Genomic DNA, 140,195 nt, shown 5'->3' with positions numbered 1-140,195 from the left:
GCCCTCCCTCCCACTTTCTCTCCTGGGATCGCGTTCCGCGCGCTCGCTCGCCGCCACTCGGTGCGGCCCAGTCCCTTCCCCGCCTGGGCCGGCTCCCTCCTGTTTCCGGGGTCCCGGCCCGTGGTCCGAGGGTGTGGGACCCCGCCGGCCAAGTACGCTGGGGCGGGAGGTGGCCCTCTGCCTCTCCGCCTGTTGGCGCCGGTGAGCGTGTCCGGGGCTCGCGGATGAGAGGTGGCGGCACAGTGTCGCGGGCTGCGTTTGGCCATTTTCTCTTCTCCGCGTGGGACTAGGCTCCGGCACGCCCCCCCTCCCCTTCCCCTACCCCGGGCCCCGCCCCACCCCATCCGGGAAATGTAACCAGGGGCAGCGCACCGTCCTAGGCGAAACTCCCACGGCAAACAGGTGGAGCCCATCCCGCGCACGGGGTGGTGCGGGGATGGCACTTGCGGGGACTGCGCCCGCAGGGTAGGGGCGCGGCCTCGCGGCAAGGGCCTCGTTTTCCTAGGTTGGGGCGACCTCTGGTGGTCATTCCGGGTGCCACAGGGCAGCTCCCTGGCCCAGGCCGAGGGGGAGAGATGAATGAGGACCTTTCGCTCAGGCAGTGTTAACCGAGGTAAAGAGAACCATCCTCCGGAAGTTGATACACAGGGCGACAGCGACCTCCCTGCCTGGCCGGGCCACTCCTCCCTGCCCGAGTGTCCTCTTCCAGAGCTCCAGGCTGGAGATTCCAGTGGGGTTTTCTTAAGAGAGGTGGTGCCTGTCACACAGGTCTCTTCCTGCTCCCGGTGTCCTTGTCGCTGGAGGTGTCTGTGGGAAAGGCCACCACCATCTACGCTGTCAATGGCACAGAGATCCTGCTACCCTGCACCTTCTCCAGCTGCTTTGGCTTTCAAGACCTCCACTTCTGGTGGTCCTACAACATCAGTGATACCTACAGGATTGTAAGTAGTAGGGGAAGGGACAGGACATCTCAGACACTCCTCCCTTCCCTGTCACCTCACCCCTGCCTTCCTTTCCCCTGTTCTGGTCCCTTCTGGACTGACCTCACTGTGATGGTCCCCAGAACCCACCTATTGTCATCCTTTCTCCTAGCATTCTTTCCAGAGCCTGTCCAGAAGGATCTAAGTGGGAAGGATGCTTAGATGGTGTTGCCAGAATTTGGGTTTGTTGGAATTTTTGGCTAGAGTCCTTTGTCTGGTCTGAAGAAATGCCTGAAACTTGGATAGCTTGTGTAAAAATAATTCAATTTAAAAGACAGGAGAGAGAAAGATCTTTGGAAGGCTTGGAGAGAGGAAATGAGTCCAAATGTGAGAAGGGCTGGGGAACTGGACCCAGAAAGAACAGAGAGGCGTCTAGGGAAGGGAAAGGTCTTCTGAGGGTGCACCGGCGGGGCTGTGGGCTGGTGGTGGGGATGGACCAGCCCGCAGGTGTTTAGTGAGTACTCGCTGTGCAGTCTCGTAGGGGACCTGAAGTGTACATAAGGAGGCCACAAGAGACCAACTCTGAATGTAATGAAACATTGGGCTCAGGGCCGCTGATGGACAGTGCTGTAGGATTGACCCAAATTTTGATGGAGGGCCAGAATTCAGATGGACAGGGTACAAGTTGTCAGCAAAAGCTGTGGACGGTGGTGGTGACAGAGGGAAATGAGAGTGGTAATTGCCAGAGCCATTACGTAAAAGGCTTTTATGAAGAAAGAGATAAAAGCTGTGCTACGTTCCAGGGAGATCTTAATGACAGAAAATGGGTTTAGCTTGAAGCAAGTGAAATTCAGGTTAGACAGGCAGCGCTATCGGTATTGGAAGGAAACCAAGTGGGGGGAGCACCTCTGGCTGTAGGATCTCTCAAGACCTGGACAATGAGGCAACCGAGGAGTGGGCTGGAGTGATGCCATGACTCTTGAGGACCATGATTCTTTCTGAGCCCCCTCTTCCCCACCCTCTTCCTCCCCTAGCTCATAGACGGGACGGTAAAGAACGAGAAGTCCGACCCCAAGGTGAAGTTCAAAAATGACGATCGCATCACTCTGGAGGGTTCCACTAAGGAGAAGATGAACAACATTTCCATTCTGCTGAGGAACCTGGAATTCAGCGACACAGGCAAATACACCTGTCATGTGCAGAACCCCAAGGAGAATAATTTTCAGCACCAGGCCACCATCTTCCTCCAAGTCGTTGATAAACGTAAGCAGTGGGGGCTGGGATGAGGGCAGTGGGATGGGAAGCATGGCAGGGTACCCCACTCAGTGGGGTCAAAGGGCATTTCAGTCAAATGGCAAAATGGACCATGTTGGTGTTTTCTTTTGCTTTACGCTTTTGAAAGTTACTGGAGTCACTTTTGGAAGCTCAGATAACCTAGCTCTAATACCCAGTCTGCCCCTGAATAGCTTATGATACACACTTCGCCCCTCAGAGCCTGGTTTTCCTCACCTGCAAATTATGCCCCATCCTAGGATGCTAGTGAGAAGCAGGGATGGGACATAGGATGCTTTGTGGTGAGAAAGTTCTCTGTGTGAGCTGATGATTACCGCTCTTGTGTATGCCCCTAGCAACTGTTAATCGAATGCCAGGCATCAGAACAAAAGGGACATGAATGATCCCCAGTGTTCTTCCTTGAGGAAGGACTGTAGTCCAGGGTAAGACAGAAAATGGGTCAAGAGAGGACAGACAGAGGGACAGAGCACGTAGAGCCACAGGCAACTGAGACTGAGTCACTGCTCCCCTCTGGAGGCGGAACCACAGCTGAGGACCGCAGTCTGCCACAGGTGGGACAGGGGGACAGGGAAGAAGCCTGTGAGGAGCAGCCAGCTGGTCACATGAGTGCCGACACTAGAGGTGGTTAGAGAAGGGGCTGGTGGGGTTATGCTGGGCTTCATGGATGGGGAGCCTGGAAGGTGAAGGGGGCACAGAAGTAGAGAAAAAGGGAAGAAACCTGTTTGTGCTGCATTTCTTGGATGCGTGGGGACTCACTGCTCTCCTGGATGAAGTGAGGTGCTTGGAGAGAGAGAGATGCCCATGGGTTCACTGTTGGCTGTGCCAAGGGCAAAGCCAGAGGCCTTTCAGGCAGCTCTCTCTGAGCCTAGAGCCGTTGGAGTTAAGGCTGTGTATGGCATCATCTCATCCTTTTATTGGTCTGGATGTTGTCCTGCTTGTGCTCAGCCTTTGCGGGAGGGAAGAGGAGGGGAAGGGAACCAACATTTATAAAGGATAAATTTATGGAGGATCTTGAACACTGAGTTAGGTGCTGTCCATTACCTTTGCACCTTTGTCCCTCTCATGTCCCTTTGAAGGGATCTTTTCTTCCTTTTTATAGATTCCTTCATTCATCTAGTCAACAAATATCTGTTGGGAAACTACTTATGTGGCACCTACTGTGGCATGAACAAGGTAGAGAAGTTTCTGCCCTTACGGAATTTCCATCTAGTCGGGGGAGATATGTAGTAAACAAAATAAAGAAGAAAATGGTGTTGTATGAGAGAGCATGGCTGGTGTTGCAGGGAAAAAGCAAAATGGGGAGGGAGAGATGGGGTGCTAGCAATGTCACCAGGGAAGGCCTCACGGAAAAGGTAACACAGCATAAGGACCTTTGAGGGAGCAATGAGGATGTCTTTGGGAAGATAGTCCAGGCAGAGGGAATATCAAGTGCAAAGGCCCTGAGGCCTATACTTGAACATCAATGAGGCCAATGTGGCTGGAGCAGGGCAAATAGCAAGAAATGAGTCAAGTTAAGCCATGTTATGTGAGGCCTTGTAAGTCTGCATGAGATGGGAGCCATTGAAGAGCTCTGAGCAGATGAGTTAACCTAGAACAAGCTCTCTATGGGGCCAAGAATAGACAATGAAGTAAGGAGTCCTATTAGGAGGCCCCTACAAATGTCTAGGCCGGGATGTCTTGAGCCAGTGTGGTATTGAGAGATCAGATTCTGGATTTTTTTTTTTTTAAGATTTTATTTATTTATTTAACAGAGAAAGACAAAATGAGAGAGGGAACACAAGCAGGGGGAGTGGGAGAGGGAGAAACAGGCTTCTTGCAGAGCAGGGAACCCAATGCGGGGCTCAATTCCAGAACCCTGGAATCATGACCTGAGCTGAAGGCAGATGCTTAACGACTGAGCATCCCAGGCGCTCCTGGATTCTGGAATTTTTAAGTTAAGTCTGTTAGGATTCTCAGGGGGATTGAATGTGGGTTTCAGAGAAGGGAGGGGTCAAGGATGGCTCCAAGGATTTTGGTCAGAACAATAGGAAGGATGGAGTTTTCTCAATGGAGGTGAGGAGACAGAGAGTGGAGCAGGTTCCAGAGGTCACGAGTTCAGTTTTCAGATGAGGAAACTGAGGGAGAGGGCTTACGTGTCCAGCTCAGAGTTACCAGCCTGTTAGTGACTGCTGAGACCCTGAAGTTAAAATCCAGACGCCCTGACCCCAATGTCTTCCAGCCACATAAAAGTTGTTACAGGGAGATTCTTGATTTTTCCTGTGTGGACAAGGGAGGTCCAGAAAGAGACAATGACAGGTTTAATGTGGCAGTTTGGGGGCCAAGTCAAACCACGGTGGGCCCTGAGTGTGAATTATTCCAGAACCGTGTGTGTGTCCATGGGAGGGTATGTATGTGGAGGGGTTGTGTTGTGCCTTAGCCAGGTGGATGCCATGTTCCAGCTTCTGTTTCCTGTGGGGGTGGGCACATCCCAGATGCCAGGGTTGGAGGGGTGTAGCCATCGGGCTGCCATCGTGCTGGGCTCCAGGTGACTCCTGCTCTCCTCACCTGCCCCCTTCTCTCCCTATTCTGGCCATACAGTGGAAGAAGTGGACAACACAGTGACCCTCATCATCCTGGGCGTCGTGGGTGGGGTCATCGGGCTCCTCATCCTCATCCTGCTGGTCAAGAAGTTCATTGCCTTCATCATCAAGAAGACTCAGGAGAAGAAGTGAGTTGACTCCATTGCACACTCCTGTCCTCCCACTGGCCCACCACCCACTCCTGTCTTGTGTTGTGGGTGTTCCCAGCATCATCTCATTCCACCGTCATCTGCCCCCATCCGCCTTCATCCTTCCATCTGTCCCCTCGTCACGTCCTCTCTTCCCACTCCTACTACTCTTTCCTGTCTCCCAGCCCCTTTTCCTGTCCCTCCTAATACATATTTATTGAGCACAATGGGTTCCCTGAGTACATGAACTTACTCTTCCTTATCCTGCTTCCTCATGCATCCCATTAAACGTCTCTCTTTCCATTTGTACCTCCCCAACCTAAGTCCTACCAAAGGATTTAGATGCCTTGTTTTTTTTTCCATCAGAGAAAAGCCAAAATTCCATATAGAGAAACTCTAAAATGGGAAGACCCTTCTAGAGAGATCGGAGTCTTTCTGTGAGACTCTGGAAGTTCACATGGGGGAGACTAAAAAAAAAACCCACAAAGTCTGATAGGGCCTCCCCAGAAGCCTCAGGGTGAGCTCAGGTTTGAGATAAACATCTTAAGGAGAAGGGGAGGGAAAACGGGGAGGTAGAGAGGGTATGAGCTCCAGGTCCAGAATTGCCAGAACTATGTCAGGCTCCAGAGAAGCAGGAGTGAATGTAAAAAGGCATTTGGAAATTGTATTTTTTTAAAAGATTTTATTTATTTACTAGGGAGAGAGAGAGAGAAATAGAGTGAGAGAAGGAGAGAGAACACAAGCATGAATGGGGGGAAGGGGCAGAGAGAGGGAGAAGCAGACTCTCCACTGAGCAGGGAACCCCGTGTGGGGCTCCATCCCAGGATCCCGAGATCATGACCTGAGCCAAAGGCAGGTGCTTAACTGACTGAGCCACTCAGGTGCCCCTGGAAGTTGTATTCTCAGCAAGAAAGATGAGAGGAGACATTGGAGCAGAGAGGGGGGTAGCAGCAAGGAGATGCAAAGGGGAAGGGAGAGCTGCTCTCTTTCTGTTCCTGTTCATTCTGCTTTGTTGAGAAGAGGGAATTAGGCTGGAAAGGGCAGAAGTTGTGCTGGTAATAAGGGAGGGAAGCCGAAGTCAGGAAGGCACCAGGGGGTGGGGAACGGGAGGCACTGACTGAGATAGATGAAGAATTCTTGGATTGTCTCCTTGCGTCGTGGCCAGAGTTTTGGAGATTTTGAAAGAGAGGCCAGGGGCATGGAGTTAGACCAAATTCTCTTTTTGGTTTTGCTACTGATAGTTAGCAAAACTGGAGAACAGATTATTCAACTCGTGGTTTAAAAGCACCTAAAAAAGAAAATGGCGATCCTTGGGAGCTGCCATGGGCTCATCAAGAACAAGGCAGGCCAGACATTTTCTTGCCAGGGTGCTGGTGGATCAGGAGATGGCTACGGGTGGTAATACTTCTTGTTATTCACTGAACACCCACCGTGTGTTAGGTACTGTGTTAGGTATTTATGTGATAGCCACAATTTTTATATTTTACAATTGAGCGTGGTGGGGCTCAGAGTGGTGATGTAGCTTGCCCAAGGCCACACAGCTGGAAAGTGATGGACCTGAGATTTGCATCCTGGCTTGTTTGGCTTCAAAGCTTTAACCACGGTCACTGTATCCTACTGATTCGGGGCGTATATCCAGAGTTCATTCATTTCTTCTTTCATGTGATGGCTGTTTCTGAGGTAGTGTGTACAAGGCACTGTGCCAGGTGCTGTAGGAAATTCTGGAAGGAATGAGATTCTGTATGCAAATCAATGTGAGACAAGGTAGAGAGGATGGGTGCCAGCAAAGACGTGTGATAGAATGATCCAGGGGTTCCAAAGAGGGTGGAATACTAGGGAAGGGTTTTTGGTTGAAGGACGTTTGTGGCAGGCCTTGCAAGACGATCTAATGTAAGCCCTGGGGAGGGCGAGGAGAAGGTCGTTCCTGAACTGCTGAGAGCAGAGGCAGGGTCTAGGAAGAGACATGGGTCTGGAGAACAAGGCGATTTGTCAGTCAAGAGACTAGGGGGATTGGTAGGGGGAAGGAGAGAACAAGCCTGCACAGGGCATTGCCAGGAGACCCCTGGGGACCGGGGAGTCTGGGTTGAGACTGGCTTTTTTCTTGGGTTCATGGGGGCTGGTGAAAACTTTCAGGGCCTGGCATGATCAGAAGGCTTTGGAAGAAAGGGTCTGGCCTTGGTGAGTACAGGGACTGGGCAGGGGAAGGCTGGAAGTGGGAGACAGACCACAGGGAAACCTGAGAGGGGTCCTCTGAGTGCGAGGAAAGCCTGCATGAACAGCAGAGATGGGGTGGCTTCCCCAGAAGAAGGGAGGTGTTGGACAGCATCTCAGGGTTTCCACTCGTGAGGCAGGTCCCCCTCTCTCCTTTCCTGCTCATCTTTGTCGGTCTCAAATTCTGTGACCTGTCCAAAGAGCCCTCCCTGACCCCTCGGAGGAGGCTTCCTATGTGGATCCCTCCTTGGTAAACCCTTCCTCCTATCACTTATCACATCGTACTGTGGTTACTCATTGAATGTCATGTTCTCTGGAAGACTGTGAGTTTTCTGAGAGCAGGCAGCCTCCTAGTCTGACAACGTGCTTGGTACCCAGCAGATTCTCAGAAAAGCAATATGGAGTGCTTGGGAGTACAATGATGCGGACGGGAATTGTCTGGGTTGACTACCTTAAGTATAGAGATATGTAGGTAGATAGATCGATCGATCGATCGATTTGCATAGAGGTCTTTACTGGTATGCCACAGGTCTCTGCTCATTCATTGTTATTAAGATTTGAATTACACCAGGAATGATGTCAAGTTTTCAGGGACTTAGTGACTATGTTGGAGAACAAAACTGGGGTCTAGGAGGAGCTTGAAAGGCCGGAGCTACGGACTAAATTTTGCAGAACAAAACGGATGAGGACAAAATAGTTAAGTCCTTCCTGAAGGCCTCGAAGCCGGCTACACAAGTCCGGGGTGAGGCTGAGATAGTTCAGCCACAGCAGCCGTGAAACAGGCTTGGAAGTTTTCCGGAGAAGCAAACTCACACTGATGTAGCCGTCAGGTTCCCCGGAGCGCTCTGCACAGCTCGGGTGCTGCGGGTGAGGGTAGGGTGCGACATGCTCACTCTGGAGCGTGTCCAGCTGCCAGCAGGAGGTGGGGATGTCTTCCCAAGTAACCATCTCCCCTTCCTGCTGCCATCTCCCATCCTACCACACTCTGCCCACCCCCGTTTTCCCTGTTGCCCAGACCTCTGCCTGCACCGCCGCTTGTGTGAGCTTTCTTCTCCCTCTGGTCACAGCCAGCTCAGAGAGGAAGGGGGTCTGCGGAAGGAGCTCTTTGACCTTGCCATACTGCCTGCAGGCCTGCACCCTTCATGCTGGGTTGACACAGCCTGGGAATTAACCTGGTTTGGCTTCCCCTGTGCACTGATCAGCGCCTGGTGCCCCTGCCTTTCACCAGGCTGGGATGACTCAGTGATAGTGGGCCTTATGGGTCCTCTCTGCATGCCAGGCCCTGTTCTAGGTGCTTAGTGATGCCTCACAGCTTCCCCATGAAGAAGGTCATCATCATATCCATTTTATAGATGAGAAAACTGAGGCCCAGAGGGGTTCGGTGACTTGACCTCTTGCCACCTTTGCCTGAAAGAGGACCATGGGGTTGGCAAGGGGCTGGTCGCAGGGCCCAGGCTTCTGTCCATAGCCAAGCCCTTCCTCTGGCCCCTCTCCTCACCTGCTCACCAGCTCCCTCTCCTCCTTTCTCCCTCTCCAGGAAGGAGTGCCTCGTGAGTTCCTCAGGGAATGATAACACAGAGAATGGGCTGCCCGGCTCTAAGGCGGAAGAGAAACCACCAACCAAAGTGTGAGCCCCCGCTGGGGGCCAAGCGGCAGCCCGGGCCTCACTTGCTGATGACAAACTGATGCTTGAGCCATGTCCGTGAACCCACGTGCCTGAGACACCTGCTGCTTGGCTCCAACTGTAGTCTTCCTGGGGAGAAACTGGGGTCCTGCCCAGCCTGCCTGCTCCCTCCCAGCCAGGGCTCCCCAGGGATGAGGGCTGGCCAGGGGAGGGGGCTTGTGGAAAGTTCAGGAAAGGAAAGGAGGGCTGGGTGGTGTGGAGGGAGGTTCCCCTGACACCTGGGGTACATGGGGTCTTCTTTAGTCTCCTCACCCTGTATGAGCAATACCTTGGTTTTCCTCCAGATTTCTCTTTAAGAGAGGCTTGGGGGGATCATGAGGCCTGCCCTAACAGATGGACCCCCATGAATAATAGTGTGGAGATCTAACCCTTTTGGTGGTGGATGTGGCCTAGAAGATTCTGTACAGGATCTGGGGTGGGAGCCTACTGGAGGGGTGCTGATAGTGAGAGGCTCTGATGGATACTGACCCCCCAGTTCCCTCTAGTAAGGCGCTTCCCTCCCTCCCACACAGGGTGTCTGGCAGCCCCCGATTCATCACCACTCCCCAGACCCCCGTTCCCCCCACTGCTGCTTGGAGTCTGTGAACCCTCCCAACTAGGGCTGGCCACCCTGGTCTTGGGGTCCTGGCCCCCCTAGCCTGCTCCTCTGATCTCTGAGTTTCTAAGGGGCTCCTGAGGGGGAGCCTCCCGCCTTCCTGGAGCACTGGGGTGCTGCCTACGCCTTTCCTAGCATTTCTCCTTGGGGAAGCAGGACTGCAGAGATGGGAGAGCCTATGTCCGGGACCTCTTGGCCCCTGGGATGCCTACCCCAGCCCCACCCATCCTGGCTGCCCCTTCTTGGCATGGCCGGCCCATTGCTGCCCCTGGGAACTCCTGAGCTTGCCTCCCCACCGCTCCTCTTTCCCTGAGGCAGCAGGTGGTGTCATCTTGCTTGAGGTGTTGTTCCCTCAAATCCTCCCCTCCTGTGGGTTCACGCCCACACCTCCCTTGCCCTTCCCTATCCATCATACCTTCTCCCCTGGCCCAGGGTTGTTCACCTTCACCCTGGGGTCAAGGGCTTGCTTTCACCTCAGGGATCCTCTTGCTTCAGAAGAGGGGGCCCCTTGGGTTTTTTGGTTGCTTCCTGTTCAGCTCTGTCATCCCCTCCCCACCTCCCCCGGGGTTGGGGAGGAGCAGGGAGAGGGGGCTCAGTCTTCCTTTGCTTTCCTGAGAACTGGTTTGCACACCCCTGTATGGGGGGCTGGACTGTGCCTTAGCTTGTCATGTCCAGGCTCATCCCCTCCATCCCCTCTCCAGCCTGTGCATGACAGCCAGCCCTGGGGTGACACTATGAGGGGTTTCCCAACCTGCCTCCACCCAAGGTCATGCTGGGGACCAGGGAGCTGGGGTGGTGCCACCCATGGCCCCCTGGACAGTGATGGAATCTTGGAGCTGTTGGGAGACAGTGGTGGTGTCCCCACGGGGTGGGAGGGATTAAGTGAGTGCTGCAGTATTAGAGGAGGACTCTGCCATCTGCTTCTGCTCACTTCCTCTCTGATACTCTGTCCTTTGGGCCTGGGAGGGATGGGAGGGCAGTAGCCTCCCTTTCCAGAGATTTTTTTTTTTTTCTTTCCTTCCTCTTTTCCAAAGAAGTTATGGGGACTGCCTCAGGTTCTCCCTGTTAAAAAGCAGCTGCAGGCTTCCCCTAGGATGGGGGTAGGGGAGACTGAGGAGCAGCAGCTCTGGCAGGTGCCTGGCTGTGGCCTGTGGCCCTCACCCCACCTGATGGGTTCACAGGGTCCCACTCTGATCTGCCTGCTGGACTCCCATCCTTGTCCCCCAAGAACCTGAGGCTCAGGCTCAGATTGTCCTGGTTGAGAAGCAGACAGACAAGAGCTACCAGCCATTTGGAAAACTTCTTGTGTCTACCTTCATGAAAGCTGCTTTCTTTCCCCCTCCCAGTTTCAACATTTGAATGAGCTGAATCAGCTGGGCTCTCCTTACTGGCTCTGGAGGAGGCCAGGTATATAGAGCAGGGGGGCCGTGGGGGAAGAGCATCATCCTTTCCACTCCTGGGTCTACTGTTGACTGATAGGTGGGTCATGCATCTTCTCTGGGCTCAGCTTTTCCCATCTATAAAGTGGGAGTAATCATATGTACCTACCTCCCGGGTTGTGGGGCTTGGTGAGTTTTTGTTTTAAAACAAACAAACAAACAAACAAACAAACAACTTTTTGGCTTGGAAGGGGATCTAGGAGGCCAGGCATTATAACTGGAGGAATTGTTCCAAGTCTGTCCTGTCCTCACCTCTGTGTCCCATCCCTAGGAGACACATGCACACACACTCACACACATGCACACTCGCACGCATGCACGTTCTCTCTCACTCTTGCGCGCGCTCTCTCTCTTCCCACTCCTCCCCCTTGGAATTATTTTAGTCTTTATAATATTAGAAACCTTGGCTCTGATGCTTAAAGCTTCTTATCCACAGCTCTTGTTTGGGAGTTTCCAATAGAGGTGAGATGATAGGGACTCTGGGGGACATTTTGGGTAGTCCCAGTGCCTGGGGGCACTATGGACATTTAGTGAGTGCTCAGGAATGCTCAGTTTCATCCTCACAACAGAGAATTGTTGTGCTCTAGTGCTGGGGTGTAACCCGGAGGAACATGGGCATGGATTTGCAGTAGAATATCTGTGGGCAAAGCCATCTTCTCAGAAAGAGCCTCGGTGCATGCAGAACTGCAGGGGCTGGTGAAGGTGTTTCCAGGGCTTGTGGGCCAGAGAGAACCATTTACAGAACTGATCTTGGGAGTCCTGCAGGCACGCAGCTGTGCTGACAGTCAAGTCAGTGAGACCAAAGATAGAGTTTTCCGAGCTCCCCATCTTTGACCTCAAAACGGGACCTCAGCTTTCCAGGCCTTGGGTTTCTCCCTGGGTAGGAATTGAACAAAAGCTCATCAGAATGAATCTGTAAGGCTAGAGTGGTCTGGGAGAGGGGTCAATGGACTTCAGACGTTACCCACCTGGCTGGCTGACCAGAGCAGGAGGTGAAGCGAGGGGTGTGACAGCGTGTCCCAGAGATGGTGGCAGGTGATGGTGTGTGTGGAGATGCATGCCTGTGGCCTGGGGGGCTAGATGGGGGAGACTCGACACCTTTGGGGAGCCATCTTCCCTGGCCTGAGCTACACCTGTTGGGACACCAGGAACCTGAGAAAAGATAAGAGATTGTGGGGAAGACCAGCCATGCTCTTTGGTTCCATAACTCCGTGATTCCATGACTCCCTCACACTGTTAGGGACAGCTGCCAGGAGCGCTAGGGGAGGGAGGGCAAGGAGGGGAACTTCTCGGAAAAAAACCCTATAGCTTGCTTCACCTCACTTCGTCCCAGGTTGGAGTCCCTCCCCTCCCACCTCCCACCTGATATTCAGAGCTTTTGACTATCTTATGCATGGTTTATTCCTCTGGCTTGGATGACAATACCCATAGTCACTTTTTAAAAATATAAATATAGATCAAAACAGTGCAGCAGTGGGTCTGAGGCCTCTGGTCCATGGGTGCCTCTGGGAGGCACAGATATGCACACACCCAGCAATGACTTATGTTCAAGCACAGAACAGATGTGATCAACTATCCTGCCTTTATAACACGTTTGGCATTGTAGAATTTTATTTAGCTTTGCCTTGAATGAAATAAAAATTATGTTTAATAGAAATGGCTTGGGGTTTCCATCTTTGACTTATTGAGAGTTGGGTTCTTGTTTTATTGCTTGCCAGCTGTAACTGGGACAAGTTCCTTTACTTCCCTGAGCCCCAGTCTCCATGTCTAAAATATTACCGGCCTAGGTAGGATCACACATGGAAAATGTCGAAGAATGTGTGGCCTCTTCCCAGGCATTCAAGTTATATTAGTGCTGATTCCTTCTCTGGAGAAGCTGGAAAGCCAATCTTTTAATACTGGCGTCCTTGGCAGGCCTCCCTGGACTGCTGACCTTGGTAATGATCCCAGTACCACTAAATGCCATGGCATCCCCTTCCCTGGGCCCCCTGCCCCAGGATAACATCTGGAAACAGCTGAAATTGGCTTCAAATGAACAAGGACAACCTTGGAGAGGAAGAGCACTGGACAAATACTGCCTGGTGACGTGAGCACCCTGGGCTTTGCTTGGCTGGTACCTCCAGCTGGCTGTTCTAGGGCACAGGCTATATGGTGGTAGGGGAGGAAAGGAGTTTTGGCTTATTATACCTCAGGAACGACCCTACCCATGCCCATTTCATATCATCGATCTCAAATGAGCATGGATTACTCAGGCACTCCTGCCTTCAGAAGAGTTTCTGGAACTGGGGATATGTATGAACGTCTTCAGGCCAGCAAGAGTGGAGTCTACTATGCCTGTCTATTTCCTCTCACACCTGAAATCGTTTGATCAGCAAATCTCATCAGTTCTATGTTCCAAACAGGTCCTGAACGCAGTCACCTGTGAGGCCGTCATCGGTACGATCTGGAAGCCGGCCCATGCGCTCTCACCCGGATTCTCTCAGTACCTTCCCTCCCTGCTCTGCCTACTTCTGCCCAAGCCCGTCCTCAGTCTGGTCTCTTGAGTGGTCCCTTCAAAACAAAACGAGATGATGTCATCTGTGCTTCCAGACAAGACAGAGACTTGGGGACCGTGTACCTCTGAACCTCAAACACCTATGGAAGTGGAGAGACTAGACGATACTGTGGCTTTCAGATATAGGACCCCAGGGATGGGAGGACGGTGATTCCTGAAAGAGACAGACAAGTGAGGTGGCCCTCCTTGGTAGGCCGAATGCACAGCCTGAAGAGGATTTCCAGGCCGCGGTGCAGGGAGGGGACCTGGCTATGGCCGGCGACTCTCAGAGTTGATGAGAAACTGGAAGGTGAAGGCAATTAGCATTGCCAGGGCCTGACACCGGCCCAGGGTCCTCGCGAGTCTTCAGAGGACTCCGATAGTGCGTGTGGGAGGAGACCACGTGACGCCGGAAGCGCCACCGGAAGAGCATGGCGGGCGGGGGGGGGGCGGGAATCCGAGGGCTGACAGGGCAGTCTTTCGTCTAGGGCTGATCTCGCTGCCCTCCTGAGGCAGCCCCCTTTGAACACCCTGCCCGTGGGAACGAATGAGACAAAGTTGGTGGCGGTGTTCCTACTCCGGGCCTGGCGTGAGCGCCGGGGACTGGTCTGGCCACCCCTCTCTGGCGGCTCTTCTTCAGCTTCGGGTAGTTTCCTCACGCGCGTGTCTCTGGGAGCAGGCAAGAAGCTGCGGAGTTCCCTCTGCGGGTCCCCCGAATTCTCCCTGTGAAGCTCGCTGTGCCCCGGGACTTGGAAGGTGAGCCCTCCCGGCCTTGTGGCCCCGTCTCTGGTGTTGCCAGCCCTTCTGTCCCGTCCTGTCACAGATGTGGGGCGCGGGGCATGTTTGTCTGCCCTCAGATCACTTCCCCGGGCTGCCTCGCGTCCTGGGTCCGAGAGCCCTTCTGTCCCCAGTTTTTGAGTTGTTTCAGATGGGAGAGTGAATTTACTCTCCATCTTCTGTGGGGAGAGATTGATGACACTTCCGGGCGCATAGAAACCTGGACACACGTGTTTGTAGAAGCTTCGTTTGTCACTGCGGAAAAAGGAAACACCCTGCTTGTCCTTGAGCTGGTGAATGGCTGCACCGTCCGTCCTGTGGCTTACCTCTCGGTAGTAAAAAGCTCTGTGTGCCCGTGTGGATGCATGATGCTGAGTGAAAGAAGGCAGACTGGAGAAAGTACCTACTGTATTGTCCCACTTCGGTGCTGTCCTGGGAAAGGCAGCGCTATAGGGACGGAAAACAGATGAGTGGTTGATGGGGGCTGGAGGAGGGCATGGGGAAGGCTCTAAAGGGCAAGAGAGGCTTTTGGAGGGTGATGGAGCTGTGGTTGCTTGCTTGTCCATGGTTGTCAAAATTGGTAGAACTCTACACTAAAGATGATGAATTTTATTGTACGTAAAGGATGTCTTAAAAAATTACAAAAAACTAGATGGTACTCTTTTTGGTCAGAACCTTCCAGTTTGTCTTACTTATTCCTCATAATAGCCCAGAAGACCCTATTATTCTGCTCCCGTTGCCCCCCCCCCCTTTTTTTTCCCCCTCAAGATTTTACTTATTTATTTGAAAGACTGAGCAGGGCAGGTTGGGGAGGGAGAGGGAGAAACAGACTCCCTGCTGAGTGGGGAGCCCAATGTGGGGCTGGATCCCAGGACCCTGGGATAATGACCTGAGTGGAAGGCAGATGCTTAACCGACTGCGCCACCCAGGCACTTCCCTGTTGCCCCTTTGATATCTTCTTTTTTCTGCTGACTCATAGTCTGGTTGTTCTCCTTGCTGAGGCTCAAAACAATCAGGGGCGTCTGGGTGGCAGGGGTGCCTGGGTGGCTCAGTGGGTTAAGCCTCTGCCTTTGGCTCATGTCATGATCTAATGGTCTTGGGATCAAGCCCTGCATCAGGCTCTTTGCTCAGCAGGGAGCCTGCTTCTCCACCTCTCTCTCTGCCTGCCTCTCTGCCTCCTTGTGATCTCTTTCTCTGTCAAATAAATAAATAAAATCTTAAAAAAAAAAAAAAACAACAGTCAGCCTCCTTTGGTCTCAGGACCTTTGCACATGCTCCCCCACCCCTCACAGGTGTCATTCTTCTAATCATGTCTCTGGTCAAATGTCATCTCTTCAGAGATTTCCCTGGCTATCGTATCTACAATAACATCTCCCACCAGTGGAGATACTTTTTCTTTATCCTGCTTTATTTAAAAGCATTTATCTCTAGCAGACCTATATATGTTTACTTGTTTATTGTGTATCTAGGATGTAAATTTCATGGGAATAGGGCTATGTCTATTCTCTGGGGAAATCTAGATCCCACGCCCTTCTCCCCCACCCCTTTCCTTGAAGGGATGGGATCTATAGAGGCCCCGGGTCTCTAAGGATGTACTAGTCCTGTCCAGAGGGAGAGCAGCCCCCTGGGACCAGAGTGAACTTTGAGGTCAGTCATCTGAGTGCTTGACAAGGCAGAGCACCTGTAGATGGCTTTCAGGTGGGGCATGGGAGGGGCAGGAGTTCAGGGTCCTGTGTGTGGTTTGCAGACCAGCGGCATGAGCAGCACTAGTCAGCTTCTTAGGAAGAATTTCAGGCCCCACCTCCAATCTACTGAAGCAGAATTTGCTCTCTAGCAAGTTTCCCAGGTGATTTTTGTGCACATTCCACAAGTTCTGGTCTCAAACTACAGGCAGGTGCGGGTCCCTGGCCTGAACCTGGTTTTCATCCTGGCACTGCCTGCCCATTAGAAAAGCAAAGCTTTGTCCTGCCCATTGTTCTCCCTCATCTTTAGCCCGAACCAGGTAGTGTGGAGACTGCTGGGAACAGTCAGGAGAACCCCCAACCCTGAACAGCAATGACGCAGGCTAACACAGATCGAATCCCTAGGGTCCCAAGTCACCTTCCTGCAACATATCCAAGTCTCATTCTATTCCTGGAAGGCAAATATAATTGTCCCCATTTTACCTGAGACAAAAGCAAAACACTGAGAAGTTAAAAAACAAAAAACCTGAAAAAAATTCCCAGAGATATAACTCTTAGGTAGCAGAGTTAGAATTTAAACCCCGTGCATTTTGTGAAACAAGTAGACAACCATTTATGGATATTTGTAAATATTAATATGCCAGTCACTACCATACCCTGTGTGCTTGCTGGCTGGGCCCTTCTCCGAGTCCTTATATGTATTCAGCCATTTAACCCTCAGGGCACCCCTGTGAGGGAAGACCTGCTGTTGTTAGTCCCATTTTATAGATGAGGAAATGGAGACCAAGAGATGTTCTGTATTTGTAAAGAGTCTGGAAAGATACATATTCAGCTGAGATCAGTGGTTGCCTCTGAGAAGGGAGGTCAGGGATTGAAGGGAGAACTTTGACTCTTTACTTTAAATCGTCAGCATTGTTTAGAACTAGGTAATCCATTTACAATAAACACACACTCCCGAGTTTTAAGTCAAGGTGTGCCTGCCTCTAAAGCCCAGATCTTTGCTACCAAGCCACCTTGGTCTTGTCCTTTCTACTTCCCATTCTGTCCCCTCACACTGTCCTCGGAGCACGGGATTTCTCCCTGCCCTGCCTTTGTTCCTGCTGATCCCCCCCCACAAGCTGGATTTGCCTTATTCAGCTGCTAGTTCCATTTCAGATGCCTCTTTCCATAGCATTTACACACACCTGGGTTACAGTGCTCCCCACATCATGTTAGAGTTCTCCTCTGAGCTGCCCCACTGCCTTGATGGGCTGGGCTGCACCTCCCTCTCCCAGCCCCTCTCCTGGTACTCGGCCCAGGTTCACACTCAGGGCACAGTCACGCTCCCTGGGATGGCTTGCTTTCACAGGAGGGCTCTCATGCAGCTGCGAGAGCCAGGCCCCTGCTCTGGCTTTGGGCTCATCTCTGGATACAGCTTCCTTCCTTCTTGCAGAAGAGGAAAGAATTTTCTCTACCCACCAACCTCTTCTCCACACCCTCTCTTCCAGAGATGAGGAGGTTCTGCTGTGAGAATCTGTGTTAGCTGTGGTATAATTTCTGGCTCCCTCTTGCCCTGCCAATGCAATCACTTAGGCTCTAACTGTGCAATGCAAAAGTAGACCTGTCTCTGCACATGCTGAGGTTAGCTGCTGAATGTCACCCTAGAACATTCTATGAATATATACACGTATATAGCTATATCTTTCTGTATGTGTATATGGTTATATTTTTCAGTAATATTCTATTTTAAGTAAACTTTGTAATTTCCTTTCTGACCTACGGATTATTGAGATGTCTTTTATATTTGTATTTTTTTTTATTTTTTGTAAAAGGTTTTATTTATTCATTTAACAGTGAGGAAGAGTACAAACAGGGAGAGCAGCAGGCAGAGTGGGAGGGAGAAGCAGGCTCTCTGCTGAGCCAGAAGCTGGATATGGGACTCGGTCCCAAGACTCTGGGATCACAACCTGAGCTGAAGGCAGCTGTTTAACGAACTGAGCCACCCAGGTGTCCCTACATTTGTATTTTATATTTTATTTTTATTTTTAAAAGATTTTATTTGAGAGCATGCATGCAAGCATGCACACGTGTGTGAGAGCCAGCATGGCAGGGGAGGAGCAGAGGCAGAGGGAGAAGCAGACTCCCCCATGAGTGGGGAGTCTGATGCGGGGCTCAATCCCAGGACCTGAGATCAGTACCTGAGCTGAACTCAGACACTTAACCAACTGAACCACCCACGTGTCCCTATTTTATATTTAAAAAATTATTGTTTGCTATTGCCTTTAATAGCATTACAGTCAGAGCGCTGAATCTTAGCCTAGGTTTCTTAGAAAACTTGTCTAAATTAAAAGTACAACTTAATGCTTTTTCATGTGGTTCTATTACAGGGAAGCAGGAGTCAGGGGAAAGGGCTGTGAGGCAGGGAGAGGGAGAAAGCCAGCACAAGGTGCAGGACTCCTGAGCTGACCACAGCTCCATCAGCTGAATCACAGGACCGTCCCTGGGGAACTAGAGCTTCTCTGAATAGTTCCATCCTGGGAAGAAGGATGAGTAATTTATCTGCTGGCTCCATCCCGTCTCCTGTCTTCCATTATTCAACGTTTGTCCTATAGATAATAATTTTCATGTTACGTTACTCAGCCTTTTCAGGCAGCCCGGGGGAAGCCAGAGTGCTGTGGGGGCAGTCTGCGGGCTCTGGGTGCTGGGGCTACTGTGGCTCCCACTGTGGTAGGCGTGATGAAGACCACCCAAGCCAGAGCCTGGCCCTGGCTCCAGGTGGGGGGTGGGGTGGGACTCGTGTGTTAGAAATGATGGCAGTTACTGGGGCTTTAGAACCACGGAAATGAAAGGGGCCAGAGCTGGGTCCATGCAAGACAGGAAGCCACTTAGAGGTGGGAGTTTGGGGGATGTGGGCAAGGCTGGGTTAGAGATTGATGGGAGCACAAAAGTGGGTCTGATGGGTGCCCAAATTACTTTTGAAATGTGTTGAGACTTTCTTTTCTTTTTTTAAAAGATTTTATTTATTTATTTGTCAGAGAGAGAGAGGGAGAGAGAGCGAGCACAGGCAGACAGAATGGCAGGCAGAGGCAGAGGGAGAAGCCGGCTCCCTGATGAGCAAGGAGCCCGATGTGGGACTTGATCCCGGGACGCTGGGATCATGACCTGAGCCGAAGGCAGCTGCTTAACCAACTGAGCCACCCAGGCGTCCCGTGTTGAGACTTTCTTTATGGTCTTACATAGTTGACTTTTTATAGATGTGCTTGAGAAGGATATTCATCTTCTAAGTGTTGCGTGCAAGATTCTATACCTGTTTGTTAAGCATGCTAATCATATTATTGAATCTTCTCGTATTTGGTTGTTATGCCTCTTAAGAGCCTTTCATCACATTGACTTATGGCAGAGATTGGGTCACTGTGTGGTTGAATGTCCCACCTTCTGGTTTATCTGTTAATTTCCAAGTGGTGTCATTTAACTCATTCTTCTAACTTACATATTTCCTATAAGCTGGAAATTAGATGTAGAGGTGTAGAATAAGCATTTTTGATAAGGAGTCTTGAGGTGGTGCAACCTGAGGCATTCTTATTCACATCGGGAGGCAGGCAGTGTCTTGTCATTCCACTGTTAGTGGGCAGAGTGATGTCAGCCTGATTCCTTGATTTTAACATTAGAGTTTCCTCTTGAGATTAGCAAGGAATCTGTGGGGTGATACTTGGGCATTAAGGAAGTATCCAGTTTTCCATAAACCTTTCACTTAATGCTTTTCACCTCCATTGATGATTCTTGCCTGAATCCATTGTGTCTTTTAAAAAAAATTTTTAATTTAATTTAATTTTAATTAACATATAATGTATTATTTGTTCCAGGGGTATGGGTCTGTGATTCCTCAGTCTTACACAATTCACAGCACTCACCATGGCACATACCCTCCCCAATGCCCATCACCCAGCCACTCCATCACTCCCACCACCCTCTCCTCCAGCAACCCTCAGTTTGTTTTCTGAGATTGATTCTCTTATGGTTTGTCTCTCTCTGGTTTCATCTTGTTTCATTTTTCCCTCCCTTCCCCTATGATCCTCTGTCTTGTTTCTCAAATTCTTCATATCAGCAAGATCATATGATAATTGTCTTTCTCTGATTGACTTATTTAGCTCAGCATAATAGCCTCTAATTCCATCCTTGTCATTGCAAATGGCAAGATTTTTTTTTAATGGCTGCCTAATCATATATATATATATATATGGGTATATATGGATATATATCCATATGGATAAAGAAGATGTGATATATATATCATATATATATATATTCCATATATATATTTCCATAGTTTGGGTATTGTGGACATTGCTGCTATAAACATTGGGGTGCACATGCCCCTTCAGATCACTACATTTGTATCTTTAGGGTAAATACCCAGTAGTGCACTTGCTGGGTTGTAGGGTAGCTCTATTTTCAACTTTTTGAGGAACCTCCCTACTGTTTTCCAGAGTGGCTGCACCAGCTTGCATTCCCACCAACAGTGTAGGAGGGTTCCCCTTTCTCTGCATCCTTGCCAATGCCTGTCGTTTCCTGACTGGTTAATTTTAGCCATTTTGACTGGTGTGAGGTGGTATCTCATTGTGGTTTTGATTTGTATTTCCCTGGTGCCAAGTGATGTTGAATACTTTTCCATGTGTGTGTTGGCCATTTGGATGTCTTCTTTGCAGAAATGTCTGTTCATATCTTCTGCGGATTTCTTTACTGGTTTATTTGTTCTTTGGGTGTTGAGTTTATAAGTTCTTTATAGATTTTGGATACTAGCCCTTTATCTGATATGTCATTTGCAAATATCTTCTCCCCTTCTGTCGGTTGTCTTTTGGTTTTGTTGACTGTTTCCTTTGCTGTGCAAAAGCTTTTTATGTTGTTGAAGTCCCAATAGTTCATTTTTGCCCTTGCTTCCCTTGCCTTTGGCGTTGTTTCTAGGAAGAAGTTGCTGTGGCTGAGGTCAAAGAGGTTGATGCCTTTGTTCCCCTCAAGGATTTGGATGGATTCCTGTCTCACATTGAGGTCTTTCATCCATTTTGAGTCTATTTTTGTGGTGGTGTAAGGAAATGGTCCAGTTTCATTCTTCTGCATGTTGCTGTCCAATTTTCCCAGCACCATTTGTTGAAGAGACTGTCTTTTTTCCATTGGACATTCTTTCCTGCTTTGTTGAAGATTAGTTGACCATAGAGTTGAGGGTCCATTTCTGGGCTCTCTATTCTGTTCCATTGATCTGTGTGTCTGTTTTTGTGCCAGTACCATACTGTCTTGATGATTACAGCTTTGTAATAGAGATTGAAGTCTGGATTTGTGATGCCGCCAGCTTTGGTTTTCTTTTTCAACATTCCTGTGCTTTGCGGGGTCTTTTCTGATTCCATATAAATTTTAGGATTATTTGTTCCATTTCTTTGAGAAAAGTTGATGGTATTTTGATAGGGATTGTATTAAATGTGCATATTGCTCTAGGTAGCATAGACATTTTCACAATATTTGTTCTTCCAGTCCATGAACATGGAACGTTTTTCCATTTCTTTGTGTTTTCCTCAATTTCTTTTTTTTTTTTAAAGATTTTATTTATTCATTTGACAGAGAGAGAGAGATCACAAGTAGACAGAGAGGCAGGCAGAGAGAGAAAAGGAGGGAAGCAGGCTCCCTGCTGAGCAGAGAGCCCGATGCGGGGCTCGATCCCAGGACCCTGGGACCATGACCTGAGCTGAAGGCAGAGGCTTTAACCCACTGAGCCACCCAGGAGCCCCAAAGACCATTTCTTTCTTCCTTTCTTCCTTCCTTCCTTCCTTCCTTCCTTTCTTTCTTTCTTTCTTTCTTTCTTTCTTTCTTTCTTTCTTTCTTTCTTTTTAAAGATTTTATTTATTTATTTGACAGAGAGATCACAAGTAGGCAGAGAGTCAGGCAGAGAGAGAGAGGGAAGCAGGCTTCCTGCTGAGCAGAGAGCCTGATGCGGGACTCGATCCCAGGACCCTGGGACCATGACCTGAGCTGAAGGCAGAGGCTTTAACCCGCTGAGACACCCAGGCGCCCTTCCTCAATTTCTTTCATGAGTGTTCTACAGTTTTCTGAGTACAGATACTTTGCTTCCTTGGTTAGATTTATTCCTAGGTATCTTACGGTTTGGGGGGCTATTGTAAATGGGATCGACTCCTTAATTTCTCTTTCTTCTGCCTTGTTGTTGGTGTATAGAAATGCAACTGATTTCTGTGCATTGATTTTTATATCCTAACACTTAACTGAATTCCTATATGAGTTCTAGCAGTTCTGGAGTGGAGTCTTTTGGGTGTTCTACATAAAGTATCACATTATCTGCAGAGAGTGAGAGCTTGACTTCTTCTTTGCCAATTTGGATGCCTTTTATTTCTTTTTGTTGTCTGATTGCTGAGGCTAGGACTTCTAGTACTATGTTGAATAGCAGTGGTGATAGTCGACATCCCTGCCTTGTTCCTGACCTTATGGGAAAACCTCTCAGTTTTTCCCCATTGAGAATGATGTTCTCTGTGGGTTTTTCATAGATGGCTTTGATGATATTGAGGTTTGTACCCTCTATCCCTCCACTGTGAAGAGTTTTGATCAAGAAAGGATGCTGTACTTTGTCAAATGCTTTTTCTGCATCTATTTAAAGTATGATATGGTTCTTATTCTTTCTTTTATTAAAGTATTATATTACATTGATTTGTAGATGTTGAACCAAACTTGCAGCCCAGGAATAAATCCCACTTGGTTGTGGTGAATAATCCTTTTAATGTACTGTTGGATCCTATTGGCTAGTATTTTGGTGAGAATTTTTGCATCCATGTTCATCAGGGATATTGGACTGTAATTCTCCTTTTTGATGGGGTCTTTGGTTTTGGGATCAAGGTGATGCTGGCCTCATATAATAAGCTTGGAAGTTTTCCTTCCATTTTTATTTTTTGGAACAGTTTCAGGAGAATAAGTATTAATTCTTCTTTAAATGTTTGGTAGAATTCCCCTGGGAAGCAGTCTGGCCCTGGGCTCTTTGTTGGGAGATTTTTGATTACTGCTTCAATTTCCTTACTGGTTATGGGTCTGTTCAGGTTTTCTGTTTATTCCTGGTTCAATTTTGGTAGTTTATCCCTCTCTAGGAATGCATCCATTTCTTCCAGATTGTCTAATTTGCTGGAGTATAGTTGCTCATAATATGTTCTTATAATTGTTTATATTTCTTTGGTGTTGGTTGTGATCTCTCCTGTCTCTGAATCTATTATTTCAATAGAAGTTGCAAATTTTCTGTCATTAACTGATCTTGATTAGATCTTCATTAGCTACATTTTTTGTGTGTATAAAGAAGAGCTTCCCCTCACCACTTCGAGCCACCTTTTTACCTGGAGGTAGATTTCTATGGTGAAGGAGAATGATGCTTCCCCCCACCCGCCTTTGAATGCTATTTCAGAATAAGGTCTTGGTTTGACAGCCAACTCTATTGGTGACAAAGGGATTGTATTTTTTTCCTTTCTTTTTTTCTTTTTGTTTATAGGTCTTAACTTACTCTGTCTTCCTGGTGAATTGATCCTTTTGTGACTATCTATTGACTCTCTTTATCCTAAAATCAGTTTTGTCTTTTTGTCCTAAATCCCTATTTAAAAAAAAATATTATATAGCTTTTCCAGCTTAAATTTGGTAAAGTGCTTGTGTTCTAGATCTTTTTCATTTTTTTAAATTTGTAATGGTTCCATAACCTAATGTTTTGGGTTTGTCTTTTATAAACAACGTAGCTTGATTTTACATTTAAAAAAAAATTTTTTTTTATTTATTTGACATACAGAGATCACAGTAGGCAGAGAGGCAGGCAGAGAGAGAGGGAGAAGCAGGCTCCCCACTGAGCAGAGAGCCTGATGCGGGGCTCGATCCCAGGAACCTGGGATCATGACCTGAGCCGAAGACAGAGGTTTAACCCACTGAGCCACCCAGGCGCCCCTTGATTTTACATTTTTATTCAACTTGCTTAACTCTATATATTAGTTGGTGAGTTTAACATATGATTATTGATAACTCTTATTTTTACCATCTTTGTAGATTTTGTTCCATTTTTCTGTGCTTTCTCTTTTTCAGTCTCCTCCTCCTCCCTCTTGTGTTATTTTCTGTTTGCTTTTCCTTAGTGTATTTCTTATTTTTATTATCTTGGGAGCTAAACACTCTATTTCCATTAGAAATGGAAATGGGTGGTTACTCTTCTGACCACTTAAAATATAGTACACACACTTTCTGTAACCTAGCTTTATTCAACATTTAAACTTCTTGAACAATTTCAGAACTTTAGACTATTTTAACTCCAACCCTCCCCTCCTGACTCACATGGTATTGTTATCCTGTATTTTAGTTAGGTTTTAAAAAAGAACTCACACAATAGATGCTATTTTACATAGACAAAGTTCGTTTAAATTTTTGTACATTTTTACCAGTTGCTTCCCTATGTCTTCTTGCACCTCCATTCTTACTATGAGGATAGTTTTTCTTCTTTCTAAAGTATATATTTGAATTTACCCGAAGGATACAAAAATACGAATTAGAAGGGATACATGTGCCCTGAGGTTTATAGCAGCATTATCTACAATAGCCAGCTTATGGAAACAGACCAAGTGTCCATTGATAAAGAAGATGTGTGTGTGTGTGTTTGTGTGTGTGTGTGTGTGTGTGTGTGTGTAATGGACTATTACTCAGCAATGAAAAAGAATGAAATCCTGTCATTTGCAACGACATGGATGGAGCTAGAGAGTATTATGCTAAGTGAAATAAGTTAGAGAAAGACAGATACTGTATGCTTTCACTCATACATGGAAACAAAACAAAAGAAACAAAACAAACCAGTAAAGGGGGGAAAAATGAGAGGCAAACCAAACAACAGACTCTTAACCAGAGAACAAACTGGGGGTTACCAGAGGGGAGGTGGGTGGGGGACGGGCAAACTAAGTGATGGGGATTAAGGAGGGCACTTGTGATGAGCACTGGGCGATGTATGGAAGTGTTGAATCGCTATATTGTACACCTAGAACTAATATCACACTGTATGTTGACTAGCTGGAATTTAAAAATTAAGAAAAAAAGTGAGGTACATACTTGAGATTTTCCTTTAGGGAATATCTGTTGGTAGTATACTCTATTATCGTTTTCCTGAATGCCTTCTTAAAAGGTAGTTTTGTAGGATTCATAATTCTCTGTTGTCTAGGCACACTGAAGAGAGTCTTGTGGTTCCTTTCCTGCTGTGGGGATGTCTGCTGGCAATCTGTGGTTTGTTTATTTATTTATTGTGAGTGTATGTGAGTGAGAGAGCACAAGCATGAGTGGAGGGGCAGATGGAGAGGGGAGAGAGAATCCCAAGGAGGCTCCATGCTCAACGTGGGGCTTGATTCCACAACCCCCTGATTGCAACCACAGCCAGAATCAAGAGTTGACTGACTGAGCCACCCAAAGCGCCCCTTGCTGTGGTATCTTGATGGTGTTGTAGGCTGTCTGGGCTGTTTCTCTGGCTGCTTTAAAGAGTTTCTGTTTATTTTTAGTGTTCTGAAGCTTCATGATCATGTACCGAGGTAAGGATTATTTGAATGTTTCCACCTTGGTTGTACATGTGTGCACCTTATAATGGCAAATACTCTGTGTGAGGGTTCATGCCTTTAATGAGTTCCAGACAGTCTCAGCTGTTATCTCTTTAGATGTGGTTTTTCCTTCATATTTCTGTTCTCTCCCTCTGAGACTTTAACCGGTTATGTTAGACCTTCTTATTCTAGCCTCCATTATCCATAGCCTTGTTTTCGTATGTATGTGTGTGTACATATGTATATATTTAAAGATTCTATTGAGAGAGAGTGAGTGCATGTGAGTGCACACACACAGGGAGAGGGAGGAGCAGGCTCTCTGTTAAGCAGGGAGCCTGACTTGGGGCTCGATCCCAGGACCCTGGGATCATGACCTGAGCCGGAGGCAGACTCCTGACTGACTGAGCCACCTAGGCACCCCCATATATATGTATATTTTATTTCCTTATTTCTTTCTGCAGCAAATTTAGTAACTTCTTCAATCTGCCTTACGGTTTGTTGATCCTCTCTTAATCTATGTCTGAAATGCTACTTACCCCAAACATTCAGTTTATCACTTTAATAATTATAGTTTTTTTTTAAAGATTTTATTTTATTTATTTATTTGACAGAGATCACAAGTAGGCAGAGAAGCAGGCAGAGAGAGAGAGAGAGGAGGAAGCAGGCTCCCCGCTGAGCAGAGAGCCCGATGCGGGGCTCGATCCCAGGACCCTGGGATCATGACCTGAGCCGAAGGCAGAGGCTTTAACCCATTGAGCCACCCAGGCGCCCCATAATTATAGTTTTTATTTCTAAGAGTTCTATTTGGTTCTTCTTCACATCTACCTATCATATTTGCTTATTAAAATATTTATTTTTTTGAACAGAAAATAAGTGTTGGTGGAGAATATGGGGAAATTGGAACCCTTGTGCACTGTTGGTGGGAATGTGAAATGGTGAGATCCTTATGGAAAACAATAAAAAAATTAAAAACAGATACCATATGATACAGCAATTCTACTTCTGGATATACATCCCAAAGAATCGAAAGCAGGATCTTGAAGAGAGATCTGTAGACCCATGCTCATGGCAGCATTATTCACAATAGTCTAAAGGTAGAAGCAACCCAGATGTCTGTTGATGGATGAATGGATAAACAAAATGTGGTATAAATAATGGAATATTATTCAGCTTTAAAAAGGAAAGAAAATCTGACGCAGGCTACAACCATGGATAAACCGTGAAGACACTCTGCTAGGTGAAATAAGCCAGGCACAGAAAGGCAAATACTATATGATTCCACTTACATAAGGTACCTAGAATAGTCAGCTTGATAGAGACAGAAGGTAGGCAGGTGGCTTCCAAGTATTCAGGGGCAGAAGAAATGGGGAATTATTGTTTAATGGGTACGGAGTTCTGGAAAGGAAAAAAACGGCTTTGAGATGGATGGTGGTAATGGTTGCACAGCAATGTGAATGTATTTAACACCATTGAACCGTATACTTACAAATGGTTGATACTAAATTTTATGGTTTTTTTTTAAAGATTTTATTTATTTATTTGACAGAGCACAAGTAGGCAGAGAGGCAGGCAGAGAGAGAGGGGGAAGCAGGCTCCCTGCTGAGCAGAGAGCCCCATGTGGGGCTCGGTCCCAGGACCCTGAGATCATAACCTGAGCTGAAGGCAGAGGCTTAACCCACTGAGCCACCCAGGCACCCCTCATGTGGGTTTTAAATTAAAAGTATTTAAAAGTATCTTAAAATGTGGAAAAGATACCCATTTTAAATTTCTTTAAAGATGCATAAGTTATTGGCGGTCCTATAGTGTGATAGTTTCTAGCATGAACATTGGAGTCAGAATACTCATATTCACCTTTCCCATATGTAACCTCAGGCAAGATACTTAGCCTCATTGAGTCTTACTTTCTTACCCCTAAAATGGGGATGGGATATGAATGGCATTGATTTCGTACGTTTGTGTGAGTCTTTTTATTTTTATTTTTTTAAAGATTTTTAAAAATTTGTTTATTTGACAGAGACCACAAGTAGGCAGAGAGGCAGGCAGAGAGAGAGGGGGAAGCAGGCTCCCCGCTGAGCAGAGAGCCCGATGTGGGGCACGATCCCAGGACCCTGAGATCACGACCAGAGCCAAAGGCAGAGGCTTTAACCCACTGAGCCACCCAGGCACCCCTGTCTGTGTGAGTCTTAAATGCTCAGTACACAGTGAAGCACTTAGAATAGCATCTGGCAGGTAGAAGTATTCTACCGTATCACTTTTTCTTATAATCTGATAATTCTAACATCTAAGGTCCTTGAGGTTTTAAATTTGTTCTTTTTGATGATTCCCACTCCCGAGGTTTTCTTTTTAAAAAATCTTGGCTGGGGGCGCCTGGGTGGCTCAGTGGGTTAAGCCTCTGCCTTCGGCTCAGGTCATGATCCCAGGGTCCTGGGTCGAGCCTCACATAGGGCTCCCTGTTAGGGAGCCTGCTTCCCTCTCTCCCTCTGCCTGCCTCTCTGCCTACTTGTGATCTCTCTCTGTCAAATAAATAAATAAAATCTTAAAAAAAAAAAATCTTGGCTGATCTTTGATGGTGAGCACTGGGTCTGGGTTTAGTTCTGATCTCAGCTTTCATATAGGTCTTGGTCCCTTGGACAAGATATCTGTTGCTCCCAGATATCTTTGTTTCAGCTCATGATTCTGATAGCTTTGTTTGGTTGATTGTGTTGTTTGTTTGTTTGTTTTTTTCGTCTTTGAGGATTTCTGTTATTTTCTGAGAACCTCGTAAAGCATTGTCAAGTATATTTAGGATCTGACCAAGTATATTCAGGTTTTAGGCCTCAGAATACCCAGGCCCCCATACAGTGGCCCAAGAAGTCCATGGGGCTTAATTCTCTGACCATTTGAGTGTAGGGCTTGTGCTTATGTCCCTAGAACCCCACTTAGGGACCACCTCAGACTTTACAGGTGATAATTTTTTTGTTTTTTTTAAAGAATGAAAGCAACCAGCCTGGACTCTCTAGGTAGAAGTAAGGACTCAAAGGTACAGTATCTTCTTCCCAGCCACTGGGGGAACCATGATTTACTGTCAGTCTTGAGTACCTAAATCCTCTCTCTCCCAAGTCATAGGTGTTCTCTCTGGTCTTTGGGTCTCTTTTTTGTTGTTTGAGAATCCGTGGTCTCCCCAAGACCTTTTCATACTCAGACTCAAGAATGATGCAATAGTCCAAGCTCAGTTCTTAGCATGCAGCCCAGTCCGCCTGTGTGAAGGACTTCACACACCTGTTTAATAGCAGCAGCCATAGAGCTAACAGTCATAACAGTAAGTAATAGTAGTTGTACCAATAGCAGGACAGTGCATTTTAAATTACAACTTGTTTCTTGCTCTGTTGGGCCTGGGGATATGTGGAGGAGTGGGCTGGCTTAGACTCTTTCCTCCCTCTAGTCCAATCCTTGGTGATCTGGGTTCTCATTGGAGAGTCTGCTTCCATTCAGCAAGGTGGGAAAGTTTCTTTTGTGCTTAGCAATGCCTCTGAGACCTTGGCCAGAAGGCTGGCCTGTCCAGTGTGCTGTGTCTTTCTCTCAGGGACATCAGGAGCCCCAGGGGTGGCAGAGCTGGGGCTGCTGAATTCCTTCTGGGTGCCTTTGGGCTGTGAGGTCTTTTACAAGAATGGAGGCCATTTGCTGCACCAAGAAATGTTGAGGCTGTGGGCAGAGTGGTGTGCCCCTGGGGGCTCTTGCTCCGTCTGACTTCTGGGATCCCCAGGTGGGCAGGACAGGGGGAGGCTGTTTCCAGGAGAATGGAGGGGCAGCAGCATCATGACTCTGACTATGATAAGAGACCAACAAAAACATGATTTGAAACTGGACAAGGTGGTGATGTGTGTGGAATTAGCCTGCCTTTTTTGAAGCTCTTTTCTCCTCTCTCCTCTGGGGAATTTTTTTGAGCCTTTCCACCCTTCTCCTTCATGGAGTCTGTTCCTGGGAAACTCTCAGCCAGAGAATAGAGAATGATAAAGCTGGGTGTATTCTATACCCTAAGGCGTTTGCATTCATTTGGAATCTCAGACTAAGAAATTTCAGCTCTTCTGGTGGAATTTCAGGTTTTCCCTGGTGGGGAAGATGATTTAGGATGTCAGGGGTCATCTCAGAGCCACTTAAGTCAAACTAAAGGTAGTTTGTACCTTTAAGGTGGAGGAAGGGGGTGGCACAACAGTCTCACCTTCCGGACATTGTAGATCCAGTTGAGATAGGCTGTGACCTTGGTGTATACTCCTGGGGTGCTGGGGCCCCCACAGCCGTGGCCCCAGCTCACGATGCCCACCACTTGCCACTGGTCAGAGTGATACATCAGGGGCCCACCGCTGTCACCCTGTGAAACATCGGACCAGGGGTTGCTGGGGAGGGCAAGCAGGGGCGGGGTGGAGGAGTGGGCTTCTCTTTCTTCCCCTCCTCGCATTGGCCCATCTGTTCCTCTGTGCTCCCCCAGCTGCTCCCCAGTGTTCTGTGCTGTTCTGCCCTCACTGCCTCTGCTCATGCTGTTCCTGCAGCCTGGAAGGCCCTTCCATTTGAGGCAAAAGGGTTCTTTTTGTGGTCAAGTAAGTTGTTGGTGTGCCTTCTCTCAGATTCACAAGGCGCGCTAGCAAACTCAAGGCCCTGAGGGGTTCCTCAGTGAGAAGCCTGATTATCTTTGTTTAATCCAGTACTTCCTAAATTTATTTAGCTGCTCATGGGTTGCCTTTTGCCTGCCAGGTACCATTCTAGACAACTGGGATTCAATCAATGAAAGGAACGAAGATCCTGCCCTCAGGGAGCTTAGAGTTAGATGGAGAAGAGAGAGAGAATAAACAAGCAAACAACTCAATAGACCAGAGCATGTCAGATAGTGAAAAGTGCACTACTTTGGGTGTCTGTCCCAGCTTCTACAGCCCCTGAGACTTCTCCCTCAGAACCCAGTAACACCAGAGCCTAACTGCCCCTCTTGCCCACCACTGTGAACTCCCCGAGGGCAGAAGACACTGTCCCCAAAACCCAGTATTCACCTGGCATTCAAGTGATGGCCAAGAGCTACCTCTTGAGTGGAGGAATTTAATGATTGAGAATGGGGTCAGAGTGAGGTTAAGGGCTTTAGTGAAAATGGCTCGGAAGAACTTCTGGGGATGGAGGGAGTGAAAATGTATTTAGGGACTAATGGGGTTTGGGGGCGGGGGAGGCATTGTTCCAGGGCTCATCCAGCAGGAGATGGGTTTTCTCTAGTCTAGTGCAGCATCTTGACAGTTCTAGAGAAAACAGACCTGGCCTTCCTGCCCTCACATGACCCCTACTCCTGTGGGTGATGGGGGATAAGAGCAGGTGGGTTGGCTAACCGCCTTTGTAGGTGAAATACACACCTGAAATCTTTCTGCTTGTCTCTGTCCATCCTTTCTTGCTTATCTGACTGTAATCCTTCTTTCCCTCCCTCTCTCTGTTCTTCCCTTCATCACGACTGAGTGCCCGCTGTATGCAGGACTTCATGTGGGGCTGTTGGCCTCTGGACTTACTTGTTTTTCCAGGACTAAAATCTCTATCCAAGGAACTCCCTCATGATCCCACCTGGCAGGTGTCCACGCCGCCCTCCAGGATGCCGGCACACAGCATCTGCTCAGTAACTTCCCCTTGGTATGCGTCCTCTGCGTTGCACCGAGTATGGTCAATGACCTGGACTGAGGCCTGCAGCAGTGTGTCAGACAGCTTTCCTGGGAAGGTGAAAACACATGCGTATTCCCATTCTTGCCTCTCACCCCCACCCAGGACAATTCTCTGGGTTACCTGGCATCTCAGTGCTTGGATTTCCAGGAGGGGTTTTTTCCCCCAGGGTGGTCCTCCTTCCCATCACCTCCAGGAGCTGCTCCCTCAGCCCTGTGTTCCTGAACCCAGGACTTACCTCCATCTTGCTTCGTAAAGCCCCATCCGATGACCCAGAGTGGGGTGGCTGGAGTGAGCTCCTCATCAAAAAAGGGCAGGCAGATGGGCCTGACTGTGCCTGCCAGGAGCAGAGAGAAAGGGGGGGAGAGCCTGGTGGCTAAATGCTCTGGAAAGGTTGACACCAGGGTTTCTATGACCTGTATTCCAGGGGATGTTAACAGAAGTGGCATGAGAAAGTTCTGTGGTCAAATAAGTTGAAGTATAGTTTAAACATAATCCAAGCAAATTAAAAATTAAATGCCTTATTATATCTTTATATGCTAATGTGCCCCAAGAAAAGAGCTCTACTATAAAAATGTTTCCCAAATTTAGAATAGAACCTGTTTTTTCTCCAAGGGACCAGTGTCCTGTGGAACTGGCAGTTGCAAATGCTGAGAAATACTATCCAAGCATGAGTCATCTAACAGAGCTGTTCAAAGAGTCCATGGGCTGCCTTAAAGGTAATGAGCTCTCTGCCTGTGGAGGAGACCAGGTGGGCACAGTAACCCCTTGGCAGAGATACGGTGCAGGCTCTTGGCACTCGTTGAGGGTGGAGGATGGACTAGAAGATCTTTTAGTTCCCTTACAGCCCCAAGATTGGATGAGTCTATGATTCTCACTTGAGATGCTCCACGTGGAGAAAACAGACCTCAAAAGAACCCAGCTTGGGTGGGGCAGGCTGCGAGCTGACAACTGAAAGGGTTCTCATGGCCCCTTGCTGATGTTAGGCTGGTGTATTCACTGGAAACAAATGTACAGCTGAGGGCTTGAGAGGAGAAGCAGTGTGCCCAAGGCCACGTAGTGAGCTAGTAGCAGAAGGGGAGTATAACCTGGCCTAAGGGGTCTGTTCCCACATTCCCTCTCACCGGAGAATGTGAGTGGGAACTGCAGCTTCACGAGGGCAATGTCCTTCTCTTTTGGGTACGTGGTGTTCAGCTCAATGACGAAGATGCTGGCCACAGGCAGGGATGGGAAGTTGCCCAGTTTGTCTGAGCCAGCCCTCACCTTCCAGGTGGACACATCGTGATGCTTCCTAGGTGGGGGGCAGAGACAGCGGGGTTCAGGCCTGAACCAAGCCTGTGCAGTCTTTGCCCACAGCTGGGTCCCCAGGGTGCTGGGGGTTGGGGTGCTGAATGTCCCTGCTGTAGGGGGTTATGATGTTGAGGCCAGGGGTGGTAGAGAAGGAGCAGGTCTGAGGAATCCCTTACAAAAGGACAAATTCTAAAAGGGAATTTGATCCTTTCCCCTGGTGAAACCTGCTCAAGGAAACTTCTAACTGGAGGGCCAGGGAAAGGGCTGTTCCCAGCACCTGAGCTCTGGGGTCCTGGCACTTTCCTGCCCCTGGTACTGTCTGTGCTACTCAAGTGGTACTTGTATTGTCAGTTTCGTTATGCACTTGTCTGTCTGCCTCCCGACACTCCTCCCTGCATAGTGTGCATGGGTGGTTTCCCAGGAAAGGACTTAGAGCTTTGTCAGATCTCAAAGGTTAAGAATCTCTGGCCTACACTCTGAATTCCTCTAAGGCGCTGACAGAGCTAATGCATACGGATACATAATATAGTACTCATTAGATATTGAATGAATGAATGAATGAAAGAAGGAAAGTGAAGAGGGCTTGGGAGTAGTCCTTCCCCAGAGGTATGGGCAGGCCTCTCTCTGCTGGCTTGTAAAGGAATCTATGCTTTCTGCTTTAAGTTTTTGGGTATAATGGGGGAGTGGCAGTGACTCTCAACCCCAGAACCACTCCAGAGAAGACTGGCAGAAGGAGCGCATTCTCAGGACTCCAGGAAGATGGATGGGAAGAGCTTCTGTGGAGTGAGTAGGGGCTGGACTGAGGACCCTGGGTATCTGATTGCTTCCCAACTAGAAGAGGTCAAGCTTGGTGATCAAGCTTGGCGACCAGCGCCTTCTTCTCAGACCCTGGGTGGCTAACAAAGGATGTCGTGTTCAGTGTCTCATTGGGGGTGGCCACACCCAAGGACGTGTTCTGTAGAGGGAGGGGAAAGAGAGGATAGGGGTTTGGAACACAGGCTGGGAGGCAGGGAACCCCGATACTTAGGCCCCTCCAAGTCTTTGAGCCCCCAAGGCTTCCTTGTGGTGCAGCCTTACCTGAAACAGTGGGCTGCCGTGAGGATCCAGTAGGGGTCCAGAATGCTCCCTCCACAGATGTGTTGTTTGTTGTACTGGATGCTGACCTGCCAAGGCCAGGAATCCACAGAGGCCGTCTCCCCACCCACTACCCGAGGGGCCTTCAGGCTGTCCCCACAGGCTGGAGTCAGCAGGGACGGGGGAGAAATCAGGAGTCAGGCTCTTGAGGGATGGACTGCCTCCCCTTGGAGCCCTGAGTCAGTTCCCTTAGAGCAGGGCCCTTATGACTGGGACCTGGACGGGTGGGGAGGACCGCCCATTTTGAGTTATTCCTAGGGAGCTGGTGTCCCAGACCATAGATTTTTTTCCCAATCTCCTTCTCTTTTGTTGGGCTTTGGATGTGTTTATATTGTGAACATGGGTGTGTCCATTGTGCTGGGAATTCATGGCCTTCAAACCAAACAGGTGATAGAGAATTACAAATGTCCTGCCCAGGTGGAGTGTCCCAGCTGCTCCTGTGGAGTATTGGCAAGCAGACGCCCACAAACTGCTCTGGGAGCCGGGACTGGGAAGAACATTCCAGATACTAGATCTTCCTATCCTAAACTCACCTTTCTCCAAGTCCCTTCCCCTGTGATGAGTAAGTCTCCCAATTTGACATCCTATGCTCTTTCATATGCCACTGTCCTTGGCTTTTCCATCATGGCCCTCAAGCTCTGGTAAAAGCCTCCATTCCCATCTTCCTGCCCTCCAGTCTCTCCAGTCCTGGTGGTCACGGCCACAGTGGTGGTTCTCTCAGGAAAAGGCTGCCATCCTTTCTGGGCCTATGCCAGGCAGGGGCTTTTCAGATACTTGTTATTCCAAAATCTGCTTTCTCCGTGTCTCCTTGCTCCCTCACAGCCCCGAGGCATCTTTCTTTCTAGAGCAGAGTTTAAAGTCCTTCTGGCAGCTGCCCACTGTCCTTGTCTGAAGTTTCCGTCTAGCCAAATCGATCTGCTTGTGTAGCTCCCTAAAAAGTTTTTCTTCTTTTGCTTGAGGAAGCCCCCATCCCTGAGATGCTGTCCTATTGCTATTTATCTAAACCATTGATCCATTCAGCAAATTTGAATTAAGTGCCTACTGAGTTCAGGGATGCTGGGAAGAGAGTGGAGGACAGGACAGACAGACAGACAGACATGGTCCTTCCCTTCTGGGAGCTTACAGCTCAGTGTTTAGCCTGGGTACCACCCCCTGGGGGCCGCCCAATCCCTGGAGAGCCCCCCCCACCCCGTCTTGGAATTTCCATAGCCTGCTCCCAGTGTTGGCCTGTCTTTCATTTCCTTTGTGCTTTGGTCTTCCTGTTAAGACTGACAGCTCCTCAAGGGAAGATCTGTGACTTCAACCTCCCTGCGACATCAGGGCCATTCAGCTCAGAGCACAGATGATGTGACTAATGGTTCAGTCTTTCACTAGCTAGCCACCATGAGTCCGTCCCCACACACCAGGGATTGTGGGCATCACGATAGAACATCTTAACATCCAACAGGGAAGCCTATATACTACCCAACGGCAAAGGCAGTGACAGTGGCCTTGTTCCACTCCGCCTATCCAGTATCTGGCCAGCCTGGCAGGCTCTGTTCAGTTCTTCCACAAGTCTGGGAGGACAAGCTGGGTCACAGAGCTTGTTTTCTCTTCTGTTCTCTGTAAGGATCTTCTGGGGCAGTTGGACAAAAGGCTTTCTTGGGAAGAGGAACCTCAGAAGGGTCAGGTGAATTACTCAAGGTCACACTGGAAGCCAGTGGGACTGGTGCCTGGGTCTCTCTGTGGCAGTCAGCTATGAGCGCTGTTCAGTCTGGCACCTCCCAGCTGTGGCCTTGCGTCTTTCTCTCTCTCTCTGCTCTCTGTCTCTGTTATAAACTCCTGAGGAGAATGGCCAATTCTTTGACTTACCTGTGTGCCTGATAGTGCTAGTGTGCCTGATAGTGCTAGACACAGTCTGTTTTTGCTAAACTAAATGACACTGTGATGGAGGAGGCCTTGTGGGCCTGACCAGGGTGGGAGGGCGTGGAGGCCCAGTTCTATCCTTTCCAGTTTTCTCTTCCCTGCCAGCTCTCTGCTTTGGTTGTGGGGTTGTGTGTGGACGGTACTAAAGAGTTCTTAACGTCCCCACTTGAAGGAGCACTGCCCTATAAACCCAAGGCCCAAGGAAGTAAGTTTGGGACAAAACAGAGAGAAACTTAGAGTCTGAGAGATTTAAGAATGAGGATGAAGGTCTTTCTCCCCACTCTTTGCTGGCCCAGGGCCCAAACCCTCAGAGATGGGGCGTACTCACCAAGGCAGTGCAGGGAGACCAGGGAGCCTGAGACACAGGGTCTGGAAGGGAGACACAGGGCCTTGAGGTTTCTGTGGGAGGTGCGGACTTCGGTCCCCTGACCCTGTTGACCCCAGTCCCCTTCCCGCACTTGGAAAATCTGGAATCCACATGCTGAGGGACTATATAGAAACCACACGACCATTTAGTTCAATGCAATTCAGTTGGTTTGGGTTTAAGATCCTTGATGTTAAGGACTCACAATGTGCTGGGCCCTGCCTGCGTCTGAGCCCAACCTGAGCCCTTGGCATCCTGGAGTGGAGGAGAGCAGAGCCTGGAACAGTGTCTGTTACGCTGTGTGCTTTTCAAGTGAACGAAAAGGGGGATTTCTGTGGAATTACAGGCACATGATCCTTCTGCTACCATCTTGGTTCTTTTTAAGATTTACTCTCTAGAGAATGAGCAGCCCTCAGCAGCATCCCCAAATGCTGGGGAGCCAGCATCCTCTCTGGTACTCTCTGCTGCCATGTGACCATTTTTCTCTAGATGCTGAGCTCTCATGCGGGGTGGGGAGGCAGAGGAACAGGCCGCTGCCAGAGGCTGTGGGGCCTTTTCTCTGGAGAGCTGGGAACGTGGAGAGGTCTTACCCTGGCCTGGGTAAGTGGCTGGGATGGACAAAGTGGCCTTTGGAATCTTGCCTGTTGGGTTTAATTGGGAGCGTAAAGCAGTAGGAAAATTTTTCATTTTATTCTTGGATGAAAAGGCCACCAATATGTAGACACCATACCTTGTGCAGCTGTTTGTTTTATATGAAAAATGGAGTCAACCCAGAAAACCTCTCAGAAATCTGATTCTTTAGCTCTTGGTATCTGACAGTCTACATGGCCTGGAGTTCTTCCTGTGGTCTGACTTATATTCCCCTTGCTGCACCTGCTTGGGGTGGCTGCCTACAGCCCCGATGGCAGCCTCCATATGTGAGCCTCTCGTGGGCCAGGGGGCGTCCTCCCACTTACCCACTTAGGTTTTGCACCTGAAGCTCTTGGCCATTTTCTGTGATTCCAACAACATCCAGATCTTGGTCTGGGCCAATCTCCACAGCTTTGAAGGTGGGTTTGCTGCTCACATTGGGAGAGAGAGAGAGATGTGAGCTAGGGCAGGAGGTTAGAAGATGTTGGGAGTAGCCCCCACTCCCAGGAGCTGCGATGGGAAAGAATGTGTCCCAGGACTCAGATCTGGGCACAATGCTGATGTGGTCTTGCTTTCCCAGAGCTCTGGACAAGTTATGGACATGCTTTCCTAACTCCCAGCTGTAGCCCTATTTCAAATGTCCTAGGATATTTTCTCCTGAATCATAGCCAGGGAATTAGAATGTGGATATCTGGTTTTCCAAACAAGGCATCTGGGCTGAATTGGGTAGTGGGGGTACTTTATGGCGCCCTTGGAGGTAGGACAGGATGAGATCAATCTTCACATGAGTCCGGAAGAGTCTCTCCCTTGGAGCACCCTCCCTCTTTCTCTCCACTGATCCGTGTTTGTCTAATTTCAAACCTTGGGTTTAAGTTTTAGCTCCTCCAGGAAGTCTCCCCCGAGTCATCCCGTTGTCCTGATCGTCTGTTCTTCCCCATCCAGCTATGCTAGTGCTGGCTCTGTGTGCAGGGTTCAGGATGACTGAGGCATGGGGTTACTGGCCACTGATGTTCTCACATTCCCAGGCAGGAGTTGTGCATACCTGGTGGGCCCAGGTACACCTGGAAGGGCCTGGGTGTGGCGGTACTGGGTTTCAGAACCCTGGAGATGGAGGCTCTTGTCCTGCCTCTGACATTAGCTTGATGTGTAACCTTGACAGGTCACACCCTTCCCTGGGTTTCCTTAAGCCTCACTTTCTCCCTCTGTAGAATGAGAGGTGGACCTCCTGATCTCTAGAGCCTCTCCCATCCTGAGCCATCTCAGGTTTATGGTCCTGGGACAAAAAGGGCTTCTTATCTAGGTGGAAGAAGGAGAGAGGAGAGAAATCTGAGACTTGGAAGGAGGGACAGTGGTGGAAACGGATAGTCCCTGGAAAGCTAAGCTGTGTTCACCCATTACATCCTAATGAATAATTCTGACTGGCATTGATTCTGTAGAACTCAAGAAGCCAGCTGGTTTGGTACATTAGTGCACTCCAGAAGGGCAGAAACGTTAGCATCCTATTACCTTAAGAAGCCTGGGAGACACCTTGGTTGCATAAGGCAGCTGCAGCCCGCAGTGCTGCCCATGGTGCTGCCCGTGGCGCTGGGCCCTGCTGATGCTGCAGTGGCTGGACTGCAGTGAGGAGGAGGGGCTTGCTGCAGGGGAGGCCTGGCTGCTGATGGAGGAGGGGTAAGAGCAGGGGCCAGGCATAAGCAGCCCAACTGTGCCACATGGAGAGTGTTGAGCAGCAGAGAGGCCTGATAACCAGAGAGCACAGGGGGCCACAAGGTCTGATGGATCAGTAATGCTGCCAGGAGCGTTTACTGAAAAAGGACCTGGAGGCTGCTTTAGGGGTGGATGGAAGAGAGTTCCGTGATTGACTGACAGTGTCTGCCTAGCAGTTCTCATTTCTGCCTAGACCAGTTTCCTAGAGTCCTTGGGGACCTGCCCCACTCCGCAGCTGAATAAATGGGTTCTTTTCCCTCCTCTCTGGTTATGCTCTCTGAGTGGTCAGTGGCCTCGCCTCTCCTCCCTTTATAGGGAAGGCCTGGGGGGAGGAGAGAATTACCCAAGCTGGAAACAGAGATGCTGCAAGAACTCCTGATACCCAGGAATCAAGGGGGCTTGGGCACAGCCCCCAAGCCTCTCCCTCCCCAGCTCCTACCAGGCGAGTTACTTATCTTTCCTAAACCTGTTTCTAAAATAGATAGAGTAGTAACGACCCTTTTGGTTTTTGCCAAGATCAAATGAATATAAACGCATCAAGCAGATCACTCTTAATGATTACATAACTCTTCACCCACTGAAGCTTTGGAGCTGCTGTAGAAATTTGCTGGCAGAACTGTGATTGCAGATGGGGCCTCGATGGAATCAGGTTTGTTTAAACTGAGTTTTAACCAATGGGACATTGAATAAGTAAGTATTATACTCTGGGACAGGGCAGCTTATTGCTGGGCTGTGAAGGAGTGAGGGTCTCGAGGAGCCAGCATGGTGTTGGGGGTGCGTGGTGAGGCTTACATTCTCTCGCTGCACCTGATAGCTCTCCTATGACATTGCCAGTACTTGCCCCAGTTAACCCTTGAGGAAACCGGGGTTTAGGAGATTGAACTTCATGTTGGTTCTATGTGAAAATGCTCCGGTTCAAGAGCAGTTCTGTCTGACTTCTGTATCTATATTTTTAGGAAGGGAGGGAGGAAAGGAGGAAGGAGGTCATAGGGGTGAGGGGACGGCCTCTGGAGGCTGGGGCCGGGTACCTGGCATAGCCCATCTGCCCACAGGCTGTCTTGGCCAGAGCTTCTGTGAAGTTGTCAAAGCAGGCAGAGGCCCAGCTCCGTGTGGCCGGGTCCAGCACTTGCAGGGTAGATCGGTCCCTGGAGAGGCGGACTGAGAGGGGAAAAACCTGGGTCAATTCCAGGGCAGGGATCTGTCTGGCCCATCTCCCTCAGAATTCATCATGGGACCAGCACAACCTCCCTACGCCCAGGCTGTAGAGCACTACAGAAAACCAACCCTTTCAATTTCAAAGGACGTTCTTCTATTTGGCTTTGCCTGATTGAGCCTCATTTTGATGGTAGCTAGGGTGACCAGATGTCCTGGAAGGAACCTCCTTGTGGACCTCTTGTCTTGGTAGAATTACCAGCAGCTCTCCATTTTATTCTTACAGATAACCAGTTTTGGTGATCTTTGGTGACTCTACCCATGGTCCTCATGGCCTGCCTAGCCTGGGGGACTTCTCACTGAGGAACCTAGCTTCCTTTTGACCTGAGGGAGGAGGTTGAGAGGGAAGTATTATTGGCAGTAGGATGGCCGGTGCCCATAGGCATTTGACTTCTGATTTAAAAAAAAAAAAAAAAAGGATATGTGCAGGAAGTCACTTAATCCTGCCCGTCAAAACCCCCAACACCCATCTCCTGGCTGTCTTTTTTCTCCAGAGCCCAAGTACTAGGTGAATGAAGCTGGGCCAGCCCCATCTGAGAAAGAACGTGAGTTTTTGTTGGAAACCTCTTCTAGTCCTTTGAAGGACCTAGCTCAGTCTTGTTACATAGCAGGCTACAATAAACACCTAATGGATAGAAGGATCAATCGTTAATGGCCTGACACCCACTTTTCTAGTCCCCTTGAAAGAACAGATGTCACAGAAAGGAGGGAACTCCCCAGCGTTATCCAATCCAGCTGCCTGCCTCAGTTCCATCCCAGTGTAGCAGAACGAGGCAGGCTATGTTACAATTTCCTGTCCCTTCTAGCCCACATCTGTTCCTCATATTCACTGAGTATTTGCTCCATGTTAAGTACTAGGAATCTAGTCCTGTTGCTCTTTCGAACCTTGCAGTAGGGATGGAAACTGACCGGTCAGTTGGCAGATGCTGTGCCTTGAACTGGGGGGGACCTGAGCTGGTTTCCTGCTGTGCCCTCCCCCATGGTCCCTCCAGCCCCTGGACTCACCTGCCCCTGGGGACCCATCAGGGAAGGTCTTGACACAGTGCTGCTCGTCCTCCCCAGAGGCACAATCCTGCTGGCCATCACACACTTGCCTTCTCAAGATGAAGTGGAGAGGCCGCCCGCAGAGGAAGTAGTATTTGTCCAGAATCACCTTGACTGGAAGGCAGGGGCAGGGAGGGGGCAGAGAGGACTGACCGTGAAGCAGGCAGCCCCGGCGGGGGTGGGGGATGGGATAGGCTGTGTTTCCCTGAAATCGTGCTGGGCTTCAAAATAGGCAGGTGAGGGTTCCAGACCCAGTGATGCCACTTGATAGCCTGGGTACGTAGTCCTGAGCCTCCGTTTCTGTCTCTGTAAAGTAATGCCTGTCCCATACCTATATGTTGTGAAGCAAGAGAATGTGTGGGAGAAACTTTTAAACAGCCCCACTGGCCTCATCCTCCCGGTGCTGGCACAGTACCTCTGGTAACGAGCCCAAAAGATGAGAGTGCTGGCCCTGCTGCCTCCCCTGTGACTTTAGACCTATCACATCCTCTCCCAGGGCCTCAGTTTTCTCAGCTGTACAGTGGGGTGAGGTGGTTGAGAACGTTCTGTAAGCTGGTGGCCGTGAGGGTCTTGTAACTACCAAGTGCAGTTCTAGAACTGGGTGTTTTTTATCTGGGGCTGAAAGATCCACGGAGGGGCTGGTGTTTTGTTGGGTTTTGTCTCCTCCCTGCTGCTTTCAGATTCTGTTCCTTCTTTGCTGTCTTGGGTAATGGGAATGAGTCTAGTGTTTGTAACTCCTCAGGCAATGAATACTTCACATTTCTAAAGGCTCCTGGTAGGAAGAGACCTTCCTGCCCAACTGACCCTACCCTTGGCCCCAAGCTCCCTCCTGCCTTCCAGTGTTGCCCCTGTCTAGCCACCCTACAGGTGATGGTGACAAATTTGACCATGGCCTCACTGCTCACTGTGGGGAGCTTCCCATGCACTGCCTTGTGTCATCCTGATGACAACCTGAGGAGGCAGTTGTTGTGATTAACTCACATTATGGGGGGTTTACAGAGTTGGGGTTTAATTCCCCAGGCCACACAGCACTTCTCTGTAGAGCCAGGATTCCAGTCAGGGTCTGTCTAACCCCAAAGCTCTTTGCTGCCTCTCCATGCCTTCCCTGAGGGCCTTTGAGTTGGGGTCTGCTGGCCTGGATGCCCTGGGTGTGAGGGAGCACGGGAGAAGGAGCAGGCTGGATCTTTCCTAGACCTTCAGAGTTTGGTTCATGGTCAGGGCCCAGGGTAGAGCAGGGTCATTCTAGCCTCTTGATGACAGTGTCATCAGTTGAGATCCCAGAAGCCAAAAAGTTGAGGGAACCTTGCCTGGGATGGAGGTTCAAATGACCTCCTCTGGTTGCAGAACCCGGGGGACCACAGCATGGAAGCCATGTCACAGGGCCTTGTGGGATGGGGAGACCTCAGTTCTAAATTGTGCACCACTCCTGCCCAGGCATGCCTGCATGACTCTGGCCTCTTTTTCTCTCTCCAGTGTGGCCAGGCATATGCTCAGAGAAAGCCAGCTCTCCTTTGTATTAGCGTGAATAGAACAGGCTTAGGACAGCTGCTCTGCTGCTGCTGCAGACCCAGGGCCAAAGGCCAGCCAAGGTCCGGAAGAAATGCGCAAGCTCTCAGGGGTGGGGTGTGGGTAGTGTTTGTGTTGTGGATCTGCATTTCTTTTGCCACAGGTGGAAAAGGACTTGCTCCGTCTGGGTGCCGGGGTCCCGTTCCAGCTGTCTCTAAGTGTCAGGCCTCCTCTCTGAGCCCCGATGCTCAAGTGGGGGAGGAGGGTGTGGGCTCAGTGATCGCCGAGTGGTGGTGGTCGCTGCTAGTGGAAATGCCACTCTGGCTGTGAGTGCAGGCTCCTGAAGGGCCCATCCTCCCTGGGTTAGCAAACGTGTGCTTTTGTGTACGGCTCTGTCGCATCTTTGCACCCTGTCTGGTGACCAACACTTTGGCACCACCTGATTTTCATCTGGGTGTTTTACTCACATTATCTCCCACATGCCTCTGGGAGAGACAGGATGTTTTACAGAGGAGAAGACTAAAGTTGAGAGCGGTCAAAGGACTTACTCAAGGTCACACGGCAGCAAGGGGTGTCCTGACTGCTAGCCTGGTCTGCTGTGCCCTGCTCCCCACCCCGAGAGAGCAGTCAGCAGCCTGCTGTTACTGTGGCGGTGGCGGGGAGGCAAGGACAGTTGGTGGTGGAGTGGCGGAGGAGACCAGGATGGTGGGCATGGTAGGTCATTCGGTTCAGTCTTCGTTACTGAATGGCCTGCCAGAGATCACACTGGGTCTCGGGCATTGGCCAAGAGGAAGACAGAGCTACAGGCAGCTTGTGTGTGTGTGCGCGCGCGTGTGCACACGCCCTGTCTGCCTGGGTGGCTTCCCCTGTGCCTCCTGTGTGAGTCCCTGCCTCAAAGGTGAAAGGGCCCCCCAGTCTTCTAGCCTTCAGGGCTGCTTAGGTGTCTGCAGGCACCTGACTAAGGAGGCAGGGTCGTGGCCGCCCTGGCCCATTGCCTGTGTGGGTTTGTACCATGTGCAGCTGTGTGTTCGCAGTGGTAGAGTTCATCTGGGGTAGGTGGGGGCTGCATTCACCTCCCCCTTTGACTCTTGGAGGAAGGCTCCCTTCAGAGCGGGGGATGGACAGGTATCACGCAAAGCTCTGTGCAGCTCAGCTGTCTGTGGCTGCTAGGTGGAAGGGTGGCGGGTAAGGTTGTGCTCAGAGGGGCATGTGGGAGCTGTAGTTTCCTGTGGGGGATGAGGGGGAGGTGGGGGCAGTCATGAGGGGGTGAGGGCAGGGCTGGGGGCTGCCACTTACTGAGGACAGCCATGATGATGATGGTCGCCAGGCTCAGCATCGCTGCGATGATTGGGACCCCCACCTTTTTGAAGGTCTCCAGAGGAGGAGTTCGGGGTTTGCGCAGGGGGGTGACATCTGTGAGGCAGAGGGACAGAGTCTGCTGTTAGCCCTTGGAGATCGCCCCCGCCAAGGCTCACAGCCTACCTGCCCTCTGGCCATGGGGCTGAGCTGCAGAATGCTTTGGGGACAGTTTTGCTGAGCACTGGGGTTTTATTCCTGCAGACTGGGCTTAGCTTCAACAGCTCAAGGTCACCCACCTCCTTCGCTTATCCAGGCTTGTCCATCTTTCACCTGTGCCCCCCAGAGGAGCCTCTGGAACAAGATGTTGTCCCTTTGTCTTGACTTAGCCTGTTCCACAGTGTTTCACCCTGTCTGGTCTGCCCTGCAGCTGCCTGGGGAGAGGCAAGTACTCATTTATTTTACTATCATTTATCCTCTTTTCTGACTAACCTTTAGTTAAACTGTAAGCTTGAGGAGGGCAGGGACCTCCAACTCATTCCATGCTTAGTAGAGCCCTGATATGTGCTTGCAGTTGAGCACATCCTGACGGCCTCCATCTCCAACTCAACAGATAGGGAGTCCCTAGGATGGTCCTCGTCTTTAAGGAGATGCCAGTTTGGGGGGAAGAAGCACACAAGGACAGAGTTGCCACTACCTCTGGATGCCATCAAAACACTTAAATGGGCCTCCGTAGGTGGTGATGCGGTGGGGGGGGCTGGACCAGCTGGGCAGAGGCCTGGGGGTGTCGACAGTGAGCTTGTCGTGTGCCCCAGATGTAACATGGGCAGGTACGTGTTACGGAGGCAGAACTGGCAGTGTCGGTCCACAGAGAGTCTTGAACACCATGCCGGGAATTTGGATTTTATCATGAAGGCAGTATGGAGCTATGGACAGCTTTGAGCAGCAGAGAGATGTGTGATCGTTTTCATATTCAGGAAGGTGAATCATTCACTGGGGAGGAGGTGGATGGAAACAAGTTTGGGGTTAGGGTGACCAGGTAGGAGCCTAGAGGTGCCTAAAACAGAGCTAATAATAACTATATTGTCTATTCATATGGTTATCCAAGGAGATGGTACCAGGGCCAGGATCTGAAAAGTTAAATTCTCAGGAAGTATCTGAGATGTGTCCTCTGGGATCCTCTCTCCTTGCAGGCAGTAAGCCGGGGTGGGTGCCCGGGGCTTCTCCAGGGCGAGCTAGGGCAGGAAGTCTGGCTGCCTTGAGTCTAGGGAGGGTGATAGGTCAGCTCTCTTCTTCTCACCTCCATGTAGCATGGTCTGTCACCTTCCTGACCTCCCTTTTTGAATGGTAATCTTCCAGTGTTACCTGTCCTCCTCCTGCATTTTTAAAAACACTTACCAGCTCTTTACATACTTTATATTTTACATATTATATGTATTTTCCATCCCCTCCTGTCCCTTTCTGAAATGAAGACTTTGAAGTTAAGGAATTTTTCTTCTTGTTCACTGCTGAATCCCAGGTGTCTTCAACAAGTGTCTGCTGAGTAAATACATGCATCGCTCTTTGCTTGATCTCTTAAGCACATCCTTCCCATTTTTGTTCCAGGTCTGGTTTCCTGGCTCGAATGAGGGCTGGTGACAGTCTGTCTCGAGCTCTTTCCTCAGCTCTTCAAGAGCGGAGAATGGCATCCAGCCAGAGACGGGTGCTCAGGAAATGCTGATATCATTGAATCTGTTGAAAGGGAAAGCATCGGAAACCTTGTGTCTCCTCAGAAGGAGACACAAAACTCAGGCCCACAGGGCGTGGGCTGGTGTTGCCTGTCCTGAGCAGGCACCAGGGAACTTCTCAGTCTTAACAGGTATTTCTTGAAGTTTCCAGCAGTTAGAGTGCAGAGCTCTCCTCTTCCCCGTGACCGTGGACATGGCGACATTCTGTTCATCCCTCCTTCATGCATGATTTATTTATTGAGCGCCTTCTGCTCGGGATACGAGGTGGCTTATTTCCTCAGAGGTGCCTCAACTCTTGGGAGCCCCTTGATAGGTTCCCCTGTCCAGGTCCCTATGTCTCTGCCTCCCTGATGTTCTCAGGGAGAACAGCATCAGGAAGGGTAGAGTTTTCTGGGTTTACATTTCATACGTAAATTTGTCAAAGCACCATGAGCTATGACGAGCCTCCCGGCCTGCCACCATTCTTTCCTGCAGCTGGTCTTGCCCACCGCGGCAGGACAGCGCCTCCCAGCACATTGCTGTCATCTGGTCACATCCCCGCCTGAGAACCCTCCATGACTTCTGGATCTAGACCACTCTCTTCTCCAGACTTGCAAAGCCAGCGTGATCTGGGGCCATGTGGACTTCCCACTTGCCATTCCTCAGTGCTACACAGACAGTTTCTGTCCTGGTCCTTGCACACCTGCCTTCATTCCTTCCTCTGAACCTTTGCTCCTGCTCTTCCCTTCACCACTAGAAACCCTCATCACTTCCTTCTGTTTTGTGATAGCTTACTCCTGTGGGGACTTTGTCAGAGCTTGCCTGATCCATGACGGTGTTATCTCGGATCATTTGGCACGGATTGCTCCTTCTCAAGCTTCCCTCAATGCGGGCATTGGTAGCAAATCTAACTTGTTTTCTGGTTTGGTGGTTCTCACGGTTACTCAGGTGGTGGAGCCCTTGGATGTCTGGTATTCTCTGGGGACACAGGGGTCTATCATTCTGTCGAATTCCAGAGTATAAACTGGCTCCATCTTACTTGCGGAAGATTACATTGTTTGTGATCATTATTAAAGTGGGGTCCTGAAATTGTTGCAGTAAGCGGGATAGTATGACAGATCCACAAGGAATCTGTCATACTATTTTGTGCTTTGCTCACTTGTCTGGTGGATCCAGCAGGCTATTGGGAGTGGTTCTCATTGGTTTAACAAAATAGAATGGGAGGGTGGAAAAAAAATCCCTTAAATTTGGGAACGCTTTGTCTCTTATTCTTCTCCCGTAAATCAGGCAAATACTATCATTTTCTAGTCTACCAGGGAAAATACCTTTGTCCAGCTTGTTCCATGGCAGCAGGTCAGACTGGCAACTCCGTGAGGGCAGGGACTGTGTCTTAACCTCCTGTTTTAGTCCAGCGTCTAGCCCAGACCCTGGCACGTGGCAGGCACTCACAGAGTTGTTGAATGAATAAGAAAGTGAGTAACTGAATGAATGAGTTGGAGGACACCGCTCTTGGGGTTTTAGGTTTGTTGGTCATATTTCCTTGGAGACCATGCTTCCTACTTTTAGAATTATCCCGGACCTTAGAGTTGCTTAATGCGTTTTTGTTGAATGATGAATGAGTGGGTGGATGGAGATCTTCCATAGTGTTTAGCCCTCAGTGGTGGTGGTGAGGGGGTGCAAGAGGGGGATAGTATTTATTTGGTAACTGACTGAAACTTGGAGGCTGACGTAGACAAGGCAAAGCTGGACCTGAGCTTACCAAGGCTGTTCAGGGGTTGATTGCTGTCAGGATCCTGTAATTGAAGGAAAAACAATCTGTGAGCGGAGAGAGGGAACCTCTCAGGCTGAGGCTGAAGGCTCAGGACAGGCTCTTGGTTCTTATTTGCATCCCCTTCTCCCTGCTGAGTCAAAGTTGGGGGCTCAGTGATACCTCACTGGTTCTCAGTTACATGTCTTTATTACGTACAACTAGCTTACTAATTGTAGCAGCTAGTTAGCAATTATGGAAATGATAGCCTGCTGGGTTGTTGTGTTGCTGGGTTACTTAGGATGATTCTGCCCTGCCATCTGTTTTGGTCAACAATTTGCCTACTTTGATAGATTTAATTCTGTAAAAACCTGGACACTTCACAAAAGGGGGTACTTCAATAGCCACTCAGGGCCAAAAGATGCTCAATGTCATGGCTCACCAGGCAAATGCAGATTCACACCACAGTGAGATAGCTCTGCAGAGACACCAGAATGACTAAAATTAAAAAGACTGATAATACTAAGTGTTGAAGAGGATGTGGACTATTGGGACTCTTATACACTGTTGTCAGGAGCGTAAATCAGTACAGGTACTTTGGATCTGCTAAATCTAACTATGTGACTATTCTAGGATTCTATGACCCAGGAATTGGCCAGGAGAAATGAGTGCGTGTGTCTAGCGAAGTATCTGTTCAGAGATGTTGGTAGTAACTTCATTCCTAATAGCTACAAATCGGAAAAACCCAAATGTCCATCAGTGGTGGACTAGATAAATAAGTTGTGGTATATTTATATGATGGAATATATTTCAACAACAAACATATCCTAGTGCTAAGTGCAGTGACCTATGGACTGATCTCACAGACAGCAGTGACAGAAAGAAACTGACGCAAAAGAGTGTACTCTGTGTCTTTCATATATATAGATTTTAAAAGGTGAAGTTGACCTATCGCAATACAAGTCAGAATATTGATTACCACTGGCTGGGGAAGTGGGGCAGTTATTGGAAGCAGCACAATGGAAACTTCTGGAATGCTGGAAAACTTACAGATCTTGATCTAAGTGTTGATTACATGGGGGCACGTATGTTTAATATTCACTGGGGGGTACACTTTAGATTTGAGCACTTTACTAAATACATGTTATACTTAACAGAGCAAACAAAGACAAAACGTTACTAGAGCACTACGGTGTTTCTGTAACTGTACTCTTAGGCCACCATGGACACACATACACGAACACAAGCCTCTGTTCTTCCAGTTACACTGCTGCACGTGTACATTCAGCACACTCACAGACACATAGGGTCGTACCCAGAAGCCGTTAACACAAGGCTCACATATGAAGTCCGTTCATGCCTTTCCTGCAAAGCAGAGGATAAGGGGAGGGGACTGCCAAGGCTCATGTCTCACTCTTGCGCCTCCCAGAAATCTCTCTTCTCTTAGCTTCCTTTCCAGTCACTACAAGAGCTAGAGTCCCGGGGCTGGGTGAGCAGCAGCCCTGCCTGGGGTCTGGGTCTCCATCCCAGGACTCGTCTGCCTGTGGTGCTGAGGTTGTGACGGTTCCACTGGTAGGTGGAGGAGCTGGAGGATTCTGAATGTTTCCACCTGGGAATTTTCCTAGTCCCATTTGGGGGTGATGGGCTTCATCTAACCTCTGGGTGGGTGTCCCAGATTAGGTATGGTTAGCAGCAGTGGGAGAGGGGGATGTCCCTGGATGTTTGTTTCCTTGGCTGAGTGTGGCAGACATAGCCATTGGGAGAGGGAGCTCCTTTCTTTCCTCCCGAACTCTGTAATCTGCCGGAGGGACGTGCCTGGCTTTGCCCTTTGGTGGCATGAGGCCTTGGGTGGCTGGGGGATGTCGCAAAGGCAGCAGGCTCTGGAGTCTGCAGAGTTGGAATATAGGTTCTGCATCTCAGTTGTGAGTCTTGGGTGTGAGATAGTTAAGCTCTCTGAGCTTCATGTTCCCCCTCTGTAAAGTGGGGAAGGTGGCACTGGCTTCAAAGTGCTACCATGAGGTTTAGGTGAGCTATGTAGTGGGACGGCCTGGCTCACACAGGTGCACTGTACTCCCTGCGCTCCCAGGGTCTCCCAGCATTCGCTGCAGAACTTTCCCACTGGGCAGTCATCCTTGTTTCTTGTGGCGTTTGCACCCTCAGAGTTTTGTGTTGGGCTCGTACCCAGGAAAGACCAGAGAGATGTTGTTAAATGGAAGTGGACTCTGGGCTCTGCCCTGTGGGTCATTCCTAGTCCCCTGTCCTCTGCCATCTCCAGGGCCTGGAGGGGGGACTGTTTCCAGGGTAAAGATGAGAACAAGTCCTATAACACTGCATTGCTGTGGCTGCCAGGTTGGGTAATAATAGTATCAATAGTACTTAATTTACCTACAGTCACTGTGTAAGAGTTTACCAAATTCTTTTGTCTGACTCGGTCAGGTTCAGGGTTGAAAAGGATCCCAATTGTCTGATAACCAGTAGGGGTGGCATTAAGTAATTAAGTATTCAATGAACTATTTGACAAGGCCCTGCTCTGGGAGCTGTGCATTCAAAGACAAATACTAAGTGCATTAGGATGGCAGAGTTGCCCAGACAGGCCAGGCTGGGCCCTGCCCTCACCTCTGGCGGCTGGGGAGTGGGGGAAGGAGGGAAAGACATGTGTGAGCCAAAAAAGCTGGAGCGATGAATGCCAAGTAGAGTGAAGCTGTGATGGGAGCCAGTGCCTGGTGGATACTTAGAGCCGGAGGCTTAGGGAAGGGGCGAGGGTGGTTAGATCTCGGCCTGTGGGCTGAGATCTGAATGCCGGGGGGAGGGGGGAGGAGAAAACCTGGTGTTGGAGGGACAGAATAAAGACCAGCAAGGACAGGAGGAAGGAGAAGGAGGCTGGTGGTGAGGAAAGATACCCATGCTTGGAAGGTCTAAGCAGCAGGGCTCACCAACTGACTGGATGCTCTTGGGTTTCATGGAGCAGGTAGGAGGGTATTTGCTGAGGGGCAAAGGCTGCGAGAGGAGCAGGTTGGAGGGGTGTCAGGAGCAGCCACTGAGTGGCCCTTTCCCAGCAATTCATTCTTTCCCGCTGAGTCTGCTTGTGCTCACATGCCTGCATTAGTTGAGTGAGGTAGGTAGGGCAAGTCTCTTGTTTATTATTAATTCAACAAATATTGACTGTATGCTTTCGATGGGCCTGGCGTGATGCTGGAGACTGAGACACAGAGGGAACAAAAGAGGCTTACAGCCTGCACTTTCTTGATTCCTCATCTGTGAACAGGAGTGACCTCAGTACCCCTTTAGCTAATATGTTTTTGATTGTGATCCACTGAATAGGGCTTAACAGAAAACATCCCACACCTTTTTGAAAACAGAGAAAATAAACTACATCAAAACTACAAGCTACAATGACTGTGACACATTGGTAATTCATCATCCCTGGTGTCTCCTACAAGACCTGGCCCAGAGTGGGTATTTATTTATTTTAAAAAAGATTTTATTTGAGAGAGAGAGAGAAAGAGAACATGAGCATGAGTGGGGGGAGCAGCAAGGGAGAGGGAGAAGCAGGCTCCCCGCTGAGCACAGAGCCCGGCGCAGGGCTCGATCCCAGGACCCTGAGATCATGACCTGAGCTGAAGTCAGACGCTTAACCGACTGAGCCACCCAGGTGTCCCCAGAGTAGGTATTTAATATTTGTTGAGTGAAAGAATTAAGGAAAATGTCTTGGTTTCAGGGCTCAGTCCCAGGCCAGCCTTGAAGAAGCTGACTCGTACAGTCATTCACACATTGGAATATTATGCTGCAGTCAAAACAAATGAGCTACGGCACCACGAAATCCTGTGGATGACATTAGTAATTTAACATTAAAGTAAAAAGCAAATCCCTGGAAGGTTACATGTAACACAGAATCTTTTTCATAAGGAACTAGGAAATGATAAACATGGGGTTTAAGTTGAGGCTTATTTTCCAGAGAGCTTCTAGCACATTTCCTGGCCTGGCAAAGACGTAGAATCAATATTTGTTGAATTCCTAAACCTGAGAGACTTGCCTAGCACCCTCAGCAGGACTGGGGCTGTGGGGTGTGGGTGGAAGAGCAGGAGATCTGGTTAGATGCTGCGCTTGTTTGGGGCGGTGAATTAGAAAGGCTTACTACATTGTTAAAGCCTCTAACCAGCTAGAGAGATACAAGGGGGCCCTGCGTGGGCCAACAGAGGAAAATGTCATGGATCCAGGATTATGATTCATCCAGTAGTGTGCCCCTGAGGTTCAAAGAGAAAAAAAAAAAACAGTCTCCTGGCTGTGCTGAGGGGTCCAAGGAGTCAACCTCCTATCCTCCCATCCTCCCGTGCTCTACTCTGACTCTCATGCTGCCTGAGTTCTTCCGTCAAGTGGCCTGCTCTTTGGCTTTCTTGACACCTTTCTGACAAACATCTCCAACACAGTGAGATTAGACATGATGGGTTGCCAAGCTTCTGGGAAGAGGAGCTGTGGAAGGTCACAAGCCTCCAGGGTCATGGGCAGGGAGGGTGGGTACATTGAGGTTTATGAGCAGGGACTGGGGAATATTAGTATTAGTTACCTTCCTGAGCAGGGTGGGGACGGAAATGCATAGCAGCTATGTTGCCTTTCAGCCCAGAATTCATCCCGAGTCAGGGCTGGGAGCGGAGGGAGATGGGGCTGAGAGATGAGGTAAGAATCTTACCAGATAATGTTCAGGAACCTGGCTATCCCCCATCCCTGGGTGAGTTCATGCCGTGATCATGGGAGGCAAAGGGTCTCTGGGGACCATTCCAGGCAACTTCCTAGTTTCCTAGACCAGGGAAATGCTTAGCCCTAGAGTTGGTAGAGGGAAGGCGCTTGAGAGACCACGAAACACCCACTGTGCACCTCCTGCTTTGTTGGAGGTGTCTCGGTGTATCCCCAACTTGAACTCAGCCCCTGGCCACAGCTGCCACAGCCTAAGCCTAGCCCAGGCCCAGCCAAGGCACCAGGCTTTCCTGTGGTGTTGGGTTGCTGGCTGGGTCAGGCCTGTCTGCTGTGTTGATTCAGTCAAGCTGTGGGGCCCTGACTCATGGGCCCAGCCTAAATCCTGTCTGACCTAGGGGTTCATCTGGGAAGGAAGCTCCTGGATTACAATGGGAGGACAGAAATGCTAGGCCCCCGGAGCCCAGAAGGGCCCAACTGGAGGAGGAAGTTAGAAGGTAGGTTTTAGAAGGCTGAAAATCACCTAGTGATGGCCTGTCTCACTTAGAGAATTATCTTTCCCTGCTTTTTAGTTGGTTGCTGGTCACAGAAAGACATCAGTCTGAGACTCATGTGTAGAGGCCAAACAATTAACAACTGCATTTGGGGATGAGTACAGAGCTTACAATATTTTGCACAAATGCTGTCCCATTTAATCTTCAGAACTACCCAGAGAAATTATCCCCATTTTCCAGAAGAGAAGACCTAGCCTCCTGTAGATTTAGTGGCCTTAGAGCAAGTCAGGAACAGAGCCAGATCTTGGAGGCGAGGGTTTTGGACTCTGTGGATTATTGTTTTCATTCCCTCCCAGTACCCTCCCCATTGATATGCAGAGATTACCCCCAGCATCTCCCCAGCCCTCCCCATCTCCCCAGGCAAACCCATCTCTGCCTGGTTCTTAGCTCTGCCAAGTCTTCCATCAGCAAGGGTAAGCATACCATCCCAGAGTCTGTCTGGGGAAGGGCCCATGGCTGTGCTGGGCCCAGCAGGGCCTTCACTGTTATTAGCATCCCTCCTTCCTCTTATCAGCTCTTCTTCTTCCTCTGTTTATTTACCCTCAGGTCCTGGTATTTCAGATTTTGGAGAATCCTGGTTGGGTTTAGAGCTAGCTCATGGGGGATGAACCCAGGCCCCGGGCAGCTCTTATTTTAAAATGAGGATGAGCATTAATTTGCTGCAGAGAGACACGAAGAACCAGCCTGGGGAGTGTAAGTTCTCATATTGCCTTGTCTTTTGACTTGCTTGGTGCCTTTTGGGCACATGCCTCAACTTCTCTGAATTTCGGGGTTCCTAGGGTAATTGGAAACTCTCAGAGATGGTAAAGCAGATAAGAGGGTTAATAACCATGTGTTGAAACAGGCAGGTGCTCCACCAGGCTCATAATGAGGCGAAGAAGAGGTGGCAGCTCACAGAGGCCACTGGAACAGAAAGTCTGGCCGGTTCCTTTGTCTGCTTTCCTTGCCAAGCTGCCTGCCCCTGGGTCTTATTTTTCTCTTCCTCTCTGCACTGCTGTCTCTGAGCTTCCTTGTTCTGGAAAGAACTCAGGGCAGAGCTCAGATACTGGGGTGCCAAGGAAGGGAGAAAAGCAGAGGCTTGCAGGAAGCTTTCTGGCTCTGCTCTGGTGTGCAGCAGTTTTGGGCTCCTGTGGGGGCTTCCCATGGTCCCTCAGGGGAAACCTAGAGGCAGAGATGCTGCTGTTGCTAGGTGATGGGACAAACAAGTCCTTTGTGGCCCTGGCAGGTGGCAGCTAGGTTGCCTAGGCTAGGAACACAGCAGGGGGGAAACCCAGGGGAGTGGGTGGGGAAAGTTCTTTGGTGATCCAGGAGACCCAGATGCTGTTCCTAGTCGGTGCTCAGAGCAGGGCTGGGCCACTGGCAGGCTCAGGTGCTTAGCGGTGGCTCTGAAGGGGCCTCTCACTGCTCTCTGACCCTGACCCTGACCCTGCACTCCACTCCGACCAAACAGCAGGTGGCTGTGCGCTCTCCACCTGCAGGGGCGGGCAGGACAGTTGGATGCCTTTACCAGGCTGGGGCAGGCGCCTCCTGTCTTGGGTGCTTCAGCCATGACAGGTAAGGTGAGGAGAGGGGCCATGAGGGTGCGGTGGTTGTGAGTCAGCAGAGGGACAGGTAGGAGTTTCCCTGAAATGGGCCTGGCCCTGAGTACATGGAAAGATCTTGGAAATGGCACATCACGCTGGCTCTCAGGGGTCCTCTGAATGAGTAGCCTGTCTCCAGACACATTCCCCTGCCCGGGCCACGCACAGGTGGGTGTCCCAGCTCTCACGTGCCGGGGCCTCGGCGGACCTTTGCCCTTGCTCTGCCTGGCGCAAGGCGTCCCAGCAGCTCGTTTTCCTTCAGGACTGACCTCGAAACCTTCTGAGCCACAGAGGTGCTGACTTGTTGGCAGTTTGAGCTGAACACCTCAACCCCCATTGTAGTGCACTCCGGGGCAGGGCCTGGGGCAGCCAGGAGGTGTCAGGTGGCCTGCCATTGTCCTGCTGTCAGCCTGCTGGTGGGCTGCCCTCCGTTAAGGATCAGGTTTTGTGTCTAGGCACAGTTCCCCACTCCAGGTAGGGCTGTGGGAGGGGGTGTGGGTATAACTATTCCTATTCCACAAAAGGGGAAGCTGAGGCACGGAGTCACCATGCTTTCTCTCTCCAGGTCACACGGCAAGCCCAGGTGAAGGGCAGGAGTGAGGTATTGGTGCATGGTGGTGGGTTTGAGTTGAACTTGCCTCCGGGTAATGTTACTGTTACCTGTAACTCGTACAAAGCCCTCAGATGTCCTTCTCTTGGTGCCCAGGGGAAGGAAGACCATTCTCTGCAGCCTGAGTTCTCCACAATTCTACTTCTCTCAACTTTCTGCTCTGGGGTGGGGGTCAGTGAAGCCCCCTCCCTCCCAGGAGGGTCTGTTGGAAAGGAAGATGCGTCCCCCACCTCCTTTGCACAGCTGAGGGTGGCATGTGGGCAGTGGCTGAAGGGGACACGAGAGAGCCATCGGGAGTCAGGCCCCTTGGACCAAAGGCGACCTGCAGGGGTTTGCCTGACAGGGACTCTCCGGGGTTTGCTTTTAGGAGGGGCTGCTGGATCTTAAAGCTTGGGGAGGGGGGAGTGTTCTCTAAATGCTGCAATTTACCTGAACTAAAGAGCTTCCACCCAAGGCATGGCCTGATATTTATGAAAGAATCCTAGTTTGTTCGCCTTCGAAAAATCACGCTCTCTTCTGCTTGTTCTGAACTGTCCTTTAAACTTTGAGGGAAGTGGCGTGGAGGGAAGAGGGGCTCTGGCGTTCTAAAGTGGAACTCTAGTATACCTGCTGAGACGGTGATTTGGGCAAATCACTGGGCATCTCTGGGACCCTGAGATGTTTCTACCTTTGGAAGGGGGTGTGACAAGTTCATGATAAAACTGGAGAGTGAGAAAGGTTCTGGGAGGGGCTCCAGCTGCCAGTAACCACGTGCCTTTTCAAGGCCACAGGAGCTCTGTGTGGTTCTCTCCTGGTTTTACAGATTTGTTCATGGTCCCCCTCAGATGGTTTTCGCAGTTCAGGGGGGTCTCAGCTGTGCTGCTCATACGAGGGTGGTCCCGTCCCTGTTCCTTCTGAGCTCTGTGTTAGGAGATCTGGCCTGAATTCTGCTCTGCCCCTTATGAGCCGTATGTTTCTGGGTAAATGACTTAGTTTCGTCATCTGTAAAATGGGTAGATTGTGATCTGCCTCCTGTGGTTGTGAGTATGGATGATCTAGATGACACACGTGGTGTATCTGACCCAGGGCTTGGCGTACGGAGGAGTTGAGGACCTGAATATTCAAACATTCGTGCCCTCAGCTCCAGTTACCCTGGAGGGCTGGGGAGCAGAAGAGCACCCGGCGTTCGAGGCGGGTGTGCACGGTGGCGTTCAGGGGCAGGACGGAGTGTTCTCACTTGTTTTGCATGCTCCCGGGGAGGCAGCCTCTGGGGACCCAGCTTGGCTGTCATGGCGAAGAGCTGCCGTCTCCTGGCAAACGTCCTCAGCTCCTGGGTCTCTCTTCTCAACTCCAAACTCAGGATCCCTTAAGAAGTGCTGCCACCATGCCCAGCGGCTCCTCTGCACCTAGTGCTGCCCAGTGACATCACTGATGCTCCCTTGTGCCACTTTCCTGCCCACCCAATAACTCCGTGAGGCCACGTGAGGGCTTCCTCTCTGGGCTGCGGTTGGCTGGAGGAGGCTGTGGATGGAGCACAGGCCTCAGGCCTGGTGTTCAACCGCTGGGAGCCTCAATTTCCGGTGTGGTGTGGTGTGTGTGTGTGTGTGTGTGTGTGTGTGAGAGAGAGAGAGAGAGAGAGAGAGAGACGATTGATTGATTCCAAGTCTTCTTAATGAGGCCAGAATATGCATATCCTCTAGCACATTGCCTGGTATACAGTAAGAATGCACTAAATGCCAATAATAAAAACAACAACAATAATAAGACTATCTTATCCATTTGGTGAAGCCTGTTCTGGGGGTTGGTTATACAGCAGTGAGTGAAAAACGCAAAGGCCTTGTGCCCATGAAGCATATTATGTTACTATTTCTTATTAGTAATTAGTAACTGTTACCATAGAACCTAGTAAGTGCTTGGCATAGCACAAACTCACAAATCCTTTCTTATCTGTGGGAAGAGCCTGGCAGAGAGCCTTGCACGTGCATACCAGGCATTGCACAGATGGCTGTTGGTGTGATTTCCCAGGGCCAGGGGCCTGTCCTCAGGAGGGAATTGGGCCCTGGAGCACTCTGGGCTGAGAGGGGTCAGGGCAGTTAGGGGTCCTGAGATGATGTCACCTGACCTCCGCAACCTCTCTATGAACAAGTGGAGGAGGCTGCAGGCCAGAGAAGCAGAGACCTTTGGTAGTACAAATGTGGTCCTTTAAAATGGGTAGGGACATCTCAAGGATGCAGCCAAAGGGTTGCTGAGGATCAGTGGGGGACATTACAGAAAGACTTGTCTGTCTGTCTGTTTTTCTCTTTCTCTCTCTCGGGAAGGGAAGATCATCTAAGCAACAGAAGGTGTGTGAGTAGAACTGTCCACGATAGACCAGGACAAGGCCAGAGAAGGGGCATCCCTTCTGGCATCCCAGGGGACTTGGTGGAGACCTTTGAGGTTGCTACAAGAGGATGGAAGCAGGACAGGAGTGGGGGGGCGGTCCCAGGCTCTTTTCCACATGGGTGTTCTGTGTTAGGTTTCAGTGGTCAGTGGGCTATGAGGCTAAAATAGTTTTGGGGAAAATACCGACTACTTTGAGAAGACCTCTAAGGTCCTTTCCTGAGGGTCTGTGACTTGGAAGAGCTTATTTGTTGTTAGCCTGGAGCATCTGTTGCCCCCTCCCACAGAGGAGACTAGTCCTAGGCCTCATTTAATTATCATTTCCTCCTTCTAAATCAATTTTCTATCCTTAATGATCTCATGGCATCTTGGGTTGTTTCCCTAAGCAGCCCTGGATATGAAACTTCCTTCGTCTTCTTGAGAAAGTCTCAGTTAATTCTGCCCACTGGTTTTTCTTGTCTGTGTGTTCACTTCCTCCTCGTGATCTTTGGTAGGCTAGTGAGGGATGAAGTCTCCTGGAAGAAAGGACATCATCTTTCCTCCACTTGGCTGTGTCAGCTGTACAGTCTTCATTCAACGCACACTTTATATTATAAAGTAGATCAGCTTCTATGTAGGGAGATGGTTCTGTAGTTACTAGTGCAAGTTCAGTTTCAAGGTCTAGTTTCCAATTGAGGTCTATGGGGTCACATCTTGGTGGAGGAGGAGGGCATAATGGAAACTTTGGGCACTTGATACTGAAGTCTGAGCTTAGAGCTCCTGTCTTGACTCTTGGCAGAATGATCTTTTCAAGTCCTCAACCTCTTGTGCCGTGGGATTTCCTCATCTGTGGAATGAGGAGCGTGATGTCTCCAAGAGTTGGTATAAGATTCAGGGAGATTCTGGTTGTGAATGTGCTTCTCAAGCAGCAAAATGCTGCATTTGCTGCGTTCAGTAGGGACAAGATGTTGCTGTTGTCATTCTCTTTAGACCACCAGGGAGTCGTACCCACCAAGAGAGATGCTCCTAACAGCCTGGCTGTGCCTGCCTCCCTGGGGATCCAAAATAGGAATGGAGGCCCCAGTGTCAGGGTGGGAAAGGGACGGAGGTGAGGAGGGGTGACCTCAGCTGCATTACCCTCTCTGTGTGGACATCCGTGGGGCAGCAAGTGGCCTGCCCTGCGTGGGGTGGGGGAAACTCTGTTCCATCTGGGAGTACATGGAACTGAGAGCTCTGATTGTGTGTATTCTCTGAATCTTCAGGCCTCTTCCCAATGCCTAGCACGCAGTTTATGCTTAAGGAACACATGCTGTATGAGTGAACGTATATTATGAAGGAGGAAATTGAGATCACAGGAAATGCCTGGAGCTATGGTGGGCTTGGCCAGACAGGTGTGCAGGACATGTCGTGATGGGAGACTGCTGGTATGCTAGGCACGTGCCACCTGTCTCTTTCCCTCTCCCTCAAGCGTTCCATTCACCTGCTACCCTAGGAGAGTTTCTGGTTGCATGTGGATTATGCCGGGAAACTGGCAGCTGCTTCGGGAGGGAGTGGTAGGGGAGGGGTGTTGCGGTTTTGAGCCCTTTTTACTAATTTCTCTGCTGCAATTGTGATTGTCAAGAGTTGTAGGCTGGGAGGTGGAGGGAAGCACGTACCGGGGGGATTGCCACATTGCTTCTGCTCAGTCTCTCTCTCTCTCTCTCTCCCCTCCCTGGGGCTTCCAGGCAGGCTCAGGCCTATCCCTTTCTCACCCCACCTTGGTAACAACTCTGCTAGAATTTGGGATCTTTTCCAGTTGGACTTGGCTAACTTTGTTATCAGTGTCAGATAAATCAGCTGGTTGTGGGAATTCAGTCTTTCATCATTTATTTGTTGTTTGCTCACAAATATTTATCCTGTACCTGCTGTGTGCCAGGCCCTGTGCTAGGTTTAGGGCCAACAGGTGGACAAGACCCGGTCCTTGAGGAGCTCACCATCTGGCGGCAACAGATTTAGACAGAACTGTAGCAGATAAATGCAATTTAGGTTGTGGGGTGGGGTTCACTGTCTTGGGGAACCGTTGCGTGGGAATTTGAGGGGTTTTACTGAGTAGATGTTTTCATCCGATCAATAGGGAAGGCTGGGGGAACGGCTGGGAAATCTGAAATGCAGATTCTCAGGCCTGAGAGCATGTGTCTCCTGCCTTCCCAGGCTGGAAGGTTTGTCCAGGGTTCCTGAGTCCTGTTTTTGTCTCTTTCCCCATCTCCCCACTTACTACATCCCTACCCCTGCCCCTGCCCTTGGAATCAGCTCCTCAGATGTTCTTAGGCTGTGTCAAAGAACCAGGCTAGGGAGTGCAGGGTGGTTGCTGCCCGTGACTGCTCGCCTTTGCAGCCATACACCAGGAAGGCTGGAGGGAGAGAGGCCAGGGGCATGGAGGAGACCTGAGTTCTAGACATTACCCCCTGTCAGGAGCCGGGCCTGGGCTCTCTCCAAAGGCTGCAGGGGAAGGGCCCTGGGAGGTGGAAGGGGGTCTGGGGGATGTACTTCCACGTTCACATCTGCTGTTCACTCTGTCCAGAACAGGCCCTTCTCCCCACCCTCTGGGCTGTGCAGCCCAGGCTCCCCGATCCCTGACAAGGCCATGTCCCTGCCCGAGCTCTCACAGCTCCTGGTGTGTTTCATCACACCACGTGTGTCAGTAGTTAACCGTGAGTTTGTGTGACTGTCCCTTCCTGCCCTCCACCCCTCTGGACACTGAACTCCATGAGGGCAGGACTCGTGTCTGCTTTCTCTTCCTTGTAAGGCTAGAGCCAGCACAGAGGACGCCCGTGGCCCATGCTGTGGGATGAATGAATGGTTGGAGCTGGATGCTTGCTGCTCTGTCTGGTAGGGAAGGGTGGCCTGTACCAACTTCTGGACATGGTTCCACCTGGAGTGTGAGACTCCGGCAACCGCTGGAGCACCTTTCCTCGGGCACTGTCCGGGCCCACTGAGCTCTGTGGCTTGGCGGGGGACCCTGAACCCAAGCTGGATGTCGGGACGTGCGACTGCCCTGGGAGATCCAGCCCTCAGCTGTGTTCCTCTCTGCCACTGGTGCTCGCCGCTCCAGCCACAGCGCCTCCCATTCCCCCACACTGTCACTCTTACTGTTCACATGCTGTTCCCTCTGCCTGGGATACCCTTCCTGCCATCTCTGCCCAGAGAGAGCCTGCTCATCCTTCAAGGTCCAGTGCAAAGTCCTCTTTCTTCTGGGATAGCTTCCTGACTGCCCTTGAGAGAATTCCCTGCCTTCTCTGCTCTAGGCGTATCTTGCAGTCCTCCCTGGCATTAGACTTGCCACATTCTCTCACCATCCTTTGCTGAAGGAGCTATCCTCCTTCTGGATTTTGGGAAGCTGCAGGGCAGAAAGTAGGCATTGTACCCCTTTGCCCCTCTTCCTGCCTGGCGGCTGGCCAGTTATAGGGGCTGACTCAATGGTTAGGTGGATGGAGCTACTTTGGGGGTCACAGCATCGAGCCCCTTGCCCAGATAGTGAGGGGATAAGGGGAGCAGGCAGGGACCTAGCCCTTCCTTGCCTATCTTGCCTTCTAGGGTCTTTCCAAAGCCCAGTGGGCTGCTGACTCAGCCTGAGGTGGGCCTGTCCGTGCTCCCAGACCCCCCCACTGCCACAGGTGGGCCTGCTTGACCTGCCATGTTCCTGAGCCCAGCCAAGCCTAGCAACCCCCTTGGGCTGAACCAGCTGTCAAGGAAAGGGGGAGAGGGTAAGGAGGACCTTCTTCCTTGGGAGCATCTGGGCCAGAACTGACCTCAGGTGTTTAACACTCTGCTCTGGTGGCTTCTGGTATGTTTGGGGCCTCATGCGCAGTAAGGAGTCAAAACCAGGATAGGGAGGCTTCCCTCTGGGGCTCAGCTGCAGCCGAGATCACAAGGGACGCATTCTCCTTGGGGACAGAGCTTGGGCTCAGACCTCTGCCCAGGGCCTTCCTCAGCTCCTGCTTTCTGTGGGCCCACCCAGTCATGCCCAGTTCTCAAGAGAGAGCCACTGCTATGAGGTAGCAACCGTGCAGGACTGGAGTCTGTCCAGGGCGGGGCTGGCAGGGGTGAGAGGAGGCAGGGAGGGGTAAGGGAAGGGAGGGCTAGGCCTGGGCATGTGTTGTTTCACTGCTCCCCAGGGCTGGAAGCTATGCTTGTCCCAGCCTCATTAGAGGGAGTGACTGGGTTATTAGGCACAGGTGGCTTAATGGCTAGCTCAGGGGCCTGAAGCTCCCTGGTCCTACGCGGGATCCGGGCCGTGCTGCTGCCTTGCCTCGGGGGCCTCAGGCCTGGCCCCCTGCACAGTGTGTCCACCTGCCCTGCCTCCTTCCCTGGCTGGTGAAACTCTGTGTTGGCCTTGCCACCCACAGGTCCTTTCCTGGAGTGGATTCCTCTCGAGTCCCATGTCCTTGCATTTGTATGGTGCTATTCTCACTTTGTTAGCCCAGTCTTTCTGCCAACCGTGTGCGTGTACAGGGTTGGCATGGATAATGTTTCCATTTTACAGAGGAAGAAAATGAAGTCTCAGGAAGAGCAAAGTCTCTTAAGGGAGCTCATAAGGAAGCTGGCCATTTGACCTTCTGATTCTATAGTTTGTGCTCTAGTTAACGGCCCCAGAAACTGCCTCCTGCTGCGTCACTGCCTCAGGAGACACCCAGGTCTCCTTGGTGCCACCAACAAGTGCCTCACAGCCTGGAAGGCAGGTAGGCACTGCTTCCTCTTCTTTCCTGAGAGCCCAGCAAGATGGAGCTTCCCTGCACACAGGCTCGGCTTCTAGGTGCTTCCTTGGATGGGGTTGGGGGAAGCTGGCACTTTGGTCCTGGCTAAGTTACAGAGTAGCAGGCAAGCCCTTCCCCTTCCTGACCCTCAGCTACCCCAGCACTGGGGCTAGAGTTTTGCCAGCCTTTTCAGGGGAGTGTCATGGGTAGTGCTCAGGCAGGGAGTCAGGAGACCACCGCGTGTGGGACCTTAGCCCATCACCTCTGTTCCCCTTGGACAGAAAGCTTCCCTTCCTTTTCCTTCCCTCCCCTGTCATTTTTGTGTTGGTCTTTTGGCAGCTGCAGCATCTTCGCCAGCAATCAGAGAAGGAAGATTCCCCAAGTTGCACCTCAGACCCGGACCTTATTTCTTCCCCTCCCTGTCCTCAGGTGTCCTCGAAAGATATGATTGATTCTTTTTGTCCCAACTCAGTGAAGAAGCTCTAGGTGTTCAGAGGAGGAGGATACAGGGCATGGCCCAGAAGGAAACCAAGTGGGTGTCCACAGACACCTTGGATTGCTTTGAGGCAGCTGTCCATTGTTTGCTTTAAGAAGAAAAGGAGTTCGTTTCCCCAAGGAGGTGGCAGAGGGCCGTCATGACAGCCCCTTGCCCTTGGCAAAATAGTGCCAGCCTCCAGACAACAGATCAGGAGACCTTGGATGAAAGAACAGGCAGGATTTAGGAGGGTAGTCAGAGAGGGGAGGCCTGGTCTCTGGGTCCCAGCTTCCTTGGTGCTGTGGCAGGGGCTTTTGGCCAAGGGTGGAGGAGGAGGTCAGGCAGGTGGGTACTGAGATAGGTAAGGGCCAGAATGTGGGGGTGATGCGGTATGACCTCTTTTTTTAACTGGGAAGGTGTTACAAAATTCTCAGGCTGCTTTAAGGGCCCTTTATGGGAGACCTGCCCTCCCCCAGAATTCAGACCAGAGGGCCCCCACACTCACCATGCTGGCTCTGTGATCTTCCAGATTTCTCTATGGGCTGGAACTGAGGTAGGTGGCTCGTCAGGAGGTGGGCCTCCTTGGATCCGGCCCTGGCTGGCCAGCAGGTCAGAGGTCCTGGGGCAGTGCTGGCTAGAAGAGGCCTTGGTCCCACATGCCTGGCATCCGTCTTCCCTTAGCACCCTAGCCGCCTCCACTGCTGTATTCCAGGAGTGATTTGGGGACCTCGGGGCCAGTTGATTAAAACAACCACGTGGGTGAAGTTGCCAAACTGGAATGATGATGCCTCTTGTAACCTGACACCTATCCTAGGGGCTGGCACACACCTGGAGTCATTCATGGCCCTTTGGCCTCAGAACAGGGGACACGCCTTAGATGTTGCAAAAGCAGCCTTCCCGCCTGAATGACTTCCACCCAGCCCAAGACAGCGGGAGGCTCCCTTTTTCTATCTCCTTGTCATGGGACTTCTCAGTGTGTGGGTGCTTCTGACTGGGGTTGTGGAAGGTGGAGGCGTTTGGGGTGTTCCACAGAACTGGTTTGTTGCCACGTGGGAGCAACAGGAAAAGATGAGCTACGAGCACTTCCCTGGCCCCCCGGTGCATAGCTGGCAAGTGCGGGGCTCATACCCAGCGCTCCCACCAGCACCCCTTCCCAGTGTCTCTTGCCCATCCTTCTGGGTGATTACAGATTTGATATCTTGGCCCAAGGTGCCCTCCTGGCCAGGGGATATACAAGGTGACACCTTGAAGCACAGAACCAGAGAGCTGGAAGGCACCCGAGTCACTGTCTTCTCCCAGTCCTCCATGTTGTGGGCGAGGAAACGAAATTCCAGAGAGGCAAAGATCACACAGTACATTTGTGTCAGATACAGAACCAATCCAGATCTTTAGTTCCTTGGCTTTGAGACCCTCCCGGAGACCAGCCCAGGGCAGATGCGTGTCTTGGCCCCTCTGTGCCAGGCGTCTCTTTAATTCCGATGCAACTGCGTGAGGAAACATTCTGTTCCCATTGGACAGGTGAGGAAATCTGAGCTCACGGACATGAAGTGGCTGGCTCCTAAGTCATCCTGAGGTTCTGGCAGAGCTGGGATTTGAATCTGGTTCTTCCTGTGAACAGGCTGGATGCAGCCCAAGTGTCTGAAGCCCCATGTCTGTGGTCTGGGGAAGTATGGCTCAGGGCAGACTGTAGTGGTGTCTGAGCAGAAGGGGGACAGATTTAACTGATGGTTGGCCCCATCTCAGCTGCTCAGTGTGGCATGGCCTTGGATTTGTCTCTGAGCAGTAGAGCCCCAAGGCGGGTCTTGAGGCTCTCTAGAGCCAGCATGTCAGCAGCCCTCCCACTGTCTAGGTCAGTGGGCTTTAGAGCTGGAAGTCTGGGGCTGAGTGCAATGCTTCTGATGTCAGGACAGGTGAGTTCGGGGGACAGGCTGCAAAGACCTAGGCAGGTGCTTCCCTTTCAAGGAGGACTCCCCTAGTCAGACAGTGAGAGGCCAGTGGGCCTCCCTGCACTAGCGTTTCCCCAGCCTTCGTTCTTCTCTGTGCCACAGGTTTGAATCTGCTCACTGGGCACTCAGGTGATGAGCACCCCACAACAGTGCTGCTGGGCGGGCCAGGTTGGAGGGGTGATTCCTCCACCCTTCTGACTCAGCTCTGGGCCCTGCTCCCAGGTGGGTCCGGGAGCCTGGGGAGTGGCAGGGGCTGCTGCGGTGCCTGGAAAGAGGCTGTGGGATCTCCAGGTGGAGGCACAGAGGGCCCACACCTCCCAGGAGCCAGGCGGGAACTACTGCTGTGCCCCCCCATTCACCCAGAGGCAGCCTTAGCCCCCCACTCAACCTCCTCCTGTCCCTTGTCTGACCACTCTCTCTCTCTTCCACCTGTCTCTTTAGAGTCCCATCCTGGCATCTGCCACCTCTCCCTTCCTTTTGTTTTCCTCTGGTCTCTTCCTCTCTCTTCCTCTTCCTTCCTCTTCCTTTTCCTCTCATTTCCAGCACATGGGTCAAGGTCAGAGGCAGTTTTGCCGTGAAGCTAATGCAGCCTGAGCTGGGTCATCCCTCTCCGCTGCCCACCCACCCCTGGCTTCTGCCTCCCTTGCATAGCCTGTCTAAGGCGAAGAAAGGTCCCAGTGATTTGTCCACATGGGCATAGGTTATTGGAAATTGTGCAGCAGGTTTTTGGTATGCTTTTTCTGAAAAAGGGCCCCTTGAAAAGCGTCAGGCCTCATAAAACTGGGCTCTCCCTCGGTCAGGAGCATGGGCTCTGGGAGCCTGGAATCCTGTGTCCTCATCCCAGCCACTGACTGGGTGACTGGCCATTTTAGTCCATCCTCCTGAGCAGTGTGTTCCTCCTCTGTAAAGGGCAGATGATGACAATACTGACCTCATGAGGTTGTTACATGGTTTAAATGAGATAGTCTCTGTCTGGCACCTAAAAATAAAAGCTTCATGAATGGAACCATTATCCTTATTTGTTTTGCAAAAATACATTTGTGGAGCTCCTGTGAGGGCCGGCTCTTGTGCTGGGTTCGGAAATGAGAGACATGGGCCGAGCACACCCTCTGGGAGGTGCTACGATGCATCTGTCAGTCATGCTGAGTTACATAGGTGTCCCAGCGGAGGTGGAAAGAAGACTCTTGGGGGTTCAGAGATCCTTTTTCATCATTTACTACCCTCCGCTTTATTTCCTTCCTTCCTTCCTTCCTTCTTTCTTCCTTCATTCCCCTCCACCCCAGGACAGGACATTTTTACTTATATAAATGTCATTTTTAGGAGAGTGTATTAATTGTCAGTTGTTTTGATTGCACACTTGGACTTCATATCAACAACCATCTGCTCCTCCGCCTAACAATTAATTTTCTGTGGTGTTAAAGGCACTGTGGTGGGACGCCTGGGTGGTTCATTTGGTTAAGTGCCTGCCTTCGGCTCAGGTCCTGATCTCAGGGTCCTGGGGTCGAGCCTTGCCTAGGGCACCCTGCACCATGGGGAATCTGCTTCTCCTTCTGCCTCAGTCTTCCCAACTGTTCATGCTCTCTCTTGCTCTCAAATAAGTAAGTAAGTAAGTAAGTAAATAAATAAATAAATAAAATCCGGGGGCGGGGAAAAAAGTCACTGTGGTTAGAACTGTGCTTGGAAAAAATAAATAGCTTGTGTCTTAACCCAGTCTGCCCACGTACTGCATTTCTCCTATGAAAGAAGGAGCTTCTGAGGCCAGCAAGCCGCCTAGATCCTTCCTGCTCAGGGTGTGTCTGTGGCGCTTCCAGCATCCATGTATCTCCTTGAACTTGTTAGAAATGCAAAATCTTAGTACCACCTTTGCCCTGACCGACCTACTGAATCTGAATCAGAATCTGTATTACAGCATCCCTGGGTGATTCGTATGTACCTCAAAGTTTCAGAAATGCTGTTCTAGATCTCTTCCCACACTCAGGAGTGGGTAGAGGCTGTTATTTCTGGAATGAGCTGAATTTAGACTGCAGCTTGCCATAGATGAACCTTTGGAGTTCCTTCCAGCCAGCAGAGCCTCTGGTTCTTTGCTCTGAGCCCAAGTCATTTGAGCTCAGTTTCAGTGATAGACTCTTCTGCTAGGGCCTCTTCTGGGAAGTTCCAAGGAGAAGGACGCAGGCGGCGGGCACGTGCTGGCACCAGCCTCTACCACCCAAGCCAGCAGCTCTGGAATGCGGCATGTGGGGAATGTGGCATGCATCCGTGGGGACAGAAGGGGCGCCTTGGCTCGCTGTGAGCTGTGCAAGTGTAGCTCTCTGTTGATTCGCTGACTTTCTGCAGAGGATTTTCACTGCTAACCAACTCTTCTCCCAAGACATGGTGTAAGCCTCAAAGCCATGGACTTAAAGCTTCATTTATCTGCACTGGAGGGAGACTGGGGATGTTGAAAATGCCTGATTCTGGTGGATCTCTGTCAGGTGGGAGCTGACTTTCCTTTTGTAGCCCTTGCTGGGGTGAATTCCACTCAGGCTGGGAGCAGGGGGTGAGGGCAGACAGGCATATATGACAGAAGGACGGGTCACATTTGCTTCAAAGGACCACAGAAGTGAAAACTTGCTGACACATGGAATGGGTTCCTGCATGGCAGGCTTTTGTGCCTGTGCAAAGAAATGCATTACTTCAGACCTCAAGACCACCCTAGGATGTGGGTGCTGCCGTTACCTCCATTTACAGAGGGGGAAACTGAGGTGCAGAGAGTGCTGGGCCCTAGGTTTGTGTAACCTAGGACACCTGGGCCTTTTCTACTTCCTGGGATGTAGTGCGTCATGCCTGCAGAGCTCTCTAGAGGCCTCAAAAAGCCACTCAGGCCCCCATAGCACCAGAGCTCTGTGTGGGTCTGCCTGGGCCCTGGGGACAATTTCCACATTGCCCGTGTAATTTGAAATTGGTCTCAGAAAAATACCTTGTCATTCGGCCTTCTCCCCTCATCTTAGGCAAAGAATGAATTTCAGGTTATTGCTGAGTCCAGCCTTTCTTTCCATCTTTCTCTAGAAGATTCTCTGTACTCCACCTCGGAGCATCGGGCAGTTAAAAGAAATGGGGAGGGCAGTGGGGATGGGAGACATTGCATTTCATCCTAACTGTCCTATAGATCTGAGACCATGAGCATATAGGACTTGGATGATTTTTTTTTCTTAAGAACCTGACTAGAAATTAAATTGTATAGATGAACATCTTACTACATTTTTATTCTCAGGATCAATATCTTGTACATGGCATAATCACCATGCATGGCTTTAACCTGGACTATGAGGGCTCTGTCGCTTGCCGGCTGTGTCACCTTGGGCACATTCATTCACCTCTCTCTCCCTCGCTTTTCTCATCTATAAAATGGACGACAATAAAAAGACCCACCTTCTACGGCTGTTGTGAGGATCGAGTGACTTAACATTTGGAGAGTGCTTACTGGTATGTGGCACGTGGTAAGTGCCATGGAAATACTCCAGGAAGGTGAACATGAGAATTATTTCAGTTATAGTTAAATGAATCATTACCTTCAGAATGTGTTTTTGGATTACTGTGTGCCACATATTCTGCACATGTCATTCATTCTTTAATGCTTCGTCACCACTGTGTGTTTGTAATTCCCCTTCCAGCCCCACCTTCTGCCAGTTGTGTGCGGGAGGGCAGGATCCTTACCCTTTTGGGTCTCAGTTACCTGTAGGGTAAAAGAGCTGCACAGTCTGCCCCTATGGCTGGGAGCATGGCGGAGGAACGTGGGGGGAGGTTCTGACCTTTCCCAGAGCCCTGTCAAGGTAAAGGGCCAGTTGCTGCTTGCAGATGGGGACTTGGGACAATTTTGAGGCCCCAGATGTCGTCCCTCCACCTGCCGTGGGCAGGGCTGCACTGTCGTGCACCTGAGCTCCTTCTAGGTTCTTAGAGCTGCACTGAGTTTTGTTCACCATGTGCTGGACTCATTCTTTTGCCTCGTTCTGCATCTCACGACCGTTACAGGAGAGGTCCAGCCCCCACATCTCATTTCTGGCACTCTACTTTTACCCCCTTTCCAGGGATGGAATTACACACTGATCCCTAAAGAGACAAAAGCAAGTTCCTGGTGCAATCAGGGGCCTGAACCAGTGGAGAAGGTGAGCCAGAGGCTTAACAGGACAACCCCCGCCCCCGCCCCCGGTTCCCTCTGGTCCAGCTACTTAAGGGGGCCATCCAGAAGTTGTAAATCACAAACTGATCCAACTTTGACTTTCTGCAAAGGTATGCTGGCAGGTGCTTGTTGATGTGATCAGGACAGCTCCCCATTCCCCCAGGGAGCTCACAGGTGACTAGAGCGATAGGCCTCAGAGGTGCAGAGGGCATTGTCACAGAATCTGTGGGTCCAGCAAGGAGGCAGCGAGGGTTATCAGTGTCTTTTCTGGCACTGTTGAGGGAGAACATGCGTGAATTGGTGAGGAAACATCACCCGTGTCTCCGTACAGAGCTTTACGTAACAGTACTTTGTCTTATGTGACCTTCAAAATGACCTTGTGCAGTTGACCCAAGAACGGAGGTTCAGAGAGGCTGACTGACTTGTTCAGGATCCTACGGCTACTGAGTTGTCCACCTGGAAGTGACCAGTCCCCAACCTATTCACATGGTACTTTCTTCTACCCTCCTTTGACAGCAGGGCCGGACAGCTTTCTTCTGGATGGTAGATGTCTCCAACCGGGTGGAACAGCCTCCTCTAGGATTTCATTCTCACCTGAATCCTCAGGCTGTGAGTTTATTTGGAAGTAAGGTCTTCAGAGCTGTAATTGGTTAAGGTTAGGTCATGTTGGAGTAGGATGGGCCCTTCGTCCAACAGGACTGGTGAGAAGAGCCAGAGAGAGACACTCACAGAGGAGGGACGATGTGAAGATTCAGGTGGGGGAACCACGCAAAGACAAGGGGCAGAGACGGCAAGGGGCAGCTGCAAAGCCAAAGAACCCCTGGAGCGACCAGAAAATGGATGAGGCAAGGCAGGATCCTTCCCTGGAGGATTCAGAGCGAGTCTGACCCTGCCAGCGCCCTGATTTCAGACCTCTAGAACTGTGGGACAATAGGTCTCCGCTGTCTAAGCCGCCTAGTTTGTGGGCCTTTGTCACTGTAGCCCCAGGACATGAACGTAGTGGTAGTTCTCCAGGTTTGTCTTTCTCTTCTCTGTGTTCTTCTTCTTTCCTCTGGAGTTGCCCTCTCCTTCGTCCTCCTTGATGGTTAGACACACAGAGCGGTTAAATCCTGGCAGCTCATGGCCTGCATAGATGGAGTTTTGACCCTTGACCTCGATTATATTTATTGTGCCAAACCCCCTTGTTAACTCCTTTTTGGCTCTGGCTTTTTTTCGGAGTCCCTTGTACCACCTCAGCTACACCAACTGTGCCCTGTTCTGTAGTGTGGTGTGATGGTGTCTGGGAGGGAAGGTAGGAGGCGGTGTGGCCATCGTGTATTGGGAACAGGCTTTTTTCTCACAGCCTGGGACTGGTGGTCTCCAGCTGGATGTGTGAGGTCATTGCTAGATCTTGCTCTTGGCCTTCCATTCAGGTCAGAACAACACTACCCAAGGATGGAAGGCTGGATGGAAGCCTGGTGCCCTGGGCTTGTGTCTCAGGGGGATGGAGATGCTGGGTTTTTCTCCTTTTGTGTGAGGATGCCCTCTTGGTTGAGGATCTGATCTTGCTCAGGCTGCCACCTACAGAGAAATATGAGGAGGGAAGTGGCATTTTCTCCACCAGAGCTGTGAGTCAGATTGTTGGAAGATGTTTGAGTCCTCATGTTTGCCTGGTCACTGTTTCTTTCACTGTCCCTGGACAGTCTTTTTTTTGCTGGGACTTCTTACTACCGGTCTTTGTGCCAGGGTGGGCTGGGAGGGAAGGAGGTCGGAGGAGATGGGTGGTGAACTAGAAAGACTGATGGTTCAGTTTGAGTCCCAGCTTAGTGACTTTTTAGTGAAAACAGCCAGAAGTACGTATGGACCCTGTGCCAGGCTTTCTGGGAGGCACCACGCTTTTCTTTCTGTCTGAAGCCCCAGGGCAGTGTCTGCCGCACAGACAGTGCTTCAGCATTGGGTGGGTAAATGTAGCTTAAAACACGGCTCCTGCCGCAGAGCAAGACAGTTCTGGCAGCAGTGCAGGGGAGAGGACCAAGGCAGGGAAGAGGCAGTAGTTCAGGGGAAGGATGGAAAAAGCCTTAATCGATGTGTGGCCCACAGGGCTGGGGAGGATGAAGAAAAGGAAGAGGAATGTTGTCTCTGACTTCCCACTCTGTTTTGTCTGGTGCTCCCTGCCTGCGCGCCGTAACTGCTGCTGTCCTAATAGCCTTGTGGACTCAGTCTCTCTCTGTTCCCACGATGGCTGTGGGAACAGAGCTAACTGGTCCATCACCCCACAGCCTGTACTAGGCAGACTGACCTGGCACGCAAGTAGGTGCAGGTTGCTGGGCAGTGCTGGAGTTCTGCAGATACAGAACCCAAAGGACCCACTGAGGGAGAGCTTGGGGGTGGCTGAGGTTCTCTGTAGGTGGTGGTGTTGATGGCAGGCCATTAACAGATGAGTTCATTGGGTTGACCCCATTGAAAGAGGAAATGCTTTTAGATTGTCTGTGTCCAGGCCTTGCCAAATCCCACAGATGATCATTTATTGATAATGCTGGTGCCTCTCGCTTGACTGAGTGCTTTTGGCCGCGGAGTGATGCTTGGGGAGAGGTGGGTTGGCTCCTTGGGGCTACTCAGGCTCCGTCAGGGTGCCGGGATGCCAAGGCAGTGCTGTTGTGTGCTGGGGGCTCACTTCCACACCTGGGGCCCTGCTCCTCCTCCAAGAAGACTTCATATCTGGCCTGAAAGGCCATCAGTGGGCAGCACTTCATGAATTTCAACATGTAGACATGGTCCTGGGTGCCCTTCATACCATCTCACATGGCCTTCATCCTTTCCCTGCCTGTGACCCTGAACCAAAGTTCTTGAGCCTGATAGTCTCCAGCCCAGACCATCCCTTGACCTCATTCCTGGCTTTGTGTATCTGGTTCTTCAGATGTTTATTGACCATGTACAGGGGGCTGAGGACACACAGATGGATGAAGTGTCTTCCTTGCCTCTGCAGCTCTTTGGTGGGGGGTGGTATGGGGGTTGGGGGTGCCCTGGCCCAGACATCGCACTCTGATCTCCTGGTATGTGTGCACTGAAAGAGCAAACAGAGCCAGAGGTCAGGGCAGCCTCCGCAGAGGAGGTAACATTTGCACTGAGCTTTTGAGGATGAACGGGACTTGCTCAGGTGGAGAAGTAGGGGCCCTAAGGGGGAAAAGAACCCTCACAGCACAGAGAGGAGGCTGAGTGTGTTTGGGGAGCCAGCTCTTAATTCCACAGATATTTACTGAGCACCTGCTCCATGCCAGCCTTGCGCTGGGCCTGGGAGCATAAATAATACATGACCTCGAATAGGAGAAATTTACAAGACATCTTCTTTTGTGGGATCTTTTGGACACAGACCCTATGTACACACTAGGAGTTCCCAAGCTAGGGTTCTTGAGCCCTGGGATTATGCAAGAGGATCCACTGGGATAGGAAAAAAAAAAAAAAAACAAAACCCCAGACCTCTGTTTATGTGTAGTCTTTAAACTTAAAAATTTGAGCTTCTCTAATGTTTACTGTATGTGTTGACCCTGGTGCCTGCACTTAGCCCCTGTGTCACATGTGTTGCCTGTGGCACAGAGGGTCTGAGGGGCTCCATGAAACCGTCAGGGGTGCCTCACATTGTCATTCAGTTTTCGTGCATTGCAACATACTTACACCTGCTTCTGCAGGGGATTTATGGGTGATATTCTCTGGCTTTAACTAGATTGACCCTCACGCAATGGGTAAGGTCTTAGCAAGTGGAAAGACACTTGGGAGCTGGAGAGCGGGTGGGTAAAGCAAGCACAAGCAGATAGCAAGAACATGGCAAGGTGGTTGCTTCCCCCCACTCCTAAAGGGCTCCTCATTATCTTTCCATCTTGAGTTAAAAATGGTAACAATCCGATGGTGGTCAATGGAAGCTGAACAGAAATATTCAAAATTTCCAAGGTAGGGCGCCTTGGTGGCTCAGTGGGTTAAGCCACTGCCTTCGGCTCAGGTCATGATCTCAGGGTCCTGGCATCGAGTCCCGCATCCGGCTCTCTGCTCAGCAGGGAGCCTGCTTCCCTCTCTCTCTCTCTCTCTCTCTGCCTGCCTCTCTGTCTACTTGTGATCTCTCTCTGTCAAATAAATAAATAAAATCTTTAAAAAAAATTACCAAGGTAGTTTTACAACATAGATTCAAATCTGATATCAGTAATATTCTTTCTCTAAAGGTTTATTATTTTTCAGATACACCATATACCAGGTATTTCTGTGTCCTACCATATAACGATAGTGGTACAAGGAAACGTAATATCCACATAAATAAAAATACATATGTTAGGGATGGGTACCAACATTTGTTTGGTTACAGACAGTGACAAAAGAGGTTTGGACATCCTCGCTGCAGGCAGTCAGGAACCAGTGGAAATTTTTAAGCTGGAGGATTATGCTCTGATAATTTTAGAGGCTCCTCCCTGGCAGTCGTGGAGTGAGAGAGTGGGGTACAGAGAATAACAGGACTTCTGCAGAAGTCCAGGTGAGGGGGGATGAGGTCCTGAACCCAGGTTAGGGGATAGGAGAGGAAAGAGCAATTTTACATATGAATTAGACTCAGGGGACTAATACATTTGGAAAACAAGGCAGGGGGAGGATCCAAGGTGAGTCTCCATTCTCTGAGTGGCTGAGCAGATAGGGCTGGCATTTACCATGATGGTGATGGGATGGAAGCAACAGGTGGGTTTGGGGAAGGAGATGAGTCTGAATTTGAGCAGGTTGAGTCAGAGTTGCCAGTGAGAGCCTTGGGTAGAGTCATCCTACCAGATCGGGGTTCTGGAGGTCTTGGGCTGCAGATGTCCCTTCCCCAGGTGCGGCCCCAGTGAGCGAGTGCTCCAAGGAAATGAAATGAGTTACTAAAGGCATCAGTAGTGTCTTCCCTCCAGTCTTGTTGCCTTCCCAGGGATCAGATCCAGACCACTCCCCATATTGCACTTCTGGGAACCACCCAAAATGTGGGTACCCCTTGTTTTCTTCCTCCTCTGAGCCATCTTGGGTTGTGATCAGGCTCCTTACTCACGGGAGTTCAGGCCAAAGTCATTGGGAAAGTCTGATGAGGCCGGGTGTGTTCTTGTTCTCATCTTTGGGTACTAAGATAAGCAAGCGGAGGGCAGGGGTGGCACAGGGTGGGGCGTGATGGGGTGTGGGTGCTGTGCAGATGCCAAGGCAGGGACGGGTGTTGGATCACCAAGGCTCCATGGGGGGCCATGCTCGAGCACAAAAATAGTTCATTCTATCCTGGTCTGGTCATTTCTGAGTTGAAATTCCCATGCTGCCCCAGGTCAGGATGTGCTTCTCTCAGAGTCCATATGGGGCTTGATGTGGAGAAGGCAAGCAGTTGTTATTCAGTGATGCCTCTGAAGGTGGCACCTGGAACCACCAGCGTGCCCCTCTGGCGGGATCCTGGGCTCTTTGTGCACGGTGGTTGAGGGGACAGAGCATGTGATGCTAATTGGAGGCTAGTGGCTATCTACTCCCATTTTAGTATTTTTCTTTAAGGAAAAAGAAGAGAGGTAGAGATGGACCAAAAAAAGAAAAAAAAAAAAGACTTAAGAGAATGGAGTAGGTTTAGAAATAAAGACAGAAAAATGATGCTGAGAGAGAGGAGAGACAGAAAATAGGAGAGAAGCAAGGTTATCTAGAGAATCACCCTCTGGAAGAAACAGAAGAGTAGAATTGAGACCCACAACAGGAAAACAGAGAGTGGGCATGAGGAGGCAGAAGCTCAGGGATGTGGGGGAGGCAGAGGGGGTCAGGGGCGTGAGACCTGCTTGGAGGAAGCATTCCCTCACCTTCCTTCTTCCCCACCCATCTGCCCCATTTCCTGATTGCAGTCGAAGGGGCTGGAGCTGGGCTGCACCAGAGCCCCAGCAAACTTCCTGCCTTTATTCCTGACACCCAGCTGGGCTGCAGAAAAAGGTCAGAGGCAGAGTCAGCTTTGCTGCTGCTGGGGGCAGGGGGCCCTCAAGCAGGGTCTGGAGAGGAGCCAGGCTGACCAGTGGTCCGGGCCCCCCTGAACTGAGGGTGTGCCTGCCTTGATGTTGTAGCTCTGGCTTCTTCTCTTGATTTGCTTTTTGTTGTGATGGAACAGAATTGAAAGCCCACGGGATGGGTGGTTACACAGGACCTTACAATTCAGTGGGGAGGACTGGGCCGTCCTAAACCAAGACCGAGGTGGTGGGTGGGGCAGAAGTGCTTTATCACTGTCAGGCTCTGTGCGTGGTGAGCGGCACACTTGCACACCAGCAGCCAGGCCGTGGGCTGCAGACGCGGGAAACCTCTGCGTAGTTAGGGTTGGTTTTCTGAGGTTAACTCATAATAGGGAGAGAAATAGCATTCCAGAGGCCCAGAGAATAGGGGCCTGACTCTGGCTTAGTTAGTGACACTCATGCATCTGGGCAGAGAAAGCTTCCTCAAAAGGGGGATTCCGGATGTGGAGGGGAGGAGGCAAGCTGCCTAGATCCAGACAAGCCTAGGTCATAGGCCAGGGCCTGGGGCGGAGGGGGCAGGGTGCCAGCAGGTGTCTTGTGGAGAGGTATCCTAGTGGAGGTCTCATGTAGTTCGTGGGGCCTTCTTGGACCGTAGGAGACATTGTCCCTCCCACCCTTCCACTTCTCTTGATCGGAATTGTGTGTTCATTTGGTACTAGTCACTGATTTGGCTTCCATGGGATACTGATGCCAGATAGAAGACAACCTGGGGTAGGCCCTTGCCACGCTGATCTCTGGGATAATTTACTATTAAAAAAATCAATATGTTGGCATAATAATAGCAAGAAATGTCACTTACAGAGTGAGCACTTACCAGACTCTGCTAAATGCTTTATGTGAATGTGTCATCTGATGCTGCCATCAGTCTTGGGAGGTGGGCATTCTTTCCTCCGCTTCATAGATGGGAAGACAGTCCCAGATCTGGGGTTTGCAGCAAGCTGTCAGAAGCCAGAAGCCTGGTCTTGTCACCCTTCTCTTCTTGAGGGATCTGGGGGCGGGATGCTGCTGGGCTCCAAGCCCAGACCCAGTGCAGCCTGAGTCATCTCCCTGAACGTGGGCAGTGTGTATCTGTGACCAAGAAGCCGGTGCAGGGAGTCCCATCTCCGGACACGCATGGCTAGGGCCAGATGCTAGAACCAGTGACTCAGCCAGACTGGCCTCTCTGGGAGGCTCTGCTGGCCTGGGGTCCTCCCCACGGGAGTTGCCCAAACCTGCAGCCAGGATCCTTGTGACAGCAGGACACAGGGCTGGTTTTGCAGCACGAGGTGCTTACTCTGTCCCTTAATCTTGGATCAGTAAGGAAAAATTAAGGGCCAGCATGAGTATATGCCTAGGACTGCAAAGAACAAAGGCAGATAAGCAGAAGAGGTAGTGATGGGAGGGCCAGCGTCTGTCCTCAAGGCTGGCTGAAAAGGGGTTTGGAAGACAGATTGGACCAGCATTCCAGGAGGCCTGGGGCTGGCAGGGAACTAGAGGAAGATAGGGAAGAAGGGGATTGCTAGAGGGTAAAGAAAAGAGGGGTCCCTGGGGTGCCTGGGTGGCTCAATCATTAAGTGTCTGCCTTCGGCTCGGGTCATGATCCCAGGGTCCTGGGATTGAGTCTGCATTGGGCTCCCTGCTCGGCAGGAAGCCTGCTTTTCCCTCTCCCACTCCCCCTGTTTGTATTCCCTCTCTCGCTGTCTCTCTCTCTCTCTGTCAAATAAATAAATGAAATCTTTAAAAAAAGAAAAGAGGGGTCCCTGTAGACTTTGGCTGTGTAGACAGAGGCTCTAGCCAGCTGGTGGTGGCTGCTTTGGTCCCACCTGGGAGGCAGGGGCACACAAGATCCTAAGCTGGGAAGTGGAGTGAAAGAGCCAGCTCTGGGTTTCTACCATGAATCCTTCTCAGCCCACCTGCTCCCTGTCTAGCCTCCATCGGTGGCCAGGGGAGGGAAGCTGGTGATGGCATTGGTTGCAGCCGAACTCTGACTCATGCCTTCTAGAGCCAACAGATCTTATTTTCGTATTTCCCAGGGCTGTCATTGGCACCCAGGGTTCATTGCAAGAGGGCTGTGGGGGAGGTGGGAGAGGGCGTTCACACTCAGAGCACAGAAAGGGCCTGGGACTCCTGTTGCTGGAGGAGTGCCTCAGCCTCCCCTGCACTCCTGCTCACCAGGGCGGTGGGATGAGTTGTCTGGGCTCTGGGTGGAGACTCCGGGCAGACTCCCCCCGGGTAGAGGCACTGAATTGGGGGGGTGGTCTTGGTGGCCTGTGAGGGCTGTCATCACCCCTCCTCCTCGTCTACACAGTTGGGTGTGCTCGTGTGTCTGCAGGGGTGGGGGGGTCTCCAGCACTCCCCAGGCTCCCAGGCTCGAGGTACAGAGATAATATGCTAATCACATTCTCCTTCTGGGCCTGCAGGTTCTTAGCTTGCTGCATGTGGCAAGGATTCTCCTTCCGGGCTCCCTCTCCTATAGGGAGTGTGGGGCGGGGCACTGATCCTTTTATCTAGCAGTGGTTGAGCACCTCACCCAACCTGGGAGCTCCCCACAGCACTCCAAGGTTTCATCTGGACCCAGAGCAAGTGGGGGAACCCAGACTGCTCTTCCAGGCAAAGCAGCGAAGGAATGGAGATACAGAGCTACATCTAGAAGGCCTGCTGAGACTGGGGGGTCCTCATGGACCCCAGTGCATCCAGAGGCCTGTCATGTTGCCTTTCTTGGCAGTGGAGCTCCCAGGACCTATTTTTTTGTATTTTTATCAATGGCAGCAAACATTTGTGCAATGTTTTGCAGTGGGCAAAATTCTTCCATAGGTTTTCTGCTTGAATCCTTAAAGCAGTCCATGAGGTAGGTCAAATAAGGCTGGTCATTGCCCCAAAGGAGGGAGGTGACCCCCTGGTAAGTTCCTGAGCCAAGACCCAAACAGGCCTGAGGGCCCCATGCTGGGAAGACCCAGCTTCTGCAGATAAGGTTGGAGCCTGGTGGGAGGAGCTCCCCCCCCCCCCCCCCCCCGAGAACAGCCTCACCCCAGCTAGGCTAGGGGCTCTGGTGACATGTCTGTTCAATTTGTAACTTGCCCTATTTTGGCCTCTCCTGCTTCCCTAGAGTTACCGGTGAACCCTCAGAAGCCTAGTACTATGCTCGACGGGCAAGGAAGTGGGGGAGATACTCTGAAACCACTGCCTGGCCCCTCTGCAGAAGGCTGCCTCCCACCCCATTTCTGTCCCAAGTGCCCAAGGCTGGGCTCTGGTCAGACCTCAGAGCCATCTCACCTGGAGGGGGGACATACTCAGAGCTCTTGCCCTTGACTCTGCAGCAGACCCAGCCCCGCCCGCTCTCAGCTCCCCAACTCACTTTAGTAGATGCACCTGCATCTAAGTTTCTCAAGGTCTGAGTTTTCTCACATTCTTGCAAGTGGATCTCTGGTTTGGTCCCTATTCTAAACCCTGCTTCTAGGACCCTGCTTCCAAGGCCACCCTGATCCCTGGCACGTGCTTCTCACCTCCCTGTTGGGCGCCCCATCCCAAGGTCCATCATTTCTCCATGGGCCAGACCCCCACAGCTGCCCAGGTCTGTGTTGTCCCCTCCCTGGGTCCCTTTCCCGCCCAGCCCCTTCCTGGCAGGTCTGGGCCTGGGGTGAACACTGAACCCAAGATTGGGCTAGGAGGAGAGAGAGCTGAGTGGAAAGGAGGACAGATGGAGGAAAGGGGGACAGCAGACCACCCTGGGGCTGCAGGAAGCCCTGAAAGGGACCCAGCAGCCGAAGTGAGCCCAGGACGGTGGCCCCTCTGCTTCTGGGGCCCCGCTTTCCTGGCCTCCAGCAGTACGGCCCCTGGAGTAGGGTGCCTGGCGCCAAGGCATTGGTGCCTTACGTATTTTTAAAAAAATAATTACAGGGCGCCTGGGTGGCTCAGTGGGTTAAGCCGCTGCCTTCGGCTCAGGTCATGATCTCAGGGTCCTGGGATCGAGTCCCGCATCGGGCTCTCTGCTCAGCAGGGAGCCTGCTTCCCTCTCTCGCTCTCTGTCTACTTGTGATCTCTCTCTGTCAAATCAATAAATAAAATATAAAAAAAAAATAAAAATAAAAAAAAATAAAAAAAAAAAAATAATTACAAAAGTTCTAATTAGGGAGAACCAGCTCCCAGCTAGGTCCTAGGGTCTCTGGTGTTGAATCCCCCGCCTGTGATGACATTACTCTTGTGGCCAGCTGTCAGATCATAGGCTTGGATCAACTGAAGATAGAATCGTAGTTATTTATTTTTAAAGCGTTCATGTTTAATTCACAAAAATTGCACCATGAAGCAGACCTTACAAGAGATGGCTGGACAAAGGGAAATTGGAGTGACTTCGGGTCTGATTCTCATTTGACTCCTGTCTAGCAGGTTGGCCCCTCCAGTGGACTGTTGGTGTCAGTGCATGTGGCTTTCACAGGAGCAGGTTCCTGCTTGCGTAGGCCTTGCCTTTCAGACAGAGGGGCTTCAGGTGTCCATGCTGGGAGCCCCTGTAAGTCAGGTGGGAGGCCTCAGCCCTGTGCATGGCCGCGGCGAGTGCTCAGCGTGCTTTCCTCTTGTTATCATTCATCATTCTAGTGATAGCGTCCCCTCAGACTGCTGGGAGGGAAGGAGGTAGGGAAGAGGTTGGTGCCAAGCAGATCGTAGAGTGTATGTGTCTATGTGCATATATGTCCATATGTGTATGTGCACGTGTGAGCATGTGTGTGCGTGCGTGAGGCTGGGTGGGGAGGAATAGGGTGGAGAGAGTCAAGATTCTATGCACCTTGGAGGTTGTTGGGGAGTGGTTGGGAGTCAGCTCCCTTGAATGGGCAAGCCAGCTGGGCAGCTACTGCTCTTCCTGGAGGGGTCTGGGCGGCCCCAGATGCTTTGTCTGCTGCTCTTTTGTGGCTCTAGGCATGGGGGCCCTGCAAGCTGGCTGGTCCTGTGCCCCGGGCCTGGGATTTCTTAGGGAGGTGGGTGCTGTAATAGCTTACCCACATCTGGTTTGGAAACCCATGGGAAGGGTGTGCTGTCTGGCTGGCATTCCCAGGCCTCTGTCTCCAGGGGCCTCAGTGTGTTCTGAAGGGAGAGCGCTGGGTAGTTCAACCCGGTCCTCCGGTCCTAGTCATCTGGGTTGATATGCTAGATGCAGGCCGACTCCTGCTCTCTTCTCTCCATTCTGCTCTGAGCTTCTCGTTCCCTTCTCCTCCTCTCCAGGGCTCCCATTCTGGGAGAAGGATCTCCTCTAGGTTCTCAACATGAGTGCAAAAGGTCCCCTTCCTTTCCAAAACCCAAACCTGAGCACCCTTGTTTTCTTTCCATCCGCGGCAGAAGCTGGTTAGTCTAACGCCTGTGTGCGAGGAGGTAGGAGGGAAGAGGAAGGGGCAGTGTTCTTCCAGCTCTGTTGTCACTGCTTAAACGCTCCACCTCCAAGTTCATGTGAAAGAAAACCCTCTCACCTCTGGGACTCGAGCCTTCGGGCAGTACCATCTTTGAGCCCTCCTGTTGTGTTGCTCACTGCTGACCCTGTCACTCTTCTAAGGAAGAGTCTGGCATGTCCTCTAAGTCCAGCCCCCCTGCCTGGATGACAGGAACAGATGCTTCCTTGACCAACATCTTAACTTCCTGTTTCTTGACCACCCTTCTCCCAGGCCCCAGCCCAGCTGCCCACCCTGTTGCCTGTGGCTTGGTGTCCTCTCAGCCTTATAGAACTCAAGCTCCAGCTCTTCCTCCTCCACCCGTGTTCTCCTGTCCTCCCCGCTTCCTGCTGCCTGGCCTTTGTCATGCCTGCTGCTCAGCGTCCTAAAGATCCAGCTCCCAGACCAGCCAGTATATCTCCACCCAGCAGCCCCTTCTTGGCTTTGCCCTCCATCCTCTCCCACCCAGTCCCCAGGGCCAGTGCCCTCAGCACACCTCACTTTTGCCAACACCCTTGTCATTGCTCTTCTGCCACACCTGGCCAGCCAAACACCATCCCTCCAGCTACCCACGCCTGCACCTGGGATGCTGGAAAACTCCTTCAACCTCATGGTTGTGATCCCAGCAGTGGCATTGTCTCCGACCCCCGACTGACCTGTCGTCTCCCCCCGCCCTGCTTCCTGATCCGTGGTCAGTGCTCTCCCTGCGTTCCCTGCCACCCACGTGGTCCTTCACCATTCCCTTCCTTCCTTGGGGACTGCTCCCACCGAGGCCCGGTGTCCTTGGTGTTGTGACCCACTGCCACATGTGTGGTGGCCTCACGGGACTTCTCCACAGAGTTCACCTGTCTCCCTGTAGCCTTTCTGCCACTGCGATTGCCACAGCCTCCTGGTTGCATTTCTCTGCCCCCTCTATCTCGTGGTCCTTGGGGCTCCCACTGTGGCCTCTATTTCTCTTGCTTATATTCTCTCCCTGGGGACTTTATCCACTTCCAAGGTTGCACCTGTCACCTGGGGGCTGCAGTCTCCCAAATGAAGTTATCTAGTCCAGAGAACTCTCCAAGTGATAAATCCATATTTCCGTTGCCTGGGAGACCCTCTTGAGGGTCCTAAGGTACCTGGAATCCAATAGGGCAAAATGAAGTTGCCTTCTCCTGTGACCTCCTTTAGCTCAGTGGCACAGCCATTCACCCGCTTACCCATGTCAGCATTCTAGGAGTCAGCAGGTTCCCCCCTAACTAACTAAACACATGGAGCTGATCTCCGGACTGTGCTGCCTCCCCAGCACCCCTCCCCGATCATCGGGCTCCCCACGTCTGTCTTCAGGATGGCCCCTCTGGCTCCTGAGGGTCTCCTTAGCCAGCCTTGCTCCTTACCAGAGTGTCCCCACGCTGTGGCTGCAGTGACCCTCCTGAGCAGCCAGTGTGATCACAGTCTCCTTGATAAACAGAAAGGCCCCCGGTGACCTACCCTTGGCCACCACTTGACACTCAGCCTCTGACCACACAGAACCTTTAGTGCCGCCTCTCTTGCCCTTAGCCCAGAGACCCTTCTTCCTTGAGCACCTCCTGTCCACAGCACCTGACTACCCAGGCATCCTTTGCAACTCAGTACACATGTCCCCTCATCCAGGAACACTTCTGTGACACCATCCTCAAATCTGGAGTCTGTGCAGCCCCCCGTGCTCTCAGAGCCCCCACACTCACCTCTTAAAGCACCTATTGCCCTATAATAACCACTGTATTAATATCTCAACTCCTCTGTCTCCCCGACCAGGGGCCTGGGGTTGTGGTCTGTTCATCAAAACAGTGCTTCATGATTATTGAATAAATCATCAAGGTGGGCTTCCTAGGAGAGGCAATGCAGAGGCATTTTGTAGGCAGCTATGAGATGGTGTAGAAAGGGAGGATATGAATCAATGGGTAGAATCGGGGTAGGGGTGGTCTTTGACTCTGATTTCTTCAGGAGTAGGGGGGACAGGGACATGACCATATTTAGTAAGAGACAGGGGACAGCCGCAGAAGGTTGCCTCACTGACAGCACTGGCTGGATAAAGTACAATGGTTTATTCTCCTGGTTTCCAGGTGGCAGGGCCGGGGCTCTGTGTGATATGGAGTGAGGAAGGCAGTTGGAGGAGAGTAGCAGGTGCGCTCCTTTAGAGACCCAGCAGTAGGGTGTGACTGTGACTTTGCTCACGGTTCCCATGGCTCTTCCTAGCCCCGGCACCAGTCCCAGGTGTCTCGGAAGGCCCTAGGATTTGAGGTGCTCACTCACAGGCTTCCAGGTTGGCAGGCCACAGGTGAGGATGTTGGGCCAGAGACACAGGAAGCAGGGACAGCATTCCCTTTTCTCTGAGATCTACTGAACAGATGTGGAGATAGTCTATGCAAATACTCTGTCAGTATCTAACAAGATAGTCTATGCAAATACCTAACAGATAGTCTATGCAAATACTCTACCAACCATCCCCGTAGGGGGAACCTGCTCCACAGTGGGGTATTTGAAACCACAGGTGAGATGAGTCCTCTTAGTCTCTTCCAGGCCAGGGAATTATAGACTTGAGCCTCTGCATGAATAAGACCCTGATTAAACATGTTGCTCTGGGTGGGCATCAAACATCTTTGTAAGATGTCCAGGGACTGGTTCCTTTGGTTCTGGGGCAAGGTGCTGGTGGCTGCTTCAGCCACACGAGGGCGCACAGGCTCCAGGAATGGTTTCTCAGGGCCGGGCTTCCAGGCAGGGGCTGAGTGATATATCCAGGAAGGGTAGTCAGAGTGCAAGAGCAACGGCTGCTGATGGGACATGAGGACCGCACTCTGACCTCTCAGAATCACTCTGTCATTGTCCCCAGCATGAGGGCCATTCACTGATTCATTGATTTATTTATTTTTACATAGGCTCTGTGCCCAGAGTGGAGCCCCATGCAGGGCACAAACTCACAACCCTGAGGTCAAGAGTTGGACACTTAACTGACTGAGCCACCCAGGCGCCCCTCATAAATGCATTTATTTAAGAAACATTTGCCCAGCACCTGGGAGGGGCCAGCTCTGAGCTGGCAGGTTCTGGGGATATAGGATCGGATAAGCCCGCCAGGATATTGGGGGAGCACACAGCCTGGCAGGGAGGCTGACCCTCCAAACTGAAGTTTCCAGGTGACATATCTGTGTTGTGAGGGGGCACCCGTGAGGGAGTGTTGATTCTGCTTGGAACTTGGGAAAAGTTTTCCTACTGTTGGGACTGTTTGCTGTGGGTTTTGCGGAGTGAGTAGGAGTTCAGTAGGCCAAAAAGTTAGAGACGAGGCAGTCCCAGCAGGGGAAGGTCCTGAGCCGGTGCCTGGAGGTAGGAACTTATTGGCCTGTCCAAGCTGGCTAGACAGGTAAATGTCTGGTGGGAGGAGGGTGGCTGGCAGAGGGTATTGGCTATTGGACTGCAGGCAGAGATGGGGAGAGAAAAGTCCAGGCAGATCCGGGTATTATGAGACCAGAAGCTTCTAAGGTTTTGGAGGCATTTTAGAGTAAGAATACAATACTAGGTAGAGGGGCTTGGAAGGGACCATGTAAGTGGAAGGCCTGAAGCTTCAGCTTACTGCCCGGAAAACCCCGTGTGTGGGAGACCTATCTTTCACATCTTCTCTCCTTCCTTTTAGATTTCCTGCCAGTGCTTCTGCAGCTAGCTCCCCATGGGCAGCAGGGAGCTTCTGCTTGCTGCCTTCCTTTGTGGGTACCCTTGGCCTCAAGCAGTGGTTCGAGGTTGGGTTCAGGGAACCAGGGTCTGGGTCTCTTCTGGAGGCAGGGAAGCAGCACTGCTTGGCTTGGGTTGGGGGCTGGGAGGTGGGCAGGGATGACTTTTCACACCGAGTCTGTGCAAATGGTGGCCTGCCGTTTTTCCACGGGGTGCCTGTGAATCTGTCCAGCAACTGCTGTGAACGCCTGGAATAATTCACAGGTGCAGAGGATTTTCTGTTTGTCAAGCACTTTTCACACTTCACCACATCCCAGTGAGGCAGGTAAACGGTTCCCTTTCCACAGAAGGCTTGTGATTGGCCCCCGGGTACCTGACACGCCGGACCATGGCATGTGGACTGCACACTTCGTGCTCTCCCTGGTTCACCCTCCTGCCTCTTGTTTGCGGTCAGCTCACCAATATTTCAGCCTGAGACGGCCTTCCTTGGGCACCTGCACAGGGCCGTGATTCACCATAGAAGTGAAACCACACATGATGTGGCTGGCTTTGATACCTTCCCGTCCTGCTGTGTGCTCTGATGGTAAGGCACACACAGGTAGGGTGGTGCTGATGGCCTTTTTGACCCTGTCTGTGTCTGCACTGTAGTGAGAGTTTCTCACCTTTCCCCCCTTCCTGGGCTGATGGGAGAGCTCACACCTGGGTAAAATCTCCATCCCAGTCTGTCACCTATGCAAGGGATCGCTGAGACCCAGCACTGATTTGCAAGATCTTCTAGGCTGTCTAAAGCCTGTTTTTAATTTGGACATCTCAGCCAGGGCAGGGAGAAGTGGGGGGGGGGGGGCTGCTAATTCCAGCAGATTTAATCAAATAAGCAGTACTGAGCATCTGCTGTGTTAGACACTGTGCTCGCCCTGTAAGGGTAGAGCTGAATCAGCCATGCCCTTGTCCTTGTGGCTTCAGCATCTGCCTGTGCTGGGCATGGAGCTGGTGGGGAGGTGTGGAGAGGGATGAGCATCCCTGTGGCTGTGCATGAGAATCTCAGAGTCTGTTTCAGGATGTCAGCAGAGGACAGGAAAAGGCATAATGTAGACTGTACAAAATTGGGAAGGGCAATTTCTCTGCTTCTCATGCCACCAACTTTAGTGAAGAACAATGGCTTTGACCTTCCTTGATTCTTTCTTGGTCCCAAACACAGGCAAAGATCCTCACAAAAGTGTACAGGAAAACCTTCTCTCTCTTTCTCTCTCTCTCTCTCTCCTGCTTCTCCCGTGGCAAGAACCAGACATGGGAGAGAACACTGAGTCAAAGCATATTTCTGCTCGTGGAGAGGTTCTTTTGCAGGGATTTGGAGAAAGTACATGGGATGGAAACGGATCAGAGAGGTCAGTGGAGGCATTTCCTCCAAAGGGTACACAAAGTTTTGGGAGCCTCTGGTTTGGGGTTCAGTATACATCAGGGTGATTAGGGCAACAAGGGAGAGAAAAGGGGGGAAATCACCCCAGGATTCAGGTGTTTCTAGATGCATCAAGGCCAGATCCAGAAAACCCCAAAGCCTCTGAACCTGCAGCCATATAAACAGCCCTGGTTTATCGTGTTCTCAACAACATGCATGAATCATGTGCTCTGCCCAGGAAGCAGAGGTTTGGGTGCAAAGGGTGCTCTGAGGCACGAGGATCCGGGGTGTTCAGAACAAGTACCTGCCACTGAGTATATGTGTCTGTCTCCCCTCCTCCCCTTCTCCCCCAAGGGTCTGACAGACATCGACGAGAAGGGTCAAACAATGAAAGCCTCCTTGCCCCTGCATGTCCCACCAGCTGCAGGAGCCTGGAGACAGTCAGGTGGCTGATGGCTGGTGGGGGTGGCTGGGAGCCAGTGCTCCGGCTCTCCTGGGCCGTGCATGACTTCTGGTCCCCTTGTGCAGAGACCTGGCTTCGTCTGGGCAGGGGCCTCAGCATGGGTACCTCTGGCTGGCCCTGGGGCCCCTGGTCCTTGCAGGCTTTGGAGCATTGGAGCCTCTGGGGCCACCGTGCCTGGGACACTACCTCGGAGAAGAAGGATGCTCTGTGATTCCCCAAAGCCCTTTTGTCTTACCTCATATGAGTCTCACAACGGTGCCAAAAGGTATGCATCATTCGTTAGCTCTTCATTTGCCAGAAGATGAGCTTGAACTTCAGAATGGCTCATCCAAGATTGCACAGCTGGTGTGTGCTAGGGCTGGAGCTCCATTGTGCATCCCTCTGAAGGCAAGCCCTGTGCTCCTTCCGGGACTCTGAATAGACTTTGCAAAGCCTCCCTGGACCCTCTCCTCCCGAGAAGCCTGTCTCCCCCAGCCGCTAGAAACCCTGATGCAGCAGGAGTTGGGATGAACTCAGTGGCACAGGTGCCTCCAGCCTCGAACCCTCCTCCCTCTGTGTCCAGTGCGGGTGGTACCAGTTTACACAGTGAGGGCTGGCAGCTGTCCAGGCGGTGTTGTTTGTAACTAACATAGACCTGTAGTTGTCCAACTTTCTCAATCCTGCCTGCCATCCATAAGCAATTCTGAGTGTACACTCTGGTGTTTATAGGTTATATTTGTAATTTTGCTCTAGTATTTATGACCATTGATAAAATACACATCAGTTAAAGAGAAGGAACAGACATGCAAGAATATGGGAACACCGCTGCTTTTGAAACACTTGCAGATGGCATCTGAGCTCTGGACCAGCCTTCTTGGCCACCCCTTGGCAGAGCTGTCCCCTTTCTGTGGATCACCGTGGCTTTGTCCCCCCTTGCTGCTGATGCCGGAGCAGCGGCCACGGGGCTGCCCTTGGTGGGGGAGGGCCCTCTGCCTGCAGACCTCTCATGTCCTTGTCAAGGGGCTGCTGTCTCTGGTTGCTATGACAGCTCATGCTTGCCATGTCCCATGGAAAGTTTTCTGAAATAGCACATTTTTTTTTTTTTTTTAGCTAAGATATATTTGTCACAAAAGTAGCACAATAGGATTATTGACAAAGCTGTTGTGGTTTTTACTTATTCTTTTTTGCAGCTCTTCAGTGTGGTGTTAGGCATGAGGTTGTGGGAGGAAGGAAATATGAGGAGTGGTTTCCCCTGACCCCCACTCCCCTATGGGCTCAGGGCCCCCAGCATTTTGTTCCTTTAGGACATTCTCCTTTCCAGAAGGCATCTCCGTCTCTTCTGGGATGGCCTGGGGTTCAGCTGTTACTCACACCCTTAATCCAGACCTGTGTTTTCCCAACCTCTTTATGACCTCTCACCCCCAAACCGAGTGTACTATTATTTAATACTTTTCTTAAACCTGAGTCACTTCTTAATATTAAGTCTCTTGTTTCTTTAAACTTGTCCTAGCAATGAAGTCCGCAAAGTCCAGTTGTGATGTGCTAATTGCTCTTCTTAAACACGTTAAAATAAATGCATGACTATTGAACAGAAACACGGCTCCCCACTGTAATCACCACCTGATCACCAGCAGGTGCACCCGCGCCCTGGGGAGCACTGATGTGGAAGGCTGGAGGGAGAGTCCTTGGCCAGGTTCCAACTGAGTTTGAGGGCTACCTCCTAAAAGACCATTGACAAGACTTGAAACACTCAGGGATGCTTTCTCCATTCCACACCTCCCAAGACACAGACCCTGTCCAGCAAACCTTAGGCACTCAAACTGGTGCTCTGGGGTGGGGGCGGCGGGTTACAGTGATCCCCAGCTCATAGCAGCCATTTGCTTAAGCTAATGTAAAGGAAACTTGGCTTGACTCCCCCTGTGGTAAGTGACCACAGCTTACACTCCAATCTGGTGGCAGCTGGAGTGTTTTTCTTTGCTTCCCCTATTCATGGGGGCCGGGCCCTGCAGGCAGAGGCAGGATCTTCCTGGTCTCTCCAGCCCTGGTGTCTGAGTAGGACAGTCTCAGGTGGGGATTTTCTGAGATGACTGGGACTGGCTATGAGATGTACTATATATGCCTCCCCCTGGATCATATCTTGGCTTTACTGGGACACCACCAAGACTCTGTTCAGGGAACTAGAGCATCCGGGTATTATCAGGAAGGCTCTAGAATGCTAGCGTCAGCACCCTGACTCAGGGCCAGGGCTTCGTCTTTGTAGGTTTTCTCTGTCTCTGTCGTCAGATACCCATTGATTGTATCACTTCCCTCAAGATCACCACAGCAAGGGGGTGGCTAACACTCAGCAATCAATTTACTCCTGAGCCTCACTCCTGAGGCTTATTAGAAACGAGGCTTCTGATTTTCTCATTGACCTTATGTGGTTCAGAGGAGTAGTAAAACGAAGTGTTCTTGGGACTGGAATCTACCAGGAAATCTAAAATGTTTATTTATCTTCAAGTCTTACTCAAAAGAATACATTTCCAAACCTAAACATCTTTGTGTCTAACCTTAAGTATGTTCACTATGACTCTTACCTTCTTCCTCTTTAGTGTAGATAACCGGAACTATTTCTTCGAGAAACTCCCTATACTGACTCTCCTAGAATAGACTTTGGTAGACCCATTGCCCTGTCCTGCAGACCCAAATGGGAGCAATCTGGTCTGTAAGAGAGTCCCCTTAGGGACTTAGTGAAAATTACAGATTCCTGGGCTCCCACTCTGCAGAGTTGGGGGAGACCGATCTGTAATGGGTTCCAGGTAGCTCCCTTCTTGGAAAGATCTTTAGGGGACTCTGGAGTATTTGGGACTACCTGGTCTATAACTATTCCAACTTGCCCAAATTGCTTGACTCCAGCTGGGGCCTGGGGTACACAGGGGTGTGCTGAGGCACAGGGCTGAGTAGGCAGGCAACCAGTGGATGTCAAGATTGCATTTATGTTGGTTGTCAGGACCAAGAGGTTCTTGAGGTCTCCTACTCCATAAACCCTATGCTGAGCATCAGGGGTGATGCTTATCTTCCTGTGTAAAGGGGCTGTCTCCATCTAATCTAGAAGTGGCATCAGATCGTGAGGCATTGCTTAAAGAGCAAGGGGCCCAACAATCAGCCTTGTTTTATGTCATGTGCAATCACGATCTATGTGGAGACCATTGCTGCCTACACTTGTTCTTACACTGGGATCAGAGGCAGACTCGTGAACAGCGTGGGCAGATGGCGATCACTGTGTGGGCTCACGTCGCTTGGTGCGTCGCTGATTTCTGCCCTGGGGTGGGTCTAAGGTTGCTGATGGATCAATACAAAACTTCCAGCACTCTAATGCTGTTCTAGAAGATTTCACCTTCGGCGAAGGAAAGTAACTTATGGAATATCTGCTATGTTTCAGTAAGTGGTATGTGTCATACTACCTTCCTTTTTGCACAGATATCTCAGTCACCACCATAACCATGTGAAATTCCTGTTTTTATCTCCACTTTGATATAGGCAAGGATTGAAAGTTGATCTTGTTCAAAGTAACAATATTTCAGCCTGCAGATGGCCTGCCTCTAACTCTCATTCCATGATATCCTATCACTAAAGCAAGTACTCTGGTAGCCAAGACTTACGAAGATGGGTGGGACATCTGCTGTCCACTCATTCATGACACTGGATTGAAAGAATGGGATAAAGTTTCAAATTTGAGAGGCAGTGAGCAAATCAATGTGTCTAGTTTTTTAAAAAATTATTTTTAAGGTTTTATTTATTTGACAGAGACAGTGAGAGAGGGAACACAAGCAGGAGGAGTGGGAGAGGGAGGAGCAGGCTTCCCGCTGAGCAGGGAGCCAGATGCAGAGCTCCACCCCAGGACCCCGGGACCATGACCTGAGCCGAAGGCAGACGCTTAACAACTGAGCCACCCAGGTGCCCCTAAAAAATTAATTTTTAAGTACAGTTTTAGGTACACAGCAAAATTGAGAGGAAGATACAGAGATTGCTCATAAACCCCTGCCCCCCCATGCATTTTCTCCCCCATCAGCACCCCCACCAGAATTCTACATTTGTTAACAAATGATGAAGCTGAGTGACATGTCATTATCACACAAAGTCCATAGTTTATTTTACACAAACATTCCTATTGCAAAAAATTAAAATGGTATGAAATTGCTGATACCTATTTTGACTTACAAAAATGGCAATGTTACAGGGTTCAATTAAAGCAAAGGCACAATTAGAGATTCTTTCTTTACTCCTACCCCCTCCCACACAATTACAGTGTCCTTTCTGTATGTGTGTGGCCTCTCCTGTGTGTGTGTGTGTATGGCATCTTGTTTGCAATTTGGATTGATCTTTTAAAAATGGAATGACTGTATTTTAATTTGGCATATAACTGAATTAATTGAAGTAAAATAAAGTACAGTTGACCCTTGAATAACACAGGTTTGAACTGTCAGGGTCCACTTATACTCAGATTTTTCCCCCCTGCAAAGAGGTACACTGTTTCCACTTGCTTTCTGGCTTGGATGAGGTTTAGGAAACTGCCAAGGGCCTGCAGGGAGACGCTCAGGCAGAACCCCCAACAGGAGAGGGTGCAGAGGGGCCCCTCAAAGCTGCGGGGGCTGCCTGTCTGCAGGAGGGTGAGCCCCTGAAGTGAGGCTGAGCAGCCCAGTCCGCCAAGCTCAGGCAGGTGCGCCTCATCTTCCTGATGAGCTTCACCTGCTGCTCTAGGACGCAGTTCTCCAGCAGGTCCCAGAGTCGCGCACGTACCGCCTGGGGCTGGCGGATCCAGAAGGGCCGGCTTCAGGTTCTTTTCTGGGGCAGGCGGCTTCCATGAAATTCAGTTTTTGCCTGTCCGTCCTGGGAGTCTTCTGCTTGTCCTGAAGGAGGGCACGGCTGCAGTCTTGGTTTTGCACCCAAGGACTCCCAGTGCCTTGGTGTTGGTTCCCGGCCCACTCGCGGAAGAAGTGCCGTCGAGGTCCACAGCCACAGCGTCGCGGTGGAAATAGAAGGCCAGGACAGGGAGGGTTGGAGGCCTGCAGGTGCAGGCTGACCAGGCGGCTGGTTATGGCCTCCACGTTGGTGGAATAATTCTGGCAAATCTGGGAGCTCCTAGCTCGCGGGCAGTGGGGGCTAAACTCAAAAGCTGGTGTTGGCTGGTCCCCAAGGCAAGGGGGTGGTTGTGAAGATGGCTCCGAAGGTTGCTGCTACAGGGGAGGTTGAAGGATGGTTGGAGGCTGGAAGAAGGGGCTCCCTGGCTCTGTTTCGCCCAAACAATGTTGCAGCAAGAGAGAAACTTGAGGGATCACAGGATGCACTGTCTGTATGGGGATTTTTTGGAGCTCAGTACTGCAATTGTATTTTCTCTTTCTATGGTTTCCTTAATAACCTTTTCTATTCCCTAGCTGACTTTATTGTCAGAATACAGTACAGAATATATAGAACATACAAGATATGTGTACATTGACTGTTTATGTTATAAGCAAGGCTTCCATTAAACAGGCTATTAAGTTTCTGGGGAGTCAAAACCCGTGTTTGTCCAGTGTTTGTCAAGTGTAAATTTTAGGGCTCACAATTCAGAATGGGTTTAAACAGTTGGAAAAAAAAAAAGAACTGAACTTTGCATCATTTTATTGCATTGTTTGATGAAATGAACAATAAAAGGGACTCTGGGTTCCAACTGCGGAGAAACTAGGCTCCATAAAACTTGATGGATTGGGGAGCAAAGGGAACCAGATTTACCAGAAGTTGGAGGAGCTCAAAATATCTGGTTTTCTATTGCCACAGCTGGACCTTGGGCCCTATTGTCTCCATGTCTGCCTTCACCAATATTAATCCTAATACTTAAACCTACCACTTCCCACTGAGGTTGATTACACCGAAATTTTGAATTTTAACACTTTCCTCTGATTTTGTTTGATGTATTTGCTAATTTTATTGTTTGTTTTTAAGCCCCTTGGCAGTAGGGAGCTAAAAGTTAGAGAGATCCAACCACTTGTTAGAGGTTCCCTCTAAGTGAAGAGGTCCAACTGCTTTTTTGGGTTTTGTTTTGTTTTTTAAATTTTATTTTATTTAATTTTTCAGTGTTCTAAAATTCATTGCTTATGCACCATACCCAGTGCTCCATGCAATACGTACCCTCCTTAATACCTACCACCAGGCTTACCCAACCCCCGACCTCCCTCCCCTCCAAAACCCTCAGTTTGTTTCTCAGAGTCCATAGTCTCTCATGCTTTGTCTCCCCTTCCGATTTCCCCCAACCCACTTCTCCTCAAACTGGTTTTTGATTTTGTTTTTGTCAAAATAAACTGGTAAATGGGAGTTGGAGGGGCATCTAGAGGGAGGTCATGGTATAAGTGGGCGCGCTGACCATTTGGAAACTTTCCTGGTTTTGGGTCAGCTCATCCCCATAGTTTAGGAAACATTGTGTTGCATGAAGGGTAATACCTGTGTTTTCCCAAACCTGGCAGACTGGTCAGTGACTAAGACTTCTTTTCTGGAATGTGAGCAGATGGGACCCTAACTGTAAGGATTTTGGTACCTCAGCTTTTTGCGTGGATTTTAAGCATTATATCTGCACAATACTTGGATCATAGAAAATACATTTCAGTGCATTTCTTTGACTTTAAGGATTTAGAGACCTCTTCTTTCCAGCTGCAAGTGGGGATAATTAGAGATAAAAATAGGCTGTCATTTTTTTAAAAAAACAGCTTTATTTAGGTGTAATTCACATAATACATAATTCACCCATTTGAAGTATATAATTCAGTGATTTTTAGTGTATTCACACATATCTGCAACCATCATCACAATTTTAGAACATACCACCTCAAAAAAGTTCCTACCTAATCCCATGCCCTTTATCTATAAACCCCCTTACCTTCCCATCCCTCCTACCTCCTACCCCTAAGCAACCTATAACTGCTTTCTAGCTCTGTAGATTTCCCTCTTCAAGACTTTTGTGTGAATGGAATCGTATAATGTGCAGATTTTTGTGAATGACTTCTTTCACTTAGTGTAGTGTTTTCAAGGTTTGTCTAAGTCATAGCATGTATCAGAACTTCATTTCTTTCTGTGGCCAAATAGTGTTCTGTCATATGGATATATACCACCTTTTGCTTATCCATTTGTTTGTTGATGGACATTTGGGTTGTTTCTGTCTTTCAGCTATTACAAACAGTGCTGCTATAAACATTTACATACATATTTTTCTGTGGGCATGTTTTCATTTCTTTTGGATGCATACTCAGGAGCTTGGAATGGCTGGGTCAGTAACTCTGAAGAACTGACAGATTATCTTCCAAAGTGGCAGCACCATTTTATTCCCACCAGCATTGTATGAGATTTTGAATTTCTTCACATACTCAACCAATACCCAACAATTATCTAAGTCTGGCTCTCCTAGTGGATGGGAAGTGCTATCTCACTGTGGTTTTGATTTGTATTTCCCTAATGACTAATGATGTCAAAAGCATCTTTTCATGTGCTCCCTGGGCCATGCGTATATCTTCATTATAGAAATACTTATTCAGATTGTTTGTTCATTTTAAAATTGGTTTGTCTTTTTGAATTTGAGTTGTAAAAGTTCTTTATTTTGGATATAAGTCCCTTAAAAGATACGTGATTTATAAATAATTTCTCCCATTCTGAGGGGACTCTGTTTATCAATGATGTCATTTGAAGCCCTAAATTTTACATTTTGGTGAAGTCCAGTTTTTTTCTTATATTGTTCATGCTTTGGGTATCTTATCTAAGAATCTTTAACCAAATCCACGGTCATATTTACCCCTTCAATTTGTTCAAAAAGTTTTATAGTTTTTGCTCTTACAGTTAGGTCTTTGACCCATTTTGAGTTAATTTTTGTATATGGTGTGAGGTAAGGGTCCAACCACATTCTTTTGCATATGGCTATCCCGTTGTCCCAGCACAATTTGTTGAAAAGATGGTTCTTTTCCCATTAAATGGTCTTGGCCTCGCTGCAAAAAATCAGTTGATTATAGTTGCATGGATTTATTTCTGGATCCTTAGTTATATTCTATTGATCTATATGTTTATCCTTGTGTAAGATCACAGTCTTGATCACCATTGCTTTGTAGTAAGTTTTGAAATTGGGAAGTATGGAACCTATTTTTTTTTCTTCTTTTTCAGGACTGTTTTAGCTGTTCTAGGTCCCTTGCAATCCTTTGTGAATATTAAAATCCACTTGTCAGTTTCTACAAAGAGGTCATCTGGAATTCTGATAGGGTTGTGTTGAATCTACAGATCAGTTTGGGAAATATTGTTGTCTTAACAATGTTAATTAAGTCTTCTGATCCTAGAACATGAGATGTTTCCCCATCTATTTTGATCTTCTTTTTTTTTTTCAATAATGATTTATGAAATTCAGAGTGTAAATTTTGCACTACTTTTATTAAGTTTATCCCTAAGTGTGTTATTCTTTTTGATGCTATTGTGAATGGCTGTTTTGTAATTTCATTTTTGGATTGTTTGTTGCAAAAACACAACAGAGTTTTATATATTGATCTGGGGTCCTGGAACCTTGCTGTGGGTTCCTTATAAAGGCTTTTCATCAAGTTGAGGAAGTTCCCTTCTATTTGTAGTTTGTTGAGTGCTTTTATCATGAAAGGGTGTTGGATTTTTCAAATACTTTTTCTGCATCTATTGTATAATCATGTAATTTTAAAAATTCTATTGATATGATATATTAATTGATTTTCACATGTTGAACCAACTTTGCATTTCTGGGATAAATCTCATTTGGATATGGTGTATAATCCTTTTTATATGTTGCTGGATCCAATTTATTAGTCTTTTGTTGAGGATTTTTGTGTCTAAGTCCATAAGAAATATTTGTCTGTAATTTTCTGATGATATCTTTGTCTTGTTTTGGCGTTAAGGTAATACAGGCCTTAAAAAATGAGTTGGGAGTATTCCCTCCTTTTTTGTTTTTTGGAAGAGTTGGTGAAGAAGTGGTTTTAACTCAGTAATGAAGACATTTGAACTTAGGCTTTCTTTTGTGGGTAGGTTTTTAGATTACTGATTTAATCTCTTTGCTGGTTATGTCTATTTGGATAGTCTCTTTTTCTTTGAGCCAGTTTTAGAAGTTTTTGTCTTTGAGAATTTGTCCATTTCATATACATTATCTGATTTGTTGGTGTACAGTTGTTCATAGGCTCCTTTATAATCCTTTTTATTTCTATAAGGTCGGTATTTCTATCCCTTTGTTCATTTCTGATTTTAGTAATTCGAGTTTTCTCTCTTTTTGTTTCTTGGGTAATCTAGCTAAAGGTTTGTCAGTTTTGTTAAACTTTTCAGAAAACCAACTTCCGGTTTCCTTCATAATCTTCACTGTTTTTCTGTTTTCTATTGCATTAATCTCCTTCCTTCTTTTTTCTGTAGGTTTGGTTTGTCCATTTTTCCAGTGTCTTAAAGTGAAAGGTTAAGCTATTGAGATCTTTCTTCTTTCTTAAAGTATGTGTTTACAACTACAAAATTCCCTGTAATCACTGACTCAGCTGCACTCCATAAATTTAGGTATGTTGTGTCTTCATTTTCATGCATCTGAAACTGTTTTCTGATTTCTCTTTTGATTTCTTATTTGTCTCATTTGTTATAGGTCATGTTTAAGAGCTTGTTGTTTAATTTTCACATATTTGTGAGCTGCTTAAATTTTTTCCTGCTGTTGCTTTCTAATTTCCTTCCATTGTGGTCAGAGAAAATACTTTGTGTTATTTCTATCCTTTTAAATTCATTGAAGTTTGTTTTATGCGTAGCATATATAGTCTATCCTGGGGAATGTTCAATGTGCACTTGAGAAGAATGTATATTTTATTGTTGTTGACTAGAGATGTCTTTTAGGTTGAGTTGATTTATAGTGTTGTTCAAGTCCTCTGTTTCCTTGTTAATCTTTTATTTAATTGTTCTATCCAATCTTGGAAGTAAGACACTGAAATTTTCAACTATTGTTGAGTTGTCTGTCTCTCCATTTTTGTCAGTTTTTACTTTATATATCTTTGTGCTCTGTTATAATTATTATACCTCCCTGATGGATTGACCCTTTTACCATCATGAAATGTCCTTCCTTATCTCTAGTAACGTTTTTCTTTTTAAGAAAGGGAAGGGAGAGGAGAGGGGGAGGAGGAGGGAGAGGGAGAGAAAGAGAGAGAGAAACTTAAGCAGGGTCCAAACTCAGTGTGAGCCTGATGCATGGCTCTATCTCCCAACCCTGAAATCACAACCTGATCCAAAATCAAGAGTTGGACACTTAAGCGACTGAGCCACCCAGATGCCCTTCTAGTAACATTTTTAAAAAGTCTATTTTATCTGATGTAAGTGAAACCACTCCACCTTTCTTTTAGTTGCTATTTGCATGGTGTGTCTACTTTTGTCCTTTTATAGTCAACTACTTGTTTTTTTTTAATCCAAATTGTAGCTCCTGCAGATAGCATATAGTTGAACCATGTTGTTTTTTTAACTGAGTCTGACAGTTTCTGCCTTTTTATTTGATTATTTAATCCATTCATATTTATTGCTATTATTGATGTGGTTATATTTATATCTGCCATTTTATTTTCTATTTTCTGTATGGCTTATGTATTTTTGTTTTGTTTATCTAGTCCTCCTTTACTGCTTTCTTTTGCATCAAGTGGATATTTTTCTAATGAGGCATTTTAGATTCTTTAATGTTTCTTCACCATTTTTTTTAAAGTGGTTGCTGTAGAGTTTACCATATACATTTTAGCTTACCAGAATCAGCTTTAGATTTATACTAGCTTAATTCCAGTGATGTTTAAAGACATTATTTCTACATAGTTCTAGTTCATTTTCCCCACTTCTGCATATTATTGTTATACACATCACATCTATTATGTTACAAACCCACAATGCATTGTTAGTCTACTAACTGCAGACATATCCTTCGCCCAGTATAGCTTTGCTCCCACCCACCTCCTTTGTGTTATTTTGACAAATATTACATTTTTCTATGTTATAGGTCCAACATTACATTATATACATATTATTTATACAATTGCTTTTTAATTAGTTATAAGAAGGAAGGAGAGAAATGTGCATTTATACTTTAAAAGTAATTACATAATTATCTTTATTGGTACATAATTACCTTTGTTTTCTTTGTGTGGATTTAAATAATCATCTGTGTTGAACAAGAATGGTGAGAGTGGGCATCCTTATCATGTTCCTGATCTCAAAGGGAAGGCTGTCAGCTTTTCCCCATTGAGGATGATATTCGCTGTGGGTTTTTCATAGATAGATTTTATGAAGTTGAGGAATGTTCCCTCTATTCCTGTACTTTGAAGTCTTTTAATCAGGAACGGATGCTGCATCTTGTTAAATGCTTTTTCTGCATCAATTGAGAGGACCATGTGGTTCTTCTCTCTTCTCTTATTGATTTGTTCTATCACATTGATTGATTTGCGAATGTTGAACCACCCTAGCATCCCATGGATAAATCCCACGTGGTCATGGTGGATAAGCTTTTTAATGTACTGTTGGATCCTATTAGCTCAGATCTTGTTGAGAATCTTGGCATCCATATTCATCAGAGATATTGGTCTGAAATTCCCCTTTTTATTGGGGTCGTTGCCTGGTTTGGGGATCAGGGTAATGCTGGCTTCATAAAAAGAGTCTGGAAGTTTTCCTTCTGGTTCTGTTTTTTGAAACAGCTTCAGGAGAATAGGTATTATTTCTTCTTTAAATGTTTGGTAGAATTAAATAATCATCTAGGATCATTTCTTGCAGCCCCAAGAACAACCTTTAATAGTTCTTATAAGGTGGGTTTGCTAGCAACAAATTGTTCTAGTTTTTGTTTTTCTGGGAAAATCCTTATTTTGCCTTCATTTTTGAAAGGTAGATTTGCTGAATATAGAATTCTTGGCTGATTTTTTTTTTTTTTTTTTTTTTTTTTGCTTTGAACAGTTTGAATTTTGTTACTCCACTGTTCTGGATTTCATTGCTTCTTCTGAGGAGCTACCTGCTAATCTTATTGGGGGTCCTTTGTAAGTGACCATGACATATTTGTTTGTGGATCTCTTTGTGTTTATCATATTGAGGTTTATTGAGTTTCCTGGACATATAGATTATTTTTTAATACATTTGGGATGTTTTCTGCCATTATTTAAAAAAAATGTTTTCTCTGTTTTTTCACTCATTTCATTCTGGTACTCCCATTATAGGTATGTTGGCGCACTTTTTGGTGTCTGCCATTTCTCTGGGCATAGTTCACTTTTCTTCGTTCCTTTTTTCTCTGTTTTTTGGTATTATCTCTACCAATCTAGTGATTTGAGTTCTTTAATTCTTTCTTCTGCTGGTTTAAATATGCTGTTGAGCCCTTGTAATGACTTTTTTAATCTCAGTTATTGTACTTCTCGTGTCCAGAATTTCAACTGACTTTTTATAATTTCTATTGCCTTATTGATATTCTCTATATTATGTGACCTTGTTATCATATCTTCTTTTACTTATTTAACCACACTTTCCTTTAGTTCTCTAAAGGGATTTTAATGGGTATTTTGAAGTTTTTTTCTTTTAAATCCAACATCTTGTTGCTCTCCCAGAGCAGCAATTCATGTAATTCACGTTACCTGCTTTTCTTTCTGGAATATGTTTTATACTTTCGATTTCTTTGCGTTGTCATATATTCACTTTTTTTGGCAGCTGGTTCTCCCCACCCCAGGCTTGCTTTTGTTTCTTGTTTATTTTTTAGTGATTGGCTGGATTATTTTAGTGAAGTCTCCTTTTTCCCATTAGTTTCCAGCCTTTAATGTTGTTTGCTCCTGAGGGAGATGCAGCTTTGAATATTCCCACAGTTACCCAGGGATGACAGTAGTATTTGTAGTGCTCTCTTCCTTGCTTTTCTCCACCACACCCAGCTGTTAAACTCCATTAATTGCTGGTTGATTCCTCTGTTGTTTTCAACAAGCTATGTGGTATTAATTGCTCTACAAATGAATCCAGTCAAATTTTGGCTCCTTTGAAGGAATAGTTTCTGAGGTCTCTGTTTGACATGTGTTTTGGCCCCACAAAGTTTTCTCCCAGCTGTCCTCATTCCCTGGTTTTCTCCTACAAACTAGCTAGCCTACAATTAAGCTGTGTTTTCATTAAATCCCTGAATCTCCCTTCATTTGCTTTTCTCTACGACCTCCACTGTGCTGAGAGCAAAGCTTAGGTTTGACTCTCTATGTTCTGTTGTAAAGGAAGCCAGTTCCTGTGGGAAGATATTATGAGCTATCTGTTTTATGGCCTGCTCCCCACCCCCCGAAAAACCTGAGCCAGGCTATGGGGCTGGGGTTGGGGACAATGGCAGATCCGTCTTTGAGAGCCACCTTTCCTCTAGGACCTGAGCCCTCAGCGGGTGGGGAGCAGCAGCCTGAGGTCCTCTTGATTTGCCTCTCCTGGTGTGGAAGCTCGCTCTCATAAGCTGAGGCAGGGGGAATCAGGGCCTCAGTATTCTTAGCATGCCTTGCCCAAGGTGTTTCCTCCATCCAATAAAAGGCAGCTGGCAAGAAGAGGAAGCCCCCACTTCTCAGCTACACTCACGTGGGACTTAGCCTTTGCAACAGTAGCTAGGGGCAGGATGAGAAATACTGAGGCCCTTTTCCTCCTGGGAAGAAATCCCTCTAACTGGTGTGATGGGAGAGGGAGCATTGTGCTGTTCATGGATGCAGCAGTCTGGAGTGGAGTCTCTGCTGAGCTGAGTGGGGGGAGGGAGGCGGTGGTCTTCGTTCAAATAGCACATATGCTTGCCTTTCCTACCAGATTTTCATAGATTTTCTTGCATAGATATTTCTTCATTTGATATTTGCCCTTAGAACCATTTCCAGAGCTTTAAATGTTTTTTTTTTGTTGTTGTTGTTGTTGTTGTTGTTGTTTTCCTTTTTCACCAGTTTCATTGGAGGAGTGTAAGTGGCTCTTCTCATGCTGTCATGCTAGCATTTTCTTCCTCTCTCTCCTTTTTCTTTCTTTCTTTCTTTCTTTCTTTTTTTTTTTTTAAGATTTTAAGGGAGATTTTGAGGGAGAGCACAATCAGGGGGAGCGGAGGGAGAAGCAGGCCCCCTGCTGAGAAAGGAGCCTGATGTGGGACCCCAGAATCATGACCTGAACCGGAGACAGATGCTTAACTGACGGAGCCACCCAGGTGCTCTGCATTTTCTCTGACTCCTTTATTATTCAACAACCTTAAAGAGGCTGTTACAGAGCTCATGGACCAGGGCAGTAAAATCCTGTTTTGGCCTGAGCTAGTTATCTAATTAACTGAATATAAGCCTTAATACTATATCCTTTCCCCTAAAACTACCTGCTCAGCTGCTGGATGTTTGGATTACTGATTCCATGTATTGCATAGCTGAGATGATAATTATCCAAATTCAAGTCACTGTCTCTTGCCTCCCAAGTGGTCTCCTTGCCTCTCTATTGGCTGTCTGGTAAGTTACTCTACACACATGTCAGAGTTTTTCTTAGAACACATTTGGTCACATTATACCAGTTAAATGTTTGATTGGTTTCCCATTGCTCTTAGAATAAAGTTCAGACTCCTTAACATGTACTATAAGACCCCATTTATCTCTTCCTCTTCCTCCTGTGTCCTTTTCTCTCGGTGCCCCACTTCCTGCTCCTCTCCTCTGTCCTGCACCAGAACATGCTCTGCTCTCACACTAGTCTTTGCAGTTCTTATTTTACATGTCCCATGCTCTATCCTGTTTCAGGCCCCTTGCACACGTTGTTGTTTGCCTTAAATGCTGCTTTTCACTTCTGATTCAGGTCTTGCTTAAATGTCATCTCCTCTGAGGAGGCTTCTCTAATCTCCCAGAATAGCTCATGTTCCCCTGTTCTGCAGGCACTCTGACACACCATACTTCCTAGAATATGTGTTTTTGATCAACTGATTATTAGGCTGATTATTTAACATACCTCTTCCCTGTAGAGCATGAGCTCATGAGAGCGGGGATCCTGTCTGCCTTGACCACTTTATGCCCAGTTCTAGTGCAGAACCTGGCACGGAGCAGGAACTCCACAAATACTGTCGAGTATATGGGAATGTGGGAATGAATGCTGTGTGGAGCATAGACGGCCAAGGATAGGAGCTTGGTCCTGGGGCTCTACTTAGAGCTGATAGGGAGTCAGAGGAAAAGTTTAGGAGAAAACTCCTCACCACTTAATATTCATAATTACAACCTGGTCTTACCAACTGGCAGCCTAACGGACACATATTCCAATTCTTGTGAAGGATATCTTGCATATAGAAAGAATATCTTGTGAAGAATATCTTGCATATAGAAAGTAGTCATTTCCCTCTTCCTTCTACCTTGACACTGTGGTCCCCGAGCCTGGGCATTGTGAGGTTGCTAACATAGATTGAGACCGTGATGGCTTCTTTTTAAAAAGCAATCAGCAACAACAATAACCACATTGCTACTTTTAATACTTATTAAATGCTATGATAGAAAGACATTATTTCAAAGAATCTATTAGTTTGAAGCAGTGGGTACTTTTATTTCCATTGGATAGATAAATAGCTGAGTTTGGGAGAGGTTAGGTGTCTTGCTCAAAGACAAATTTTAAGTAGAGATTCAAATTCATGGCTGTTTGGCACCAGCGCTCAAATTCTTAACCTCTGTTTTGTATTGCCCGGGGATTCTAGAATTCTGTAAGTGGTTTCGTGCTGTCTGACGGTCTTTTGAAACCTCATGTAAACTTTCATTTGAAGTGCTTCTTGAAACTTATTCTATACCTATAATTGCCTTGAGAGAGAGAGAGGCTTCCCTTTCATCTCTTACCGAGAGATCATTGAAAACCAAAATCTGTTCTAAGCATTCTGTGTTTGAGTAGATTCTCTTGCTATAGAGTTTCTTGATTTTACAAGGACATTATCAGGAAGCCAAATACAACAAAAACAATAGGAAAATCCCCTTGACTCTACTAATAAGGCAGCACGTAAACAAATATGGAAGAGAACACACAGGGGTTTATAAAATCTAAACCCTATTTAAACTTATTATGTCTAAAACCTTTAAGTTTGTAAAATGCTTGTCAGAGGTCTTAGAACCAGACAGGAGGGTAGATTTGAAGACATATCTACAGGATGAAGTTTTGATGAGCAAAGTAGTGGAAACACACATCTACATTAATAAGTGAGAGGCTGTTTTTCTCAGCAACATGGTCCTGGTATAACTACCTTGAAGCCTGCACGTTCCAGAATCCTTGCTAATTGGTCACCAAGAGAAATTCGTCAGATATTTAAATTAGAAAGCCAAAATTAAATAAAACATCAGATAAAGTTTCCCTGCTACCAAAATTTTTCAGAACTTGACTTAATTGAAGGTATCTCACCCTTGTTAAACTCTTACCCTGATTATAGACATTTTTAAATGTATACAGATACAAATGCTTAACATATTCGTTTATTTGAATGCACAAAAATAAGAAAGACAAAAATGGTACAGAATCTTACTTTTCATAAAATTCTTGTTTTTTCTTTTTAATTAGACTAACATATGTACCTGGTAATAAAATCGAAACCATGAGGGAAGATATTAGATAAAAAAATAAAATCACCTTTCCACCACCACCCAGATCTGGCTCTGGCAGATCACTGTGTTATTTCTCTTCTGTATCTGTCCAGAAAAATTATATATACATGTGTAACAAAATGTATAATCTTTTGAAAAATAGACATAAGATACATAAATGTGTTTGTATAACTATTTGTACAAAGTGTATGCATGTAACAATATACTCTTTTGGAAAATATACATAAAATATATAAATATATTTATACAAATATGTATATAAAATATGTAAATATATATACCATACATATCATATTCCTTTAAACTTTGCACTTTTCATTTATAAAATGCTCTGGAGATTTTATAAACCTTTAAACAGAGACCAGCTGCATTTTAAAAATTACTAAATTTTATTTTGCAATGATTATAAGCTTATAGAAAAGTTGAAACTATATATAAAAAAAAGTAAATCAGAATTTTTTTCCCTGAATGATTTGAGAATAAGTTATTAGCCTGATGCCCCCATCACAACTCAACAGAGTGTGTTTCCTTTCAGAGATACTTCCCTACGTAACTAGGATACAATGGTCGAAATCAGAAAATTAGTATCAGTATGTTAGTCCTTCAGATTGTTCAGGTCCTGTTAATTGTTCAGCACTGGCTTTTATAGCAGAAGGACCCTGTTCAGAATCACAGGTTGTAGTTAGTTATCATGTCTCTTTAATCGGCTTTGGTCTGAAACATGTCCTCAGTCTTCCCTTGATTTTTGTAACCTTTACCCTTTTGAAGATTGCAGGCCAGCTCTTTGTAAAATGCCCTCCATTTGGGTTTGCATAATGTCTCCCCGTGATTTGGTTCAAGTTCTGCAATCTTTGGCAGGAATGTCTCGGAATGAAGCCGCGTTCTTCTCCCTGGCATCCTGTTGGGAAGCACATCTTTTGTGTGTGGGTCATTGCTGCTGATGTCCACTTTATCACTTGATTAGAGTGTTTGCCAGGGTTCCCCTTTGTCAAGTTAGTTCTCTTTCTCAAAATAAATTTTTGTGAGAAGGGATTTGAAACCATGTAAATATCCCATTATGCACTTAGCTGTTCATTAGTTAACTAATATCTGTATGGATTTAGGTTTCTTTGCTATCCAGTGGGTTGTTAGCGCTATAATTTATCTTGATGCTCAAACTATCCTGATTCGGCCAGTAGAAAAGATGGGGTCCATTATCAAAGGAACGAGACTGAGACAAAGTGAAAGTTATGCAAAGCTTTATTCTATGCCAAGCATTAGAAGTCAGACTCTGAAGAGAGCGATCCCCACCTTGGTCTTACAGTTTTTATAGGGCGCAACCACAGACCTCTACGTATGTGGCTTTGGCTGATGGGATGTCTCCTACCTGTCTGGCCTTATTTAGGTGTGTGTTTTAGCAACGGTTACCCAGAACTGATACCAGTAACTGCTGAGGCATTTATTAAACAACAAAATGGCTACCTAGGCAACATGGAGTCACTCTGGCTAAGTAGGCCCAAGCAGGCCTTAGGGGTTTAACAGGTTTTAACGTGGAATCAGCCCCAACAGAAACTGGTTTATATATCTTTTGTCAAGGGCTTGAACTCGTGACCCTTAGGTCAAGAGTCTCACACTCCAGCAACTGAACTAGCCAGGTGCCCCTATATGATCTTTTGACATGCCCCTGTTATTGTTTAGACCCTTCTTTTTTGAGGTGGGAGCAGGGGACAAGATTTATAAGTTCATCTGGTGCTTTTCCTGCCAGTCCTGGAATCAGTCTTTTATCCAAGGAATCCTAGTTTCCTAGAGTAGAAAATGGTAATCAGAAGCCAAGATTTTGGTGGTAGATGTGTTCATTGATAAGGGAGCCCAAGCCAGGTAAGGAGGGTATTCCTGAAGGAGTGATCTGGCTCATGGAATCAGGACTTGAGTGGGATGAGGAAGGCATCCATGGTGGGCTTGAAGGGGATGGCCCAGCAAGGGGAGTCAGACCCATGCAGAGTGCAGAAGATATCCCCTGGAAGAGTGGCCTGGCACAGGGTCAGGGCCCACACAGGGTGAGTTGAAAAGCCATGACAGGGTAGCCCAGTAGGAGGTGTCAGATCCCAAGCAGGATGATGAGAGCCTGGAGGGCAGGGGGTGGGCAGCAGAGATAGGAAGTGAATACATAAAGAGGATTAGTCAATTAACAGAAGCCAGATTTCTCACTCTTAGATAATGGAATAAACCTTCTGGTGTTATATTGGAGTTATTATTATTATTTTTTAAGATTTTATTTATTTGACAGAGACCGCAGGTAGACAGAGAGGCAGGCAGAGAGAGAGGGGGAAACAGGCTCCCCGCTGAGCAGAGAGCCCGACATGGGGCTCGATCCCAGGACCCCGAGATCATGACCCAAGCCGAAGGCAGAGGGTTTAACCCACTGAGCCACCCAGGCGCCCTATATTGGAGTTATTGATGTGCACTCAGATTTTTCACATACAAAAAGATACAGAAATACATGGAGATGTGTATGTTTGTAGCTCTGTCCTCACTAGGGCTTGAGAACAGCAATGCCCCAACATCAGTGAGATCATGACCTGAGCCAAAACCAAGAGTTAGATGCTTAACTGATTGTGCCACCCAGGTACCCATCTTGTGTCCTAGTTTTGGGAGTTTTTGTGTCCTATGATTTGGGAAAATATTTTTTGAGAATATTTTCTGTTTGATTTATTGGGTTTTCAACCTCAGAGTTACCAGTTTTCCTTCAGTTGTATAATCTTTGTCTTCCATAACTATTAGCTTTTTCTCTAATTGCTCTAATTTCTGAGTTTTTCTTCCCCATCCTCTATGCTTTTCTTAAGCTTTGTCTCTAGGTCAATAATTTCCTTTTTAATGATACCTGTTCTATTCCTTGCTTTCTATATTGAATATAATATCTCCATAATAATATTATGCGGTCCTTGATTTATTTCTTTAATCTTTGTTTCCCTGTAATCTTCATTTTAATGCATGGTTTTAGTAAGCTCTTCTAAAGAGTCAAATGATTTTGAGGTGTTTACTCCTATTTTTTGAGTAATGTTCTGTTCTAGGTTGGGGTTTCGGTCCTTCTTTGCATTTGGTTTTATCTATTACTTATACAACTTTGCATGTGCTGTTGCTATGCCATTTATTTGGGTGGCTATGTCCAGACATGCTATTTGTTTGACATAATGATAACTGACTATATTGTCCTGCATCCTAATTTCAGAGAGGGAAATTATGATTTCACCTCAAACCACATACTCACAAATTTCTTCTTCTCTCAATTCTTCCCTTTCCTTCCCCATCTTTTAACTACTACTAATGATAATCTTCTAACTACCATTCACCCTCCTTTGTTCTCAGATTCTTCTTTTTCTCTTCCACTTTTTCCTCTTTCTTCTTCATCTTTCCAAGTACACTTTATGCCAGTTTCCTTCTTTACTAAAAACCTGAGTTTCCTAGATCATTACTTTCTATAAGGACAAGCATTGGCTTATTTGTGAAGCCAGTTGGCACAGGCTTTTTCAAAGGGGTTTTAATGGAGTCGATGATTTTTTGGCCATATCTAGGATTACTGAAGTCCTACCATTGATTACACAAAATCTCTGGGAGAGATGTATATAAAGAAACAGGAAACAAATGTTAAAGTAAATAAAGTAACATTATATCAGAGGTTTTGTGTCTCAAGTCCCCACACATCTGTCTTGAAAACTTGGCTAGAATAATGACCATGGCTGAAGATGCTTGGGCATTTTTTTTTCTGTCCTCCTTACCCAAATCCAAATCCTGAATCTTAACCACACTCTGGCTTGCAAGGACAGGGAGCTGTCATAAGGAGAGTGCCTGAGCATAAGTGAGGGCGTTATGATGGTAGACTGGTTGCTTTCTATTCAGACATGTAGAAGGAGGAAGTGGAGTAGAACAGTCATGACTGTGACCTTCTGACATTCACTGACTCGGCCCACTGGTGAACTTGGGCCAATCAGCTTGACTGAGAGGAGTAGTAAAGCAGGTTGGGAATGGAGATGTAAAGGGTAATCTTGAATGCTTCACTTCCCCCTAGAGCCCCATGGTCCTTTATGGGATCAGGACTAATAAAAGATCACAGTAATAGTGACTCCTTATTAGCCATATGGCAACTGAGCTGGACACAAATCTGCATCTTAATGATAATAGTAGGGGGCTGAGAGAAATGCTCCCCTCAATCCAATAAGTCATGAGTAATACAAAATAGGACTCAGAATTTTTTTTTAAAGATTTATTTATTTATGTGAGAGAGAAAGAGTGTGAGCAGGGCGGGGTGGCAGAGGGAGAGAGAATCCTTGAGCAGACTCCCTGCTGAGCATGGAGCTCTATGCAGGGCTGAATCTCAAGACTCTGAGATCATGACCTGAGCCAAAATCAAAAGTCAGAGGTTCAACAGACTGAGCTACCCAGGTGCCTCAGGATTCTGATTTTAAACAGCATCATTTTAACCAAGATGCCCTTCAACGGACGAATGGGTAAGGAAGATGTGGTCCATATACACTATGGAGTATTGTGCCTCCATCAGAAAGGATGAATACCCAACTTTTGTAGCAACATGGATGGGACTGGAAGAGATTATGCTGAGTGAAATAAGTCAAGCAGAGAGAGTCAGGTATCATATGGTTTCACTTATTTGTGGAGCATAACAAATAGCATGGAGGACAAGGGGAGTTAGAGAGGAGAAGGGAGTTGAGGGAAATTGGAAGGGGAAGTGAACCATGAGAGACTATGGACTCTGAAAAACAATCTGAGGGTTTTGAAGGGGCGGGAGGGTGGGAGGTTGGGGGAACCAGGTGGTGGGTATTGGAGAGGGCACAGATTGCATGGAGCACTGGGTGTGGTGCAAAAACAATGAGTACTGTTACGCTGAAAATAAATTAAATAAATAAATAAAATTAAAAAAATAAATAGCATCATTTTAAACAAATATCTTAGTGATCTGAAGCTGTTTCTGGGTCCTGTGATTATACGCCTCCCTGCTGTAGGTAATGAAGTGGTGAGCCCTTTTCTAAGTTGATGGTAGTGAATGTATTGAATTAGGGATAGCTTCAGTGATGAGTTAATACTGTTCCCTAACTACTGACATAAAGAAGCTTCATATAAACTATTCAGAAAAGTGTTATCATAGTTTTGGAGATGCCATCTAAAATTTTAAAAATTTTTGTCTAATAGCCTTGCAGAGCAAGTCATTTTAAGCAATAAAGAATAATGAAAGGGTTATGGACTTCGGAGCCAGAAATAATGGGGTGCATAGGGCCCCTCAGACTGGGCAATTACTTAGCTTCTATGAGCTCTTATTTATAGTTTCCTTAAAATATAGAAGGGCAATAATATTGCAGCCTAAAAAAGGAAAAACAAAAAAGTGATGGTAGATTTTTTTTTCTGGGACTTGCATATCTGACAGCCTATTTGGAAAAAACAGAGAGAATTCTCACCTATAGCACCATCTTTGGGAACAACATTGTTTTATTGACCCTTCCTGAATTAGTGGAGAAGGAACAGTTAGTTAGTTAGTGGAGAACGAACAGTTTTTATTCAGTTTATTAGTTTAACATAACGTCACAGTTACTGAGACTTACATGAAACCTGCATTTCAGCACAATGTATCAGAGTCCAAAGAAATACTACTTCCCTACATAAGATTGTAGAGTTTTCCCTGTTCATCTTGAATCATTCCTATAGTAGAGCTATCCTCAATGATTTCTGAGGAAGTCTCTGGCTGTGCTTGAAGATCACTCCACCTCAGCACAAACATCTCAGAGGAGAGAAGGGTCAAGCTTCTTTATTTCTACCGAGAAAATATACCCCAATATATTGATCTGCTTTGTCTGGTTCTAAATCTTTGGTTTTGCCCTTTATAACCAACACAGAGACTCACCTCCTGTCCAAGGTCTTACAAGATGCCATGCCCTTGTCTGGCATACTTTCCACCTTATACATACACTGTAGTTGAAAATAGTGATTCTTACAGAGGTTTGGTAGAAAGGAAATGTAATCGTCATCTTCCTATAGCTGGCCCAGGGTTTTTTGATGTAATGAAAAGGAAAATAGGTTTGCTATCAACCGTGGGTGCCAGAATTCCTCATTGGGAAGGAAAGGTATTATTTGAGTAGACAATTGATGGATTCTTTAAGTTTAAAAACTGTTTGACCAAATATTTCTTCAAATATTTCTTGTTCTTTTCTCTTTTAAGGACTCCAGTTACACATGTACTAATTTACTTAGAGTTTTCCCACACCTCACAGGTGCTCTTTCCATTCATTGTTTTTTTGTTTTGTTTTGTTTTGTTTTTTCCTCTCTGTATTTAATTTTGAGTAAGTTGGTGTTGCTCTGTCTTCAAGTGCACAGCTTTGATTCTTTTGTAACAATCTGCTGTTAATACCATCCCAATATATTTTTCTCTTGGATGTTGTGGTTTTCATTTTTGGAGCAGTGATTTGGATCCTAAGAATAAATCTAGCAAGAAGGTATGGAAAACCCTTAAAAGAGGAAATCGCAAAACATGATCGCTTATTAAAGATGATACAGGGATGCCTGAGTGGCTCAGTTGGTTAAGTGCCTGCCTTCAGCTCAGGTCATGATCCTAGGGTCCGGGGATCAAGATCTAAATTGGGCTCTCTGCTCAGCGGGGAGCCTGCTTCTCCCTCTGCCTGCGACTTCCCCTGCTTGTACTTGCTCACTCTCTCTTTCCTGACAAATAAATAAAATCTTACAAAAATAATAAAAGATGACACAGATAAATGAAAATATATGCCATATTTATAAATTTGAAGACTCCACATCAGTTTTACCCAAAAGAACCCATAAATCCATGGCAATCCCAATCAAGGCCCTAATAGAGGTTTGCAGTAATCTTGAAAAGCTGATTCTAAAATTCACAGGGAAGGGCAAAGTATCCATCATAACTTACATGTTTTTGAGGGGGAATTAGGAGGAGTATTTATTTTGCCAGCGATCAAGATTCAATTTTTATTATGAAATTATAGTAATTAAGATAACGTAGGAGTGTTAAAGTGATAAATGTTCAGACCAATAGAAGACAATAGAGAGCCCAGGAAAAGAAACAAACATATAAGGAAAACTTGTTACATGAAAATGACAACAATGAAAATCATAGGGCAAAGTATGGAAAAATAACTTCCCATATAAAAATTAGATCCTTACCTTAGAACACATCCAAAAAATGAATTCTAGGTAGATGAGTGTTCTAACTGTGAAAAACAGAACTTTAAAACTTTTAGAAGAAAACTAAGGTGTATATCTTGAAGTAGGGATGAATTTTTTTTTTTTTGGAGATTTTATTTTTATTTTATTTTATTTTAGAGAGCGAGCAAGTGGGGGTGTGGGGCAGGACCAGAGGGAGAGGGAGAAAGCCAAGCAGGCTCCATGCCCAGCACAGAGCCTGATGTAGGACTGGATCTCACGACCCTGAGATCATAACGTGAGCCGAAATCAAGAGTTGGACACTTAACCGACTGAGCTAGCCAGGTGCCCCAAGATGGATATCTTAAATAAGAGTTTTTAAATGGATGGATGGATTTAACTAAGTACACATTTAAATTCTGCTCAAAAAAGATGCCATAAGCAAATTTAAAGGACAGACCACAGCCAGGGACATCAGGGGACTCTTTTGAAGATTTCTGGAAATCAGTCTGTGCACCCTTCCCCTCTGGTGTTCTCGTCCCATAAATTTGAGCTGTGCTGGTCTCCTGGGTGCCAGACTCTTTCTCCTCGACCTGGACTGCTGGCTTCTCTTTGGGTCCCACCTCCCTGTACTTGGGAGTTGGAAACCCACCCCAGGCAGTAAGCTGGGCAGTCACAGAATGCCCTGTGTTTCATTTCTGCCTCTCGGGAATCATCACCTTGCAGACCTTTCTCCAGTATTTTACCTATTTTGTCTGGCTTTCTAGTGTTTAACTAGGGGGTGGGGAGAGTAAATCTGGTCTGTTATTCTGCCCTGGTCTGGAATGTAAGTAATCCCACCATCCTTTTTATAAAGTTTAAAAATAAGGAAAACAATTACATATATATACACACTTACACATATAATAAGGAGAAAGGGAATAGTATAAAAAACATACCTAGGGAATCTAAACATCAAATTTGAGAGGACAGTTACTTGGAGAGGTAGGAGAAGGCTACTCTGAAGTTAATAAGCAGTAATGTTGGAATTTTTGAATTTTTGAAGCTTAATGGTAGGCACATGGATGTTTATCATGTTAATCTGTGTACTTCTTGTGTGTGTAAAGTATAAGAAATGCAAAGGTATACAAAAGGGAGAATTAAGTAAAGAATATTAGTTAAAGATGGGGCACCTGGTTGGCTCAGTTGGTTGGGTGGCTAAGCGTCTGACTCTTAGTTTCGGCTGAGGTCATGATCTTGGGGTTGTGGGATCGAGCCCCATGTTGGGCTCCTCAGTCAGCGCCGAGTCTGCTTGAGATGCTCTCCCTCCTCCTCTGTCCCTCCCCCTGTTCGCTGTCTCTCTCTCTTTCTCAAATAAGACCTTGGGGTGCCTGGGCTCAGTCAGTTAAGCGTCTGTCTTCGGCTCAGGTCATGATCTCAGGGTCCTGGGATGGAACCCCCATCAAGCTTCCTGCTCAGCAGGGAGTCTGCTTCTCCCTCTGCCCCTCCCCTGCTTGTTTTCTCACATTCTCTCAAGGGAATAAGTAAAATCTTTGGAAAAAAAAAAGGATATTAGTTAAAGAGTGGCCTAGGAAGATAAAGAGGTGTGAAATAGAGTAATTCGTGTGTCTGAAATCCACCTCAGCCAGAAGGCACTATTTTGTGGGTGAGGACAAAATGGTAGCCAGCACAGCTGGTGCACCTCCTTCCCTCATCAGCTGGATCTCCAGAAGACCTGTGATTTCCCTGCTGGTGCTTTCCTTCTGGTACTTTCTTTGATGAAACCCTTCAAAACCTCAGCTTCCACCAGCACTGCAGATACTTCTCCCGTGCCTTGTTGAGTCATCTGTCCACCACTCGCAAGTCACCCCCCGTCACTGGGGAAGACTTGAGCTCTTGGGTTCTTGTCACACTTTCTGTGACCCACACAGATGGTCTCTTGGACTTCAGCCTCTCTGTTTCTTGCGCTGCTTTCCTCAGTGAGCGTCTCTTGCTGGGAGCTTCACAGTGGTCCTCTGACTGATTTCCCTTCATCATCATCATCCCCCTCCCCATCGCCTGTTCTTAACACAATAGCCAGTGGACTGTCCTCTTAATACATGGAATCATGTCATTCCTCTGCTCCGAATCTCTCGTGACCCCTTCTTGGTCAGAGGAAATCCCAAACTGCCCTTACTGCCTTCTACTCACTATACACTATCATAGCCGGCTCCTGTTACCCATCGCCTGCTGCTGTCCCTCAGTCCCCCCACCCCCCACTTCACACAGGGCTCCTCAATGCTCCTGGAACCTCTACCCGGCATGTTTCTGCTGTAGCCGCCTGCATGGCATATCTTCAGCTCCTGTGGGGCCTTCTCCTCAACTGTCACCTTCTTCTCGAGCCCGTCCCTGACTGCTTTATTTAAAACTGTACTCCTGTCCCCACAGAGCTTTTCATCTCTTCCTCTGCTTTCTTTCTTTCTCACTACCATGAATCCCCTTCCAGGATGCTATACAGTTTATTTCTTTACTTTGTTTATTGTCTGTCTCCCTCCACTGGTATGTAATTTCCACGAGAACAGGGATTTTTGTATTTTGTTTATTGCTATAAGGCAAGGGTCTAGAAAAAGTGCCTGGCACAGAGAAGATGCCATTAGTGGCTTTGGGGATCCCTGCCCCCCCATCTCTTGGGGATGTAAGGAGTCGGGAAGGGTGCATAGTCCCTGATGTCATGTGCTTATATGGACACTCATGACAATGGCCATCATGTGGACAGGGCTTTGAGCCTCAGCCAGGAAGAGGGCTGCAGAGATGTCCCGAGATCCCAGCTGTGTGACTCTCTGTGATTGAGAGGGTCTCTCTGTGATGTCCCTGCTTCTCCTGGGGCTAGATATCATTTGGTTGCTTGCATGCCATGAGCGGGCACAGCAGCTCTCCAAGGCAGTCTGAGGCTCCATCTGCCACGGTGCTCCCTGCAGCCATCCTTCCTGCGCTCTTGTCTTTCTGGGGCTCAGTCCACCTCTCTGGTCCCACACCTCTGCCTGGAAGTTCTGTTGCCTCCCCAGGGCTCAACATCGGATCAGAGAATGAGGACTTCTCTCTCTGGGACCCACTGACATCTTTTCAATGTTTTCAATGCTTTTTTCCTACTTCTTTCAATCTCTTGTTTTCCCTCTCCTCCCTCAGGCTGGAGATCTTTCTCCTAGTATGACGAGGAAGGCAATCTTGCTTTGGCTCATTTCTTGTTTAAGTTGTGAATCCTGTCTATTTTGCTAAGGGCCTGGGCTTTTGAAATCAAAAAGTAGGAAGACAGACCCTTTCTTTCTGCATTTGGCACTCACATGCTTTGCTGGGATGCTTTCATGGGAAGAAGGGCCAAGGGGCATGGGGGAGGGAAAGGCTTGGGCAGGGGAGATTATGAAATCTTTTAATATAGTAAATATTTTAAAAGTCACACCGTGTGATACTGATAATGACAACAGCAACACTGTTGTAGTTCACATTGTATACACTAGTGTATGCCGAGTCTCCTAGCTGCTCTCTGCAATGCACTGCCATTGATCAGCATAGCAAGTCTACGTGTATTTATTACCATGCTTATTTTCCATAAAAGCAAATTGAAGTCTAGTGAGGGAAAGGGAGTTCCTCAGGTCCCACATTTTGCAAATGACGGGCCTGGGCTTTGGAAGCAAATCTGCTGTGCTGAAGGCTAACCACTATGCCTCCTGGCCCCCTGGCAACACCCCAGAGCCCCAGGACCCTGGGCCACGGAGCTGGGGATCAGTTGATTCTTGCACACTCCTGGTGCTCATCCAGCAGAGTGATGCTGGCCTTCTTCTTCCTTCACTGGCCTGCCAGGTGGGTCTCTCCATGGTGTCCCCATTGTCAGCCTCTTTCTGCTGGCTTCCCTCTCTGCTGCCAGTTCAGCTTCAGGCCCATCTCATCTCCTTGGAGAGGTCCAATCTCCCTCCCCTCTTCTCTCCTCCTCCCCTCCTCTTGCCTCTCCCCTGCCTCCCTCCTTCCCTCACCTCCCTTCTTTCCTTCCCTCTCCCCGCTCCCCAATCCCCACCATCCCTCCTCCTTCCCTTTCTACCTTGGTTTGGCTTTACAAATAAAATATAAATTTAGCTAAGAGCTCATACCACAAAAAGGGAAGAAATGATATGTATAAGCGGCAACAGAATTTACAAGTAAACACCCTGCCATTCAGTCCCTGGGCTTTGTGGGGAGGATACTAAGGATCTTCTGGTCTCCCCTCTTGGGGCCTCGAGGCTGCCCTTGACCACTGAGCAAGGCTGAGGAGAGACCTGCTAGGCTCTTCCCCGAAACTGCAGCACATTTTCCAACAAGCAGAAGGCCTGTGGCTTCAGGAGGCCCTCCCAGCTCTGGTCTATCTCTGTGGTCAAGGACTGGGACTTTGGATAAATAAGCTAACACTAAAAACTTGGGTATCCGATGCTGCTATCTTAGTGGGAGCCTTCATGTTGATGGCAGTGGGGAGGGAAGGAGGAGACTTGGGCAGCTGACAGAGGGGGCCATGTCTCTGCAGGTGAGGACTCCATCAGCACCCTGGGCCTGATCCTTGGCGTGGGACTCTCGCTGCTGCTTGTGTCCGTCCTAGGCTACAGCCTGGCCAAGTGGTACCAGCACGGGTACTGCTGGGAGGGTGAGTGAGTGCCAGACCCCGCCAGCCCAGCCCTGGCCTGCCCCTCCTCTCCTGTAGCAGTGGGCACGGCTGGGTGGGGCTGCACACCCTTCAGCATGGTATCATGCAAAAATATTTCCTGTGGTGACTGCAGTGGTTGAAGACTTGAGTGGGGGTGGCAGAACACTCGAATGGCTGGGGGTGGGGTACTGGGCCTTGACTGAGGGAGTGAGGCCTCTGCCTGCCCAGCCGGAGGCTGTCTCTCTCTTCCCTCAGAGCCCACCAAAGTCCATCCCCAAGGCCTGCATGGGCCTCGATGCCAGGCTGGACAGGGGGCCCCCACTCTGGCTCCTTGTGCATCTCTCCCCCTGCCTGTGGGTCTTGGGGCCCTTTCCCAAGCTTGCTTCAGCTTCCACTTCCCTGGGAGTCTCCCCGAATTTGCTACTGCCCTCCCAGCTCTGAGCCATATCGGCATTTCCCATGGGACCTGGGAGAGCTGACAGGGCGTGCTGGGACCCCCTGAGGCAGAAGGCATTTCTCGACCTGCAGCTGATTTCCATGTCTTCCATGAATGTTTGCTGAGCACCTACTATATGCCAGTGTACTTTGCCTAATAGGATTTTCTTTAAAATTCCAAGTAAGGTTAGAATTCTTAGTTTTTTATAGATGGAGTAGGAAGGCTAAAGTCACAGGGTTCAAGAGTGGTATAGTCTGGATTCAAGCCCAGGTATGCTTCTTTTGGGCTCTACACTAGGACTGCCTCTTTCCCAGGGCAATCAGGGCAAATCATCCTTTAAACATCCCTTAAAGGCAGGGGGCAGGGGAGATGCCTAGCCACAGGATCTGCCCCGCAAAGCTGGTAGTTCTTCTGGGAAGTTGGGTGTGCAGCAGGCAGAAGCCAATGAAGGAGCTTGGGACCCTCCCACAGCATCCTGAGGTCCAACCCAGCCACCTTGCTCCTCCCAGATCAGGTGAGGGAGCACCAGATATTCCCAGAAACGTGATGGACTGGTCTCCCTGGAGGTACTAACCCTCTCTTTTCTGATTGTCTTTCTAGGGCCTAATTTCGTCTTCAACTTGTACCAGATTCGGTGAGTAGATTCAGAGCAGATCTGGGTGGTGTTAGGTATGGAGCCCAAATGCCCTGTTTCTCTTCCTTGTCTCCTCCCCATGCTCCTAAGCAAACAAGAGAAAAGGAAGGAGCTGGGGTCTATTTAGAAAGTACCATGAATAAAAACTTGAGCATGGCCAGGATTGTGGGAAACCCTGCTGATGGTGACCTCTTAACATTTGCCCCCAGGCAGAGACCAGCCATACCTTTGTCAGCTACTCATAGTTTTCTCAGGAAGAATCTATTGTAGCAGGTATCGTGGTATTAGTTTCTAGGGGGTATGATGAACATAGTCTCTGTCCTTAAGCATTTCACTGTCTGTGGTGGACACAGACTTGACTACAAATGATATCATCTCGGGCACAATGTAGTGTCAGAAGAGAAGAGCAAGTGGAGACCATCAGGGACTTAGGGAGCGGGGGTCAGAAAGTGCTCCTGCAGCCCCCTTATCCGCTCACTGCCCCCGGGTGGGCCTGCTCTTCATCTGGACCTGGGACGTGGGCCAGCTCCTGTTCTGGAAGATGGGTTGGTTGAGGAGCCATGGCCAATAAGTTCTTCCCATGCTCTGGCCTAGGGAGTTGGGCTCCCAAGGAGAGTCCAGGTTCTCAGCCCCCCAAGACTTGATTGGATCATCTTTCTCAGGAACCTGAAGGAGCTGGAGGGGGGTCCACCCTTCACCATCAGTGGCCATGTCAGCAGTTTGGATGGTGGCTACATGAAGTTCTCTGACAGGCTAGTCTGATGGGGGAGTGTCAGGCTCTGGAGCCCGGGAGAGGTGAGTGGTAGATTCCTGAGTAAATCTGATCCCCTGGTAAGGTCTTTGGATGGCACAGGTGCCCAAGCCTAACACCAGGGACTATTTGGAACCCAAGAGATGATTCGCTTCATCTCCTCCCCGCGCCCCCCGCCCCCCACTTCTCAGGAGTGGGTCCACGGGAGATGATCTCAGGTGCCAAGGCCCAGGGTCATGCTGTCCTCACCACCTGCTGGCAGCAGACTGCTCCTTTCCACCTGGGCACCCAGTCCACGTCCTGCCTTTCTTTCCTGGGGACGTTCTATTTCTAATCAGGTAGCAGCTTTTAGAGTCAAGCTTCTATCTCAACCCTTTGCTGTGAATCGAAGGTTCTAGATGGCCACTCTCTCCAAGAAGCATCACTCCAGAGTGTCATTTTTGAACAGAAGGCCGAGGAGCCATCCTTCCTTCATGGTTAGCTGACCCCTGGGCCACACCTTCCTTCCCCTTACTCCACCCCCCCACCCCGCCTTCAAGCCCATCCCCTCTCTGCATGGCAGCTGCTTTTTCCCAGCCACTTTCTCCCTCCAGAATCCCTCATGGACCCCCAGTTTCTCTCCGAGCTTCTCTTCTGGCCTGAGAGAAGCCTCACCAGATGCAGTGGTTTAGAGGAATCCTTTCCAGGCCTCATCTCTTAGTTGTTCTCCTTTTGATTTTTCTGCAGGAGGAGCTCCTGGGGAGGCACCTGCCCCTCATGGGCTCCCTGGGCTGCCTTCAACCTCTGGGGTCTTGTGGATGATGAGGAGTCACTCCAGGTGCACCACAGGCCTGCAGCAGGAGGACCTCCAGGAGGTTCTCTGGACAGAGTCTGGTAGGGTAGCACTGGCTTTCTCCTACAAACAAAAAGACAGGCATTTGCCCAGGAGTAGAGACTGGTTCCCAGGAGCCCCCTGAGCCTGGGGAGGGGTTCCAGGTGTCCTGGAAAACAAAGGCCTCCCAGCTCAGTTCAGTGTGTTCAAGGCCTGCAGCCCCACAGGGGAGCTCTCCATGGGACATCCCCAGGCACTTCCCCTCGAAGGGCGGACTCCAGAGGCCGGAAAACCAGTCATATCTTTAATAGGCAAAGTCATGTGGGAGTGGAGGTGATTCCAGATGCTGTTTTTAACCTTCCTACCAGAAGCCAACTTCCCCTAAGAGCTGAAGACTGATCTTGGCCTTTGCCCTGCCCTGTCCCACTCTGTTGCTTTGTTCTGGTGCTTTCAACCTCCCCACACTTCTCTCTACCACTTGGCTTTGTTTTCCCTGACGCTGACCAGCCTCAGTGCCTCCCAAACCATTTGGAGGTCAGTGCTTAAAACAGTCTAGAAGTACGATCTTATTTTGTAGGCTTCCGTGATGGGTGGGCAGGGGTTGGGGGGCAGAGAGCTCAGTCTCCCTGTGTTCTGCATTTCCTGTGCCAGGCTTGCCCTGTGTTGGGGAGGGAAGATTAGAAATGGTGGGAGTCAGGGAGGGACCCATGCCAGGCTAAAAAAAAAAACCAACTAGCTAATGCACAAGGGAAATCATGAACCACATGTAAGTTGGCGGACAGCAGCACTCTTTGCCTTGTGAGTCATTGTTTTTTCCTCTGATCTGCCTTGCTGGACCTGAGGTGGTATCCACACCCATGTTGTCTTAGTAGGCCCTTAATGCAGTGTTGTTCCATCCAGAGAGACTGCGCTCCCAGGGCAGCTGTGGATGGAGCAGGGCCTGACAGGGGCCCAGCCCCTGCTGAAACCTGTAGTTAGAACTACCTGCCCATGTCCAGCACCAAGGCCAAGAAGATGCAGGAGCCGAGGACAGTGATGGGTGGGGATGAGAGAAGTCTTAGTATTTGTCTTCCTATCCTCACTTCCCCAGAGCCTGGTTTCTTTCTTGCTTTGGGTTCTAGCCAGTTGTGAAGAAAGGAAAGGGTAGGGGGAAGGGAGGGAGGAAGGGGGGAAGGAGAGGGGCCTTACCAGCCCCTACCCCCTCACTTCCTGCCAGGATCTGGGGGGCCATTCTCCCAGCATAGCCAGGCTCTGACTTAATAAACCGAATCTCTAAATTTGGAGATCTTCATCTGGGCCCCAGTATTTCTATCCCTGAGTTGGTGAGTGTGGGGCAGAGCCCCCCATAGCTTCGGATCCCTCTCTCTCTTGAAGGCTTTATTGGGAGAGCAGCGAGGAAGGGGGATGGGGTGACTTTGACATCCTTCTTTGGATTTCAGTGCTGAGGGCTGGGCCCCATTCCTTAATCCATGGGATGTCCAGCCTCAGCGAAACTCTCCATGATGCCCCTTCCAGTGTGGATCCTGGGGCTGCAGCCCATAGGGGGCCATTCTGGCTCCCTGAGTATGCTCAGGACTCTGAGACCTTGGGAAAACTTGAAAGGATGGGGCCCAAGGCCCAGATGGTCCCGCCCCAGGTTTGGTGGCTTCAGGTAGGGACACAGGGACAGCTGCTGAGGGCTGGGAGAATGGAGGGTATTTCCCATCCTTGGGAGCGGAACCGAGACTGGGCTACTTCCTCTTTCAGGGTCCTCTGACGTGTTCCCTGTCCCCTGCACCTCCTTCTTGTTTTCCTGACTTCCGCACTCAGTCCTGCTGGTGAACGCAGCATTGCCCTTCACCCCAGGCCTCTCCCGAGGATACGTGTTTTCATTGAGAGCTTCAGAGATGATTAGGGAGCAGGTGCCTGGAGATCTGGCTGCGGGTCTGGTTGGGCTGGGTGGTAGGACCCATGGCCATGCCAGCACCTTCCCTAGACCCACCCTCCCCTCTTAGCTGTTCTTTGCCCTGGCCCCAAGAGTCAGGAGGCAGTCTGGAGAGCCAGCACTTCTCCGGGCTGCTCACTCCCAGTCCCTGTGCTACCCTGTTCCTGTTTAGTGTCTTTGCCAGGGCTTCCCAGAATGCCACCTCCCTCCTTGCTGACTCCTCCCAAGCCACAGCTAATCTCCATGGTTGGCTCAAGTGTCCTCTTCCCTGTGGCTTTCCTCAGGACTCCAGACTTGTTACCACTCATTTGATCCTGATAGCAAGTGGCCATGATTCTCCCATTTGCGCTGTACCCCCCTGCCAGGGTGAGCGCTCTGTGGGCAGGGTTATGGCCCATAGTCTTCAGTAACCGCTAAAAGGGGGCCCGTAGGAGGTACTCAGTAAAGGCCTGCCGAGTGGAGTAGAATCTGCACTGTGGTGACGGAAGGCTGCCTGGTCCTGGAGAAAGATGCCCTGGTGACCTGAGAAGGAGCAGGAACTGCTTGCACAACACACAGTCTACAGAGAGCAAATTACTTTCGTGTGCGTTACTGTGGCTTGAACCTTGTGGCAAACTTGTGACGTGGGCACCGTCGCCGGCTGCATATTGCATCTGGCGAGATGGAGGCTCAGAGAGGTAGCACGCTTTGCTTAAGGCTGCACAGCCACTGAAAGCACTGAGGCCTGAGGAGAGAGTGAGGCCTCGCAGATGCAGCCTGACCACAGGCTTAGTGGGATGAGGATGGAAGCCTGGAGAATACAGTCTGGTCTGGACCTGCCCTGCTGTGCTCTGGGGCCATGGGCTAGTCATTCACTACCATGGGCATATATTTTAGCATCTGGAGATTGAGGGATTAGATTACCTGTCCAAGGCTCCTCTCTTTACCTGAAGGAGAAAAAGGACCTTATCTGTTTCTGTGCTTTTTCTTTTTTTAAAGACTTTATTTATTTGAGAGAGGGAGAGAAAGAGAGTGAGAGAGAAACACAATCAGGGTGAGGGGCAGAGGGAGAGGGAAAAGCAGACTCCCCTCTGAGCAGAAAGCCCAACAAGGGACTTGATCCCAGGACCCTGAGATCATGACCTGAGCTGCAGGCAGATGCTTAACCAGCTGAGCCACCCAGGCACCCCTGTACCTTTTTTTTAATCTCTGTATTCTCAGTGTCTAGCATAGGACCTGGCATATAGTAGGTGTTCACTGAACAAAAGATACAAGTACAAAGTATAGTGATAACTTTCTCGCTTAGGAGTTGACAGGTGACAACTATAGTTCCTTTAGACTCTGATGGTCTAGGATCCAAATTATTCCTTAGCCTTTCTTTGACTTTGGATAAATCCAGCCAGCATCTAAGACCAGACCGTTCCCAACTAAACCCTTCTTTACCAGCAAACTGACGCTTGCTGAACACGTACTAGAGTGCAAGGCAGGGGCTCTGTCTGCAGGCTCCCTTATTCTCACAGGGAGGAGACAAGAGGATCAGGGTCCAGTGAAACGATGTGCTGAAGGCCAGGCAAGAATGGGTTTTCTTTAAAATGGTTTGTCAGCCCCTTACAGCCTCTGTCCAAGTTCGCAGCTTCCCTGAGCTTCCTGGCCCCCAAGGAAGCAGGCCCCTCCCGCTGGCCTCTAATCTCTTTTCCGGGTCCCCTGGTGTGGTGAGAACAGCCCTGTCCTCAGCTCTGGGCTTCTTGCTGCTCCATTTCTTATTCTTCCTTTTATTATTTTTTTTAATACCCCTTTGGTCAAATTCTGCCCCTTCTTTATGCCAGCTCAATTTTCACTTCCCCAGGGTGACTTCCTTAAGACTGGTGGATCTTGTTGTCTTCTCACTTTTTTTTTTTTAAGATTTTATTGGTTTATTTGAGAGAGAGAGAGAGGGAGGCCGAGCACAAGCAGGGGGAGGGGCAGGGGGAGAGGGAGAAGTAGACTCCTGGCTAAGCAGGGAGCCCAACGTGGGGCTTAGTCTTAGGATCCCGAGACCATGACCTGCTGAGGGCAGACACCTGACAGACTGAGCCCCCAGGGGCCCCATTGTCTTCTCACTTTTAATTACAAATACTCTCTGGCTTTTGTAACTGAATTATTGAGTATTCCCTTGTATTCATTTGTTCATGCAGCTTCTGTAATATGCCAGGAGCTGCTAGGCACTGTGGAGGCATCCAGTCTTTCTTGAGATTAACTGTGCACCCTCCTGTTTGATGGGTACTTTCTGCCGGCAAAATTCAGGTCTTCTACCTTTTCTGAGTTCTCTATGGTAGCTTATATGGTTCTGGCCATAGCCAGGAATGACTCAGGAGATTATGTTGTATATTTCTCAGTCTCTTCAGGGAACCTTGGGCTTTACTTTATCCCTGGTCTAGTCTTAGGTGCTCTGAAAACCAAAGCTTCTGATTTTCTCTGCCCATCCTCAATCATGTGCAACACTGCAGCCGTCATCAGATGCAGATCTGGACACAGAGCACCCCACGGTGACTTTTTCTGTCTAATGGCTACCTGAAGAAATGGTCAGACCCAGGAAGAGGCTGGGCTGGTCAGGAAGGGCTGTGCTCCCCTGTGGTAATGATCTTGTCTCATGCCAGTGGCCATGCAGGGGCCAGAGTCTGGAGTGTCCTCTCTCTGCCCCAGGAGTCTAAGAACCCCAAAGTGGGAGCACATAGGCGTATCACTACTATATTTAAAAAATTGCTTAGTGATCAAAAGCTGTCGAGAAGCAGTGAGATTTAAGCAGATCTGGTACAAAACAGGAAGCCAGTGGCCTGGTGAATTCTCACATTTGGAGACCAGAAGTGAAAATGTTTTGTCTGCCCAGAGTAGCAACAGGCCAACAAAACAACAGGTGGGGCTGCGCTGGAGACCATGGCCTTGGTGGGGTCCCTGTCTCCTGGATTTTTACCTGCAGGGCTATGGGGGTTTTCTTCCCCTCCCCCAAAGCCTCAGGATAAGGTTTTTTTATATATAAGCAGGGAGCCATTAGAAAGGAGATGAGGGGGGTATATACAGAGCCTCACGTGCTGTGGTAGCCCTGGTAGCTGGGCGGGGGGGGGGGGGCAGGTGCCTTGTTTGCGTAAGGCTGCTGTCGGACTTGAGGACACCAAGTTCCCTTCCAGCTGTGAGGCTGTCGCAGAGCGTGGGTGACTTCAGTTCCAAAGGGCTGAAGGGGGCAGGGGAGGAGGTAGTGGAGTCACCTGTGCATGTATGTGTGCGTGTGTGTACACTGCAGAGTCGTAACCCATGGAGAAGGATCTGTACCGTTGCCTGCTGTATCCTCAGAGGGCCTGCCCATGGCAGATGCTCAATGAATGTTTGCTACAGGAGTGAATGACCGTGTACTGAATATTTTCACGGTCCTTTGCCTTCTTTCCTGACCACATCCCCTGCTCTAGGCTTCCTGTTTGGTCTCTAGCCCCGGGTCCCTACAATATTTAGGAGCTAGAGGGTAAATATCACAGGGAAAGGAATGATCGTGGTATAATATGACTAAGCTAAGAAGACGACAGACCTGAAAATAAAATTTCAGTCAAATTTACATTCAGCCTGCTTTCTTTTGGGCTCAGTCTAATGTCTCCCAAGGAAGAATCCAGCTTCAAGCTACCATTGCCAGCCTTGCCATGGTCATGCTTGGATATCCTACTTCCTCAACCCCTTTCATAGGCTTTTCTCACAAAGAATCCATTCGCTCATGCGTTCATTCTTCATCACATTTACCGAGCACTCTGCTGTATGTTAGGCATCGGTTGGGTGTGAAGGACACCGGGATACAGAGGTCAGTCAGGGAAGTTTCTGTTCTCTAGAGCTCACAGTGGAACAAATGCACATTCAGTGGTATGTTCAGCGACAGCAGGATGCCCGGGGCATTCACGAGAGAGGTCAGACCAAAGAGTGCTCTCTGCGGTTGGCTGGGAAGATGGAGGCCCAGAGTTGACAGAACATGACTGAGCGGGCTGAGCTGAGAACCCACCTGGCCCGAGTTCAGGCCCAGCCCAGTGTTCTTTCCACTGCATGGGTCTGTGGCCTCTTCCTCTTTGTCCGTGGGGCATCTCCAGACCAACAGCCTTGCCATGGGAGCCTATCTCTGGATTCATCCGTTAGTCTGAGTGTCTGGTGGATGCTCCCATCACGTGAGGGTCCTGTGGCCATCAGTGCATCCTGCCACTCAGGCCTGCTCGACTGCCTGGGTCCTCCTGTCGCCCTGGGTTTGAATGGTGGGCTTAGATCTTATAAACTCTCAGGTTTGGGGAGAGTTTCTGAACCTCACTTAGCATAATTTAATAAATCTCACTTCATTCCTTTCAATTCAGTCCAAATATTGTGTGTTGAACTCCCTGGGAACATCTCCCTCACAGCATGAACAGCAGGTGCCCCAGTGCCCTGCCTCTCATCCTTGGCTCCACCCCTGATTCCAGACAGTTCTGAATGGGCTCCCACTTCGTGCTGACAAATCTCATCTCCAGTGCTCACTGCACATCACTTGCTAACCGCCCTGGCTCCTTGTGTTCTGGGGAGATCGGTTCAGCCCCTTGCACCAGCAGTCTGAGAGTGTTAACACCTCTGGGGGAAGCCTCAGCCCGCTCAGAAGCTGCTGGATCAGGACTTCTCTTGTCAATGCTCAGGGGACCGTTGGAAGAGGCCTCTACCTGCTTCAGGGATCAAGGCCCAGTTGCTCCCAGCAGGACCAGCTTGATAACATATTCTTGCTTGGGTTTTTTCTTCTCCTGGTTTCTCACTCTTGTTCCCTGGGATCACCTTCCAAATAAACCACCTGCCCACAACTCCTTGAATTGTGTTCTTGCTTCGGGGGGGGGGCAATCTAGGCTAAGACTGTGCTTACACCTTTGTAAGCTTACCCTTATTCCTTTATTTACTTGCTCTTTCATTCAGCAAATACCATCTACTAGGCTCTTGGTTGTGGGACTGGAGGACTGAGCAAAAGAGAGAAAGTTTCTGCCTTCTTAGAAAGATCTGCTTTATTGGGAGAGAGAGGCTATGAGCAAATAAACACAAAGAGGTCCTAAAACTTCAGGTAATAAGTGCTCTGATGGAAAAAAGCTGGGGATAGGGATGCAATGGAGACAGGGAGGATACTTGAATAGGGTGGTCAACAAAGACCTCCCCAAGGAGGTTGTGTTTGAGAAGACACTTGAATAAATGACCTGAGGTGGCGATGAGCTTGAAGCAGGGTGGGCAGAGGGGAGAGTACAGGAGGTGGTGTTTGGGGGGTGGGCAGATACTAACTCACTGGGACTCTGCCTCTCATTTGGACCAGAAACAAAGGAGAGGGCTTTCAGCCAGGGAATAACATGACCTGAATTGTATTTTATAAAGATCACGCTGGCTGCTGTACTAGACTAAGCATACGGTATGAATCATACCCTCCTAGACTAAGGCAGCAGGTGTGGAAGCAGAGGGACAGTAAGGGGACAGTCATCAGCATCCAGGTGGCATTTAAAGGCATGGACTGGGGCACTGGGGAGAAGGGTAGAGTTTAATAGACATCACAGCAAGTTCTTCTCTAAAGGAGTGAGCTTCACAAGTCAGTGTGCAGGGGGTCACCTGTACCTGATCACCTGTAACCTGTTTACTAAAGCTGCACCCTGGGAATTAGCATCCAGAGCTTCCTGGCCTTTGGGAGATGCTCAGGAAAAGAAGCACCCCTCAGATGACTCTGATGCAGGTGGTCCTTTGAGAACTGCCCTTAGGGACAGGCAGTGGAGGGTAAGGAATACTGCCAGCATCATGGTGACCAGGCAGCAGGATCCTCAGGAATGTTTCTCTTCTCTCCAGGGCCATCACGAGGTCCTGACCTCCATCAACTACTCCTTCCCTGTGTAGGTAGAGGTATATGGGTGTGGCACCCTATACCCAGGCCTTTGCCAATCATGTGCCAGTCTGCTCCAGGCACCCTTTCCCTCCCCTTGGGAGCTTACACCCTGTACGAAGCAGCTGCACCTTTGTGGTGGGTTGCAGCATGAATGAGGCTCCTGGCTGGGGTCTGCAGGATGGGTGCCGAGCACAGGCATGGCTCCAGTCACTCTACAGGGATGGTAGCCTGCTTTTCCTCTAGGCAGGTCAACAGCTGAGTATTCTCACTGCAGGCAGGCAGCAGGGAGAGTGGCCACTGCCAGATCCATGTCCTCATCTCCTTACCCAGGTGTGGGCTCTCCCATCTGGTGGGGCACATGGAGTATATCCGAACCCTCAGCTCTGAGCCCTCCCCTATTGCCAAGCCTGCCTCACCAATGCTGGAGGACTTTTTCCTTGGGTGACTTGTCATAGAAAGCCAGAATTCCCCACCTCCCCTCTCCATGTCTCCTTTCCTCGTGCATATTTCACTCTCCTCCTCCTCCTCCACGCTGGAGTGGGATCAGTGCCTCTCTCCCCGAAGCCTGCCATTGAGTCTTGCTAGCGCTCTCTACAGAACGTCTTTTTTTTTTTTTTAAAGATTTTATTTATTTATTTGACAGAGAGAGATCACAAGTAGACAGAGAGGCAGGCAGAGAGAGAGAGGGAAGCAGGCTCCCCGCTGAGCAGAGAGCCCGATGCGGGACTCGATCCCAGGACCCTGAGATCATGACCTGAGCCGAAGGCAGCGGCTTAACCCACTGAGCCACCCAGGCGCCCTGCAGAATGTCTTTTGAATCTGTCACCTGGTCTCCATTCCTGCTGTCCCTGCTCAATATTGGCATTGGATCAGATTACTGCGTGAGCCCCTTGTGGACTGAATGTGTCCCTTCCAAATCCGTATGTGGAAGCCCGGACTCCTAATGTGATATTATCAGGAGGTGGGGCCTTTGGGAGGCTATTAGAGGTTAGATGAGGTCATGAGGGCCAGGTCCTCATCCATGATGGGATGAGCGTCCGTATAAGAAGAAGATGACAGGGGTGTCTGGGTGGCTCAGTTGGTTGGGCAGCCAGCTCTTGGTCTCAGCTCAGGTCATGATCTTGGGGTCCTGGGATCAAGCCTTGCATCAGGTCTCACTTGGTGGGGAATCTGCTTGGCGATTCTCTCTTCCCCTTCACCGTCCCCCGCTCCAGGGCGTGCTCTTTCTCTCTCTCAAATAAGTAAATAAATAATTAAAAAAAAGGGAAAGAGAGACCAGGGTGCTTGCCTAGCTGGAGCTTTCTCTCTCTCTACTCCTCCTCTTCTCTTCTCTCCCTCTGCCCTCTCCCTTCTTTCTCCCATGAGGACAACGGAGAAGGGGGCCTTCTGCAAGCCAGAAAGCGAGTCCTCACCAAGAACCAAATTGGCTGGCACCTTGATCTTGGACTTGCAGCCTCCAGAATGATGAGAAGTGTCTCTTGTTGATGGTATTTTGTTCTGGCAGCCCAAGCAAACTAAGACCACTTCCTCTTCAGCTTCTTTGCCTCTAGTCTCCGTTCCTTATTTTCCCATTTGAGTTCCTTTCATGGCACTCACCACTGATGTAATGATGTGTCTGCTAGTCTGTTAGCTTGATGTTTATCTTCATAGCCCGATGGCTCCCTCCATGAAGCTGCACCTCTTTTCTTTCATCTGGACCCACGGCTGGCTGAGCACCATGTCCAGCATGCAGTAGGTGCTTAAAAGTGTTTCTTGAAGAAATGAAAGGTTGACTACACGTGCCTCCAACCAGGTCTCCCTACGTCCTGCCTCGTCCCTTCTGACTCATGCCTTATGATTTGGCCATGGTTATCTTTTTATCTTTTTATTTATTTATTTTATTTTTTATAAACATATATTTTTATCCCCAGGGGTACAGGTCTGTGAATCACCAGGTTTACACACTTCACAGACTTTTTAAAACACTAATTCCACCCAACCCAACCCTTCCTTGTCAGGGGGTTTATTGGCTCTACTCCCCCCACCCCCCACCCCGCTCTGGGTCGAATGTTTACGGGAGCTAGGTGAATTGAAGATCAAACTGATAGTGAGGAAAGGTGCTGTGAATCATTAATAAATATGCATTTAATTTCAAATTGTGGATGTGCTTTCCAAGTAACCTTGAAACCCACGAGCACTACAGGAAATGGATGAGTCACGCCTCCCACTACCTGGTGTCCTCTAGGTTGGGGCTACATAGAGTCGGCCCTCACTGCCTGAGCCTGCCTCTTACGGCCACCAGCGTGCTGTCCCAGGTGGCCACGGCCCACAGCGCCCGTCTCTGCCATCCCCATGCGGGGCTGTGAGAGCTCCCATCCAGCAGGGCAGTGTGTGCCATGGGGATGTGTCTCCCACCCCGCCACTGTGAGTATTCTGGGATGGTATGTTGTGTACCTCCCAGGGGTGTGGGGTGGGGGTAGAGATCTTCGGGGAAGACAAGGCAGGCTCTTTGATACAGCTATTTAGAAAGCCAGGAAAACACAGTTCAATAGAAATTTCCTCTTCAGTCAGCGTTGGTCCATTTCCCCTCTCCTTACTAAGAGGAAGTTCCGTTAGCTCATAGAAACCCAGAATCACACATTCCTCAGCCTGGAAAAGCCCTCGAAGGAGCTTACTCAGTTTAAGAACAAATGGCCTTCTGTGAGGGACTTGAATCCAATTCTGGAGAAGCCCATGAGTGTCTCAGTGCCAGCTGCAGGAAGGACTCCGTTTCCCCCACAAGCGTCGGCTGGGCTGGGCAGGAGACGCAGTGCGAACTCCTGTTCATGCTTCCCGAGGGAAGCCGGCAAGGCCTGCGGCAGAGCCCACATCCTTGGACTCGGTTCTCCCAGCTGCTCTGCGCTTGGTCTCTTCCTGCCCAACTGGTTGCTGATTCCTCTTATTCTCTCCATCTTCGTATTCACCTCTCTGTTGCTCTCCATCCAACATGCCTCACGGGCCTCTTCCTGGGAGCAGAGGCCATCTGCCACACCTGATGCCAGGAGACCCTAAAGCTCTTACCAACAGGACAGGGCAGGGAGGCCTCCACGGCAAACGTCTGAGCATTTCCAAATGGTGTGGTTAGCCAAGATCTCCGGTGATGCCAGGATTGGCACTTCCCAGAACTGTATTTCCTCAGCGCAAAACGGCAAGAAGTGCTATTGGAGGTGACACAGAGGAACAGTGGTGAGGTGTCCCCCATTCACCTCCTTGAGGATCCAGGGTGGGACAGAGGGCAAAGTGCATTGGAGACTCTGGCTGGGGCCCTGAGTGTGCTTCATTCAGAGGGCTGAGCTTGGGGAGAGACTCAAACCCACGTGTGGCTTTTCGTGGAAGGAGCAGGCTTGCTCTCAGAAGCAAATGCAGATGGCTTCCGCACTTATGAGAAGCACCCCGTGACACCCCTCCACGTCGAGGGGAGCAGGTGGTGAGGCTCCAGGCGGGTCTGATCTCTTCCAACCGGTCAGATGCCACACTCAAAACACTATGTTCTGCATTTCCTTTTCAGCCTTCAGAAAGAAACTTCCAGTCCCTTCCATACTTCAGGTTAGTGTGAGGACGCCTACCTGTGTCATTCTGACTGGAGCTGAGTCTTTGTTCCTGCTAAAGCGACATGACACATCTAACTCGTTATCAACCCCAGTTATCAACAACTTGAGGCTTCCACCAGCCACCGTGTCATCAGAAAGTTGACTGGTTTCACAGGATTCCTGAGGTCCTGACAATTTATTGAAGTAAAAAACACACATGGCTGATTTACAGAGCCTGTCGTGCAAGGCACATTCACACCCACCACCTCAGTGAGCCCCGCACCCGCGTCCGTTGCACACGTCAGGTGTGGCTTTCTAGTTTTACAGATGAAGAAACCGAGGCCCTTCAGTTTACAGATGAGGAGATGCTGGAAACCGTGGAGTCAGAACGAGACCTCCAGGTTCTTGAGATACCCAGAATCCTTGCACTGGACCACGCTGCTGCTTCAATAAATACGTGAACAAAATAAATAAACCTTTCAAGAGAACCCTGAGGAACTCTCCCTCGAGCTCAAGTTTCGAGAGGGAGTTCAGTTATCAGAGGGGCACATCAGAGCCTCCGGGTATGATGTGGTGGGGGAGTTGGGGATGCGTCTGGGTGGATTCCCTGAGCTAGAGTGTCCCTTCTCAGAATGCCACAGAAAAGTGCAGGGCTGAGGGGTGACCCGGGTTGGGGGGGCGCAGGCAGACCTCAGGCTGTCACTCGCTCCCCCCAGCTTTCTTGCCCAGGCATTGTAAACTGGCTTTTAAGATAGAACCCAACCTGGACTGTGGGGAGGCAGAGCCCATACCTGTCCCCTTCACGGGCCCAGGGCCAGGTGGTCCTCTTAGCATGGACTTCTGCTAAATCTGTTAACCCCCAGCATGTGAACAAAGCCGCTGTGTGCACATACGGGTTCTGCGGTCCACTTCCTCCCAGCCCGGGGTCACACCAGGCTGGATACGTCAGGCCTGACGCCAGCTTGGTTACCATCCAGCATGGAGGGCCGACTGGACACTGAGTCATTATTCCGCACGTGTTATCAGAGGTTAAGAGGGCCTCTGAGAAGTGGCTGGCCCAAGCTCACACAGCTGGATGCTCAGAGAGCAGGGGTCAGAGCCCAGTGCTGTGTCCTGTGGGTCTGTAGCTCAATGCTTGCAGTAAACACAAGTGCAGGTCCCAACCCTGACCCTTTGGGGCGGGCGAGCTGTTGCCCATGCCAAGACCACCTGAAGGGTTGAGTTTTGCCCAATACAAAGAGCCATGATTTCTCTGGTACCGTCAGCAGGATGGTGGGGGCATCAGGGTGGAGGGAGTGAGTGGCTTGGCCTCGGCGGCTTCATCTCCCCATCCCCGGTGACTCCATAATTGGGGTTGGCAGACTGACTGACTAAACAGGACAGATACATCCTAAGATCTTCCATGACAAGCCCCCTGCCTGGGGGGGCTGCCAGCTGGGAAGCTTCTCCATGTGATCATCCCAGGCTGACCAGCTCGGACCATCCAGAGATCAGATTTGGTCTCTGCTCCTTCTTTGTCCTCCTAGAAATGACCCCCGCAGGGAAGGGCCCACATTCCAGCCCTGGCCCTTGGCTGTTCTGAAGGCAAGGCTTGAGTCTGAACTGACTTCAACTTGGGCCTCCCCACAATTCCAGAAAACCTTGTGACTCCCTTCAGCAAATACTCTGTCACAGCTCAGGAAGAGCACCAAGGAGCGGGGAGATTTCCGCCCTGCCCTTCCAGGCTCTGCCAGCGTCTTTGGAGCCCTCCTGCAGCATGCGCCAACGCCACCCATACAGCCTGCAGGAGTTTAGCAAGAGAGTCTCTCTCTGCCCTGGGCCCTTTCCCCAGCCCTGCTGGGCCTGGCGAGGGCTGGTCCCCCCACCCCGGGCTTGCAGAAGAGTGCCCACATTGGCCTTCTGCATCTGACCCTCGGGGGCCCTCGGCTGAAATCGAAAGCAGTCCCTTAGCCTGAGTCACTCACTGGAGTGGAGGCTGGAGATCAGTGGCAGGGTGACCAGGTTTGAGTCAAAGCTGCCCAGGAGACCGACTGGGGCTGCCACACTATCCGGATGGGCAAGATCATGGGCCAAGGTCCAGTCAGATGCTCCTAGGTCAGCACAGCTGGTCATGCCCAGGAGTGACCACTGCTCAGTTGGGTGGTCCCACTGTCCAGTTGCGGTCCCTGAGGGAGTGACAGTCATTCCTGGGTCCTGTTTCAAATAGCCCTTGGCCAGCACTGGTGGAGGCCAGCCTGCCTCGGCATCCAGGCATGTCCTGAGCCTGGGGCCAAGGCTGTCTGTTGAGGAGGACTCTTCCTCCAGGCAGCCTGTCTTGGCTGCTTTCTCCTCTGTGCATCTCGTCTGCTTTAGATAGCCCCGGAAAGCCACTGAGGCTGGGTCTTCTCCATGCCCCTCAGGCCCAAGGGAATTGTTGGAGCCACCCTGCCCATCCTCAGGCTGCCCCTCAGAGTTCTGGACGAGGCCAATGCCACTGTCATCTTGGCCCTCGCTGCTGTTCCCCACCTGCCGCTCCCAGCTGGGGCCAGTGCCAGGACTCAGGCTGGGCTCCTGCAAGCAGATCCCGCTGTCCATGCTGCTGCTGCTGCCGCCACTGCTGTTCTCCAGCTCTGGGGGCGCCCCCTTGCCTACGGTCCCTCCAGCTTGGGGGTGGGAGGAAGGGAGGAGGAACTGGGGTTCTTCATTCTGCAGGGATGGCTTGCCACTGCCAAAGCCACTGTCCGTGCTGCCGTGCAGTTCTGAGTTCTTCAGCTCTGGGGACACTTTGGGGAAGGCCTCCTCGTCCAGGGGATTGATGGCGTCCTGAGGCTCAGGGTAGGGACGCTGGCTGATGAAGCTGGAGGGCTGGGGCTTCTCAAAGACCTGGACAGGACAGGGCAGAGTGAGAGAAGTGAGGATTACCTGTGGGAACCCACTCCAGGGGCCAGAAGGCGGGCTCGAGAAGGTTCTGCTCTGAGAGGCCCATGGAGCCACTTGCACTTTTTATTTCACTTTAGAATCTACCTTTCCTCTGAGTGTGATTCTCAGTCTGGCTCAGGCCTGTGTGCTTGCAGCCCAGGTGGAATGGCAGGCAGAACGGGAGCCGGCCCGGGAACGGAGAATGTTCTCAGCCCCAGCAGCAGTCCTTTCCAAACCTGAGAGCAAGCCAGACTCATCTAGATAGATTTAGAAGTGTGTTTCAAACTTTTTTTTTTTTAACTGATCCCAAATAAGAAATGTGTTACATAATAGCCTGTTTATAGATAACCCACAAATTGAAAGCAGTTTCACAAAATACTTCTCATTACTACCTGGGGTACTGTGACTTACACTACTACTCTCTTCTGTTCTACTCCTGTTCTAGTCTGTCCTACCCTGTCCTATCCCATCTCCTCCGTTATCCTCACTTGTCCATTTCACTTTTTAAAATACTGGATGTGAGACACCAAATTAAGTTCTCCACCCACCAAGTTGTGACTTGCACAAAGATGGGGTGGCTGCCACACGGGCCAATGTAATGAGCACAGAATTAGCAGGGGAGGACCTGTTCCTCACAACCTGCCCGGAGTCCCAGGGAAAGTCACTTAATCCTTCTCCCCCTTGCTGTTCCATCTCAGCCACACTGGGGTTCTCTCTGCTCTGGAATGCCTCAGCTTAGTGCTCTCAGGGCCTTTGCACATGCTATGCCCTGTGGCAGGAACTCTTCTCTCAGCACTTTCTGGCTGTGTCGTCCTACCAGTTGAGTCTCAGCTCAGATGTTCCTCCCCATAGAGGTCATCCTGATCATCCTGGCTAAAGCAGTGCTCCGACATGCTCGACAGTCACCTAGTTTACTTCTTCCTAGCACTTGGTTCCTGAAATTCTTTTAAAATTTATTTTTGGTCTCCCATCACAACCTGCCATCTAGCTACATTTTGCCCTCACACCCAGCAGAATATAAGCTCTTGGAGGAAAGGAGCTGTCTAGTTTTGTCTGCCACTCTGTTCCTGAAGCTTACACTAAGCCGGCTCTCATAACGTTTGTTGACTGACTTACTAACTCACTGGGACACACCTATCCTCATTCCCTTTGTAAGTTTGGACTCAAATGCAACTCTTATTGGTTGAGTTCCTATGAACATCACACAGGTTGATGATTAAGGATATCAGACTGCATGGTTCAAATCCCAGCTCTGTCTTGCATCAACTGTATTGCCTTGGCTGAATTATTTGCCCTCGCTGTGCTTTAGTTCCTCACCTATAAAACAGAAATAGTGACGGTACCTGCCTCCTCATGTAGTTAATGCGTGGCAAGCGCTTAGAATAGTGCCTGGTGCGGAGAAAGCACTCGGTCAGTATTGGGTGAACTGAATTTGACTCTTCAATCTCTAAGGAGAGATTCGTACCTCAGAGAAGTGAGATGACTCACACAAGGTCACAGCAGCAAAGAGCAAACCTGTAATTTGTAGTCCACTGTCCTGATCTGAAATCCCTGTCTGGCCAAAGATCAGATCCAAACAGCTCATGGCTGGGAATAAGCATATGAGAGTGAAAGTACTCTGTGCACTCGAAGTTGTTCATGAAGTTAGCAATGACAGCCAGCGCTAGATGAAGGCAGCGGGACTGCATTTGTCTTGAGGAGGAAAACATTCTCCAGGAGAGCTCACGTCTGTGATCCAAATGGCACAGAGGAACAAACACCCAGAGGCTGGTCTCCTTTGGCATTTTGTACCTGTGCCTCTTTCCTGGGCTTGCATTAGAAGTAATAGACTCCATACTGGCTGCCCTACTGGGCTGTAATCAGGCCCCTTGGGGACCAGGGGCCACAGAATCAGCTTTTTTCTGGACCACATCTGGCCAGTCCTTGGCACTCAGTAACTGTAGCTCAATGGCCACTTCAATGATCTCATCCTAGATGATCTTCCAGCTGCCCAGCGAGGAATCCCTGTTCCAGTTGCCACCCCTCCCCCACCCCTTTGCTTTCTCATCCCTCCCTGAGGGCAGGCCCTGTACCGACTCCAGGCCTTGCATATATAACAGACTCAGGGCGCTTTTAAGCCGATGCATGGCCCATGCATCCATGTCTGTGGATCGGAATCTCCCGGGAGCACAGAGAAGGGACAATGAATTAGATACTTCAGTTAGGCACATTTTAATCCTGTAAGGCTGTAGGGGCTGCCTGTTCCCAGTCTCCTCATTCTACCACTCTACCCAGGGCACTGGAGCTAGGAACATAGTCCTTTGCTGCCTGGATAAAGACCCTAATTAGGCCCGCATTCCCACTTCTCAGAGTTCTTACTCAACATAATTCCAGAGGGTCTTTGTCTCCTTATTTTTCCTAGAAATCCTGGGATCCCTCGGAGGGGGGAGTGCCCTCCCAGCTGTGGCCTTTCCCGGGGCCCCCTGCCTCCCTGATGGAGCCGGTCCTTCCCAGCAGAGCCTGTGGCCCTCACAGTGATGCCCGCTGTGGGGATGAGGCGGCAGCCTTTGGAGCGACTTGAGTCCCAGTCGGGACAGGCGGAGGTTTGGAACTGCTGCTGCATGCTGCGAGCTGCATTCTGGGGGCTGGCTTAGCCCAAGTGCAGTTGCAGGCACTGTGTGGCAAGAGGAAGTGCTCTGGGAGGGGAGCGGAGAGCCTGGCCACCTCCACGACCCCAGCTCCTTGGCAGTACCCCCCACTCCACTTTCTGCCACTCGCAGCAGCCCAGGGCTGGGCTTCCAGTCTCGTGTTCTTCCTCTTCTGGTGTGCAAATCCTCACCAGCTGGTAGGGGTGGGAAAAAATGGGCTCTTCCTGAGTTTTCCTGACTCTATGGCTCCCGTGCCTGTAACAATCGCTCCATGCCTCAGTTTCCTTCCTTGCAGAATGAGGCTAATAACACCACCTGCCTCAGAGGTAGGAATGCCCAGGGGTGGGCCCATGGCCTGTTGTTAGTAAATAATTACAAAATGACATATAGGGGGTTGGGACTACTCAGTATGTGCCTTATTGGGGGCCTCTTAGAAGGCAGTGTTCTTAGCACTGGGCTTTGCTTGCATTTAAGCCTTCCCTCTGTCCCCATGGTCCTCGCTGAAGGGGCCTCCTGTTACTGTCAGGGCTGAGGGAAGGGACTGTCTGGGAGGGAGCCCCCCGTCTGCTGGACTCCTGGCATGGCTAGGAGGGATGGGCCAGCGGCCGCCCCAAGACTCACCAGGACGGTGGGCAGCTTCCTCCGGCGCCGCACGTACAGATGGAGGGCCAGGCAGTAGGCCAGGGTTCCGCACAGCAGCGGGACGAAGGTGAAGAAGATGCTGAGGTTGGTCGCGGTGAAATCTGCAGGCCCAGAGGGATGTGTTTGTGGCCTGGCTCCTGGGAGTCCATGGCTACTCTCAGGAGCCACTCAGTCCATGGCCCAGGTGATCTCTCCTAGGCCACAACCAGATGCTTCTGGATCCTTGGAAATCCCTTCCTGGCCTTCCAACCTCTGTTCTGAAGGGATTTCCTCACTAGACACACTGACTGTGCTTCTAGCCCTGCACACAGTTCACACCACAGCATGTGGAATGGGTCGGGGGGTGGGATGGACAGCAGGTAAGAATGGAGGCCTGGCTCCAATCCCAGCTCCACCACTGACTCAGCCTCTCTGAGCCTCAGTTTTCCCATCTATAAAATGGGAACGATAATAGTGCCTACCACACGATAGTGAAGTACACAGCACTGATCATCCATCACCTCGCTTAACTTATGTCACCTGATCCCTATAACAACCATAGGAAGTGAATACTGTTATCATCCCCATACAGAATAGGATCTGGGACCCAGAGAGTTTAAGTCACTTACCCAAGGTCACTTACCACGTAAAGTGGTAAAGATGAGATCTGAAGCCAGACCTAGACACAAAACTTTTTCCTCTACCAGTGAGTGAATGTTAAAAAAGTTCTTAAGGCTGCCTGACACAGGGATGATGCCTTAACTCTGCTTATATGAGAGTGAGGCTAAACGACAATGAACTTGTGAGTCTCCTTTGTGACTTGAAATGCATGGTAGAAATACAGGGAGTCACTCTGGTCTTTGCTGGGCCTTGCCCACACTGGCCTGGCATGACTGGTCGGGCATATGCTTCCTTGAGTTGCTATTTACAGCTTCCTCTGGGCATGCCCTGTCTCTCCAGCCAGACTGTGAGATCTTCAGGGACAGGACCATGGCTTTCACACCCCAGGTCCTCTCCCCTCCCCCATCCCTCCCCCTCCCCATGTCTCAGCACCTGTGGAGAGCCTGGCTTTAGCACCTCTGGCAGGGGTAAGCTCAGTTCCAATGATCAGGGGGGATAAGGAGAAGGCTATCTGTGCCCAGCCCCAAGAAAGGACAGCAGAGGGATGTGACAAACAGGAACTACTACAGGTGACAGAGCAGGTCTGGACAGGAGGTGGGGGTGGAGGGTTCTTGGGAAGCACAGCATGCTCAAGCAGAACACCATCTCCAGCAGAATCAGGAGACCTGGCTCTGCTGCCATGCTCTAGAAAGTTGTTTGGACCCACGGAGCCTCAGTTCTCACATCTCTGAAATGGGGACAATAGGCGCTTTCTCGTAGGGTTGTGCAGGAGAGTGCCCCTGGCGTGGGTGGTCCTCAACTGATGCTTTTCAGATCATGTGAGGCCCTTCCTGCCTCCTCTCCCTGCCCCAGACAGCAGCCCCGACCACAGACTCACACTGCCGGGTGAGCACGATGCACTCCTCCTTGGACCATAGCCCCTTGTTCAGTCGGGAGCTCAGAGATGGCTTCACCTTGACACAGAACTCTCCCAGTTCTCCAGGAGGTGAGAGGCTGAAGTTTTCATATTTCACCTTCACCTTTGTGAACTGAAACAAAAACAACATAGCAATAAATAAAATACCCTTGATTCATGGACCATGGTAGCTGAGAGCAGGGGACCTGTCAGAGATGCTCCAGGACACCCCCTTTGGTGTCCTTTCCCTGACATGACCAACCCGCTCTTATCAACACAGCCCAGGATCTCTGATTAACAAGACTGATTTTTTTTAAGATTTTATTTTATTTATTTGTCAGAGAGAGAGAGTGAGCACAGGCAGACAGAGTGGCAGAGGGAGAAGCAGGCTGCCCGTGGAGCAAGGAGCCCGATGCGGAACTCGATCCCAGGACGCTGGAATCATGACCTGAGCCGAAGGCAGCCGCTTAACCAACTGAGCCATCCAGGCGTCCCAACATGACTGATTTTGTACAAAAAGAGAGAAGGACCATTTCATAGATGCTGAGGATCTTCCTAGAAGGGGCTGGAATCAGATGGTGGGAAGAGGATGGTTCTGGCAGATTCCAGATCTCCCACTTAGGGGGGTGTCCATAGCAATTACATAAACTCTTGGCACCTCATTTCCCCATTTATAAAATGGAATAAAATATCCACCTGTGAGGGGATCAGGAATAATAGCTATTAAATGTCTTGTGTGGTGCCTGATATTCGTGGGCAATGTTTTCCCTGCTGCCTATGCAAGAGCGTAGGTTTGAGGGCTGAGGTCATCTCAGCATCCCCTCCTTACTCTGCCAGCCAAGTTCCCCAGGGGTGCACAAAAGGTGCTACCAGCCCCGGTGACAGGGAGACCCAGGGAGCCCACTGTGTTACAAATACAGGTGTCCTGTGGCCCTGGGGAGGCCTGTACCGTGTAGTTCCCTGGCACCTTGCGGATCTGAATCTCATATTCACGGAAGTGTGGGAAGATGCTTTCATAGGTGTCGTCTGCAGGGGCTGTCCTGGGCCTGGGGGGCTGGATCTTCCCAAGGATGACACCGTTGTGCACCTCTAGCTTCACACTGCCAACCGTCAGAGTCACTGGTGGGGAAGCAAAACGATGAGGCCTGCAAGCTGGGGAGGGCCGGGGTGTCCCACCCATGCCTGGCCTCTGTTGTCAGGCTTTACCCACCCTAAAACCTGGGCCACCATTTTCCAGCCTGGCAGCACATAAGGACTCCCTGGGGAGAACTTTATAAATACAGATGCCCTGGGTCCATTCAAGACATAGTGAACTTGAATTTTTGAAGCTGGGCCCTGGATACTTTGATTTTGAAACACATTCCTTAGGTAATGTTTCTATAGCCAGCTGGCACTGGCCTGTGGGCAGGCGCTTGGGAGCCAAAGACCTTGAAGACCATTGGTTGTGACTCTGAATTTTGCAGAGCGGGCTCTCCACACACACATATAGAACATGGTCAATTCCAACTCATAGAATGGAAAAATCCCATCAAATCTCTTTTTTTCTCTTATGTCTGCTGAGAGAGACCCTCAAACCTTCTTTAGTAACATCTCCCTGCTTCAAAGCCTCCCAACCTGATCCCTGGGAGTTTGGCCTTAAGGGACTGAGGACTGGATCCAGTTCTGTCCACTGTGTGCTGCCTTGTGCTGAGTGCTTAGGGATTCACTTCCTCTTCCAGAACCCTGCAAGTACACAGGTCTGGCCTTTGTGACTCAGCTCCTCCAACTCACCCCAAGACTTCTCTTCTATAGGATAAACAACTCCAGTTCCTTTTAAATCTTGAACTACTTGGCTATTTTCATCTAAATCTTCTCAAAAGTCCTGACTAGTTGTTTGGGCAAACTAGGTCCTCGGCCGGGAAGCCTGGCTGGATGGCGAGCTACGGGAACAGAGGCACATTCTAGACCAGAGTTTCTGGCAGGAAGGAACCCCCAAAGCCAGCTTCTAGGCACAGGGGAGGAAAAGCACCTTCATCCACAGAGAAGCGGGTGTTGGTGCAGGTCCAGTTGGAGTACTGGTTTCCATCCACTGTGCGGACTTTGGCTCGGTAGCCATTGTTGTGGTACAGGTCCAGGGTCACCATAGTGAGGTCACAGAATGACACTTGGGTCTGGCTGCAGCTGGGGATGGAATTCCAGAGTTCTTGCCCGTACCTGGGGAGAGACAAGGCAGGGCACTGGTAGAGAAAGTTGTGTTCATACCTACCTCTTTTAAGAGGAAAGCAAGGGGCCCAGGGAGCGAGCTCCCATGAAGTATTTTCTCTGGTCCTGGGCATCTGCAAGAGGATCTCTCTTGGTTCTGGGACCTCGTACCAACTTCTCTTAGACTGGAATATCTAACATCTCCCAACTCCTCCAGGAAGACTTGCTACCCACTGCAGTACAGCCTGATTTTTCAGGCTTTCTCCCAATTACATTTGCAGTCCCTTAGGGTTTCCTTGTTTTCCAATTATATTATGGATGCAATTCCTGTTTTTCCAATCAAATGGGAAAAACTTCAGGGTAAAAGAAATACTTTTGCTTTCTTATGCTAGAGCTCTCAGCACACTGCTCAACACATATGGGGCTCCATCAGTCCTTGTCAACTGATGGATATATGCCAGGATCCTTCCTGGTGTCACTTCAATAACAAGACAGATATGTCTTCCCATGCTAGGGAAGTGGAAGGGGATGGGTGCGTCCCCCCACACCCACCTCCCTCCTTTCTCCATCCTCTCCTTTCCGTACCTCAGAAGTTCTACTTCATAGTAGGTGCTGTTTGACGGTTTCGGGATGGGAGTCCAGTGGAGGATATGGGAGAAAAATTCTGCTTCAAACCACACAGATGGCGGCCTAGGCAGTTCTGTCCCTGGCAAGAAGAGTGTCAGTATCAGAGCTTGCAGAGCCTACCCCCAGTGATGACAATGACAATGACAATGGTGATGGTGGCCATCATCCTACCAGCTTCCATTTATTGACTACTTTACTCTGGGCTCTCTGCTAAGTACTTTACATATGTTGTTTCAGTTAATTCTCACAACCAGCCCTACAAGATAAGCAGTTATGACCCCAACCTTACTGGAGAAGAAATGGAGGCTCAGAAAGCTTGAGTGACTTGCCCAAGGCCAGTGGAGCTAATAAGGGGCAGGGTGAATCCAAATGTGTCTGATTGCAGAGCTAGTGTTGTATCCATAGATCGCTGTCTGTAATCAGAAGCAGAGGTGGTGGCTAAGAAGAGCCAAGCTGAGTCTGATGTATCTCCAGAGAGAAGGCATGGGCTGAGGTATGTCTGTCTGCTATGAGCTCTCATCTCAGATGAGCTAGTCCCTGTCCTTGCTCCAGCCTCATCCCAAGGCTGGCCCCCATCGCCAGCCTTGGTCCCCACCCTGTCCGTAGCCCTGGCTCCAGCCCAGGGCCTCCTCTCTGGAGTTCTTGGGGATACACAGATATCCTGCTTGTTGGCATCTGTTTCTCTTCACAGATCTCTTGGGCAACCCCAAGCTGAATGCATGCTCCATTCCCCTTTATCTAGAAGTGCTATAGGCTGGGTGAGGACAGACAGAATTCTGAAGCAGGTCTGATTCTAGACTGTGCTGATCACATTTCCACACAGAGCCAGCACCCTTGGCTCTGTGGTAAGATACTAAATACCACTGTCTAACTCCATCTCCTGCCCCCCGGCCCCCTATTCACCATGGGGCACCCCAACTTCAGGAGCCTCTAACATTTGCTAATGTGACTTGGGAAAATTACTTAACCTCACTGAACCTCTCATTTGTAAGAATGTAATAAATATACCTACTCTAAGAGTCTTGCCAATCAAGTGCAATGAGGTAGGTCAAGGCCATTAGCCAGTCTGTTACTCTTCTCTCCTCCTCCATCCCTTCATATCTCTTGATCTGCCAGCCACTCTCTCAGGCTTCCTTTGTTCTCTAACTTCTCACCATCTCTCTAGTAACAGCTTCTTCTAGAATTATCATTCACACTTAGAAAGTACATCTCCCCTGTCCGTTGCTTTCTTTCTTACAATATCTTTGATCCTTAAGGCTGTGTTTCAATTTCAAAACGTTAGATGAAAAGTGAGAAATGCACCGGGACTTTGCGGTGTTGGGGCTGCATATCCCCGAGTCAGCTCTCGATCATGTGAATGGCTGACTGCAGGTTTTACTTTGTATTTTGGTGTAGACACAGTTTCAGTCCCTGTTCTCCCTGGCGCCGCTCTCTGTGCCTCCGCCTCCCTGCCCCAGCATTGTCTCTCCAGGCTTTACTCTTCTCCCTTGCAGAAACTTTCCAGGAGAGCTGCCTGGGTTAGAAGACTGAGCTAAGGGGTAGGAGGAGGGAGAAGGAGGCAGGTGGCAGTGGGAGCATATCTGGGGCTAAAGAAGGAGCAGGGATGATCGATCGGATGGAACAACAGGTGATAGCAGGGGGCAAGACTTGGGATGAGAGGGGATGGCATGGGAAAGAAATAGATTAAGTGGAGGGCTAGGGAAAGGTGGAGTCGGATGGGGGATCAAAGTCATTCCCCAGAGGGGAAAGCATTCTTACCAGTTGAACTACAACAACAACAAAAGGCCAGGACTAAGTGTCTGACTCGCTTGGAGGTGGATGGAAGATAAACTGGGGGCGCGTGGGTGGGTGTCACTGAACTTCTCTATCCAACTCCCGCCCCATCAATTTCTTGCTCTTCCACTTCCACATTGGGGAGCCTGAGACTCAGGCTTGAGGGAACCAGGGAGCTTCTGGTAGACAACGGACCCCCTCCCCGCTCCCCGAAAGGACAGCCAGACGGGGTTCTCCGCGGAACGCACAACTTTAACTTAGGGGCGACGCAGAGCCGGAGTGGGGTGTGGACGCGCACCCAGCCGCTTTCGGGCTGGCCGCGATCCTTACCGTGCGCGCAGGAGCCGAGGCACAGGCTGAGAAGCACCGCCAGTAGCACTACCAGGTGCGGCAGCATCCTGGGCACGCCGCATCCTCCGGGGCCTGAGCCGAAGCCGGAGCAGGACCCAGGCTGCCAGCCTCCAGCCGCGGCGCCGCGGCTCTGCCTCTGAAAACTGGGACTTGCGGGCAGTCCCGCCTACGCCCCATGAGGCTGACGTCAGAGGGGCGGGGCCCCGGAACGCCTCGCCCTCGAGGCTGAGCGTCCGGTTGCAGGTCGGGGCCGGGTTCCCACAGCGGAGCACTGGCCACCTCCGGGGATGGGGAGGATGCAGGGGCCGCGGGGCAGTGGTGGGGGCGGGGGGAGAACACCCGGCTGTCCCGGGCCGGGGGCGGGGCTCTGATCAGCCTTTCTCTCTCGGCTTCTAAGCCCCGCCCACCCCGCCCCCGATCTAGTCAAAGAGGCCTAAGCTGCCGGGAAGGGCCTGTGGTCATGGTGGGGTGAGGGTGTCAGAGCTGATTTTGCCGGACGAATAGGGTTGGGATTGGAGCTGTGGCCAAAGACGGCCGCTTGCTCGAGTTGGGGAAGGAGATTGTCCCAGCCGCTCAGGGAACATTGCTAGGACACACGTGTGACTCTTGGTGTTGCCCTAATACCTGGTGTAGGGCTCTGAGCCAAACCAACGGTAGAATAGGCAGTCCCCTCCCTGACTTAAGAGTTTTGGAGGGTGCCCACAACCTCCCTCA

At 49.4% G+C, this 140,195-nt stretch overlaps 4 protein-coding genes across 8 annotated transcripts in view; 2 read left to right on the top strand and 2 right to left on the bottom strand.

Moving 5' to 3' along the window:
* SCN4B (sodium voltage-gated channel beta subunit 4) overlaps positions 1 to 10,427 on the top strand; it is a 17,698-nt gene extending 7,271 nt beyond the window's left edge. Inside the window, exons 2-5 of one of the 2 annotated variants that reach the window (XM_032868608.1) lie at positions 769 to 941; positions 1,955 to 2,183; positions 4,791 to 4,920; positions 8,669 to 10,427. In XM_032868608.1, coding sequence (XP_032724499.1) covers positions 769 to 941; positions 1,955 to 2,183; positions 4,791 to 4,920; positions 8,669 to 8,762 — 626 coding nt within the window. In that variant the 3' untranslated portion in view covers positions 8,763 to 10,427. The remainder of the gene's footprint in view (positions 1 to 768; positions 942 to 1,954; positions 2,184 to 4,790; positions 4,921 to 8,668) is intronic. The other variant, XM_032868609.1, reaches the window with a different exon arrangement.
* An 18,374-nt stretch (positions 10,428 to 28,801) lies between these two features.
* TMPRSS4 (transmembrane serine protease 4) lies at positions 28,802 to 62,155 on the bottom strand. Its single transcript, XM_032868606.1, has 13 exons — positions 62,090 to 62,155; positions 46,619 to 46,652; positions 43,154 to 43,270; positions 40,313 to 40,465; positions 39,124 to 39,253; positions 36,715 to 36,816; positions 35,723 to 35,763; positions 33,433 to 33,592; positions 32,190 to 32,356; positions 31,304 to 31,402; positions 30,973 to 31,115; positions 29,603 to 29,752; positions 28,802 to 29,209 (listed from the first exon to the last, which is right to left on the bottom strand). Exons 1-13 carry the CDS (start codon positions 62,090 to 62,092, stop codon positions 29,198 to 29,200), a joined length of 1,311 nt encoding a protein of 436 aa, XP_032724497.1. The 5' UTR covers positions 62,093 to 62,155; the 3' UTR covers positions 28,802 to 29,197.
* On the top strand, positions 53,360 to 115,758 carry SMIM35 (small integral membrane protein 35). The gene is made up of 5 exons (XM_032868607.1): positions 53,360 to 53,403; positions 112,813 to 112,929; positions 113,966 to 113,999; positions 114,662 to 114,794; positions 115,477 to 115,758. Exons 1-4 carry the CDS (start codon positions 53,397 to 53,399, stop codon positions 114,759 to 114,761), a joined length of 258 nt encoding a protein of 85 aa, XP_032724498.1. The 5' UTR covers positions 53,360 to 53,396; the 3' UTR covers positions 114,762 to 114,794; positions 115,477 to 115,758.
* A 221-nt stretch (positions 115,759 to 115,979) lies between these two features.
* On the bottom strand, positions 115,980 to 139,628 carry IL10RA (interleukin 10 receptor subunit alpha). 4 transcript variants are annotated; one of them, XR_004383944.1, is made up of 8 exons: positions 139,461 to 139,628; positions 137,316 to 137,436; positions 136,558 to 136,742; positions 135,499 to 135,668; positions 134,532 to 134,682; positions 133,034 to 133,155; positions 128,269 to 129,749; positions 115,980 to 115,989 (listed from the first exon to the last, which is right to left on the bottom strand). XR_004383944.1 is itself a non-coding variant. In XM_032868603.1 (7 exons), the coding sequence occupies exons 1-7, from the start codon at positions 139,525 to 139,527 to the stop codon at positions 128,844 to 128,846; spliced, it is 1,722 nt and encodes a 573-aa protein (XP_032724494.1). In that variant the 5' UTR covers positions 139,528 to 139,628; the 3' UTR covers positions 127,051 to 128,843. The 4 variants fall into 4 exon arrangements, 3 of the variants coding, with proteins under 3 accessions (XP_032724494.1, XP_032724496.1, XP_032724495.1); XM_032868603.1 differs by lacking the exon at positions 115,980 to 115,989 and having other exon boundaries at positions 127,051 to 129,749; XM_032868605.1 differs by lacking the exon at positions 115,980 to 115,989 and having other exon boundaries at positions 127,051 to 129,749; positions 135,517 to 135,668.
* Positions 139,629 to 140,195: the final 567 nt, after the last annotated feature.

The sequence above is a fragment of the Lontra canadensis genome, unplaced genomic scaffold (genome assembly GCF_010015895.1).
Source record: "Lontra canadensis isolate GAN:19392208 unplaced genomic scaffold, GSC_riverotter_1.0 scaffold36, whole genome shotgun sequence".
NCBI classification, from domain to species: domain Eukaryota; kingdom Metazoa; phylum Chordata; class Mammalia; order Carnivora; family Mustelidae; genus Lontra; species Lontra canadensis.
This window is presented reverse-complemented; position numbering and strand designations above follow the sequence as displayed.

Coding starts and splice junctions, on each gene's coding strand:
- SMIM35 (XM_032868607.1), top strand. Junction 112,930..113,965: donor GCACGGGTACTGCTGGGAGG/GTGAGTGAGTGC, acceptor TTGTCTTTCTAG/GGCCTAATTTCGTCTTCAAC. Junction 114,000..114,661: donor TTCAACTTGTACCAGATTCG/GTGAGTAGATTC, acceptor CATCTTTCTCAG/GAACCTGAAGGAGCTGGAGG.
- IL10RA (XM_032868603.1), bottom strand. CDS start 139,527: ATGCTGCCGCACCTGGTAGTGCTACTGGCGGTGCTTCTCAGCCTGTGC. Junction 134,683..135,498: donor AGGTGCCAGGGAACTACACG/GTACAGGCCTCC, acceptor TTTTTGTTTCAG/TTCACAAAGGTGAAGGTGAA. Junction 129,750..133,033: donor GGAAGCTGCCCACCGTCCTG/GTGAGTCTTGGG, acceptor TGTCCTGTCCAG/GTCTTTGAGAAGCCCCAGCC.
- TMPRSS4 (XM_032868606.1), bottom strand. Junction 35,764..36,714: donor CAGGTGCAAAACCTAAGTGG/GTAAGTGGGAGG, acceptor TCTCCCTTCCAG/ACCCTGTGTCTCAGGCTCCC. Junction 33,593..35,722: donor GGTCTCCCTGCACTGCCTTG/GTGAGTACGCCC, acceptor TGCTGACTCCAG/CCTGTGGGGACAGCCTGAAG.